Source organism: Cricetulus griseus, chromosome 2, assembly GCF_003668045.3.
Source record: "Cricetulus griseus strain 17A/GY chromosome 2, alternate assembly CriGri-PICRH-1.0, whole genome shotgun sequence".
Taxonomy (NCBI): domain Eukaryota; kingdom Metazoa; phylum Chordata; class Mammalia; order Rodentia; family Cricetidae; genus Cricetulus; species Cricetulus griseus.
The window spans coordinates 27,925,616-28,047,269 of record NC_048595.1 but is presented as its reverse complement, the minus strand read 5'-3'; the positions used below and the strand labels follow the sequence as shown (position 1 = coordinate 28,047,269).

The following is a 121,654-nucleotide window of genomic DNA, read 5'->3' as shown; positions in this document are numbered from 1 at the left end:
GTTGTCTACTGTGTGACTGCAGAGCTGCTCAGGAGGCTGTTGCAGTCATCCGGGAGAGAGAGAGAGAGGGAGAGAGAGAGAGAGAGAGAGAGAGAGAGAGAGAGAGAGAGAGGGAAGGAGAGAGAGAAAAAGAGAGAGAGAGCGAGCTTGGAGGCTTGGACCTGGAAAACGACATTAAAAAGGGAGAGAAATGAGCAAAGTCAATGGCGTTTGGTTTGGTGCTGCTGTGGGGGGTGTGGTGTGTGGAGAGTGGTGTCTGGCTCAAACACCAGACAGACACAGGACAGTGTGCTGAGGGGGAAGCTTGGGAGGGAGACTAGTGTGAGAGGAGGAGGAGTATACATCTGGCTTCAACTGTGTTAATTTTAGAATGGGAGCAGACACTGCTTGACCAAAACATGGATTCCATGAGGTTCTGGCAAGGGAAACCAATAAATATCTTGAAAAGCCAATAAATAAATAAACAAATAAATATAAAAAAGGAAATGAGTAGAACATATTAAAAAACCGTCTGGAAGAGTCCAGGGAAGGGAAAGATTGAATAGGCAGGAGAAAAAGGGAGTGAGTAACAGGTTCGGGAGAGTATTCTCTGGGACTGGGAGAGGGCGATACAGACATGAGGAAGCTGGAAAACAAGGAAGCTCCTTGTCTGTGCCTGTTACTTCAAGGGTCTCGTTTCACTCAGGCCACCATGCCTTTACTGCTGCTGGTTGAGACTGGGAGCCTCGGGTGGCACATTTCTGGTCCCAGGCTGTCCACAGCAAGCTGTAGCTTCTTCCCTGTCATGTCTAGCCGGCTTCCCTGCTTTGGCAGTCTTTCTGGACTCGTCGGTTTTCCATCTGTGTTTTTTGTCTCACTGCTTCTCTTAACTGTCTCCTTAGGTCTTTTGTTTTGTTTTGTTTTTGTTGTTCCCCTGTCTTTCTGTACTTTCATCCCAGTCTCTGACTTCGTTGATGCATCAGTTTCCCTTGGTTTAGCTCTCTTCTAGACCAATCCTCAGTCTCCATGTGTCTTGGCTGTCTCTACTTCTTATCAGCCAATCCCTGATCCTTAGGTGATTCCAAGCGTGGCCATCAGCCTGCAATCATGGCCTCACCTGGGAACTTGCTAAAAACACAGTCTCAGACCATACATAGATGTAAAGAACTCAAATTTGCCTTATAGCGAGGTGCCCCTGGGGAACTCCAGCACGTATGCCACACTTACATAAGCTCTCTTCTGAAACCACACCCAAACAAGTTCCAGAACGAGAGAGGGGTCTCCTGAGGCCTGTGTCACCCTGCTTATCACCTCTTCCATCCCCTCACTCCCAGAAGCTGCTCCTGGAACCTGAACAGCTCAGGGAAGGAGTCCTGAGTCTACAGATGCGTAATTCAAGGCTTGACTTCCACATCTGCAGGATGACTGGTTGGGGGACATTCTCATCCTAGTACCTTGTGAACTTCTAGATTTGACCCTAACACTGTCTAAATACAGTGAGCCCTGGGCCTCTTCTTGTCTGTTTCTGGACTGGATGGTGATGTAGGTTTCCAGGTGACGACTGGTTATCTGCTCACAGCCCTAAAACACCCACATGAGGCCCAAACCCTAGGTCTGCCAACAACCACCAATAGTCCTGAAATGGTACTTGGCACTTTGAAGGGTGATGGGTGCTGGAGGGGCCGTCTATCTGTGTCAGGATGCCTGCCTGCTTCTCCCTGCATCCGGGTTGGGATGGGGAAAACACATCTATGTGGTTATTTGCCCACGTGGTTTGGGAAATGTTACTTTCTCCTCTATGGAGTCACACACTTACCCCGACAACACGTTTCTTTCCCACCTCCCACTCTGGTATGTTTCCCATCCCATGGCTTGGGTGATGAAGTCGTGAGTTTTCTAGATTTTCCAAAGTGGGGATTTCCCCCTTTTCTCTGGTTTGTTTGGTTTGGTTCAAGAGGACTGGGAGAGAGTTCAGGGTCAGGGCCTGCTCTAAGGCCCTGCTCCATGTCCCTGACACAGGGCCAGGCTCCCCAGGTGCTGGCTTTTTGCCTCAGACCCCTCCAGCTATGGATCTGCTGTGCGTTCAATGGGCAACTGGTGGAAACCGTCATGGTGGTAGGGAAGGGGAAAACAGGCTGTGAGAACAGGTTCTATCTGGCAAGACTAAATGGATTCACTGGAAAGGGAAGGAGCATGGCCAAAGGTGGAAGTGATCAAGAACAAAAGCCTCATTATAGGAGAAGAAGGCAATCTGAAGATTGGTCGCCTCGGGGGATGCTGAGATGCAAGCATACCAGGGTTGGGTGCACCTGCTTTGGTGTGGCCTACCTCCCTGCTGTCCCAGAGAAAGAACCAACAGGATGAAGAATAAACACTTGGCAGGGTGCGTGGTAGAACCCCTCACTGTGGAGTCAGTGACCTGCTCTGACTGGAATGGGTTTTTATTGGTGGGATTTGGGAGAACTAGCATTGTGAGCCCCTACCTACCTCCAGTGGACATTGCCTACCAGGTCAGTGCCTGAGGATAAGGGACTCTGGCCAGTGGCTGGAGAAGGTAGCTTGGGTTATTGCCCTAGAGCCTTCCAGAACTTAAGTAGGAAATTGCGAAACAGGGCTGAATTTTGAAAGAGAAAGTATGTGAAAAATGGTTCCTCCCTCGCCTGCCCTCCCCGGGGCTTGGTGTAGAGAGGTGGGTGAGATGGATTCCTGGCTGCGCCCACTCCTGTGTGGGAAAGAAGGAGGGGGTGAACTCCCAGCAGCTGCCAGCCTCTGATTATTGATTATCGACGGTATGGTGCACTTTCCCCATTTGTTGAACCTGGTTTATGGACAAGGCCAGCTTCGTCCTCCAGCTTAGTGCCTTTAAAGGGATGGCTTCTAGGGGCTCCTTTTCCAACCTCATATGGACCATGGCTGTTGACTGAGTATTTGGAATGTCTTCAGGTTGAGCCAGGCCTGTCCATAAAATGGGAGGCATTTGGCGGTTCCATTGCCTCTGGCTCCCAGTCTTGGCCCTGGCCTGGCTGTCTTCTTCAAGGAGCTGTGTGGGCCTCCTGCCAGCATGCTTCCCTGGGAAACATTGAAGTGAGTTAAAGTCAACAATGAGTTCATCTCCAAAAAGAATAAGCCAGCAGCCCCAGGGCATGGAGACAGGAGGAGACTGACCAGAGACTGGGGACAGAAGAGGGGATAGGTGATGCTAGGGCAGCCAGATCCGATCCAAGTCTAGCAAAAGAGGTGGTGGCTCAAGGGACAGCAGAAGCACTTTCTGACACCAGCCCTGAAAGGCAAACTTGGCACAAGTGGTGATGACGAGGGCGTCACATCCCCAGAGACCATGCAAAGTGTTCTTTTAAGGATTGGGGGAAGGGGTCGCTGGAGTAAAACAGAGAGAAAGAAAGAGGCTAGGGTGATAGGTCAATGAGTTGTGGCCTAACTGTCCTCAGGCCTGCATGGAAGGATGGGGTGTGCACCAGGATAGACATTTGGTCAGAGGCAATGTCCTGCTGCCATCTCATCTCAAGTGTTGGATAGGGGGATAATATGATGTCAAGGTCAAGGGCAGAGTGGCCTCATGTTTGTTACAAAGCCCAACATTTGTGTGCATGCTGTGTGTGTGTGTGTGTGTGTGTGTGTGTGTGTGTGTGTGTGTGTGTGTGTGTGTGTGGGCTAGAGGACAACCTTGGTGTCATTCCTCAGGAGCTATTTACCTTGTCTTTTCAGACAGTCTCTTCACTGGCCTGAATTTCACTAAGTAGGTTAGGCTGGCCAGAAAGCCCCCCGGAGATCTGCCTGTCTCATCCTCCCCAGGGCCAGAATCACAAGTACATGTCATTATGCCCAAAATTTTAAAATGAGTTCTAGTGATCCAACTCAGGTCCTCATCCTTGCTAGGTAAGCAAGCATTTTACTGACCCAGCTATCCTCCCCGTCCAGAACCTGACATTTAAATCTGAACATCTCTACTTACTAGATGTGTCTCTGAGGTCCCTACACAGGATTAGGGTTTCTGACTCTGCCAGGGCCTACTTCTGACTGATTTTTCTGAAGGGCACTGGACTGGTCTTGACTCACATGACTGGACTCACTGTAGCATTCGGAAGTTCCAGGTGAGGACACTGAAGCCAGCTGAAGCTGGAGCCATTCTCTGTGAACACCAGAGTGGAATCTTACCTCGATCCACCAGCTCAAGGGCTGTGCTCCTATTACAGGAGGGTGTCCATGCCTCCCTGATAAAAGCTGGTTGTGCCAGGCTGAGATATACATAAGAAACCTGGCTCAAGCCTCCACTATGCCCTGGAGGCTCCGAGACTCTGGCAACGACTGCCTTGAATATACACTTGGCCTGTCTCCCAAGGGCAGGATTGTTGCCGATAGACTGTGTTTGATTTCTCTCCTGCCCTCACATTCATTCTCCCAAGATATTTTATTGTGCGAGGTATTTGCCTACCACGCATATTTACAATTCTTTCCCTGCCACCAAACCAACAAAGTGTCCACAGACATTGAGTCTCGATTTCTCACAAACACATTCTCGCTGGTTCCCATGGCTTGCCCTTCTCCTGTTTCCACCATTTCTTTTTCTTTCTCCAAACATGCCTCACCCTCTGATCCTCTGAGTGGAGCGGGATGCCTCTGCTCTCTGGAGAGCTGTTACCATCCCATGCACCAGAAGCCTTAGTCTGCCTTTTTTTATGCGCACTTGAAAATTCTTCAGGTTATGGTGTGACTTACCTTCTCCGTATGTCTCTTGGATATTTGACCAATGACATTTGCCTTCTCCTATCATGGACTAAACAGTGGAGGAATGGGGAAAAGCGACTTAATGAAAAGGGTCCATTTGAATTGTCTTCTTGTGTACCTGGTGTGTAGGGGTGTGCACACCCATGTGTGCACATGCGTGTAGGAGGCAGAGGTCAGCCTTGCATGTCGTCCTTCAGCAGTCATCCTCTTGTTTTTAGAGATAAGGTCTCTCATTGGCTTGGCACTCGGCTAATGAAGCGAGGCTGGCTGTCCACACCTTCCCACAGCTGGGACAGGAATGTATATGTGCCACCATACCCAGGCTTTTTTTGTTTGGGTTCTGGGGATTGAACTCAGGTCCTTATGTTTGCAAGGCAAGCACTTTAATGACTGAGCTACTTCTCTGGCCAGAATTTTTTTCTTTTATAACCTGTCGCTGGAGATGATAATTGTTAATGGTTCTGACTCCTTTTTCCCCTCTAGGAATAAAGGGGCAGGGAATGGGGTCAGTAGAGGAGATCATTGGTACATTTGGTCCCAAAGCAACCTGACCTTCCATCCCCCTGTCATTTGGCCAGCACTAGTCCTGAGAAGCCAGCTTTCCAGGGGAACTACCTGCTGCTTCCATTCCCTGTCCTATCTTCTCTTCTTATTACTCATTATTCATTGGTGCCGGTACAAAGGGATTGTACTGGTTGGGTGTTTGTTTGCTCATTTTGTTTTTTGTCATCTTGATTGACACAAACTAGAATTATCTGGGAACAGGAAATTCAGTTGAGAAAATTTCTCCATCAGACTGGCCTACAGGCAGGTCTCTTGATTAGTGATTGGCATGGTAGGTCCAGTCCAGTGTGGGTGATGCCACCCTTGGGCAGGTGATCCTGGGTGTGTAAGAAAGCAGGCAGAGCAAGCCATGGAGAGTAAGGCAGTATGCAACACTCCTCCATGGCTTTTGCTTCAGTTCCTGCCTCCAGGTTCTTGCCCTGTTTGAGTTCCTGCCTTGACTTCCCTCAATGGACTGTGATCAGGACATGTAAGCCAAATAAACCCTTTCCTTCCCAAGTTGTTTATGGTGTTTATCATAACAATGGAAAGCAAATTAAAACTGGGAGCATCACATGTCAGTATGTTGTACAACATGTTTCTACCCAATGCACACCTGTAGCTAGTCCACTCTTTTTTTTTAACACTGAACAAATGGTCGTCTGATTGTCCTCTGTGAAGCACTCCTACCCTAAGGAGTAGTCCCCTCTGCATTGCTGTGGATTGTCCATCCATTTTCAACTTATCCATGGCTGCACCCTCTAGTTGAATGTGCCTTTCAGAAATCAGTGCTTGAGCCCATTCCTGTTTGGTGGGAGTGGCTTAAGGTGGCAATCCCAGACATCTGATCTCTTGTTTTCATGGCATGGACACCTCTACTGCAAAGGTTGTCAATGTATCTAAAACCTGAAGGACTTTATGTAAGAAGTGTGGCAAGCATCAGCCTCATAAAATGACCCAGTGTAAGAAGGACAAGGGCTCTTTTTACATCCAAAGAAAGCAGTGCTACCACTGGAAGCAGAGTGGCTGTCATGTGATGGGGGAAGTCCTTCTGTGTATATGTTTGTCTTATTGATTGATAAATGAAGCACTGTTGGCCAATAGGAAAGCAATATAGGTGGGGCTAGGACTCGAGGAGGATTCTGGGAAATGGAGTAAAGACAGGAGTTGGCGATGTGATCCCGGGAAGAAAGGACGCACATATCCAGCATCCTCGTATAAGAGAAGTCTTTATAAAATATATAGATTAATGGTTATGGTTGATACTTAAGGAAGAGCTAGCATTGTAATTAATATAAGACTCTGTGTGTTATTTTGGGGCCCTTAAAGTGGCGGATGGAACTCAGGTGGCTGGCGGAAAGAGTTATCCTTACAATCATGGGCAAACAAAGCCAAGTTTCTAAAAGAAAGCCAAAATCACAAAGAAGGTGGTGCTTATGGTGAGTGTGTTGAGCCTAACTGGGGATCCAAGAGGTTGCTGGCCTTTAAGAGGTGCAAGCATTTTGAACGGGGAAGACACAAGAGAAAGGGCTAAGCAAACCAGTTCTAAAACATGTTGTCTAAGAGAAAAATGCTGAAGCAGTAGAAAAAAATTACCTGTTAGAGAACAAAATTGTTAGTCATGAAAAAGAAAGAGAGAAGAGAAAGAAAGAAAGAAAGAAAGAAAGAAAGAAAGAAGGAAAGAAGCTGGGCGTTGGTGGCGAATGCCTTTAATCCCAGCACTTGGGAGGCAGAGGCAGGTGGATCTCTGTGAGTTCTAGGCCAGCCTGGTCTCCAGAGCGAGTGCCAGGATAGGCTCCAAAGCTACACAGAGAAACCCTGTCTCGAAAAAAAGAAAAAGAAAAAAGAAAGAAAGAAACAAAGAGAGAGAAAGGAAGAAAGAAGGAAAGGAGTACTTGAGGTATTCACTGCTGCCCAGGACTCCTGAGGATAAGCAATGTAAGTACAGCTAACATTTAAATGGTGCTTATCCCTGCTCAACCTTGGCTTTGCAATGCTTCACTTAACCCTCAGCTCATCCTTGTGAGGTAGACCACTTCTTTATGCCTGTTTTATAGATTAGGAAACTGAAACACAGAGGGTGAAAGAGTAGAACCAAACACAGCTAATGAACGGAGAGGTTAGGATTGGAGCCCAATTAGCTTGGCCTAGACGGAGATGACACACTTGCTATGACTGTTTCTCCATCTGCACGTGTTAGTACCCTACTTGTTCAGAGTCTCACACCCTTAAAGGAAGAGGGATCCTGGGGGTTGGGTTACTTGTGCTCACAAACAATGCCCAAAATTCACAGGGCCTTCTACCAGCCTCCCGTTTTCCACCGAAGCCTGTCTACATCCATTGCTCATGACTGCTCAAGATGGGCTCACCAAAGCTGTAGCTGGCAGGATGTATCCCAGTGGCTGCCTTGGCCTGAAGATCCCAATGTGCCAGGGCCATGTTAGACAAAACCGTCTCTCCCCTCATGCTTTGACTCCAGGTCACCAAAGTCAGTCTCAGAGAATCCTGTTAAAAGGACTTTTTGAGTTGAGTCCCTTCTTAAAGGTCCCTTCTTCTCTGAGATCAGAGGGGGAAATCCTGGGTCTCCTTGAAGGGCGGGGCACACACCTGGCAGACACTATTTGGCCTCAAACAGCTTCTCTACCCCTCCCCATGAAATCTAAACCTCTGCAAAGCCCTCTGCTGGCCCATAAGAGCATCAGCTACACTCAGATGTACAGAGGGTGCCTGGTTTGAATTTCCAGCGCCTGTGGTGTGTGTGTGGGGGGGGGGAGGGGTATTCCATATTGGAATGGGAAACACTCTCAAGAACAATGCAACCACATCATCTGTGTGTTACACGCCTAGTCAACTCGGGGAGTGCACACCAGTGTCCTTGGATAGGGATGTGGGCAAGTGATCTTGTAAAGGGCCAAGGAGTAAAAATATTTTTAGGCTCTGTGGACCATATGTTGTCTGCTGCAGCAATTCATCTCTCCCTTGTAGTGCCAAAGCAGCCAAAGGCCATATGTAAACAAATGCTGTGGCTGTGTTCCAGTAAAACTTTATTTATGAACCCTGAAATTTGAATTTCATATCACTTTCATGCGTCATAAAACGTTATTTTTATTTTGACTTTTTCGGCCATTTAAGAAACTAAAATCCATTCTTAGCTTTAGGGCCATATAAAAATAGTTGGTGGGTGGGATTTGGCTAGTGGGTTGTAAGTCTGCCTATCCCTGTGCTGGGAAATATAAGGCTTGGTTCATGTTTTTGTTTTAGTTTGGTTTTCAAGACAGGGTTTCTCTGTGTAGCTTTGGAGCCTATCCTGGCACTCGCTCTGTAGATCAGGCTGGCCTTGAACTCACAGAGATCCACCTGCCTCTGCCTCCTAGTACTGGGATTAAAGGCGAGTAGCACTAATGCCTAGCAGTGATCATTTTCTCATGAGGGCTGTTTATATAAGTTACACCAGGGTCAGATGTGGTGGTGCATGCATTTTATCCCAGCACTCAGGAGGCAGAGGCAGTCATATCTCTGTAAATTTGAGGCCAGCCTGGTCTACAGATCGAGTTCCTGGACAACCAGGGCTACAGAGAAACCCTGCCTTGGAAAACAAACAAACAAAATTACACAAGGGCTGGGGAAATGACTCAGGAGATAGAGAGTTTTCATTAAAATGGCCAGCGTCAGAGTTTAAGTGCCCAGCACCCACCTGAAAGCTATGCAAGATGGTAGCCTGTGTGTAATTCCAGGAGGTGGAGCTGAGGCCTCTTGAACAAGCTGGCTAGCTGCCTGATTGGAGTGAGTTCTCAGTTCAATCGAGAGATCCTACCTCAATATGTAAGGTAGATAATAAATGAAAAAATGAAATAAGCTGGGCGGTAGTGGCACACACCTTTAATCCCAGCACTAGGTAGGCAGAGTTAGGTGGATCTTTGTGAGTTCAAGTCCAGCCTGGTCTAAAGATCGAATTCCAGGACAGACTCCAAAGCTATAGAGAAACCCTGTCTTAACCCCCCCCCACTGCCAAAAAAAAGAAATAAAGAAAAGAAAAAGGAAAATGAAATAAAAGGAGGAAGACAAGACTACTCTTAGAGTATGCAGAAGATTTTTATTGTAGATGTAATGGGGAAAGCAGGCAGAGGGAAGAGTCCAGGCTGAATATGGCCAGCAGACTACACCAGACCATGAGAGGAGAGAGGGGAAGAGAGACCAAGAGAGGTGGCTCAGGCCAAGAGGCCAGAGACCAGTGTAGCTATAGGGCTGGGAGAAGGGAAACAGAAGCCCAGCCCCTGGAAGGGAGTGGTTTAGGGTAGGGGTGGGTGGGAAGTGCTGGGAAGAGCCACAGGTAATGAGCAAAGCTAAGAGAACCCCCCACACACATCCATTCTGGTTTGTCAATAGGCACCCCACATAGCCCTTTGTCCAGGTTTCTCCTAATGTCAACCCAGAGCTCTCCACAATGCATATACACATATATGCACAAGCACCCATCCCTACAGGTGCAAACATCCCACCCCATCCTCACACCTCAGGCATATACATGGAAATAAATGAAAACACTAAAAATAAGGGTTGAACGACTTTTTCATCCACATCTTGAGAAGTTATTCACCTTAATGTTTTTATCTACACATTGACACAAATCTCTACTTTATAACTAATGTTCTGCTCTCCATCTACACTGGACCAGGCATAGGAGCAAAAGGCATTCAGGAGGTCACAGAAATGTCAGTGTCTTCTTGGGGAGATGCTGCCCCATGGATAAAACTGACCACCTGATAGAGTTTCCTGGGACACAACATTTTAAGAGTTGACTTCTCTGACTCTTCAGGGTGACAGTATTCTTCTGGGAACAAGCCAAGGGACCTGGTGGACATTTTTAAATGCATTTTCCACAGGAAAAGGGGAGATGTAGGCAGGGGCAGGGAAGAATTACACAAAGATTTAGTCTAACAGCTTAAAAATCAAAAGGATCACTGGACAGATAGATATCAAAAATAATAAGAAACACACTGGTCCTGGAGAGATGACTTAATATGGGCCTCCAGCCTCCTTGGAGCTTAACAGCTATCTACAATTTGGAATTGGACTTTCAATTCCCACATCAGTGTGTGTGCTCTGAGTACATTTCTCAGGATGCAACCAGGGACTTTGAATTATCTAAACCAGGCTGAAAATGAAAGGCTGTAAAAGGCATCTCAGGTTAAGCGCTTCTCGGGTTGTTCTTAAGCAGCTGGGGACTTCAGGGACCCAACAGTAGGAAGGAGCAAAAGGCTTCTGTTTGTTTTTCCAAAGCTTCATCTAGGGACCTTTCTGAAGACCTCCTTAACCCTGAAACTTGAGCAATGCCAAGAGAGTAGTCTCTCCATAACTTTTCACAGCCTGCCAGCTTGCTAAAATGTTCCTGGGCATTTTAAATTGAAAGTGGAGGCATGGGGCTGGAGAGATGGGCCAGCAGTTGGTCAATAAGAGCACTTGGTGTTCTGGCTGAGGACTGGGGTTTGGTTGCCAGCAGCAGCCACATCAAATAGCTCCCAACCATCTGTAATTTGCAGTTCCAGGGGATCTGATGCCCCTGTGTTCTTTGTGAGCACTGCATACACTGGATATGTATATGCCCTAAACATTCAGGCTGGCCTCGAACTCACAGAGATCTGCCTGCCTCTTCATCTCAAGTGCTGGGATTAAAGGCGTGCACCATCACGTCCAGCTATAAAATCTTTTTTTTTTTTTTTTTACAGAAAGAAATGGAGGGTGAGTTGACCACTGAACCCCTAACTTAACACACCCTGGCCTTATATTTTCTGTTTAGCTGTTCAGATTGTACATAGTGGAGTTTTGTTTGGTTGTTTGTTTTCTACAGATGAAACAAAGCAAACAAATCCCGAAGCCACATGAAGAATCCTTTGATGTTCAGCACCCCCTGCTTTGCCACTTGGACTGCTTTGCATTGAGTAGTAGTCACTCTAGAGTCGGGTTCTCTCTCTCTCTCTCTCTCTCTCTCTCTCTCTCTCTCTCTCTGTGTGTGTGTGTGTGTGTGTGTCTGTCTGTCTGTCTGTCTCTGTGTGTGTGTGTGTCTGTCTCTCTGTCTCTGTGTGTGTGTGTGTGTGTGTGTGTGCCTCTGTCTGTCTGTCTGTCTCTGTCTCTGTTTCTCTCTTTCTCTGTCTCTCTCTTTTTTAAGCAAAGTCTTACCAGGCTGGCCTCAAATTGGACATGTAGCTAAGAATGACCTTGAAACTCCCCACCCCCGACTCTCCTCTCTCCACCTCCTAAGTGTAGATCACAGGCATATAACACCATGCCAGGTTCTATATAGTGCTGAGGATGGAACCTAGGGCTTTACAAATGCTGCACGAACACTCTACTACCTCAACTATGACTCTAGTTCTCTTTTCATGGGTTTGTTTGCTTGAAGATCCGGTCTTCCTGTGTAGCTCAGGCTGGTCATGAATTCACAGCAATCTTCCTTCTTCAGCCTTCTGACTTATGGGATTATAGGCCCGTGGCACCCAACTCTTCTCAGGGAATCTGCTGCCAGTGGGGGACCTAAAGAGGACAATGAAGAGTCTCTGTGGCAGTTCACTGAGAAGCTTGAGGGCACTAAGAGCTAATGGCCTTACAATGGAGCCCTGCCAAAGGATAAGGATCCTGGACTGCAGCTTAAATACAGACATTAGGGCAGAGTCAAGACAGGTTTTCAGAGAGCAATAGAGCCCATTCCAGCCGTCCTCACCTTGGTTCTGCTGCAGAAAATGAGAGGATGCAAGATTGCTGAAAAGGAACCCAGATCTTCATGGGCTGGTGTCTGGTTAGATCATCAGAGAGCCCCAGGGTGACTTTTAGGGAAGAGTTTGCTTTTCAGAGCTGAAACTTCCATGTGGAGCTGGGGATATAACTGTTGCTAGAGTGCTTGGCCAGCACACACTAAGTCCTGTATTTGATCCCCGGCACTGCAAAGTGCATCCTTAATCACAGAACTTGAGAGGTGGAGGCAGGAGAACCAGAAGAAGTTCTAGGTCATCCTCTGCTACATGCCAGGTTTGAGGCCAGCCTGGGCTTTATGAGATCCAGTATCAGCAAAACAATAACAGCAAAAAGACCAAAATTTCTATATATACAAGAATCACTAGGGAAGCTGGGAATATAGCTGAGTAGTAGACTGTTTACCTGGCATGGGTGAGGAGGTCCCAGGTTCAGTTCCCAGTGCCATCAAAGCAAACACTAGGGTCACTAAGACACAAGCACCTAGCTCAGTGGCAGAGCAGTTTCCTAACATGCAGATGACCTAATTTGATCCTAGTGCTGGAGGGAAAAATAAAAGGTAGATTTTTGCTGGTTGTGGCTCACACCTCTAGCCCCAGCATTTGGGAGGCAGAGGCAGGCAGATCTCAGTGAGTTCAAGGTCAACCTGGTCTACAAATTGAGTTCCAGGACAGGCAGGGCTGATGCACAGAGAAACCCTGTCTCGGAAAAAAAAAAAAAAAAAAAAAAAAAAAAGGTAGATGATTTCGAATTTGAACCCCTCTCTACAATACTGAGGAACAGGGAAGCTCTGGGGACAGGTTCAGGAGGCTGCATTTTAAACCTGCTCCCCCAAGGGATTCTGATGCTGGTGGTCCTCAGACCACATTGAAAAATTCTTCTTTAGAAGCAACTGCTGTTTACCCATCTGACACCCACGACAAAATGAAAAGGAGGTTAGGATTCTTGGCTTCCTGTGAAAACACCAGTTTAATATACAGCACAGGTTTTTTTCAGAAAAGTGGTGTTTCTAGCCAGTCTCTGGAGGACTCTTCCTAGCCACACAGACCCGAGGCTATGAGCAGCAGGACTGCTGAGCATGAGGCATGAACCCTGGGTCTGGAGAAAGAAAGAGAGCATTGCATCTGCACTGCATCTGCAGTGTGTTCATGGAATCACCCTGCAAGTTTTCAGGGTAGTTAAATTAGTCTGTCTGCTGTAAAGCTGAGAAACTGTACTCCCGAAGGTGTCTTGCCTCCTCTACTTGCCATACATTGGTGCGGGCGGGGAAGGAGTGAAGAAACAGTCACTTGTATTACAACTGTGGGAAGTAGGATAAACAAAACGCACCCGTAACTTGAGCTTAACTCACCTCCATCATCAGGCTCTTCATCTGCTGGTAGAACCAAGGCTGGTTGTCAGGCTCAGCAAATGCTATTTGAAGGGTTGATAGGTCAGACTGTAAAAGTAGATGGGAAATTTGTACAATCAACATAAACAGGGTAGGAGAGTAGGGGAGAAACAACACACCATATCATCTGGGAAAAGAAAACTCTCTGGCAAGACTTCACAACAGCCTGATTCAAAATTTCATAATGAAATTATGTCTCTGATCAAAGCCTGCATGAGCTCATGGGCTCATTTTTGCCATTCGTGTTTATTCTGGTTTGCACCAAGTTGAGGCATCAGAAACACATTAATCTAATCTTCTCTCTGGGAGGAGGCTCTTGTACCCTCATTTGGGGATCAAAGGGACAGAGTAGAGCAGAAGAGGACCATCTTCATCCCCTCGTTGAATGTTCAGTTTTCTTTGGTTGGTTCTTAGTTTCCTTAGGCACATATGGGGCAGAGTCTTCCTAGCAAAAGTGAGGTTTCTGACATTTGCCCTTGAGGCAAGAAAAGTAAAGCTTAAGGGAAAAGGGAGCTGGGCAGTGGTGGTGCATGCCTTTTTTCCCAGACCTTGGGAGGCAGAGGCAGGCAGATCTCTAAGTTTGATGCCAGCCTGGTCTACAGAGTGAGTTCAAGGACAGCCAAGGCTACACACAGAATCCCTGTCTTGAAAAACAAAGAAACAAAAAAGACAATGTCTTGTTCTATAACCTGGTTTGTACCTCCATATATAGTCCAGACTAGATTAGCCTTGAACTCATGGCAATCCTCCTGCCTCCGCCTCCTTCAGCAAATCCTACCTGAGTGTGCTGCCACCACCACTGGCTCAGCTTCTTGAAGGCTGAGGTTATGGTCTCATGTCACCACACTCAGCTTTGTTTTAGGGTCTGAGGACACAGAGGTGAATGAATGTGCAAGGCTTCCACTTTCCTGAAGCTTATGGCCTAGATTTGTGTAAACAGCCAGTACTCTTGTGAATAAGACCATTTCAACCATCGGCATGCGCTATGAAGTATGACAGAATGCAATAACAGCAAGGAAGTGGTTGATTTAAATCAACAAATCAGGAAAAACTTCTACCAATAAGATAAATTGTTAGATAAACCAAGGACATGTAGTTCAATTTGAAAAGAACAAGTAAACAATGAAAATTTCTTTTTTGAGGTAAGGGTCTCTCTATGTAACTCAGGCTGGCTTTGAATTTGTGACAATCCCACTGCCTTAGCCTCCTTAGATTCTTTAAGTTATCCTGATCAATCAATGCTTGGGATATAAACTAGAAAGTATGTTTATTTCTTTTAATCTGAAATTCAAACTTCAGTGTGGCCGGCATTTTTTCTTGATAGTTTTCTTTTCTTTTTGTTTGTTTGTTTTGTTTTTTGAGACAAGGTTTTGCTCTATAATCTGGACCGGCCCAGAACTCATGGCAATTTTCCCTTGTCTCTGGAGTGCTGGTATTACAGGTGTGTGCCACTATACTGACTTACTTGTTAGGGTTTGCAATCCTATGGACAGATGATATTTGAGCAGGGAACAGACCAAAAGGAACTTGCTATCCAGATTCGGGGAAAGAGTGATTCAGACGGAATATCCGGTATAAATGTCAGAAGGAGGGACAAATGAGGTCAGAGGAAACGGAGCCAGATCACAAGTTTTGTCTGGATGGAAAGGAGTTTGAATCTGTCTCTCTCTTCGTGATAATAAGTCATTAGAGGGTTAGAAGTGTTTTTTGTTTGTCTATTGATTGAGCTGAGGCTTGAACCCGGAGCCTGGTGCTTACTCCAGCCTAAAATTTGTAGGAAGGAGATGGCCTGTTCTGATATTTGCCTGCTGCTGCTGTTGCTGCTGGGCAGCTTTTGGAAGGGTTCAGACGGCAAATTCCGATCAGCTCATGCACTGACCTGAGAAGAGGCTTCTCTCTTTCAGGCGGGACTCACAAGGAGCCCAGGGCCGCCGGGTGCCCTGGGCGTTGCTATGGAAGAGACGCCTGGCGGTTGCTAGGCCAGGAGAAAGCGAGGAGGAGGGGAGGAGGAGAGAGCCGGGCGGAGGCGGAGCTAATGGAAAGCGCCGTGCGTTCTCAGGAAGTCGCTCTGGGCCGCGTGGGGCGCGAGCGGAAGTGACGTCACCCGTGTTCGGGGTCCAACGTGTTTCGCGTAGATCGCTTTCCCGGCTGGGAAGTTCTGAAGTGTTTTACCTCGCGTGTAGCAGAACAGTGTCGGTTCTGTCGTCAGGATGGTGAAGCCCAAGTACAAAGGACGGAGCACCATCAACCGGTCGGCAGCCAGCACCAACCCGGGTACGGCGGGTCGGGCGGAACTAGGCCCCGGGGACCTGGGGGAGGAAGGCCCGGCCTGTGCGGCGAACCCGGGGTGTGGGCACCTACTCTAAAGTCCAGGGACGAGGCCCGCTCGCCTGTCAGCCCTGCGGCCTCTCGGGCAAAGTGGACTCGGATCGTGGAGTCCTGGCACACGCCTGTCATCCCAGCACTCGGGAAGCCGATTTCGAGGCCACCTGGGCTACAGGGCACAGACTCTGAAAACACAAAGTGCAGTAAGTTGACCCAGGGACCTGTTACCCTTGACCTTGACGTAAGTGCCACCCTAGCTTTGACTATGTAAGTGATCCATGGTGGCATTGGCCCTTGGGATCAGATGATGTACAGGCAACCCCACAGGTAAATATGATGATTCCAGTACAGGTGTTTAACACTAGGAAGGCACAGCAGGCATATCTCTGTGAGTTCCAAGTCACCCAGGTCTACATCGTGAGATTCTTGTCTCAAATTTAACAAAACATCATCAACAACAAAAAACTTAGATATGCTCTTGTCTCCGTGGGGCTTGCAAGAGTGGCTGGTCTCAGTATTTTCTTTTAATTTGCATAATTAGGCTTTTAACTAGATTTATGAAAACACTCAAAGAGACTAGAGAGACCACTCGGAGATTAAGAGCTCACTCACACTGTTCTTTTTTTTTTTTTTTTTTCGAGACAGGGTTTCTCTGTGTAGCTTTGGAGCCTATCCTGGCACTCTCTCTCTCTGGAGACCAGGCTGGCCTCGAACTCACAGAGATCCGCCTGCCTCTGCCTCCCAAGTGCTGGGATTAAAGGCGTGCGCCACCAGCGCCCGGCTTACTCACACTGTTCTTGCAGGAGGACCAGAGTTCAATTCCCAGCATCCAGTTCAATTGGCTCTCAATTACCTGTAACTCCAGCTCCAAGGGGTGTGTGATACCTCTGGCCTTCAAGGCATGGTATACACTAACATGCATATACTGACATACATACATATAATTAAAAAAGAAAAGAAAAAAACCTCAAGCACACTGTTTATGTAGCAATACTAAATGGGAATATACAAAAATCCAAGGTTGCTGCATTACTTTGCTATCTTTCATAACAGTATTTAGTACTATTTATTTGGAAGAAATAACGAGGATTGGTTGGTAATTAGTTTGATGTTTTTAAGCAGAGTTTATCAACAGTTTTAAAATACAGATATAAGTCTTGGGGGTTAATAGAAAGAGATATTCAGGGGCTGGGCATTGGTGTCACATGCCTTTAATCCCAACACTCGGGAGGCAGAGGCAGGCAGAATCTCTGTGAGTTGAGGCCAGCCTGGTCTACAGAGCGAGTTCAAGGACAGCCTCCAAAACAATACAGAGAAACCCTGTCTCGAAAAACTGAGAGAGACAGAGACAGAGACAGTGTTCCAGTAGTTTAATTTCCAGTTTCCTCTTGAAATTTAGGTTATGAGTGGCTGGAGAGACTGCTCAGAGGTTAAGAGCTCTTGGCTGCTCTTGCAGAGGACCTGGCTGTGATTTCCAGCACCCCTGATACTGACAGCCATATGTAACTCTAGTTCCAAGGGATCTAATGCCCGATACTTAGTGCTTTTGTGGCACAGGCATTTGGTCAGGATACCCACACATAAAACATAAATACAAATCGAACTATTAACAGTTTAGAAAGGAGGACTAATTATGAGCTCACAAAGAGGGTTTCTAGATGTTCGGCTTCTAAACCCAGGCTTTGGGATTCAGCATAGAAGCCATAATTTGTGTGGAATTTAACACAGTGATGATGCTTTTTATTTTCTAACTTATTTTTATTTATGAGCATTGGTGTTGCTTTTTGGTTGTTGTTGTTTTGTTTTTCGAGACAGGGTTTCTCTGTGTAGCTTTGGAGCCTATCCTGGCACTCACTCTGGAGACCAGGCTGGCCTCGAACTCACAGAGATCCGCCTGCCACTGCCTCCCGAGTGCTTAGATTAAAGGTGCCACCAACACTTGGCTTGGTGTTGCTTTTTAAAAGCATCATCATTTCTTGAAAGTAAAGACTACAAATAGTCCTTTTTATTTTTTAACTTATTTGCTTTTATTCTATGAGCATTGTCTGCTTGCATGTCTGTGTCAGATCTTAGAGTTACAGACAGGTGTGAGCTGCCAAGTGGGTACTGGGAATTGAACCTGGGTCCTCCAGAAGAGCAGTCAGTGCTCTTAACCACCGAGCCATCTCTCAAGCCCCAATAATTCCTTTTCAAAAATATTTATTTACAGTGGGCAATGGTGACACAGGCCTTTAAGCCCAGCGCTTTGGAAGCAGAGGCAGGCTAATCTCTGAGTTCAAGGCCAGCCTGGTCTACAGAGTGAGTTCTAGGACAGCCAGCTCTACACAGAGAAACTACCTTTAAAAAAAAAAAAAAAAAAGCAAGTTCTCTTAACTGCTGAACCATTTCTCTACCCAACTCCTTTCTTTCTTTCTTTCTTTCTTTATTTATTTATTTATTTATTTATTTTTAGGCAGGATCTCAATGCGTTGACATGACTCACTGTGTAGCCAAGCATGTCTTTGAACTTTTAACCCTCCTGGTTTTCTAGTGCTGGAATTACAGGCTGTGCCACAATGGCTGGTTCCTGAAGTACTTCGGTGCAAACCCAGGGCTTTGTGCATGCTGGGCAACCATTTTACCAGTTGAACTACATACTTGTTATGAACATGATAGTTTAGTCAGATTTGTTAAGGATGGGTACTGATCTTGTGTGGCCATTGTAGACTGTGATTGGGGATTAAAAATCAGACGGATGCCAGGACATGGTGGTGCAATCTTTGATCTTAGCACTCAGCAGAGGCAAGCGGACCTTTATGAGTTTAAGGCCAGCCTGGTCTATATAGTGAGTTACAGGCCAGTCAGAGTTAAATCGTGAGACCCTGTCTCAAACAATATCAAAAAGACAAGAGTGTCTGGAGAATGCATGTTAACCCTGCCTGTCTCAAAAAAAAAAAAGTCTAATGGTCATCATAATTAATCCCTCCTACAGTGGTATTTCCAGAGTTCTTGTTATTTTTTGCATTTTTACTTACATATTTTCTTTAGGAAATAAGAAAACCCAAAACTCTGGAAAATTTAGTTTATATAAAGCTGAATGAGAGTTTTGATGGTTGATATTCCAATGTCCCTTTTATCACAGACATTTTCTTCATTCTTCGGTAAGACAAGATAAAACAGGAAGCGTAAGATTCCCAAATTATGGTCTTGAGTTATGAAGTGTCTAGGTGAATGTGCCTGAGCATGCTATAAAGTTGCCTTGTGGGGTTGCTCTGTGCTCCTGCTCAGGATGGTCCTCAAAGTCCTTAGGGTCTGGAGCAGGTGTGGTGGTGCACACCTTTAATCCCAGCAGAGGAGGCAGAGGCAGGTGGATTTCTGTGAGTTTGAGGCCATCCTGGTCTATAGAATGAGTTCCAGGACAGCCAGAGAAACCCTGTCTTGGAAGAAAAAAAAAAAAAAAAAGGTGTGTCTTGGGGGGGGGTGGGCAGAGGGATCTTTTACTATACTACTTTAATTCCTGTACTTGAGAGACAGGCTGATTTCTACCCTCTCCAGTTTGAGGCCAGTGAGGCTACATTGTGAGACTGACTCAAACAATCAAAGAGACAGGTCTGGAGAATGCATGCTAGCTCCAGGATGACTCTTTGAAAATTGACTGTGTGTAGTTTTTTCCTCTCTCTTTTCAGTTTTGCCAATACTGCAGCTCTGCTATTTGTTTGTTTGTTTGGTTGGTTGGTTGGTTGGTTTTTTGAGACAAGGTTTCTCTGTGTAGCTTTTGGAGCCTGTCCTAGAACTTGTTCTATAGACCAGGCTGGCCTCCAACTCAAAGAGATCCTCCTGTCTCTGCCACCATTGCCTGGCCTGCAACTCTTTTTTTAAGATTATTTAATTTGGTGGCTGCAGAGATGGCTCAGCAGTTAAGAGCACTGACTGTTCTTCCAAAGGACTGGAGTTCATTTCCCAGCACCTACATGGCAGCTACTGTCTGTAACTCCAGGATCTAACACCCTCACACAGACATACACACTAGCAAAACACCAATTCACATAACGTAAGAATAAATAAATTGAAAGATTATTTTGTGTGTATTTGTGTTTTGCTTGCACGCATATATACATGTACATTATTGTGTGTGCCTGGTGCCTTTAGAAGCCAGAATAGGATGTTGGGTCCCCTAGAACCAGAGTTACAGAGAGTTGTCAGTTGTCCCATGAGTTTTGGAAACTGAACCCCAGTCGTCTTTTTAAAAAAAAAAAAGCCAGTGCTCTTAACCACTGAGCCATCTCCCCAGCCCCCATTGTTTTGTTGTTGTTGTTCTATTTTATTCGTTTGTTAAACTGAGACCCAGATTGGTATCCTTAGTGGCTGAGCGCACTGACTGTGATCAAATGCTTGTGTTTAAATTCTGGCCGTGCCTATTAACAACCATATGACTCAGTCTCTTAGTCTGTAACCAAATGTGGACATACCATATCTCTTTATGTGACTGTTGTGTGGATTGAGATGAGGCCTTTAGTGGGGACAGCATGGTGCCTGTGATGGAATTAAAACTGGTGATATTAGCATCAGGTTGTCATTCACAGTTCTTCTGGAAGTTAAGTGGGACTCCAGCTTTGGCATACCACATTCTCATAGTCATTTTTTGGAGCAGCATACGAGAGACATTCTTTTGGTGAGGATAGCGTAGCTAGTTGAGTAAGCTGTTTGGTGTGTTTTAAACAATGATTGTACATACCATTGTTAGTTATCAAATGGTTTATTGTCTGTTTCTAGATCGAGTACAGGGAGCTGGAGGCCAAAACATGAGGGACCGGGCCACAATTCGGCGCCTGAATATGTACAGGCAAAAGGAGCGCAGGTGAGCATTGGGCACAGCCAGCCTTTTTTTCCCTTCATGCCCTGGATTTAAAACTGAGACTTGGTAAGCTCCTGTTCCTACTGCCACTTTCTCCAAGTAGGAGTAGGATGCCATTTCATTTGAGGTTGCTGTGGTAATACAGTTAAAGGCAGGGTAGTTGATGGTGAAGCGGTGATTATTTCCTAAACATCCCAGCAAGTGGTCATCCTGTTCCTCACGCTCATCTCCAACAATGTCGAGTCAAATCTCAATTAAGTACCCATCAGATATAGTACAGAGTGTATAGACTGCTTACGAAAACTGCCAGGAAACTTGACTTCTAGAGCCAGACTTCAGATCACAGCATTGTGGCACTAGGATGCTCCTCACAGCCAGGAGTTCTGCTGAGGCAGCCTCCACTCCAGGGACCTGCTGAGAGTGGCATTTTGCTAGCTGGTTTTAATTTGTTTGGTAATTAGATTCATCTTCTAAAAGTTGTGTGTAAAACACAAACGTCAGTAACCCAACCTGCCTTTGTCGCCTACTTTGCAGTTTGTTTTAGAATTTTGAGTTCCAGGATAAATCACCCTCTACTTAAAATTCATTTAAACCAGCCTTTAAATAATTACCAAAAAAACTCAAGTATGTGATTTTTTTTTTTTTTAAAGCAAACAAACAGTAAATGGATTTTTAAACATCAGCATTGTTACTCATCTAGCAGAAATCATTACGTGCTCTGTTGCAAGAGGTTAAACGGCTTTTGGGCAATCTGTTTCAAATGTAGAAGGACTTTTTGTTTACTGAAGTCTGTATTTCATGATCATCTTAAATCCCCCCAAAGTCCTTTTGATGGAAAGCATGTTCTGTAAGCCAGCCTGTGCTGTTGCTGCCTTCCTTCTGTCGTCAACCTAAATCTGTTATTTCCTCAATTTAGGAACAATCGTGGTAAAGTGATTAAGCCACTGCAGTATCAGTCGACTGTGGCTTCTGGCACAGTGGCACGAGTGGAGCCAAATATTAAATGGTTTGGTAAGTGTCGTCCTGTACTCTACAAATGTATGCTGAATGGAAAAGACCCAAAATGTTGAAATGCCCAGAAGAAGGTTTTGGTGAGTGAGACAGACAAGGTTGTGAAAAGGAAATAAAGAGTACCTATAAGGGGAAAGGAGCTGGGAAAGTGGCGGACTCTTCACACTGTTCCTTTGGAAGAGAGCTTCTTAGTTGGAAGTGAGCCCATGTGACCACAAAGACAGATAGGACCGTCCTCTGTTCACCTCTTCATTTCTAGTTGCCTGAGAAGATGGCTGTACAAGAAGTGGCCTTGCAGGTGCTGTGGTCCCTGTACCTTGCAGCAGGGTGGATGTCCTTTATTGGTCCTTGCAGGAGTGAAGAGAGTTTCTCCAGTCACAGGGGGATTGGGGCTTCTTTGGGAACTCCTGCTTTCCACTGCAATGTGTAGTTTGTTTGCCTGGCATCTGACCTCTGTGCTAGGTGCAGGTAGCCTTTGCCTTTACTCTATTTAATACCTTTGGATGGGCTGCCCCCTAAGAACTGAAGCCAAGAGTCAGAGGTATATGCAGAGCCTAGGAGCTATGGCCATTATTGCAAAAGGACATAAATGTTGATGTATATGAATGTCAGAGAAGACTGTGGAGGGTGTTTTACCATGGAGCTGGGTACTGGGACTCCAGGTCCAGAGTATCTGAATTTGGAATCAAGTTATGTGTGTGACTGGAGATAATTTTTAAGTCTCTGGCCCTTAATTTCCTAGTTTCTAAAATGGAAATAAGAAAGGTACCATCTTAAGATGGTTGCAGTGAGGAACACCTGTATTCCTAACACTTGGGAGATGGCGGCAGGAGATCAGAAGTTCAAGACTAACCTGGACTACACGAAACCTTGTCTCAAAAAAGAAAAGAAAGAGGGCCAGTGAGATAGCTCAGTGGTAAAGATGGTTACCCCAAGCTTACCTGATGGTTACCCCAAGCTTCCCTGAGCTCTGTCTCTGGAACCCACATAGTGGGAGGAGGAAAGGAAATAACTCCTGCAAGTTGTCCTCTGATCTCCACACAGGTGCTATGATGCTCCCATCATAAAGAAATTTAAAAAGAAATTCATGCGAAGCACTTAGCATAGTGCCTGGCAAGTAGTGTGAGTCCTTTGTGCTGTGTCTGCATGTGCTATTTTGTTGACTTGACTGCTTTCTTTAGCATCAAAGGTCTGACATTCTTCAGGTATAGTTGTCTTCTTGTGGGTGTCCTGAATACCTTAGTATTCCCTGCAAGCCCTCTTAACTCTGAGTTTTGGGGTTCCCTTTCTGTCTGTGTGAATGATATCTGTGATTGGCTCCAGGTTTCTTTGCCAGGACTGGCAGGAACTAAGACATTTGTCTAATCTCAGTTCTATTCAGTGATATTTAATTTTTGGTTTCATCCAATCAGGAAGTTGGGCTGAGAAAAGTGTTGAAATCCATGTGTGTCTGAATTGGTGGGCGGACCCTTAGAGGGTGAGTGCAAGAGAGGCACATTTCCCTCTTCCTGAGTTTGCAAAGAATTACAAGGAGTGGATGGATGTGCAGGCACTTAGGTAGTTGAGAATGACCTATTTGGCCTTCACTGTGTCAGGGAGAAGATGAGTGCAGACGCAAAACCAATCTCCTTATTAAATGGCAATGTTCTTTATCTGTGAAATAGGAAACACTCGAGTGATCAAGCAGGCATCATTACAAAAATTTCAAGAGGAAATGGATAAAGTTATGAAGGATCCATACAAAGTTGTCATGAAACAGAGCAAGTTACCGATGTCTCTTCTACATGATCGAGTCCAGCCTCATGTAAGATGAAGCGCCATGTTGGTGGTAGGGTTTTGTGGGCCAGCTCTGGGCAGATGCCACTCTGTCTTTGGCTTTCGTAAGCAAGCAGCAGTGGGAGTTTTGTGAGACTTACTTGCCTCCTTTGTCACCCTTTGTATGAATTGAGTTTGGCCCAGGAGGTGTACCACTGTGGATCCAAAGAAGGCTTTGCAGTGAGGCCTGAATTTTAGTCTTCCCTTGCCCCCTTTTCTGTTCTTAGTTGGCTTTCTCCCTGAACCTTAACTTCCCTGCCATAAAGAGAACTTGTGTTTTTGCATGTCTGGATACAGCTGAAGCACCGTGAGTGCTTGGCTAGTGAGCAAGCAGCACCCTGCCTGATAAGGCTGAGGAGATGATAGCTGTTGGTAATGTCATTTGTGTTTGTGAGTGCGTGTCTTCACATTCATGTGGAGACCGGAGGACAGCCTCTGCTGACATTTCTTCAGGCACCATCTACTTCCCTTTTTTCTTTTTGAGGCAGGTTCTCTCACTGTCCTAAGTAGGCCAGACTGGCTAGGAGGGCCCTGGGATTGTCAGTGATAGTTCGTTGTCTCTGGGGTGATGTAGAGGGAAGATTCAGATGGAAGGAGTCCTTCAGTGCTGTATACTTCCCAGCCTGTGTGAAATCCTTGGAGGTTGTTTGAGCTGAAGGGGAGGGTGCTGTTCAGATAATCCATTGATGGAGCTTTGCAGTACGGTAAGGGCTGAGTCTGGCCAGAGTGGAATGGGTTCACACAGAACAAAGAAAATGGTCTAATGTTTGCCTGCACGTTTTTAACTTGCGTTGAATAATTCCCAGAAATAGCCAGCGCACATGCTTCAGTGCCAGTCTGAGGAGGGGAAGAAAACACTGACATGCATACAAGGATTAAGCAGTTCAAAGAAAAGTGTTTACTTACAGAACAAAAATCAAAAGCAAAGCTGCCTATTGCCTCAGGTTTTGTCAATTATGTTCTGTTTTATGAAGGAGGACTAGAAGAATGGCACCTATTAGTGCAATGACTGTTTTCTTTCAGGGAAACATATGAGCGTAATTCATGAACCACAGACAAGTTGCTCATTTCCCTTGTTCCCTTTGTCTCTTCTCCCTAAAGCCATCTTCTGACCAACTATTGAATCCCAATTCTGGGAAGAACAGAGGTTCTATTGTGGATTTATTGCTTTGTTGCTTGTTTCAGTTGTTCCTCGCTCAGATATCTGATGTGTGGTATGAAGGAGTTAGCTTATGTTTTTGTTGTTGTTGGATTGTGGTTTGGTGTTTTTTTGTTTTGTTTTGTTGTTGTTTGGTTGGTTGGGTTTTTTGTTTGTTTGGTTTGTTTTTGGTTTTTCAAAACAAGGATTCTTGGTGTAGCTTTGGCTGTCCTGGAACGTGCTCTGTAGGCCAAGCTGGCCTCAAACCCACAGAGATCTGCCTGCCTCTGCCTCCCAAGTCCTGGGATTAAAGGTTTGCCCCACCACCCGGCCTAGCTTGTATTTTAATGCAGGAAAATATTCAGAATAAGTGGTGGGCTTTCTGTTTTGGCTTTGAAAACCCTATTTTAATGCGGTGACTATGGCATGGTACGGACTCTAGTTCTGAAATGGTTCTGCACAGGGTAGTCAAATCAGATATGTTTTAACTTTTGCTCATTCAGTTCTTTGTGTTAGATGTATTTCTCTAGCAATGTAGTAGAGATGGTGTAACTAACTTTGCATCTGTACTTTATTGTATAGTATTATAGTAAGCTTATAAGTTCAAAAACCACAGGCTTCATAGGTTATGAGGTTTTTTTAATATTTAATATTTATTTTATTTATTTATTTGGCTTTAAATCCCTTAATATTTGATTGTGTGTGTGTGTGTATGTGATGTTTGTACATGTAAGTACAGGTGCCCTTAGTGGTTAAAGGTGTCAGATCCCCTGGTATTGGAGTTATAAGCCACGTGATATGGGTGCTAGAAATTGGACTTGAGTCCTCTGGAAGAGTAGTATGTGTTCTTAATTGCTGAGCTATCTTTCCAGCCCAGTTAGATTTCCAAGGATAATTTTCGCTCATGCATGATTTTTAAAATTGATATATTGTGTGTGTGTGTGTGTACTCAAGTGTGTGCCATCACGCAACTTTGAGAAATGGATTCTCAGCTTTATTCAATCTTGATGAGGTGGGGTCTCTTGTTTCTGTTGTACTGTGTACTCTAGGCCAGCTGACCTGCAAACTTCCCAGGCAAGTCCCTTGTTTCCACCTCCCATCTCCCTGGGATTACAGATTCACACCACTATATCTTTTTATGGAACTTTCTACATGCCTTCTAGGGATAAACTGGGACTTTGCTGAGCCCTCTCCCCAGCCCAGTCATACTTATTAACTTCAGAACACATTGACACAGAAAATGCTGTTTTCCTTGTGGAGGTTCTTCAGGTAGAAGATAGCAAGGGAAAATACACTAAGAGGTCAGTGAGTCCAAGTAAACGTTGCCCACTTAATGACCTGGGGAAGTTGGAGGATCAGTGGTTGTTAGGAACACATGGGGCTGTTCCATCACTCAGGACTTCCCTAGCTCGCGCTTACCCAGGACTTTGTACTACGGTGAGGAAGGTGTGGTTTTTGTTGTGTTTTAAAGGAGTCTCTGTAGTCTCTTAACATGCTGTTACGTGGGAGATCCTAACTCAAACTTCGACTTTTATCCTGCTTCAAGAATTCCTATGCCTGTAACTCCTTTACAGGCGCATCAAGTTCTAGTTAGGATCAGGTTCCTTTATCACATCTAACCTATTATTTTGGACTTTTGCTAGATGTTTTTCATCTGAAGAGTTTCCATGTGCATTTAATAAAAACGTTACCTAAATTAGGGAGAATGTTATCTGAAACTAAAATGCATCTTATAAAACAAGCAATTCCTTTTAGCCATGAGAGAAATTAACTTCCAAGAAAAAGTTGGCATTTACAGTTGGTTTAAAAAAGAAAAAAACACACACAAATTTGACTGATTGTCCTTGACAAAACTTGTGAATTTGGCAAATTTTATGCACTTGGTTTGAAAGCTCCAAAGAAGGGTCAGAAAAGATAAGTTAGTTTTCATCATTGTAGCCTTGATTACATTTGACTGGAGTCTATGATGGGTGAAGGAAAGTGGAGTTTGGCAAGTCTTGCATGGCTGTTCATACTTGGTGTCTGTGTTACCTTTAGATTCCTGCAGGGAAGCTAATAGTTCATTCCTGCAGAAAAAAAAAAAGCCCTTGTGCAATTTAAACGTGCATTGCAGATTTGAAACCAGACTGGGTCTGTGCTCTCGTAGGTTTTGGTGTGGTCTGGAAAAAATAAGTGCAGACACCTTTCCCCAGGTGGTTTTAGCTTTTTGCTTTGGCCCAGTGTTTCCTTTCCTAAATCTTAATTGTGCTTCTCCTTTGTCTTTAGAATGCAAAGGTCCACATTCTTGATACTGAAAGTTTTGAAAGTACATTTGGCCCAAAGTCACAGAGAAAGCGGCCAAACTTGTTTGCAAGTGATATGCAGTCCCTTCTAGAAAATGCTGAAATGTCTACTGAGAGCTATGACCAGGGCAAGGACCGTGATTTGGTGACGGAAGACACTGGTGTAAGGTATGCATTTGAGGGTCTCATCTTTGTTGCTATGCTGCAGAATGTTTTCCCTGAGCCCTTTGTGCTGGTGTGGGGAATAGTGATGGTGCTCACAAGTGGTTTCCTCATACTAGAGGCATCAGTGCAGTGGAGGCCAGACCAAAACTAATTCCACATGGCTTCATCACCTCTCTTCATACCTCTCTGCATTCCCAAGGAAAAAGGAGCAGTATTTTCTTCTTCTTCTTCCATATGTCAGTGATGTGCACTGTCATTTGAAAATTACAGAATGTAGTTAAGTTGGAAATTGACACTGACTTCCAGGGTCTCTAGACCACTTCAGTTTATAGTTGGTCATCTTCTATGACCCTCCAAAGATAGCATGAAAAGTGATGAGCCTGCATAAAGGTTATGGGGTAAGTTTGTTAAAATTAGTATCGTTCTATTTTGTGTATTATATGTGTGGGTATTTGAGTACCACAGTGCATATGCGGAGGTTACAGGAGTTGATTCCCTCCTTCTCTCACATGGGTCCTGGGGATCTGACTCAGGTTGTCCGGCTTAGAGCAAGCATTTTTACACACTAAGCCATCTTGTTACCCCCAGCTTATTTTTTTAAGTTATCACACACAGTAATGGTTTTCATTATGGCATTTTCATATGTATGTGTCCTACTTTGTATAGTGCATTGTTTTTATTTTCATTTAATATTGTTTGGGAGAGGAAGAGGAAAAGGAGAGGAACGATTGTAAACTTCATTCTCGTGGGGACTCATATGCTGAAGATGACAAATTACCGAAAGGGATTCCCTGCACCTCTCTTTTGTGAGGCAGGGTTTACTATTTAGCCCTGGCTGGCCTGGAACTCGCTATGTAGAGTTATTCCATAGCCTCAAACTCACAGAGATCCTCCTGTCTCTGCCTCCCAAATGCTGGCCTTAAAGACATGTGCCACCACACCGAGCTATTATAATTTTTTATTTACAAATATACCTTTTTCAATAGACTTTCATTGTAGCAAGCTTTCCTGGTTTCCTGTTGGATAGTTGTGCTGTTCCTAGGTTCTCCTGTGGTCATCAGACACTGAATCTTCCTTATCCTTAAGGATTACTGAGAGGCAAGCTGGGCCCAGTCGCATACCTTTAATCCCAGCACCTGGGAGGCAGAGGCAGGTGGATCTCTGTGAGTTTGAGGCTGCCTGGTCTAGGTTTACATAGTGAGTTCCAGAATAGCCAGAGCTACATAGTGAGACTCTGTCTCACAAAACAAACAAACAAACAAACAAACAAAAGAACAAAAATAAAACCAAAAAAGGATTACTGAAAGGCAAGTCATGATATCACATTAAAGGATATGCCGCCTTGTCTTTCACAAAGGCTTAGTTTCTCTTGGGCAGTGCTGGAGAACTGTTTCAGTCCTTTAACAGTGTGCTGGGCAGGCAGGTTTGACCGTCTTACAGAAATGTGTGGACTAAGACCACAGTGGTGTTACCTCATGGCTGATGCCACCCCATCTCAATAGAGATAAAAGCAGGCCATTTGAGATCAAACCGAAAGAAGTAGCATATTTGTTTATTCTTAGAGTTATTTGAATGTCTGTGTGTTTGTGTTCATGTGGAGTGTGTGTGTGTGTGTATGCACATTGACAGAGGTCAATGTGAAAGATCAACTTTAAAAAAAAATTTAATGTGTGTGGGTATTTTGCATGCCTGTATGTCTGCACCAAGTATGTATTTGGCACCCACAGAGGCCAAAAGAGGGCATTGGATCCTCTTTAACTGGAGTTTAAAGATAGTTGTGAACTGCCATGTAGATACTGGGAATTGAACCTGGGTCCTCTGGAAGAGCGGCCAGTGCTCTTAACCTCTGAGCCATCTCTCCAGCCCCCAGCTATTGTCAATTGCTCTCCACTTTTTTTTTTTTCTTTTTGAGACAGTATATCTGGTACCTGAAACTTGTTGATTGCTTAGACTAGCTGGCAAACAAGCTCCAGAGATCTTCTTGTCTGTGACTTCCCCTGAGCTGAGATTACAGGTACACCAGCTTTTTACCTGTTTTTTGGAGGGATCTGAACTCAGATCCTTCAAGCTTGCATGGTAAGCACTTTGCTGGTAAGCCATCTCTTAATTCCTCTATTTGAACTTTTTTTTAGTGATCTATTTTATTTTTAATTATGTGTGTGTGTTAGGGGTGGTATGTGAGTACAGATGCCTGCGAAGGCCAGAGAGAGCATTGGGCTCCTGGATCAGGAATTATAGGCAGTTGTGAGCCACCCAACATCCAGGTTCTGAGAACTGAACTTGGGTCCTCTGTGGGAGTATTACATGCTTTTAACCACTGAGTCATCTCTCCAGCTCCCAAAATTAATCTTGTTTTGCTTTGTTGAGATAGGTTCTCTCTGTAGCTTTAACAGGCCTGGAACTCACTCTGTAGACCAAGCTGTCTTTGAACTCACAGGGATCCACCTGCCGATGCCTCCTAGGTACTGGGATTAAAGATTCATGCCACCACTGCCTGGCACACTCCTTTCTTCCTTCCTTCATTCCTTCCTTCTTTCCTTCCTTTCTTCCTTTCTTCCTTCCTTCCTTCTTTCCTTTCTTCCCTCCCTCCCTCCCTCCCTTCCCCCCCCCTCCTTTCTCCTTTCTTTTTTTCTTTTGGATAGGATCTCACTGTGTAGACCAGCAGCAGGCTGGACTTGAAATCACAGAGATCAGCCTGAGTTTGTCTTTCAAGAGCTAGGATTACAGGTGCTTAACATCAAGCCCTGCTCACTGCCTGCTCCCCAAGAGCAGTGGCTCTGAGAACCATCTGTCCTGCTGTCTATTCACTGCAGAAGCCAGAGTACATTCACTCTCCTGCTTATGACCAACTGAAACCACCACCAAGTATTTGGGATCATAGACTGACACTGAAGCAGTTGGCTACTTAGACCCCAAAACAGATCAGTCATTTGCTATCATTATGTATCATCCTTTTAAAGCTGCCCCAGTTCTTTGGCTTACCAACTGAACTTTTCTTTCTATCCAGTCCATCTATTGCTTTTTGTTTGTTTGGTTGGTTTGGTTTGGTTTGGTTTTGGTTTTTCCTGACAGGATTTCTCTCTGTAGCTCTGGCTGTTGTCCTGAAACTTGCTCTACGGACCAGACTGCCTCGAACTCACAGAGATTCACCTGCCTCTGCCTACTGGGTGCTGGGATTAAAGGCGTGCGCCACCACCGCCTTATTTGTTTGTATATGCATGTGTGCCGAAGTGTACTTGTATGATCACAGGACAATTTGTGAGTCAGTTCACCTTCTACCATGTGGCTTCCAGGGATCAAACTCGGGTTGTCAGGCTTGGGAGCAAGTGGTTCCCCCCCCCCTTTTTTTTTTTTTTTGGCTTTTTGGCTTTTTGGCTTTTTGAGACAGGGTTTCTCTGTTGTTTTAAAGCCTGGCCTAGAATTAGCTCTGTAGACCAGGCTAGTCTCAAACTCACAGAGATCCGCCTGCCTCTGTCTTCCAAGTTCTGGGATCAAAGGCGTGCGCCACCACTGCCCTGCTATTTGAACTTTTTTGTGGGCTTTGTTGTTATCTTCCTTCAAAAAGTAGAGAAGATAATTGGGAAAGACAGACTATTTTTGTTTCATTTTCCTTCAATAAATGTCCTTTAGGCTAGTAAGTAAGCAATTAGAAACTATCAAAAAAAAAAAAAAAAGTGTCTCTTGAGAGCTGTGAAGCGTAGATTATGACACAGGGCCTGCCTGTGCCCTTTTTAATTCTTGGTGACAATGTCTAACTAAAGCCATGCCTTTTTTTCCTTTTTATTTACTTATTTTTTTTTATTGTAGTAACATACAGGTGCACAGTCGTCAATCATTGATATCGTCTCTGATAGCCTCATCACCCTAATTAGACAAGTCTAGCTGTGGATGAAGGGAATCACATGTTATCTGTCCTTTTGTGTCTTGCTTATTTCATGTGGCATGACACCTTCATGGTTCACTCAATGTCAAGGCAGTGTGTCAGAATGTGTTTCCTTGGCTGGGCATTGGTGGTGCACGCCTTTAATCCCAGCACTTGGGAGGCAGAGGCAGGAGGATCTCTGTGAGTTCGAGGCCAGCCTGGTCTCCAGAGCGAGTGCCAGGATAGGCTCCAAAGCTACACAGGGAAACCCCATCTCAGAAAAAAACAAAAAAAAACCAAAAACAAACCAGAATGTCATTCCTTTTATTTATTAGTATTCTATTTTTGTTTTTGAATTTTTTGTTGTTATTTTTTGTTTGTTTGTTTGTTTGTTTTTTGGTTGGTTGGCTGGCCTTTTTTTTTTTTTTTTTTTTTTTTTTTTTTTTTTTTTTTTTTTTTTTTTTTTTGAGACAGGGTTTCTCTGTGGCTTTGGGCTTTGGAGGCTGTCCTGGAACTAGGTCTTATATACCAGGCTGGTCTCGAACTCACAGAGATATGCCTGCCTCTGTATTTTAATTATTTTTTAATTGTTATCTTACTGTGTTTTGCTGGGACATATGTATGTGGACCACATGTATACAGTGCCTGCTGAGGCCAGAAAAAGGTTTTGGATCTCCCAGGGCTGGGGTAACAGACAGTGGTGAGCCAGCCATATGAGTATTAGAAAATGAACTTAGGTCTTCTGCAAGAGCAGTAAGCACTCTGAACTGTTGAGTCATCTCGAACACCCTACCTTTCCCCACTTTTTAATACAGGGACTCACTGTGTAACGCTGGCTGGCCTGAAACTCACAGAGCTCTGTCTGCCTCTGCTTTCATGGTGCTAGAATTAAAGGTCTGTCTCCTAGCAGTGGCCTTCCCTTTCAAAGTGGACTTTGCAAATTCACGCAGATATTCTTCCCTTTGATATATTTTGGGTTTGGTTTGGTTTGTGTGTGTGTGTGTGTGTGTGTATGTGTGTGTGTGTGTGTGTGTGTGTGTGTGTGTGTTTTCATTTTTGAGACAGAGTCTTAAGTCTCAAGTCCTTGCTGGCTTGTAACTTAGTTGTGTAGATCAGGCTGTCTAATTCACAGAGCTCCATCTACTACCTTAGGATGGCTGCAATTATAGGCGTGAACCACCTCCATTTCCTTTAAATCTTGATGATGTTTCAGTTGCTCATTTCTGGTCCTTTCTTACCTAGAAATGAAGCTCAAGAAGAGATATATAAGAAGGGGCAGTCAAAAAGAATTTGGGGAGAGCTCTACAAGGTAAGACTCATGGCGCTCACCGAGCAGCTCCTTTGACTTTATGAGCTTGTAGACAGTAACTGACCAACTGAAGCGCTCGAATAAAATAGCACTCTGCTGCTGGCTTCACTTTCTTTACTCCATGAAGGAACTGTGATGTAGCCTTGTGCATACTGCCACAGTGCTCGAAAGGAAGAGCACTTGTGTTCCGTGTTGCCTGTGAGTCTTCTGTAGACTACCCATTAGGCTGATGCCCACATGGTTAGTGCTGCATAAGAATTGTACGGTATCCAACCTCACTGTCCCATTCTGTAACTGAGAGCATATGTCTGGGAAGCGTTACTACCTTAGCTAGCTTGCCTCACTCCTTGGGGAAGGGAAGAAAGGTTTTGTATATACTCCTGAGTACTGACCTAGTGCTTTTGAACTGGCTGCGCCTTAAGTCTGGGGTGGGGGAGGGACGACAATATTATTAGGAGTTCCAAACATGGCCATGTAATTAAACAGACACAATAGGAAACTAGTACATAAAGTAACTAGGCAGATTTAATTTTCTGTAAAATACACAAAGCCATCTGTAATACCTAGTACTTGTGAATCAGATGGGTTTGCCCCAAGCTAGCTTTCCTATTTGAAATCTGACAAGTTTTGTATGTTCTTGGAATGAAACACTTTTGAATTCTGATCAGATGGCACCCACCCAGTCTCCTCACTAGATTCTTTGCAGTTCCCTCTAAATGCCATTTTGTTCCTTTGGGCTCCCTTAAATGTCCTCCTTCATTTTATATGTACTGTAGCCAGCCGTGTCTGCCTCTTTGATTTGCAGGTGATAGACTCATCAGATGTTGTGGTTCAAGTTCTTGACGCTAGAGACCCAATGGGCACTCGTTCCCCTCACATCGAAGCTTACTTGAAAAAGGAAAAACCCTGGAAACACCTCATTTTTGTACTCAATAAGTGTGATCTTGTTCCAACTTGGGCAACAGTAAGTTCAGTTTGTGACCTAAAACCCATTTTAGAAGCCACTAGGGCAAACCTTTCACTGCACATCACTGCATAGTTTCTCAACACCGTATTGAAGTGTCACACTCTTGGGATTGTAGTCACTGGCATGTCCTTATGAAAAGAGGGCTAATGTGAGCATTAATGGTGGGCAGAGCCACCTTCTACCTTCTGGCTGGGAGCAACTGCAGGATTTTGTACCCCCTCTGTGGAGACAGCTGCTGGTCACTAACTGCCCCTTTGTGTTCCATTAATTGCATTTAGTCATGATAGCTTTTTTGGAATATTGTTTTACAGTCAGTTATTAGACGAAAGACAAAGCTCTAACTATCCTACTTGAAAGAACATCTCAAAGAATTACAGCTGTTGTTTCCCTTAGGCAATACTATTTGAAGTCATCCGGTAATTCCAACTCAGATTCTTCCGAATATTGTAAACAAACAAGCCATAATTTACCAGCGTGTTTTCTTCTCCCCTTTAGAAACGATGGGTTGCTGTGCTTTCCCGGGACTATCCTACACTTGCTTTCCATGCGAGCCTCACCAACCCCTTTGGAAAAGGAGCATTCATTCAGCTGCTGCGCCAGTTTGGGAAGGTAGGGAGGCTGCTAGCTCTGCTGTGGTTACGAGGCTGAGTGTATAGGAGGGGCTGGCTTGTGGGTCCAGAGCTGCTAACTTCAGGTCAGCATCTGGGAGGCTGAGGCAGGAGGAACAAAAGTTTGAAGCCAGTATGGGCTCCATAATGAAATCTGTCTCAAAATCTTGTCTCACTGTTTTCTAGAGGTATAAAAATCCAGAGGCCCTCTGGAGTATGAGGCATCTGAAATGTTTTCTCATTTCTCTTTTGCCCTTCTTTCTGCCATATCCCTGGCACCTAGTGGTTCAGCCTTTGCCAGAGGATAGATGCCCAACCCTGCACTCTCTGATCCCCATCATTTCACTGATGTCCTGGAACCAGATCTCCCTCTTTCTGCCTGGCTCTAACAAAAGACACAACCTCTGTCCCACCCTTCCTCATTTCCCAGAAGCAATTTTTGACTCTTAACCATCATTTCTGGTATTTCCTACATGCTGTTAGTACATGCTTATGATTTATTTCTTGATTTCCCCAATTCTTCCCCATAGTTTTATATGCTTATTAAATGTTTCCTGCTTTAAAAACTTAGGGCTAGGTTTTTTTGGGGTGTGTGTGTGTGTGTGTGTGTGTGTGTGTGTGTGTGTGTGTGTGTGTGTGTGTTGGACCTAGAGCCTTGAACATGCTAATAAGTACTTGTTACTGCTGAACTGAAAGCTCGGTTAGAAGTAGTGCTCGTGCATTCACTCTCAGTGTCTGTCTGTCTGTCTGTCTGTCTGTCTGTCTGTCTGTCTCTCCCTCCCTCTTTCTCTTTCTCTCATTTTCTGGGGAAGGGTTGTATCTTGTGTTCTGAGACCAGATCAGATGTGGTCCAGACTGGCTACATAATCATTGTATAGCCAAAGCTGGCTGGGATTTGCAGCAATCTTCCTGCATCAGCCTCCTGTTATCTCCTGACGCTGGCCACAATTAGGTTACCTTGTTCATCCTCTCTACACACGTCTTTCACTCCCTCTGCCTCCTCTGTACTATGGACAGCGGTGTTGTTTGCCATGTCTAACCAGTGAGCCTGTAACAGTGGCCACACCCCTTTGGGCGTGGCTTCAGGCACAAGAAAGTGGAAAGAGGGAAGCTTGAGGTGTGGCTTCCGAATGCTAGAACTTTTCTGGTGGGTCAACTGATTTGCTGGGAAGGGCAGAGAAACACTCCCTCGGATCTTTGTATTTTTGTGTGTAAATGTTCCTCAATAAATACTCATTTATCACTTATCTTGTGTCTAGTGAAATCTTTACACCCACACCTTCAGTGTTTGGCTGATTATTACTTGGTGTTCATAGTATTCTGACTGAAATGCCATTTACAGCAGTCCACTTAGGGTGCTGTTGCTACAGTTCTTTGCTAGAGGTGTTTGTTTCCTCTTCTGTTAATTTTCTGTTATTTCTTGTATGTTTAACATGTGGGCAGTCACCCTGATAGAGAGTATTTGGGTTAGTCAGTAGTTTACTTTGCAGCCAGCCCTCTCATGGGAACTGGCTGTTACCAGCCTTGGTCTGCCTTTAAGTACTGTTCTGGGCACATTGGCACAAGCTTGTAATCTCAGCTGCTCAAAGACAGGAACTGCCTCCACCCCACCCCCCAAAAAAAATCACTTTAGCTCAGGAGTTTGAAACCAACCTGGGCAATATAGAACTGGTATCAAACTGAAAGCAAAAATCTCTACAATTGCCGGGCAGTGGTGGCACACACCTTCTTTTCGTTTTTGATCTACATGCTGTTAACCTAAAGCAAGGATGCTTTACATGGGTGTCTGAGGACATGGCTCACTCATGACATGTAAATACACATGTGTCTCACTCACTCAGGCTGTGTAGCTGGCTTGTGTTTAGGCTTTACATCAAGTTGTGTTGTGTCTGCACTGTAGTACATAGTGTTCCATTAACCAAATAACACAGTCTAACCTAGGGGAATTTTATGCCTGCATATATTTGATAGGTAGTCTTTTCTTTTCTTTCCACAGTTGCACACAGACAAGAAACAAATCAGTGTTGGGTTCATTGGCTATCCAAATGTAGGCAAGAGCTCTGTGATAAACACATTACGATCCAAGAAAGTTTGCAATGTGGCCCCCATTGCAGGAGAAACAAAGGTATGTATGGATTCTAGTCTGCATTTTATTTCTGTAGAGACTTGACTGTTTCAGATATGGAGATCTTCCTCCTGTCCTCTTCCTTTCTGTAACAGTACTGGGGATCAGATCCAGGACACCTCACATACTAGGCAAATGTTCTGTAGTGAACCTGGGCACCCAGTCCCTGTCTGCTTCTCAAGACTGAGCATACCTTGTATGCTACTTGGTGGCTGTGGTGGGATTTGGTTGATGGCCTTCATATTTCAGTCTTCTGTAAATTGCCACTCCAACCTTTTTTTAATATTTATTTTTATGTTTATAAGTGTTTGTCCTGCGTGTATACATACATGTTCACTGTGTGCATGTCTGTCGCCACCAGAGGCCAGAGAAGGCACCAGATCCCCTGGAACTAGAGTTATTGACGATTGTGAACTGCCATGTGGATGCCGGGAACCAAACCTAGGTCCTCTACAAGAGCAGCAAATGCTCCAAACCACAGAGCCATCCTTCCAGCCCCTAACTCCCAACCTTTTGCTTTGATAAAACCAACTCAGGAATATTTGGTGTCTGGGTTAAAAAGGAACAAAAGCTTTGTCTTTAGGTAGCTTCTGGTATTTAGGTAGATTCTAGAAACAGTTCTGTGCTTCTGAGCACTTTTAAGACTTCGAGAGCTTCACTGGTGTGTTTGCACAATACTGAATGGAAATCCTGCCTCTGCCTTATTCTAGGACTGTTAAAGTGATAGAACTCTAGTTTGTGCTTGGTGGGGGGGTGTCGTGCTTGGCTTAAGTAAAGGATAGAATCTGGTCCAATTGTTTAAGCAGATTGCTTTTCTTCGGCCCTCCCTTATCCCCTGTATAGCTTAATACTATAACATCACAGATTAGTGAAATTAAGCTTCCAGTATTTAATTCTGGCAACACTTAGAATTTTCTGTCTGCAGGTCTGGCAGTATATTACCTTGATGCGTCGTATATTCCTGATTGACTGCCCTGGTGTGGTTTACCCCTCTGAGGACTCAGAGACCGACATAGTGCTCAAAGGAGTGGTGGGTATTTGGTCTTAACAATTCTGATTTCATTTGGGGGGAATCCCTGAGAGCCTTTGCCACTCCTCATTCAGGAGGCAGGATGGGGTGAGCCTATCTAAGGTTGATGTTGAGCAGAGTAGCCTCCTTTCCACTCGGCCTGCCTCAGGAGGTTGAGGGGCTGTGGGCGTATCTGGTCAGGGTCATCTTACACAGTATGTCGTTTCCACGTGGGATCCAAAGGGAAGCAGGGCTTGTTTATGCTTAGTGATAATTCATCTTTGTGGGTTTATGGATTGCGTCATCTTGGAACCCACTCATTTCCTCACTTGTTTTTGAATATGACTGAAAACTTTAAATGATTCCCCTTAACCATAACCATGCTTCTAGCATACATCCTTGGCACATTCCTCCCCTTCCTTCTGAAATTCTTGGATTCTTTTTTGTGTTCTGGGTTCTGGAATTTGCAGACATTTTAACCATTCCTGCCAGTGAATGACACAAAGCATTCCAACTCCAAGCTGCCTGTGGAGGCCACAGTCAGTTTGTGGTAAAGCGGGATTAGAGTTGATCTCTGGGCTCCATGGCTGTGCTTATTAACTCTCAGCGGTGCTTCTTGCTCCTGCCTGGCTATCTCCACTTCACTTTATAAAGATCACTGGGTTTTCCTGTCTGTGCAGAAGAGTTGAACAAAGCATTTCTATTGCTCTCTAGGTTCAAGTTGAAAAAATTAAGGCTCCTCAAGACCATATTGGTGCTGTCCTTGAACGAGCAAAACCAGAATATATCAGCAAAACATACAAGATTGACTCCTGGGAGAATGCTGAGGACTTTCTTGAGAAGCTAGCTTTCCGCACTGGGAAGTTACTGAAGGTGAGCTGGTGTCTTTGGGGATTGTCACTGGGACACACACATCTGCCATCAGGAGTGCAGTAGGAACTGTGTCAGCTAGATGCTGATGAGTGGCCAGGATGGCTGAACTGGCCCTCATGGGGAAGTACTTTTGCTATTTGGGTTTAACTGGGAATCAATCTCTCCTGTCTTGCAGGGCGGAGAGCCTGATTTACAGACTGTGGGTAAGATGGTTCTCAATGACTGGCAGAGGGGCCGGATCCCTTTCTTTGTCAAGCCGCCCAATGCAGAGCCACCAACAGCTCCCCAGGTAAGAAAGGTGAACATAGCTCCTGGAAGTGGGTTCCAGTGACCCTAGTGTGGTGTAACTTTAGTTGTTTTCCTTGGTGTGGAGCGTCATCTTCATTTCTGCTCTGTGTGTATCATTCCAGAGAGCCATCGTGTAGACTTGTTGAGGAGCATTAGGAACAAATAAGCAGAAATAAGACAAAAGAATGAGTGTAGAGCTGGGTATTCTTGTCGCGTGCCTTTAATCCCAGCACTTGGGAGGCAGAGGCAGGTGGATCTCTGTGAGTTGGAGGCCAGCCTGGTCTACAGAACGAGAGCCAGGATAGACTCCAAAGCTGCACAGAGAAACCCTGTCTCAAAAAACAAAAAAACAAAAAAAAGAATGAGTGCAGATACCAGTCTTTGGGACTGGAAGAAGACATTAATATTTGTTAAATGTTTTGTCATCTGTGGGAGCATGGGTGTTGCCAAAGTTCATTCATGAAGAAATATTTATTCATACCAGCCACGGCCACAGGGAACAAGGGAGTGAATAGGAGCCCTTGCCCTACAGAAAGCTGAGAGCACACCAGAAGGGGAGTCCTAGAATTGATGTTGTTTTGGCCAGGAGTGTTGGGCTTGGGACCAAGCCGAGACCTGAACCCTGCTGCCCCAGAGCTCTTATCTTGACAGTAGCTTGGCCTAAGGCTCAGCACTTGACTTTCATGTTTCTAGGGCCCTTTTCAGAACTCAGCAATTCTTTGGAAGTGATGGCTTTGAGTTTTGTTTCTGTGCTTGTATCATAGGGATCTTTATAGTTCTGATTTCCTCTTGGGAATACCTCTTAGCTGAAGCCAGATACATCCGTTTAGGTATTTTTCTCCAGCATTAAAAACTTTGCATTCCTGAGACCAATATTATCTAGCTTTCCTCGCTCTTCTCTCAAAAACCACAGCCAACCAAGCACAGCAGTTCCCCCCTCTCTCTGCCCTGTAAGTGATGTCATTCATTCATTCAGCAGTCAGGGTAGGGCTCCTAGGTCTCCAGGTACCAGAGGGGCTTCAGTGAAAAGCAGGCGGGCCCCTCCTCTGATATACGTAGGTTTTAGTGGTGGGAGTGGAATTGAGGTGTGTGAGTGCACGTACACGTGTGTGGTGGATGCCGAGGATGTACTGTTTTTCCCCTCCACTCCTGCAGTTCTCTAGCTCTATTGAGGTTCTCATTTTAACTTCTGGAATTAGTGAAGACCCCGCAACTCAGGGACTTGGAGCCTCACAGCCTGCCAACTATAATTCGGGGCTCTGAGGTGTGATTTGCTAGAGGAATAACATGACTTAGGAAAGTACTTCATCTGTGATTACTGTTTCATTGCAAAGGCTAAAGGTCAGAAGAGCCCAGTGGAAGCCATGCCTTGTGTTTTTGAGCTGGGTGAGCACATCAGTGTCTTTACCATCCTAGAGGAGTTTTTCATTATGGCTATCGGTGATTCAGCTCAGGTCTCTAGCCCCTCTTCTCTCCCCAGAGGCTAGAGGTGGGACTATGAATGTTGCTTGAGTCTTTGTGATGACTAGACCAGGTCCTTCCTGAAGCCAGCTATCTTCCATTCAAGTGTGCTAGAAAGGCAGTCTTCAGGGATACCAGAAGACACACATCCCTCAAAAGCATCCAGAGGGTTTAGGAGATCTTTGCCAAGAACATGTTTTTTGTTTTATTTTTTTAATGCTTGAATACAGCCAGGTATTCAGAGAGTTGTGTGTACTGTGAGGATTCGACTAGGATAAGTGTTGAAGGGGTCAGAGGAGGACTTGCAAAAGTGGAGGTTAGGGAAGGCTTCTGGGGAGTTGGCACCTTAGCAGACATCTTCAGCACAGTCCCCTACTCCATAAGCCATATGTGATGGCGCATGCCTTTAATCCCAGGACTTAGGAGGCAGAGGCAGGTGGATTTCAAGTCCAACCTGGTCTATAGAGCTACTTCCAGGATAGCCAGGGCTACACAGAGAAAACCTGTCTTGAAAGAAAACGAAATCTAGAAATCACCTCACTGCAAAATGTACAAACTTTTAAAATCTGTGTGTGTGTGTGTGTGTGTGTGTGTGTGTGTGTGTGTGTGTGTGTGTGTGTCTCCACATGCATGTGTTTGTGTACACACACACACACATCATGGTGTGCATGTGGGGATCCAAGAACAACTTTGGGGAGTTGGTTCTTGCCTTTCACCATGTGGATTCTGGGCATTGAACTCAGGTTGTCAGGTTGGGCAGCAGGTGCCTTCACCTGCTGAGCCAACTTGCCAGCTCAGAATGCACAGACTTTTGTACAGTTTCCTCCATTTCATGGATTCTGGACTTGTTTAGCATTTTACCCAGCCACCTTTGACTTTGGAGAGTCACTGTATGAGTCTAGGTCACAGAGATAAAATGATCTGCATGAGAAATGCTGTAGGAAGCTTGGTACATCCTTCTGTGCATGGAAACCCAAAATAGACCCATCAGCTCAGTGTTCTAGACTCGGTGCACATTCTGATTTCTGGCCGGGCACAACTCTTTGAAAACATGCCTCCCCACATCTCTCTTACACTTCCTGGCCCTCATTTAACCTGGCTTCCACTTCCTTAGACTTGTGTCTTATATTTTTCTATGGGCCTCCTCTGCTCCCTGTTCCTGATACCCACAGGAGAACACTCACTGGGTAGTTGGCTTCATTGGGTTGGCACCTTTCCTCCAGATGCACAGCTTTGTCCCTTTGATACTTTCTGGTGGTGGCGCTTTATTGAGTTATATAACTCAATAAAGTAGTTATATAACTCAGAGTAGATGAACGATGCAGTTCAAGTTTGATGTTCTTCCCTTCTTTGTTTAGGTCGGAGAGGAGGACTGCTCACCTGAGAGCTGGGAAGGGATTAAAGCATGGGTTTCCTTTTCTGGTTCTATTTGTCTCCTTCTCATACCTTTTTTGGTCCTCACTAGCTTCCACCTTCCTCACCATTGGAAGTTCCCACAGAAATAACTGAGAACAACCCAGAAGAAGAGATCTCGGAAACCATAGTTGAAAAGTCAGACTCTGTCATTGAAAAGGAGCCAGAAGCAGACCATCCCCAGGACTCAAACTCAGAGATGCAACAAATCCTTGCACGCGTTCGACAGAACTTCGGCAAAATCAATGTGGGGCCTCAGTTTTCTGCGGATGACCTGGTTCCTGTGGAGCTGTCAGACATGGAGGAAGACCTGGAAAGCCTTTCAGCAGAAGAGGAGGAGCAGGATCAGGAGCAGCCGGGAGAGGATGCTGAGGAGGCGCCTTCCCAGGACTCTCAGGAAGAACCAGTGGAAAAGGACACCAAAGCTGTGATTAGAGCCTTAGATGAAAAGATCGCCAAGTACCAGAAGTTTCTAAATAAAGCCAAAGCTAAGAAGTTCTCAGCCATCAGGTCAGATCATCATCTTCTTTCTTCTTCCTGTCTTCTTCTTCCTCTCTCCCTCCCTCTTTCCTTCCTTTCTTCCTTCCTTCTTTTCTCTTCCCTCCCTCTCTCCTTTCCTTCCTTTTTTCTCTTTCCTCCTCTTCTTCCTTCCTTTCTTCTCTCTTCTTTCCTCCTCCTCCTTCTTTCTTCTTCCTAATTAGCTTATTTGTTCCTTTCTCACTTGTCCTGAACATTGGCTTTGGAATTATAGTTTTAAAGTACTTAGGATGGAAGCTAGGGCCCATGTCTGCCAGGCAAATGCTCTACCACTTATCTCTACCACAGATGCAATCCTAATCTGAATAGTATTTTTCTAGAAGCTAGGAGTGGTTGGTTTAGAAAACAAACAAACAAGAAACCAAGCTGCAATTTGTCATCTTTGGCCACCTGAAGTAAAAGACATTGGTTATCTAATATTTTAACCCAGGAGCTGTACAAACTGCTGGGCACTGGCTGTATCACCCAGCAATTACCACAAACATGGTGGAATTTCTTTTCTTCAAGAGTTGGCACCTCAAGCCGGGCGTTGGTGGCATATGCCTTTAATTCCAGCACTCAGGAGGCAGAGGCAGGCGGATCTCTGTGAGTTCAAGGCCAGCCTGGTCTCTAGAGTGAGTGCCAGGATAGGCTCCAAAGCTACACAGAGAAATCCTGTCTCGAAAAACCAAAAAAAAAAAAAAAAAAAAAAAGAAAGAAAAGAAAAAAAAAGAGTTGGCACCTCTCCAAGTTGGCCTGGCCTGTTTAGAGCAGTTAAAAGGGAGTGCTGGGCTGCTTTGTGACTTTGCTTTTATTTTTCAGAATATCCAAGGACTTAAGTGAAAAGGTTTTTGCAAAATATGAAGAAGAGAAGAAAAGATCTGTAGAAGTCAGTGATGCAGGTGAGGTGGATTTTGAACCATTTAGACATGTTTTGTAGCTCTAGGGTAATCTCTTCCATCCAGGCAGATACTAGGCGTCTAGTTTCATATCCTACTTACCATGTAAATTGGACTCTCCACTTGAAATTCTGTACATTTGTTAAGATCAAAGTTGGTAGCTTAGGAATACTGCTTTTCTAAAGTGCGTATTACAGGCAATATACCTTTAATCCCAGCACTCAGGAGACAGAAGCAGGCAGATCTTCAAGGCCAGCCTGGTGTACAAAGTGATTTCTAAGGCATCCAGAGCTGTTACACAGAGAAATCCTGTCTCAAGAAACCAAAAGAGAGAGAGAGAGAGAGAAAGCCTCATTTATTTTTGCCAGTGGTGGTGGTGCATGAATTTAATCCCAGCACTTGGGAGGCAGAGGCAGGCAGATCTCATGAGTTAGAGGCCAGCCTTGTCTACAGAGCAAGTTACTAGACAGCCAAGATTACACAAAGAAACCCTGTCTATTTAAAAAAAAAAAAAGTGCAAAAATAAAAATAAAGTATGTATTAACTTCACAGAGGAAGAGAAGAGTCTGCAGACAAACTTGGGCAGGAGGTCTGTCTTAGTTACTATCTCTTATTGCTTAATTCGGGGCCTACAGGCCTACAGTTCCAGAGGGATAGGGATCCATCATGGCGGCAGGCAGGCAGGCATGGCACTCAGCAGCTGAGAGCTCACATCCCAGTCCACAAACAGGAAGCAGGTAGCACATTGAGGATGGCTGGAGTCTTTCTCAGCCTAAGTCCACCTCTGTGATATGCATCACCATTTCCAAGCTGTCCCGCCAATGGGGACCAAGGATTTAAAGATTCTGAGCCCCTGGAGGCCATTCTCATTCAAACCATCACAGAAGTTTCAGAAACTTACTGATAGTTTCTATGTGATGCAAGTCAGACCCCACTGAGCCCCTGGCCTCCTGCTGTAACCCCTCCTCCTCTCCTTAAACAGGGCTGTTCCCACTGTAGTCTTCCACAGATTTTGAAATGCAGTTTCTATTTTTAATCTCCTCTGTGTTTTCTGTATCGTTTGTACCCAGCACCCACCAAAAAGGGAAGGAAGCGTAGTGCACACATGGAAGAAGAACCTTCAAGTAAAGCTCAGAGGATGCTGACGTGTAAGGAAGTAAGTATCCTGCTTCTTTCAGTGAGGCAGGGGCAAACACAGCTCTGAGTGTGAGGTCAGCCTGGTCTACAGAGTGAGTCTTCAGAGAACCAGAGCTGCATAGTGAAACCTTGTCACAGGGGAAGAAACAACACAAAAACAGTAAAAGCTTGCTTTGCGGTTTGTGTTTTACATGTATTTCATGTGCATGCATGTGTGCAGGCATCTCATGACATGTGAGCCCCTGGCGATGAGAGGACAACCTGTCGACAGGCTCTGTCACATGGGTCCTGAGGATGGAGCTCAGGTCGCCAGACTTGGAGGCAAACACCTTTACCCCTGAGCCGTCCCTTCGGCTCTTTTTATTTTATTCTTTCCTTTGAGGTGGGGTCTTGGTCTGCAGGCCCTGGTTTTCCTCACACTCAGGTGGTCCCCTTATCTTAGTCTCAAGTGCTGAGATTACAGTTGTAAGTTACCATACCCAACTAGAAGTCCTGTTCCCAAGACTCATTCTTTCTGAAACAAGAATTTAGAGCTTCGAGGCCTAGGAACCCCACTTTTTAGTGACCTGATGTAATTTAATTTTGGTCAAGAAAGGGCCCTCTGCAAAAAGGTCCTTGAATCTGAGTCTTAGTTTCAGGAATTCTAGTTACCATCTTCAGAGCTGTGTTCTGTTGACCAGAAGAATTGGATGGTTTTGTCTGGTTCCGGGGAAGTGACATACAAAGAGTACAGCTGGTGAGGCAGGCAGATAACTGACCCCTGGGAAGGACAGCTTTGCAGAGCTGAAGCAGACCCCCTGGGGAGAGGGATGAGAGCTGGGCCCAGTGAGAGTCTGCTGCTGGTCATCATGTCTGAGGTGGACACTCCCCTAGCCTTGCTTCCATTTCGGTGGTAGCCACATAGGCATGGAGAGGGAGGGCTGGGAAATGGCCTCCTGATTGATTACCTTCAGTGCTGGACTGGTTTTCTTTTCTGTTGTGTTTTACAGCGGAGGAGAGCTGCACGGCAGCAACAATCCAAAAAAGTTGGTGTGCGCTACTATGAAACACACAATGTGAAAAATAGAAACAGGAACAAAAAGAAGACAAACGACTCAGAGGGACAGAAGCACAGACACAAGAAACTCAGACAGAAGCAGTAACATCTAGAAAGTTGTTTATTAAATTATACAAAAATAGGCATTAGGAATTGTGCTCAGTTTTTTTTGTTTTTTTGTTTTTTGTTTTTTGTTTTTTCATGCCCAGTTGGCATCTGTAAGACACAACACACTTGGGAAGCTTAGCAGATGAGTTGTGCCCCAGTGCTAGTGACAACAGTAAATCCTCAGAGAGTTCTTCAAACACTGGACCTAGCCCTTGTGTGTGTGTCTACTACAGACAAATGTGTGTTTCTTACTCTACTAAGCAGTGCTGGGGATCATCAGCGCCTAAAAGCTGTAAAGCACAAGTACTTCGTGGTGGGGCTGGAGGAATGAGGAGTGCTCCAGCAACTGTCTACTTGGGCTTGTTAGAGTACAGGCCAAGTTTCCTGTGCAGGCCACAAAGCCAGCACACCACAGGGCATGGCTCTAGGTAGGCGGCAGCTCAGGCAGGTTTCTCTAGTGGAAGTCTATCTAGTTCCTCAGGATACTGGGTGACAGTCAAAGATGTGACTTCTAGTATAAGGTCAGAGTTGTGTTATAGTCAACTCACAACAGCTCTTGGGGTCATAAGCCTTACAGTAAGTCTTGAGTGGGATGGAGGTCAAAGCTGCCAAGGAGTGAACACTTTCTGGCACCGTTCAGGGGTGCTATGTACTTGAGGCATTCCCAACAACTAGAAGGAAATCCACCAACTGAAGGAAACAACACTTGGTTGAATATGGGTGTCACCAAGCTCACTGTCCTCTCCTGCTCTGGGCTTCCCTGAATGGAAATGTGCTGTAACTTAAGTCTTCTGGATCTACAAACTGTCTTTAGGCCATAATCTGACTAGAGCTGCAGGTGAGATGTGGCTGCTTCCTTAGCTGTTCATTAATGGCTAGTTAGGGAGTGTGGAGTCAGGCTTTGATGTCCTTCCTGCAGAAGGTGAATAATGGGGAGGGCCTGGGATGCAGGCAGCTCTCAAGATACTGGAACTTCCATACCTCTCAGTGAGCAGGGGTTTGTCTCTGCTGTTGTTTCCTCATGGAGCCAGGCATTCTGTGGACAGGGTCCTGCTGACTTGGTGGGTGGGAATGAGACTAAATCCAGACTCTGAAATGAGTTGCTAAATGTTAACCCTGGAGAAGTGATGGAGTGGGAGGGTGGGGCCAGAGAAGCCCAAGGTACAAGGTGAACTGTGAACTGAATTTGCTGCAAGAGTAGTTTCTTTGGGGAAACACTTGCTTCCTGAGTTGTTGAGATGACAAATCCCCAGGCCAGTCTGTAAGCGGCACGTGGACATGAGGTTACACCACCTTCTACAGCCCCACCAGGAGCCTGGCTGCCAGACTTTAGGTGTTTCTCATGGCACTGGGCAATCGTTCTAACAATTATATGAGTGGTGATCAGGGGAGGGGATGGCTTGCTTGTTCACTCAGGAAAACTGGCTTTTTATTACAATGGGCTTATGGTGGGGCATAGTGCCTGCTGAGACCCATACGGGAATTATCACTTCTTTGGTGCAATAATGCCTTCCAGTTGGGCCTGAAAAACAAAAAAAAAAAACAAAACCCCATTAGTATTTGCATCTTGCACCCTAACAACACATAGCTGAGCCCGGAGGCTGCCACTCTGAGCACACCCCCTTCTGACTCAGCTCCACATTTTCTAGATTAGCTGGATGCCAAGCTTGGCATGGTTTTGTTACATGAGCAAAAACCAGAAATGCCCTGGTTTCCATACAGTAATAGCTCAGTGTATAATAGAAAGCACAGAAAGGGAAATGGAATAAAAGTTGTTGAAATAGTGGTTTCTCATCACTCCTACTTTAAGCCTGCATATGTCCACTAAGTTAAACATTGGGCTGGCTCTCTGGCTTAGTACTGTGGAGCTCTGGTTGGACCAGAGATCTGGGAAGTGGCAAATTATCAGCCACTGAGACAACTTGACACTCAATTAGAAGAAATTGCTACCAGTGAGTAGGGAGACGCTAGAGGGTTATTTACTCAGTTCCTCTAGCAGCCAGCACAGTGATTTACTGTGCGGATAGTGAACAGACCCTTAAGAAGGTCTATACTGGGGACTAAAAACACTGCTTTCTTTGTAGTGAAGCTTGAAGCCAATAAAAAGCTTTATTGTAAAGAATCCTTGGCCCTGGGATTTCAAGGTTGCCTTTGGATGTTAGAAGGATGCTAAGGTATTCAGCTTTGGTCCTGTTGGAACTAAGGAACCAGCTTTGGAATCTGCTGAGTCAACATTTACATCTGGCTGGGCAAGTCTCCAGCTTTTCTTCTAATAGACTCTTGAGCAACCAGCAAAAATCTCTCATCCTCTGCTGAAGGCTCATACAAAGCCTTCCTTATCTCAAGGGCCAGACCTTATGGCTTTAAGTAAGGGAGGTTAAGAGAGAGCTGCTTATAGGCACCATATTTAGAAGAGTGGTGCTTAAGCCTCATGAGCCCCAGAACATTTCAAGGCCTTGTTAAGCTGTGCTGTTGGGCACCAGCCCTACAGCTTCTGTTCGACAACCAGGGGTGGTCAACAATTATTTATAAAAGCTGCCCTGTGATAAGGGTGATGTTTGTCTGGGGCTCAGCCTTTGCAGTCTGTGGCCTGGCCTCCTTCCCATCCAGCCCTCTTTCCCAGCTCCTCCTCAGTTGGGCTGAGGAGAACAACCTCTAGCTGGCTTCCTCTGGCATGCACCTAGCAGGGCTTCCCAAATAGCCTTTATTCAAGAGCTTTCTCTGCTTTTGCCACAGAGCATCAAGATGCCAGGGTGGAGCCGGGTGATGGTGGTACACACCTTTAATACCAGCACTTGGGAGGTAGAGGCAGGTGGATCTCGGGGCCAGCATGGTCTACAGAGTGAATTCTAGGACTACACAGAGAAACCCAGTCTCAAAAAAAAAAAAAAAAAAAAAGCCAGGTAGATAGCACTCCTAGAGACCTAGTCTAGGAGGAGGACTCCTATGACCCCCTTAAGGGACAGAAGCTGTTTTCTCCCTGAGGGAAACATTGGAAGGCATGATGGCTCTACAGTGGAGGAGTAGGCTGGGGTATTGGTTAGTGGTAAGAACAGACTTCCTTCACAGCTAAGGGGATAAAGAACCTGGAAAGAAGCCCCACACCACCCTGCCAGCCTCCTGTAATCCTTGGCAGTCAGTACATGTGGGCCAGCATTTAAGAGTCATGGGCAGAGACCTGTAATCCCAGCTACTGGAGAGGCAGAGAGGCAGAAGCAGGAGAACTGCAAGTTCACAGCCTCCCTGGGTTACAGAGTTCAAGGCTAGCCTGGGAAATGCAGGTCCTGTTTCCAACTGAAAGAAGGGCTGGAAAGTGGATCTGGGTTCATTTCCCAGCACCCACAAAGTGGCTTACGACCGCCCATAACCCCAGTTTCAGGGGATCCAACAGGCACACATGTACATGTGTGTGCATGCAGGCAAAACATACATACACATAAAGAAAAAGCTTTTTAAAAACTCTTTACAGCAAGGGCTGTTATGCAGAGAAACCCTGTCCTGAAGAACTGAAACCCAAAACAAAACAAAACAACTCTTTAAAAAGAAAATTAAAAGGAGAGCTGGGCCTGGTGGTGCATGCCTATAATCTCAGCAGGACAGAGGCTAAAAAGGCAGAGTGTGAGTTTGAGGCTAGCCTGGGCTACGTGAGACCCTGTCTCAAAAATCCAGGCAACCCCCCCAAACAAAAAGTAAAGAGGAGGGATGGAGATAACAGTTCAGGGTGTAACCCCTGCCTAGAGTTCAGGCTCTTGTACCTTCAGCTGCTGATTGGTCCGTTTCAGGAACTGGATCTCTTCGTTGTGTTTCTTCTCTTCCACCTGTCGCCTCTCGCTCTCCCGTTTCTCTGTGGCCTCGCATTTCGCCTTCTGTTCATTCACTTGCCTCTCCAAATCTCTCTTTTCTGTCTCCAAGTCTGCAATCTGCAGACAGAACGGCCATCATCCTGGGACATCCCCCAGAGGATGAGTGTTGTGAAAGCCTGGGTAGGGAGCCTTAGGACACCGCCGCCCAGCTAAGACAATGCCAGGGTATGTACCGCCACCCCGTGGGAAGTCAGTGATGCACACGGAGTGTCCTCAGACAAGACTCTCTCCTCACCGAGGCCTTACACTATGAGTGTGGAGGACACCCTCAGGACCAGAATTCAGGGCCGCAGTGACAACTGCATGCCCCAAGATTAACAGAAGAGTCCAGGAGCCATGGGGACATGGCGAAGCCCACTCACTTTCCTCTCCATGTCTGACTTCCCCTGTTCCGCCTGCAGGGCCTTCCGCATGCCAAATGCCACACTGCTCTCATACAGAGTCTGGTAGGCGGCGATAGTCATTCGGATCTCATCCCGGACTCGTAGCAGCAGCAGCCCCCTCTCTGCACAGTTGATGGTGACCTCCCGGATCAGCTCATCTGCCAGTGCGCACACGGGGAGATAAAAGACAATGGTGAGGGGACATGCACTTTGTCTATGGCAAGCCACCCTTCCTCTTGAGAAGGACGTAGGATGTGTTCTCAGAGGCACGGATCTGGGGAAATGACAGCTGGCCAAATTAAGATTCCTAACACCCAGGGCTGGAGAGATGGCTCAGAGGTTAAGAGCACTGACTGCTCTTCCAGAGGACCTGAGTTCAATTCCCAGCAACCACATGGTGGCTCACAACCATCCGTTATGAGGTCTGGTGCCCTCTCCTGGTGTGCAGATATACATGGAAGCAGAATGTTGTATACATAATAAATAAAATCTTTAAAAAAAAAAAAAAAGATTCCCAGCACCCATGTAAAAAGCCAGGCAGAGTGGTACACATATAACTCTAGCCCTGGAGAATGGCAACAGAAAATCCCCTGGAGCCTGCTGGCCAGTTAGTCTCGCTAAACCAAAGAGCTCCAGGTGTCTCAAAAAAATAAGGTAGATGGGCTGGAAGGATGACCAAGCAGTTAATATTGACTGCTTTTCCAGAAAATACATATTTGGCAGCTAATGACCATCTCTAAGTCCAGTTCCAAGGTATCCAATGCTCTCTTCTGGCCTCCTTGGGCACTGCACAGACATACATGCAGGCAAAACACCCCACCTATAAAGTTTTTCAAAAGATCTTCAAAAAGAAGTGGAGAATGATATAAGACATTTGACATTGACTTCTGGTCTCTACATGTGCGCACACATTCACACATACAGATGAAATAGCACACAAAACCCAAAAGTATGGTCTATAAGAAGGCATTATGAGGTGGCTGGAGAGATGACTCAAGGGTTAAGAGCACTGGCTGCTCTTCCAGAGATCCTGAGTTCAATTCCCAGCAACCACATGGTGGCTCAGAACCATCTGCAACGAGATCTGGCGCCCTCTTCTGGCATACAGGTATACATGCGGGCAGAATACTGAATACACAATAAAATAAATCTTAAATAAGTAAGCTGGACGTTGGTGGTGAACGCCTTTAATCCCAGCACTCGGGAGGCAGAGGCAGGCAGATCTCTGTGAGTTGGAGGCCAGCCTGGTCTACAGAGCGAATTCTAGGACAACCTCCAAAGCAATACAGAGAAACCCTGATTCAAAAATAAATAAAAATAAAAAAAGAAGGCAGACCCCGACGTCAGGATGGCTGAGTGGTCTAAGGCGCTGTGTTCAGGTCGCAGTCTCCCCTGGAGGCGTGGGTTTGAATCCCACTCCTGACAACTTCGCTTTTTGCCGGGCATTGGTGGTGCACTCCTTTAATCCCAGCACTTGGGAGGCAGAGGCAGGAGGATCTCTGTGAGTTCAAGGCCAGCCTGGTCTCCAGAGCGAGTGTCAGGATAGGCTCCAAAGCTACACAGAGAAACCCTGTCTCGGGGGGGGGGGAGGCACTGTGAGGGGTGCATTCCATGACCCAAAGAACCCCTTTGAACCTGAACCTGAAACGTGGAAAGAACATGCAATTAACAAGCTTGAGGTGGACAGAGAGAGACTAGAGCTCAGGTTTGTTTGTTTGTGGTAGTTGGTTCCCTCACTTCCACCTTCAGACACAAATGGGTATAAGAAGAATTGACCTTCCCAAATGGTAGTGTTTAAAAGCATTCCTGTTCAGCCGGGCAGCAGTAGAGTAAACCATTAACCCCAGGTGGATCTCTGAGTTCAAGGCCAGCCTGATCTACAGAGTAAGTTCCAGGACAGCCAGGGCTACACAGAGATACCCTGACTCCATAAACAAACAAACAAATAAACAAACACACAAAAATCAATGGTATTAAACACAGCAGAGTCTAGAACTTTCTTCTCTCCCCCTGTAAGTACCCAAATTGTAGGGCAAACCATACTCATACTAAGCAGGCTAAGGCCCCCCTTTGCTGAATCTGGAGTTGCCTGAGAGTTTGGAGGTTTGCAGTTGAGAGACTATAGTGGCAGGATGAGTGGAGCAGAGGGCAGCAGTTGGCATCAGCACTCAGTGGGCACATCTTAAATCCTGTGTCATCCCAACAACAAACGACTGAAGTATTTTTCTGGAATGTGGGCAGAGTGTGGATGAATAGACATAAAGGTAGGTATTAATTTTGGTTGAAATATTAACACATTGGGCTGGAGAGCTAGCTCAGTGGTTAAGAGCACTTGCGGCTTTTTCAAAGGACCAGAGTTCAGTTCCTGACACTCATGTCTGGTGGCTCACAACTGCCTGTAACTCCAGCTCCAGGGTATCCAATTCCCTCTTCTGTCCTCCATGGGCACCTGTACCCATACAGCACACACACTCAATAAAATAAAATAGTATGTTAAAAATTATTTTTATGGGGCTGGAGACATGGCTCAGCAGTTAAGAGCATTGACTGCTCTTCCAGAGGACCTGGGTTCAGTTCCCAACACCCACATGGCAGTTCCAGGGCTTCCAACACCCTCACACCTACACACCCATGCAGGCAAAACACCAAAGAACATTAAGTAAAAATAAATTTGTAAAAAGTATTTTATTAGTCAAGCAGTGATGGTGTATACCTTTAAAGCCAGCACTTAGAAGGCAGGGGTAGGTAGATACAAGAATAGGTCTACAGATTGAGTTCCAGAACAGCCAGGGATACACAGAGCAACCCTGCCTCAAAAACACAAAAACAAAACAAAACAAAAATTATCTTTATTTTTGACGTTTAGAAAATATTATAACATTTTTCTTCTTCCCTTTCCTCCATCCTTCTTCCCCCATGTATGCCTCCCCCCACTGTCTTTCAAATTCATACTCTTTTGTCTTATTACATATGTGTGTGTGTATGTTTTTTTTCTTTGTTTTGTTTTTTGTTGTTCTTTTTTTTCCTGAGACAGGGTTTCCCTGTGACTTTGGACGCTGTACTGGAACTAGCTCTTGTAGACCAGGCTGGTCTCGAACTCACAGAGATGGGCCTGCCTCTGCTGAGTGCTGAAGTTAAAGGCATGTGTCATCACTGCCCAGCCGTGTTTTTTTGGTTGTTGTTGTTTGTTTTTCAAGATAGGGGTTCTCTATTTGTCCCTGGCTGTCCCAGAACTTGCTCTGGAGACTAGGATGGCCTCTAACTCAGAACTTAGAGATCTGCCTGCCTCTGCCTCCTGAGTGCTGGCATTAAAGGCATGAACTACCACTGCCAGGATGCTAATATTCTTTTTTAAAATTAATTAATTAATTAATTAATTAATTTTGGTTTTTCGAGACAGGGTTTCTCTGTGGTTTTGGAGCCTGTCCTGGAACTAGCTCTTGTAGACCAGGCTGGTCTCGAACTCACAGAGATCCGCCTGCTTCTGCCTCCCGAGTGCTGGGATTAAAGGAGTGTGCCACCAACGTCCGGCTAATTGTGTGTGTGTGTGTACGTGTGTGTGTGTGTGTGTGTGTGTGTGTGTGTGTGTGTGTGTGTGCTCAACATATGTGCACTATATATGTGCAGTGCCTGTTGCGGCCACAAGAGGGCACAAGATCCTCAGGCGCTGGAGTTAAAGACATTTGTGAGTGTGCAGAGGCCAGAGATCAATACACAGCATTTTCCTCAATCCCTTTACTCCTTTTCTTTAAATAATCTATTTATTTTTATTTTATGTACACTAGTGTTTTGTCTACATGTATGTCTGTATGGGAGTCAGATCCCCTGGAACGGGAGTTATAGACAGTTGTGAGCTATCATGTGTGCTGGGAATTGAACCCAGGTCCTCTGGAAGAGCAGCCAGTGCTCTTAACCACTGAGTTATCTTCCTAGACCCACTGCTAATACTCTTAAATATATAAATACAGCCTGATTACTTCATACAATGTTAGCTGTGTGTATATGTTTCCAGAGCTGATCATTTGGTATTGAAAAATAAATTAAAATTTTTTTTGTTTTGTTTTTCGAGACAGGGTTTCTCTGTGTTGCTTTGGAGCCAGTCCTGGCACTCACTCTGGAGGCCAGGCTGGCCTCGAACTCACAGAGATCCACCTGCCTCTGCCTCCCAAGTACTGGGATTAAACGCATGTGCCACCAACACCTGGCTAAAAAAATCAATTAAATAAAATTTAAAGCCAGGAGTAGGAATGCATGCCTTTAACTCTAATACTCAGGAGGCAGAGGCAGGCAGATCTTGAATCCCGGCCAGCTAGGGCTAGATATTGAGATCCCGTTTTAAAAAACAAAAAACAAAAAACAAATAATTAGCACAAGTTCATTATGGAAATCTTCAGAAAACAACAACAATGACTCAAAAAGTTTTCCTTCCTTCCTTCCTTCCTTCCTTCCTTCCTTCCTTCCTTCCTTCCTTCCTTCTTTCCTTCCGAGTGCTTGTATTAAGGCATGCGCCACTACACATGGAAGTTCTTACCTTATTCCAAATACCTATTAAAGGTGCCAGTGAGATGGTTCAGTGGGGAAAGGCACTTAGCACCAAGCCTGATGACCTGAGTCAGTCACTCAATCACCAGCCCCCACATGGTGGAAGGAGTGAATGAATTCTTGCAAGTTGTCCTCTGATGTCCACACATGTGCTATGGCACATGTGTACCCTCATAAAAACACGCATGCACGCATGTGCTCACCCACACCTACACCCCCACGAAAAATAAATGTAAATCTACACAAAAGTCAAACAAACTTCTGTGAGGGATAAGGCTCCGAGGGACGATGTCTGGCACATGCATGACTGGCTGAGGTGGAGACTGGGAGGGGAGGGGACTGTCCTCAGCAGCTATGGGGGAATCAGGAAGAAGAAGAGATTGGATTCCTAAATGGGGGGGGTAGTTTAGGGGTAACCAGGGCTTGGTGTTGTGCTGGAAGGAGACAGACAGTATATAGTGCTCACCCCACCAAGCCTACTCACCAAAACACTGAGAGTAGAGTTCCCTGCGCACAGGGCAGATCCCTGTCTCCCTGGCCTGTCTCTGCTGCAGCTTCAGGTCCAGCTGTTCCTGCAGGTGCACTACATCCATCCTGGTGCTGGGTGTGCTGGACACCTGCTGGATCCATAGCTGTGTGTCTTCCACCCATTCCCTGTGATACACATACAAACTCACCCAATGTAAACAAAGGGCCCTCACAACAGGGTCCCGAGCAGGACCGAGAGGCAGCATAGCCGCCGTGCCACCGGGAATCAGCTTCCCTCTCTTTCACAAGCCACATCCACTATGCAGCCTCCAGAGGACACCTACCTCAGGGTTGGGCAGGTGGACAATCTCTATTGACCACGAGACCAGAACCCTATGTTCCAGGTCATATCTGTCTGGTTCTGCTGCTTGATTTGAATAGAAGATGCAGTGGGAATTCCCCATACTGGCTTACGGTGAAGACACAGAATGTCCTAAACCTCATGCAAGCCACTAGGGAGCTTTTGTGTACGTTGGGAGTACAGAGGTTCTTGAAGGGCTGTGTTTGCAATAGCTGCCCACTATGAATTTTGTGCTGAAGGCACAGCCAGTTCCTGCAGTGATGAACTTGCAGGCAGAATGGCAAGGGAGGGAGGAATGTCTCTATTGGTGGGAGAGAATCCATTAACAGATGACACCTCTCTCTTGATTCCCATCCTTGGGGAAGATCACAGGTTCTCTGTGTTTTCTTCATTCTGAGAAAGCTTTATTGCCTTGGATATAAAAATGTCCATTAGATGGAGGTTTCTGAGAATTCTAGCTAGGCTATGTAGCTCAGGCTGTCCTCAAACTCTTTACCTCCTGCCTCTGTCTCCTGAGTTCTGGGATTAAAGGTGAGATTCACTGGGTCTTGCCTTATCGGACATCTGTGGGGGGTTTTAGACACAACTTTGCTATGTAGCACTAGCTGGCCTGGCACTCCCTAAGTCGTCCAGGCTGGCCTGGACTTTCGAGGCAATCCTCCTGTGTCCAGCAGAGTGCTGGGATTAAGCACATGCCACCACAACAGGCTCTCCATGGGGAATCTTGCTGGAGGTACCAAGGAAGCAGAATATAAGAAATGGATTTTAGGAGGAACAGGGCTGGGACACATTTGAAAGCTGACTGCATAGCTGACATCTAAAGTCACGAGACTGCTCTGAACGTGGAGGTATGGGCATAGATTTAGAGGTTTCCTGCCTGGCTTCGAGCATCCAGCCACACTCAGACTCCATGAAATCCAGAAACCTCAGAGAAAACCCAGGCAGAACACACACAGGTGAACCTCCCGGGCCCACACACCTAAGTTCTGGGGCCAATAGCCTGGACTTCTCCCAGACATTGCTTCCCCTAACCCCTGCTTTTTCTTTTTTCTTCTCCATTTTTTTTTTTTTTTTTACCTTGGAGGCAAGATGGCATTCAAGATTTCTTCTGCCTGTTTTGTAGGATCTGTGACACAGGAAGTCGCGGGAAGCTTGCCCTTGGTTGACACTGGGACTGGACCTGAGGTCCCAGGCTGCTGGATGCTGACTTTCAGTGGCCGAGCCTAAGAGACAGGCAAGACAGAATCTCCAGACTGCCCCAGCTTTCTTGTACAGACATCCATATTTCCCTATTCCCTCATCTGTGGTCTCAACATAAGTATGAGCAGAAGAGACCAAGACGGCTCTCTGGCTCTCTGGCTCTGACCCTGTGTTTGAACTGGTGTTTCTAGAGCCAGTGAGTGGTCAGACCTTTGTTGTGACTCTCTAGGGATGGGGAAGTCACTACCTGGCCTATACTTGGACCTAACCACAAGTCCTATCCATTTCCCTATGACTTCTTTCTCATCTGCCCTTTGGGGTCACAGCTAGGTTCGTTTTACTCCTCTCCCAACCACCATCGTCCCTGTCCCAATTCCCTTGGTTGTCCCAGAGCTATCCCTGGCTCCTGAACTTCCAGAGATTCTCAAAGCTGGGATGTCTTCCCCATGATAATTTGTAGGATCTCGCATCCCCTGAGACCCGTTCATACCTTGGGGCTCCGTTTTTCTGTGTTCCGGCTCACCAACACCGGGGTGTCATATTTGAGCAGAGAGTCTGCGGGAGGAATCATGGTGGCAGCAGGAGTGGCAACTCTGTATCGGCCCCTCCAGGTGGGGCCTTGTTTGCGGTCACCATGGAAACCCCTACTCGCCTTGCCCCATGGATGGGGCGGGGCTTCGTAGGGAGGCGGAGCCGGCCACGTGCAAGTTTTTTCTACTGAACTAGCTCCACACGCTCCAGGCTTTTTGGTAAACAAGATTGGAGACTTTGCGCTAGATCTAATAAGGGATGTGATGAGATGGGCAAACCACCTTTGCTCAGCCTTAAAACGCAAGTCATCTCCTGACTCCTTAGTTTGTTTAGCAACGATTGGCACTTAGAAGGCAGAGGCTGGTGGATCTGTGTGAGTTCCAGGACAGCCAAGATTACATAGACACTGTCTCAAGAAACAAAAAAGAATTTCCTATTGTTGAGTATTTGTCTGTGTTTTGTAACTATCAACAATCCGCCACGAACAGGTTTGGATTAACTTTCCAATTTTCTTTCTTTTATTTTAAAGATTTATTTATTTATTATGTATACAGTGTTCTGTCTGCATGCATCCCTGCAGGCCAGAAGAGGGCACCAGATCTCATCACAGATGGTTGTGAGCCACCATGTGGTTGCTGGAAATTGAACTCAGGACCCCAGGAAGAGCCATCTCTCCAGCCCAGACCCCAAGATTATTTATTTATTTATTTATTTATTTATTTATTTATTTATTATTTATTTAGGTTTTTCGAGACAGGGTTTCTCTGTGTAGCTTTGGAGCCTATCCTGGCACTGGCTCTGTAGACCAGGTTGGCCTCGAACTCACAGAGATCCGCCTGCCTCTGCCTCCCGAGTGCGCCACCAACGCCTGGCAAGATTTGTCTTTTTTAAGAGCCAGGCGAACACCTTTAATTCCAGGGCTTGGGAGGCAGAGGCAGGCGGATCTCGAGTTCGAGACCAGCCTGGTCTACAGAGTAAATTCTAGGACAGCCAACGTTACATATAGAAACCCTGTCTCGAGAAGCAAAAAAAAAAAAAAAAGGATTTTTTTCTTTTGGTGATTTGTGAGGTCTTAGGGACTGCCCCCAGCCCTTTGCACACGCGAGGCAAACGCTCACTTTACTGTTAAGATACATTCTCCAGGCTTTCCGCCCTTTTAACTTAATTTCTATTTGGCGGTGCTGCGGATGGAATCCAGGGCTTCGGGCTCGGCTAGGCAATCTCTACCTGACCGACTCACTAAATTGCCCAGGCTGGCCTCGAATTTACAGCGATTCTTCTGCCTCCGCCTCCCGAGGTCTGGCCTTGACTTTCCAGTCCTCCAGCCTCACTTCCCCAGGAGCCGGGATCCCGGGGTCACAAGCCCGGGCGTCCCCAGCGTAGGAACCTTAGCATCTGCGGCCACGCCCACCTAGGGGACCCCCCGCCGTGAGGGCTTCTGGGATAGCGCGCTGCCCGGAAGCGGAAGTACAAAGGTCGGGCCGTCACTTCCTTCGGCTCGAGTGGCTCAACGGACCGTGCAAGTGGCTCTCGGCCGGGCCGCAGGATGAAGGCCGGGAAGAGCGAGCGGGAGCGAAGCGGCCGGCGGCGACACCGGGCCGACGACGCACTGGCGACCGTGGTGGTGAAGCAGGAGCGTCTGAGCCCCGAACCTATCGCGCACCGGCGGCCCGACGCCCCAGCCGCTAGCCCGTCCCCGCCCGCCGCCGAGCCGGGCCGCGCTAGCCACCGTGGGAGTCGAGCCCGGGGAGTGAGCCGGTGAGAGGGCCGCGGCCGGGATGGCGCGGGGCCCGGGCGGTGCGAGCGACTCGGGGTGTAGAGCACCTGTTGAGTTGAAATGAGATTCCCCCCGCCTCCCACGGGGGACGGTGGGAATGTCTTTCCACTTGCCTGCCGCCAAAGTGTTGTTTCACGTTGGGTCCTGGCGACTTCTTCGCAGCACTCATTCGCCGATGCCCCCCGTACGGCATCGATTTACTGAGTGCACAGTGTGGGCTAACGATCAATTGAGGTACTGGGCCACAGGGTGAAGAAGAGAGATGGTTTGGCCCCGGCGAAATTGGGCGTGCTCCAACCCTAAAGAAGGAAAATAACAAATAGATTCAATTAGTGCTGAGGATATAGTCAAACAGTAACGTGGCCGGGCCGTGGTGGCGCACGCCTTTAACCCCGGCACTAGCGCTGGGTCAGGACAGAGAAAAATGTATGCGAAGAACCTGAAGTGGAATTGGGCTTGTTTTAAAAGTTGAAGCAAAACAGGCAGTGTGTCTGGAATTGAGCGATGAAGGAGCAGCATTGTAGGAATGAGGTGGGGTGGAGGAAAGGGTGGGTCCCTGGGACTTGCCAAGGGATTGGATGTGGTTGTTGGAGAAGGGAGTGTGTTAGGAAAAACAAAAAACAAAACAAAACCAAAAACCAGGCAAGATTGACTCCCTGGATAGTGATGCCAATCAGTAGGATGACAGACTGGGAAAAGAGCTTTGGGGTTCAAGTATTAGGGTATCTAAGTGAGCAGGCAGTTGTGTATGTGAGCCTGGGAGAAGTGGCTAGGGAAGTGAGGACCTGACTCCATTAGTGATTTCACAAATGTGTTATGTTTAGTAGCCTGATACTTGAAGCTAATTTATTTGGGGGCAGGGACATTGAGGTAAAATCCTGTGTACCATGCTCTGATAAGGTCCCCAGCCAAAAAGAAAAACAAGTCCTCAGGGAGAAGAAGCAAGTCTCCTCGGACTAAGAGAAGCCGGAGCCCCCACTACTCCACCGTCAAAGTGAAGCAGGTGAGTGAGTGGGCAGGAGCCTTTGCTAGGACCCACGTTCAAATCCAGAGCTGTTGCTGGACCTAAAGGTGGCCTGCACCGGCGTGTCTCCGTCTTTCCTTGTCCTGGCTGTGGGCTTTTCTAAAGACTAGATATATGTTTGTGTTGTTTTATGTGAAACTTCAAATTTGGAGGAAGTTATTGATTTAATTCTGATAACTCTTTGCCAGAAATAGTGCAGAGAGATGTACCTTTCCTTGTTTCTCCCAATGGCAACTTGTCACACAACCGTGGGCAGTATCACAGTCAGGATACAGACATCTCACTGCCAGTGGGAGGCCTCCAGCTGTTCTCTAGAGCCCTGTTCCTTTCCACCTTTATCTTTATCTTTATTTTTGTCTATCATTCCGCCAATCCCATGCTGTCTCAAGTACCACACTAAGTGATAAGTCTTGAAACCTGAGTGCCCCAATCCCTTTTACTTTAGTATTTTCAAAATTGTCTTAGCTGTTCTAGTTCCTTTGTCTGCATCTCTGTAAATGTTAGAACAGTCTTGAATGTGTGTGATTAAAAATAAAGTTTTTTTTTGGTGCATCTCCCCCCCCCCCATGTGTATGTGTTTTGCCTGCCTGCATGTATGTGTGTGCACTGTGTATATGTCTGATACCCACAGATCCCAGAAGAGGGTAGCAGATTCCCTAGAACTTGAGTTAAGGATCGCTGTCAGATACCACATGGGTGCTGAGTTATCTTCCAGATTTTCTAGTGTCTTGCTCCAAGCCAGTGTGGCGGTGTGTACATGTATCCCTACACTGAGGCAGGGGGATCACAAGTTCAAGGCTGGTTTATAAGTTTAGTGAGAGACACTGTCTCAAAAAGTAAAAAGGGAGGCCGGGCGTTGGTGGCGCACGCCTTTAATCCCAGCACTCGGGAGGCAGAGGCAGGCGGATCTCTGTGAGTTCGAGGCCAGCTTGGTCTCTAGAGCGAGTGCCAGGACAGGCTCCAAAGCTACACAGAGAAACCCTGTCTCGAAAAGGCTGGGGCTAAAGTTTAGAAGTAGAGCGCTTGCCTAGCCTGTTTCCTGAATTCTAGTCCCATTACCATTCCATATGTATTTATAGTAAATGGACTATTATTATTACTCAGCCTTAAAATGAAGAAAATTCTGATGAGTTACAAGATGTCTGAACCATGATGGCTTGCTTACTAAACGGGGGGGGGGGGGGCGGGGGGGGCGGAGCGCAGCAGGCGCGGCGGCGACAGGACACAAAAATTGCATGATCCCACATCTTTGTAGTTGAGACAGTTGACCTCCTGTCAGTTAGGTCCAGATTGGCTTGAAACTTGCTTAGTAGGTATTATAGGCAGGCCTAGAACTCTTTGGTTTTTTTGAGACAGGCTTTCTCTGTGTAGCTCTAACTGTCCTGGATCTTGTTCTGTAGACCAGGCTGGCCTTGAACTCAAAAGAGATTCACCTGCCTCTGCCTCCCAAGTGCTGGGATTAAAGCCAAGAGCCACCAGCCCTGGCTAGGCCTAGAACACGATCCCCCCCGCCCCCCATGGATTTAGGTTCTCATTCTCACTATATCACTTGGCTGACCTGAAACTCTGCCTCTTCCTCCTGAGTGCAGCCCCAGTCCCTTCTCCTTTGATAGTAGCTATTCCTGACCTTTTTAATTTAGCAAATCTGAGAAAATTTCTATTTTAACATTGGTCCTCTGGTTCCTAGCGAGACAGGTGGTCACTAACTGTTAGCTTCTTCTGGAGACTGCTGTTGAGGCTTTGCCTGTGGACTGGCTGATTACTGATTGATTTCTCATTGGTCTGTTTTTGTCCTTGTTTTTTTGAGACAGCATTTCTTTGTGTGATAGCCTTCCTGTGTAATAGCATGCTGGAACTCTGTAGATCAGACTGGCCTCAAACTCACAGAGGCCTGCCTGTCCCTACCCCCTGAATACTGGGGTCAAAAGCATGTGCCACCACCATCAGTCTCTCATTGATCTACTGGTGTGTTATGTGTATTGTAGTTTCTGCCAGGCTGATTTTTTTTTTTTAAAGATTTATTCATTTATTATGCATACAGTGTCCTGTCTGGATGTATGCCTGCAGGCCAGAAGAGGGCACCAGATCTTTTTACAGATGGTTGTGAGCCACTATGTGGTTGCTGGGAATCGAATTCAGGACCTCTGGTAGAGCAGTCAGTGCTCTTAACCTTTGAGCCATCTCTCCAGCCCCATGCCAGGCTGATTTTTAGTATGTAATTGTTGAAGCTGGAGCTTTTGAAATTATTTCAGTTTCTTTTTGGCTTATGAGGAAGTTGACTTTTTCCTTTACATAAATGTAATGGTTCTGTCCCCCCTCCCCCTCCTTCTCTCCCCCTCCCTCCCTTCCTCTCTTTTTCTCTCTGGAGGGAGGACAGGTTTTGTGTAGCCTTGGCTGGCTGTCTTGGAACTCACTCTGTAGACTAGGCTGGCCTCAAACTCAGAGATCCACCTGCCTTTGCCTCCCAGGTGCTGGGATTAATGGAGTGAACCACCACCACCACCTGGCTACTCTGTTCTGTTTTCTACACATGCTGCCCTGTGAGTTTGCTAGCAGGTGACTGATGGGAATATTATTTCTCCTTCCCTCTGTATCAGCCTCTTGTTTTGAGGGCTCTGGATGTGGGCTTGGGCTATCAGGCCTGTATTTGAGGAGCAGCATGGAGTATAGTCATAATGGCCCTCCAGGGGAACAGAACTACCACAGATGACACTCCAGGGGAATAGAACAGATAGTCTTGTGTAGATAGGAATTTGCTCTGAATATCATCAGCACTCAGGTTATAGATGTGTTGTTCATTTTGGGGGATTTAATTATTTTATGTGTGTGGGTGTTTTGCCTGCATGGATATCTACACCATATAGATGCAGTGCCCATGCTTACCACAAGAGAGCATTGGATCCCCTTGGAATGATAGTCACAGATTGTGAACAGTTATGTGGGTGCTAGGAACTGAACCTGGGTCCTGGAACAGCAGTCAGTGCTCTTAACTGCTGAGCCATCTCCCCAGCCCTGACAGCTTATTCACAGAGTAGAAGCCGTCTTTCCTTTACTGAATGCATCTTAATTTCAGGAACGTGAGGACCATCCTCGGAGAGGACGAGAAGATCGGCAGCACCGAGAGCCATCAGAACAGGAGCAGAGGAGAGCTCGTAACAGTGAGCGAGACCGGCACCGGGGCCATTCCCGCCAAAAGAGGAGCTCTGATGAGAGGCCTGTCAGTGGTCAGGGTCGGGACCGAGACAGCCAAATTCTGCAGGCCCAGGAAGAAGAAAGGGACTTTCATAATGCCAGGCGCCGGGAGCATCGTCAGCAGAATGAAGGTGCTGGCGGTGAAGCTCAGGAGGTGATCCCTCGCCCTGCTGGTAACAGAAGCAGAGAGGTGCCTGTTAAAGAAAAACCAAGCTTTGAACTTTCTGGGGCACTTCTTGAGGACACCAATACCTTCCGGGGTGTGGTTATTAAGTACAGTGAGCCCCCAGAAGCCCGGATCCCAAAAAAACGGTGGCGTCTGTACCCCTTTAAAAATGATGAGGTACTTCCCGTCATGTACATCCATCGGCAGAGTGCTTACCTTCTGGGCCGACATCGCCGCATCGCCGACATTCCCATCGACCATCCCTCCTGCTCAAAGCAGCACGCAGTCTTCCAGTATCGGTAGGTAGACCAGGAGGAGGACTGGAAAGGGAGCTGGGGTGAGTGTCTCATTGAGGACCCCTATGCTGTTTGTGGAGATGCAGAAGAGGCCATTACACCTTGTATCTAATAAGCTGGGCTGAAAGAGTCTAGCAGTCCTTGAGTAATCTCTTAACATTTGTGTGAGAATCTTGAACTTGATATCAGAAACCCAGATTAGCCGCTATCATTGCGGTGGTGCAGGCCTATAATCTCAGGTGTCAGAAGGCCAAGCAAGTATAAGCCAGAGTCAGAATGCCAGGTATATGCTGGCTGAATCTGCTGCTTAGATCATATTACCGTTACTATCTGATCCTCCACAGTCCCGTGGGAAAACAGGACCAGTGTTAACATCCTCATTTGACATCTGGGAAAACTGCAGCTCAGCACAGTTGCTGGTAGCAGTAATGATCTTCAGAGCAGAGCTCTGTCTCATATCCCGCCCTTGACACGAAAGTCTCATCTCATTCTAATGTTTTTCCCCATTTGGGCTGGTGCTAAAATAGCTGTACAGCATTGGAGGAAGTATATTTGTAGCCATAGCAAGAAGCCTTGAGTTCTACATTGGGATATCTCATGGCCCTCCATCCCCACCCACCACCCACAGCCAGCTCTACTTTTTCTCTTAGATATATTTAAACTGCTCCCAATTTCCCTGTCCAGGGCAGTGCTTCCCCTGTGACCTTCCAGAGGTTTTGTTTGAACCATGTTCGAGTCAGGTCAGTGACATCTAGATCTGTAGCAGAGAGCTGCAGAGTAGATGGTCCCTGGTAGGACTTGCTCACATGCTTCTCTCACTGGTCTCTTCTAGGCTTGTGGAGTACACTCGTGCTGACGGCACAGTTGGTCGGAGGGTGAAACCCTACATCATTGATCTGGGCTCAGGCAACGGGACCTTCCTAAACAACAAGCGTATTGAACCACAGAGGTACTATGAACTGAAGGAAAAAGACGTCCTTAAATTTGGGTTCAGTAGCAGAGAATATGTCTTGCTCCATGAGTCTTCAGACACATCTGAACTAGATAGAAAGGAAGACGAAGATGACGAGGAGGAGGAAATGGTGTCTGACAGCTAGCAACTGAGAAGCACCCACCCCCTCCCCCATGAGAATCCGTTCCTCCTGGAGGCCATGGGGTTGACTCCAGCGCCTCTTCTTGCCTTAAGTCTTTTCTCTGTTGCTGCCCAGCTTGTGTTGCAGTATGAGAACTCTCACTTCGTGTTTTGTTGAACTTGGCACAGCAGCCGCCTGCCTGTGGGCGCTTGTTTTCAGAACAATCTCACCAATTACAGCATGTTGAGTTTTGGTCAAAGTGTGTGGCTGTAGTGGGTGCCTTCAGAACTGCTGCACAGGAAACTTAAGCCCTTGGAAAGGGGATTGTGGCTTGTTCTCTTTGTACAGTTTCTTATTTATATAGTCGTTGAGCTTTGTGGACCAGGAGTTTTGTTTTGGTGACAAACCCTAGAGCAGAGAATCTCAGTAAGCTTTGGTTGTCACCAAAACAGCCTCCAGCTTATACCAAAGCTTTGGCCTGGGTCAGCTCTTGAGTCATAGAAGTTCATTTTGCACTTCGTTTTTTTGGGGGTGACAATTTACCACATAACCTCATTATTGACTGTCTAAGCTAGACAGACAGACACTCTGCGATGCCTGTGCAGATGTAACTGTGTCGGGAGGTCATGGCTCCTACCCACGGGCGCTGGTGACGTGCCATGTCCTGGGTGTGGAGCTGCATCCTCTGAGGATTCCTGATTTCCCCACGAAGCACAGACCCAACAGTTTGGATCACCTGGTCTTTTTCTTCAGCTTCACATTTTTATTCAGACATTACCTCTCTCTTCTCCCTTTGAGAAACACACTGACGTGGACTTTGTAGTGGGGGGCCCTGCTGTGGCCCTAAGGTCGTGTGTATGTGGCTAAAGGAGGTTGTGTAGCTTCCACATTTCTGTTTCAGCTTTGACCATGGGTTTGTATTTACTTCCCAAGGATGGAAAGCAAGGGGCAGCCCAGCTTCTGAATTTCCCACCTGGGGTCTGTGTAAGTAGAAAGAAATTCATTTCTTATGGTGTGTGTGCTTGTAAAATGGTGTGTTTCAGAGCCATGTGCTGATTTTCATATGACAGTGTTTTGTGATAGAAATAATACCACATGATAGGCAAAGGCCTCTGCATTTGGAGAGCAGGTTTTCATTTATATGTATTTTTGAGATTAAAAAAATAAAATTTGTAAATACAGCCCCATTTTAGAGGGTAATACTTTCCTAGCATAAAGGACTCTTGTTTGTAGGTGTGTTTGTTCCCAAAGGAATCTTTGTATATGCGTGTAGGGAGGTATGGGGAGTGGCCCACAAGTACAGGAACCTCATATCAGCAAGAAGGGAATGTGTCAGTGGAGTCACCAGTGCTTTTTTGAACTGTCAGGGAAGGTTTTTGTGGATGGCCCTGCATGTGGAGAAAACATCAGGACCACTTCGTCCTCAGGTGGTGACGGGGGCAGGGACACAAAGGGTGCACTCGGTCTCTGCTGCTCTTAACTTGCTCCTGGAGTAGAATTTAGGATGCTGATAAATGGACTGTCTTTTCTTCTAGAGGCTGGCTAGTGTAGTCTGGGCAGCTCAGGAATGTACATTCAGAAGAGATCACACAGTCCCTACCGTGTCCAGAAAGCAGACTGCTTTGATGGACTTTTTAAAATCCAGACAAGGTCTTCTGTTTGGGATTCCACAATAATCTGCCATCTCCAGGGCCTCCTTGTCCAATGATAGTTTGGGGATTTGCTTTCTTGATAAACACAGGGAGATGACCACTTTGCCTGCATCTTTTAGTAAAGAGGTCCCAGTAACCAGAAGTAGTGACTAATGCCTGGAGTCATGCCCCTGGAGAGGGTGATGCAAGAGGATTGCTGCAAATGTTGGGGACATGGAATGTGAGGCAGCCTGGTCTGCATAGTGAGTGAGACTTTCATCTCAACAACAATGTCCCAATTCTGTTGATTGTGAGCGTTTGCTTTAGCAGAACGAGAGTCCTAGGTTAAGAGCTCCCTTTGTAGACATCTGGGAAGATGGACTTGTTCATCTCAGATGTTGGCAAGGTCTTCACTGTCTTTCCTTGCCCTGTTGAAATACAGCTGTGTGTGAACAGATCTTTGCTACTAAGCTCCTGCACTAAGTTTTCCTTGGTGGTCCCAAGTTCTGCAGAGGTGGGAAAAAGTCTTCAGGTGTGGGTCAGTGAGATGGCTCAGCTAGTAAAGGCACTTGCCACCAGGCATGATGACCTGAATTTGATTCCCAGAATCCACATGGTAGAAGGACAAGCAACTGCTACAAGCTGTCCTCAGACCTGTACACACAAGATAATGTCAATGCTCTCAGCTACAGTTGTTTCCTTGTTCTGACTTTACCAAAGGTAGCTCATTAAGTGCAAATGCTGATGGCTCTTTCAGATATTTGTACTGTGTGTTTTGATGACATGTGGACAACAGGAATAATCAGCTAAAATAATGGTATTTGAAACAAGGTGCTGTAGCTCAGGTTGGCCTGGAATTCCTCTTGGAGTCCCGTCTATCCTCAAACTATTGGCAAACCTGCCTCAGCAAGTTTCACCTTATCCGGTAACACTTCCAGGTCTTCACTATATTCTTCAGCATCAATCTGAGTACCCAAAGGAATTGGCCCTAGAAATCATCAGCATCAACAAGGTCCTGTATTTTATGCACAAACACCTGGCATCCTGTGAATGTAAGCTCTGCTTGATACTGCATAATGGGGACAGCTACCTGACTCACACCCAAGGAAAGAATCATCAGACCAACTTCGCACTGGGAGTTGCCAAGGAGGCTTGTACCCTAGGTCGGGGTGAAGGTGAAGTTTATAAAGATTGACCAGCAGGGCTACAAAGTGATCAAGCAGAGGGCCACTGAAATGACCAGCCCAGCTTGCTGTTTCAGGTCAGCTACCCTGAGACCATGGGAAATACACACAACTGCTTCATGTTCGCCTAGAAGCAGAGGACCAAGGACCATGAAGGCAGACCTTATGAGAACCACAGCTTGGATGGTGGATTGACAGGGCCCAGAACGAGTCCTAAACTCGCTGCAACCTTCAAGACTGAGCGGTTCTTCCTCCAGTCTCATGTTAAGGCGGAGACACCCCCTACCCAACCCGTGTCAAGCAGTTCCCACTGTTGCTCATGAACTTCTGCTAGCATTGCCTCTAAGCCCCCATCCCCACCCTGTTCAGTGGCCCTTTCCTGCCCCTTCTGCATTTTCCTTTGCCCCCCCTTGGCCTCCCCAAATGCTGCAGCTGGTTCCAGGTCCACCCATCAAACCCATGAGTTCACCGTCTCTTGGCTGGGATTCACTCCCAGGCTCCAGGAGTACACCTACTTGCTTGTATAGTCCCCTCTCATGCCCCAGGGATATACCCTCCAGCCCCTGGATTTCATCTATAGGACTATAGAGATATAGTCCTAGTCTGGAAGGAGTTACCCCCTTGAATCCCAGGGTGTATACAACCCCATGTGTCCCAGGCTAAGGCCCCTCTTCCATCTGAGGGTCCTGGAAACATTGCCACCAGCAGTCCTGGCCAGTCCTGAGAAAGTTTTGTATTTTGTCCTGAACCCATTAAACAGCCTCCCCTGTGTGTGAGGGTAATTTAAAGTGGCTGGGGATTAGTTTAGTGGAGTGTTTGCCTGGCATGAGTGGCAGCTGGGGTGGTGGTTACCCCTTTACTATTAGTACTTGGATACAGATGCAGGCAGATCTTTGAGTTAGAGATCAGTCTGGTCTGCATAAGGAATTTGAAGCCAGTCAGGGCTACAGAGTGGCACATGGCTTTAATCCCAGCGAGTGCCAGAATAGGCTCCAAAGCTACACAGAGAAACCTTGTCTCGAAAAACCAAGAAAAATTTTTTTTCAAAAATATAGTGTAGACAAGAGTTTTCTGCCTAGACCACTGGCCAGCTCTGTCCCACCAGCTTCTCCCCAAATAATCACTGGTAGACTTATTATTAATTATAAATGCTTGGCTGATAGTTTAGGCTTTTTTGTTGTTGTTTTTGGTTTTGGTTTTTTGAGACAGGGTTTACCTGTGTAGCTTTGAAGCCTGTCCTGGAACAAGCTCTTGTAGACCAGGCTGGTCTCAAAATCACAGAGATCCGCCTGCCTCTGCCTCCCAAGTGCTGGGATTAAAGGCGTGGGGCCACCAACGCCCAGCTAAAACCAATTTCTTTTCAGTCTTGATTTGTATGTGTTTGGGTGCTTAGCCTGCAAGGGTGTCTGTGCATCACATGCATGAAGAGCCTGCAGAGGTCAGAAGAAGGTACAGATTTTCTGGGCCTGGAGCTACAGGCACCCAGTTACCATGTGGGTGCTGGGAATTGAACCTGGGTCCTCTGGAAGAACAGCCAGTGTTCTTAACCTCTGAGCCATCTCTTTAGCTAGGCTTAGTTTTTTAGCTAGCTCTTAAAACCTCCCCCATTTCTATTCTATGTGCTGACCCAAGGCTCATGTGCATACTTCCTATTTTGTTTGCTCTGCATCTCATGGTGTATTCTGTGACTTCACCCTTCTCCCCAGCATTCTCTCTGCCCCCCAAATCCTAGCCATCGGCCAATCAGCCTTTTATTAACAATGAAAGCAACACATCTTCACAATGTATAGAAGGATTATTCCACAGCAATACAGAGTTTGAGTTACTGAAACACTGGAGTGACTTAGTTGTATGAGCACAGCATGCTGATAGTTGGCTTGCAACTGTGGATTAGCCACAGCAACACTGAAGCAGGACGCTCCCGGGAGGGGTGATATCTGACGATTGTCTTAAAGCTGAGGGGGACTTTGACTTAGTGGGAGGTGGGGGGGGGCTATACCAGTCGAGGAAGCAGTGGGAGTAGAGAGGGGTGCATGGAACGGGTTTATAAGTCATGCTCTGAAGTTCCATAGTGGTGAGTGGCTCGGAGGTCACAGAGTCCCCTGCAGTGAATGCATGTGGAGTGGACAGAGTGGAGGAGACAAAATAACTGCGTAGACGATCACATCCAGGAGTCACGGAGATCCCGTTGGGTGGGACAGAGGCAGGCTCAGGCAAATCCTTGTCTCAATAATAATAATGGGACAGTGCCTGCTTTGCAATCATGAAAACCTGAATTTGGTTCCCCAGCACCCATGTAAAAACCAAGCACAGAAGTATTTGTAAGTGTTGGGAATGTGGAGATGGGTGGGTCCTGGGAGGTCACTGGCCAGTCTGTTGAGCTTCAGGTTCTATGAGACTATCAAAAAAATAAATAAATAAAAAAAAATAAGGTGAGAGCGACAAAGGACGACACCTGGTTTTGACCTCTGGCCTCCACATGCTCACGCACTCACGTGTATGCACACACATGTGCATGCCCCTGTTAAGTGACAAAACCTTACCCGAGGAGATGCCATACACTAAACTATGGGTATCATCAAAATCCAACTCGATGAAACAACTTTTTTATTTTTCATTTTTTTAATGAATCTTTTGAGACATGGTTTTTCTGTATAGCCCTGGCTGTCCTGGAACTCACTAGGCTGGCCTTGAACTCCCAAACATCTGCTTGCCTCTCCCTCCCAAGTGCTGGGATGGTGAACCAAATTTTATGGGTGAGGGGTCACTTACAGGAATGAAAAAGGTTCAGACAGCTGCATTACCAAAGCTCACCCCAGCATGGGCGACAGCTCACAAAAAGCTGGGAACCTGGAGCACAATGCACAGCCTGCAGGCAGCTCAACAGGTTGGACAGTATCCTTTCCAGGTGCCTCAGTTGGTCTAAACCTCTTCCAGGCAGCTGGACTGGTCTCAGAGTCTTTGCAGCTCAGCTTCCCTTGCTTCCAGAGGGACTCTCAGCTTTTTATTGTTTACTCAGGCGGGCGAGGGTGAGGGTAGAGGGTGAGGGTAGGGTCGAGTGAGTCTGGTCCTAAAAGCTATTTTGGTTGTTCACCTTTCTGCTAGAATGTTTCAATCTGTTTCCATTTCTTGAAAGGCTTATATAACCCCACAAAATGTTGGTATATAAGAGCACTTCTAGGAAAATACAGTTTTAAGCACTCTAAACAAGTACTAGCTCGCACTAGAACTCCCAACCTCAGTTAAGCAGGATTTGACTTTTGCAAATGAGAGAGCCGAGGCAGGGGCAATAAGTCACAGATTTTGTGCGTGTGGGTCTCTTGCCTGCATGTATCTCTGTGCACCCTGTGTATGCCTGGTACCTGTGGCAGCCAGAATGTGAGATCAGATAACACTGGAAATGGAGTTATAGACAGTTGTGAAACACCACATGGGTGCTGGGAATCTAACTCGGGTCCTCTGCAAGAACCACAGCACTCATACTGCTGAGCCGTCTCTCCAGCCTCATATCCCACATTCTTTTTTGTTTTGTGTTTTACTTTAGGTTTTTTGAGACAGGGTTTCTCTGTGTAACAGCTCTGGCTGTCTTGAAACACTCTGTAGGCCAGGCTGGCCTTGAGCTGACAGAGATCTGCCTGCCTCTGCCTCCCGAGTATACCACATTTTTCTTAATTTTGTGTGTACATGTGTTTTGCCTACATATGTATCTGTATCTCATCTCAGGATGAGGGAGTCAGGTCCCCTGGAACTGGAGTTACAGAAAATTCCAAGCCACCATGTGGGTAAGTCAGTATTACTTAAGAACTTAGATGCAAGCCGGGTGTTGGTGGCGCACGCCTTTAATCCCAGCACTCGGGAGGCAGAGGCAGGTGGATCTCTGTGAGTTCGAGACCAGCCTGGTCTACAAGAGCTAGTTCCAGGACAGGCTCCAAAGCCACAGAGAAACCCTGTCTTGAAAAAACCAAAAAAAAAAAAAAAAAAAAAAGAGGGCTGGGCGTTGGTGACACATGCCTTTAATCCTAGCACTCCAGAGGCAGAGGCAGCCTGGTCTCCAGAGCCAGTACCAGGATAGGCTCCAAAGCTACACAAAGAAACCCTGTCTTGAAAAACAACAACAACAACAAAGTTAAAGAGGAGGCAGAGGCAGGCAGATCTCTGTGAGTTCAAGGCTAGCCTGGTCTACAGAGCGAGTTCCGGAACAGCCAGGGCACCATGAAGAAACCCTGTCTTGAAAACAAAAGTTAAAGAGGTGCTGGAGAGATGGCTCAGCAGTTAAGAGCATTTGCTATGCTTTCAGGAGACATGGATTTGATTCCCAACACCCACATGTTGGCTCACAACTGTAACTCTAGTTCCACGGGGATCCGGTACCCTCTGGCTTCCACAGGTACCAGGTACGTACATGGTGTACAGATGCACATGCAGACAATGATAAAAGTCTGAAAAAAGGTATATAGTTTCTAAAAAAGGTGATGAGCCACAAATTGGCATCTGTACACTACCACCCAAAGGCTCAGGAACCATTTCAGACTGGAAGAGCCAGAGGTCAGGGAGGACTGGCACACCTTTTGGACATGAGAGGATTGCTGTATTTGTCAGCCCAGCAGCTGTGGCTGCTACAGAAGCTGCCTCACAAGACCCCATCCCTAGCTTTGACAGTTGATGACTTCTGTGGGGAAGAGTCAGTTTTATTTAAGGTGTGGCCCCTGGTAGGTTGATCACATTCCATTGGATGACCCCATACCCATAAGTATATGAGCACCACAAACTGGGACTCACAGTCAATAAGGTGGGGGGGGGGGTTTGCTGGGGAGATGATAGCTCAGCACTGCTTGCTCTTCTAGAGGACCCTGATTTAATCCCCAGCACCGTCATGAAAGCTCACACCTGTTAGTCTGGTCCCAGGAGATCTGATGCCCCCTTCTAGCCTCTTTAGGAATTGCATGATTGTGCAGACATAACATATAGGCTAAATATCAGTATACATAAGAAGCTGGTGGTGGTGGCGGCATACATCCTCAAACCCAGCACTCAGAAGACAGAGACAGGCAGATCTCTGTGAGTTCAAGGCCAGCCTGGTCTACAGAGCAAGTTCCTAGGACAGGCTCTAAAATGATATAGAGAAACCCTGTCTTGAAAAAAAAAAAAAAACCCAACCAAATAATAAACTTCAAGGTCTGATTGATATTTTTTGAGCCAACGCTAGCCTTAAACTATGTACTTTTTTGTTTTGTTTTGTTTTTTTTTTTGAGATAGGGTTTCACTATGTAACACTGGCTATTCTGGTACTATGTAGATCAGGCTGGCTTTGAATTCACAAAGATCCACCGGCCTCTGTTTCCTGAGTGTTGGGATTAAAGATGTGTGCCACCATGCCTGGTTTTAGAAGTTCTTATGTGCTCCAGCCTGGCAGGAAAAGAGAAGAGCTGCTGGGCTCAAAATCAGGGATTCATGCATGCGTTGGCACACAGCCTACCGAATGAGTTCTATCTCTAGCCTTGACTTGTCTTTTGTTTTTTTTTTTTTTTTTTTTTTTTTTTTTTTTTTTTTTTTTTTTTTTTTTTTTTTTTTTTTTGAGACCTGGTCTTATGTAGCCCAGGCTGGCCTAAATACTATGCAGCATCTTCTTGACCTTCCTGTTTCTTACTGCCTTCTCTCAGGTGATAGAATTATAGTCATGTACCTTTAGAGAGGAACATGAAATAATTGAGATTTATGTTTCAGTTCCAAAAGAGAAAATTAGGCAAAAGGGTTTGGCGAAAATTGAGAATTTCTCAGACCTGATGAACAATATCCACCTAGAGCATAGCAACTCAAGGACATCCACACATGGGGGAAAGAATAATGCCACCTCGACTCACAGTGAAGATGCAGAACACTGAGAAATGCAGAGCTGGCCTGTGGATGGAGGCCCTATTAGAGTCCTTGTTTAGTCTGTCCTGGTTCCCATCCCCAGCACCAGTTAACAATGTGCACGGTGGCTGACACTTGCCATCCCAGCATTGGGAAGGCAGAGGCAGTACAGAAATTCAAGGTCTGTGTGTTCTGTTCCATAACAGCCTGGGATACAGTACTGGACCCAAAGATAAAAGCTAATTCTTCCACAATCCTTCCCCTCTGGAAAACCACATACGGTAATAGGAAATCTGCCTGCTTCTGCCTCTGGAGTGCTGGGATTAAGGATAGGTGGCACCAGGTCAAGTAAGTGATGCACTTATAGCATCTGTATTCAGTAGGATTTCTTACTATGAGGCAACAGAAGTAAACCTAGTTACATGCCAGTGGCATAGATAGGAATATAGATTTATTAATTGAACTTATATTTTCTAAGACAGAGTGTAAGTGTTACAGTGAAACATTCTGGCACTCAGGAGCCAAAAATACTGTTACAGCTCAGATAGAAAAGTATTCTGGCACTTGGGAGCCAAGGAATACCATAGGTCACAGAAAGTGTAGCAGCTTACAGCCCTGCTCCGGTAAAAGGCTTCCCCAATGTAACAGCTCTGCTCCTGCAGGATAGGGTTTCCCCAGCTCCAGGAAAAGGCTTCCCCAATGTAACATCTCTGCTCAGGCAGGGGAGGGCTTCCCCAGTAAAGTTGTTACAGTTTGGCTCCAGTCCCCCAGAGTGTAACAACTGCTTGGCTTTGCTAGGGGAAGGTTTCCATGTTGAAAGGTTAAAAGGTGGTTTGAAAGGTCGTCACCCAAACCTCATTCAAGAGATTTATCTGGAGGGAAGAATCCAGGAGACTGGCTGCCTCTTCCAGGGTGGAAGAAGACAGCAGCAAACTGAATAGGCACAGGGTTTATATAGAGCTTCTTGGGGGGCGGGGGTGTCCAGGGAGAAGATTTCTGGAGTGGGGATTGGTCAGATTTCAGTCCCTTGAGCTCAGATTGGCTAGATCTTGTGCTCAGAGATTGGTTCATTTTCCCTGCTCAGGGATTGGTTGGTTTTCTGCTTAGTTTGTCAGGAATAGATTGGTGCTAATTTCAGAGCCAGGGCATATTTTTTTCACTGCCTCTGATTCTAGGGCCAAAGTGTGTTTCTTTGACTCTGCTTATGGTGTGTTTCTTTGGCTGGCCCTTTTTCCCTACACAGGGTCTCACTATGTAGCTCTGGATGGCAGATGACCCGGAACTCCGTATGTAGACCAGGTTGGCCTCAAGCAGAGCTAAAGATCCTTTTGTCTCCTGGTGGTGGTGGGATGAGCCTTTAATCCCAGCACTAGTGGAGCAGAGGCAGGTGGCTCTCTTGAATTTCAGGCCAGTCTGGTCTACAGAATGAGTTCCAGGGCAGCAAGGATCCATCTGCCTCTGCCTCCAGGGTGTTGGGATTAAAGGCATGAGCCATTAAGCCTAGCCTTAATTTATTTTTGAGACAGGGTCTCTGCTATGTAGAACATAATGGCTGCAAACTCATGATTCCCTACCTTCACCTCCTGAGCTGCTGCCATTACAGGCCTGAGCCATTAGGCTCTGCTGATTCACAATCCTCACAACGACTATCTTTTGAAACGTGTGTGTGTGTGTGTGTGTGTGTGTGTGTGTGTGTGTGTGTGTGTTTCACATTGTATCTCTGGCTGGCCTGGAACTCTATGTAGATCAGGCTAACTTCAAACTGAGATGAGCCTGCTTCTGCCTCTGGAGTCCTGAGATTAACGGCATGCGCCACCATCCAGGAATCTGCTCTCCAGCCAGGATGGTGGGGCTAGACCTTGCTCAGATTTCCCACCTGCAGTTGGGGTGGTGAGGCAAGGGCATTGTCTGAGGCAAGGCACATAGGATACTTAACAGGCTTATGCCGCAGCTGGACTTTGGATGCAGTGAGCGTCCGTGGGTGTCTGCAAGGCTCAGGGGCTCACAGTGGGAAGAGGACAGCAAGGACGACCCCACACGGACCAGCACCACTCTGCGCCTGCTTTCGCGCGCGCAGACCGCCAGCGGCCCGGAAGCCGCGCGCGCAGGCGCAGTGGCGGCGCGCCCCCTGGCGGCCGGCGGCGGTAGCGCGCAGGGTCCGCCTACCGGTCGCGCGCCGCCGCCTCCGCCGCCGCTTGAGCCCAACATGGCGATGCACAACAAGACGGCGCCGCCGCAGATCCCAGACACCCGGCGGGAGCTGGCCGAGCTGGTGAAGCGGAAGCAGGAGCTGGCGGTGAGTGGCCGGGGCCGGGACGCTGTCCCCGCCTGGCCTCGCAGGCCCCTCCGGAGGCGAGAGCTCTGGGCGGCCGGAGTCCCGGAGCTCTGGGCGGCCGGGCGCGGCGCGGTTCCCTGCGGCGGCGCGGCTCCCGGCCTGCGCTCGGCGGGCGGGCGGGGGCGGCGAGGGCGCGGGAAGGGCGAGAGGCAGGAGGCGGGGACGACGCTCGGGCCGGGCTTAGCGGGTGGGAAGGAGGCTGCTAGACCCCGGCCTGGAGAGGACTCGGGAGCGTGTCGGGTGGGTACCCGCGGCCGATTGCACGGGCGGCACGTTTCAATGGCCGGAGAATGTGGTGTATTTGAGGATGCCTGGAAGGGGGCTGGCTGGCCGGAGGCGCAGGACGCAGTCTAGGGAATTTGGAATGGTGACGCGCACCCGGAGCCGCCGGCACCCTGGTGGCTCAACCCTCCAGGCTCCCGCCTTTTGCTGCGAGCATCCGGGAGGCAAAGCTCACCTGAAGCTGCCCTTCCAGGTTTCCATAGCAACCGGCATCCGCTGCGGGCGGCCCTTCCAGAGCTAGTAGGGAGGGAGCAGTTAATGTAGAAAAGATGATTTTGAAAAGCTCTTCACCCTCGTCTCTGCTGGCAGCGACACATTTAGTGAGTGAAAATAGAGACAGCTTACATTCTCTCTCATCTCTGCTCACGAAGTAGATGTAAAATCTTGCATGTGTGTGCATTTTCTGAGGACAGGCTTCACATTCCATTTTATTTATAAAAGGGTCCATCACCTCCACTCTTCCACAAAAATGGTTTAGTGTGGGTAAGCTTGACGTTACAAGTCTGTATCCAGATCTCAGTTTGCTCATGGTTAATGCTTGCTTCGCCATGTCCCTCTTTTCATCACTTAGGAAACACTTGCAAACTTGGAGAGACAGATCTATGCTTTTGAAGGAAGCTACCTGGAAGACACTCAAATGTATGGCAATATTATCCGTGGCTGGGATCGGTATCTGACCAATCAAAAGTGAGTGTCAGAATCTAGTAGTATCCATTTTATCCCCTGATAATATTTATCTGTATGGTTTTTGTATTGTTTTTTAAAAACATAGTCTTACCATGTAGCCCTGGCTAACTTGGAACTTAATATGTAGTTCAGGTGACCTCAGACTCACAGGTTACATAGATCCTTTTCCCTCTGACTTCCTTCCAGTTCTGGATTTAAAGGCATGGGCTGCCATTGCATATCTTGGGATGTTTGTTCTTGGTATCCTCTTTGCAGGGAGATGGTGATAGAGTCATTGTGTGAAATGAGGTCTAAGCTTGAACTTGTATTCTGACTCTGCCATTGTCTCATGGAGTAACCGTGGACAAAGCCCATATTTGTGACTAGGGAAAGTCGGGCCCATGGTGCAGGCATATGTAGGTATAAATGAAATACAACATGCGACTTAACTATCTTCCAGATTTTAGTCAACCGTGATATCCAGTTATGCCTTTTGCCATAACTGTATGCTAATTGTACCATTATTTACTTGGTAATGATACTATAAAAATTTCTAAACTTGTGGGAAGTTTTCAAACCTGTAGAAAAATTGAGATCATGTGATACATGGTAGTTTGTATTTTTCCCCTGTATTCATGAGTTGCTAACTTACTGTGGGTGCAAGCTCTAATATATGAAGCCATGTATGTATGCTTTGTATTTTGAAATAATTGCAGATTCATATAGGAAGCAGCAGAGAAGTCTTGTATGTTCTTCACACAGTTTTCTCTAATGGTTACATCTTACGTACCTATAGTAGTACATTATCAAAACCAGGCAACTGATCCTGGCATGACGTGAGTGTAGTTGTATGGCATTTTATCGTATCTGTATAACCACAGATGTAAAACTAGGCCCAGGAGGCATGGTTCAGTGGGTAAAAGCACTTGATGTGCAAACCTGATGACCTGAGTTCAGTTCCCAGAACCTATGTTAAAAAGCTGCAGGGAGAGATGATTCCCAGCACCCAAGTCAGGTGCCTTACAACTACCTATGCGGCCAGCTCCAGGGGATCAGACTTTCTACTACACTCATGAATATCTGCCCCACCACACATTAAACACACCTATGTATAATGTTTTTAAAATGCACATCTTGCCGGGCGTTGGTGGCGCACGCCTTTAATCCCAGCACTCGGGAGGCAGAGGCAGGCGGATCTCTGTGAGTTGGAGGCCAGCCTGGTCTCCAGAGTGAGTGCCAGGATAGGCTCCAAAGCTACACAGAGAAACCCTGTCTCGAAAAAAAAAAAAAAATAATAATAATAAAAATAATAAAAATAAAATGCACATCTGGCATTTTAGCACATTGAGGTGGGAGTTGGGGGCAGGAGAATCATTTGGAAGCTTGTAGGCTGGCAAGCTGGGATAGGCAGTGCTGTCAGAATAACAAGGTCGATTCTGGCTCAGCAAGGTAGAAGGCAAGGGCCAACACCAGGAAGTTGTCCTCTCATTTTAGTATGTGTGTAAAGATGCAGAAGTAGCCTGGTGGTGGCACATGCCTTTAATCCCAACACTCAGGAGGCAGAGGCAGGCAGATCTCTGTGAGTTCAGACCATCTTGGTCTACTGAGGGAGTACAGGACAGCCAGCTAGGGCAACACAGAAACCCTGTCTTGAAAAACTAAAAAGAAAAGAAAAGATGCAGAGGTATTCTGTCATCATGAAGATTTCCTTCATGTTGCTCCCTTGGTTACATTTCTGTTTCCCCATACTTTACTGCCCTGCTAACAATTGAAAACTGAGACCCTTATACCATGAGTCTTTGCACCTAAGTATATTAGCAGTTACCTCCTTAGAACAATAGGATATTTCTGCACCTAACTCTGACACACTTAGCTTAAAAATGAACACTGATTCCTTCATTGGCCCCAAAATGCTTTGCTACTCTTTTTTTTTTTTTTTTTTTTTTTTTTTTTTTTTTTTTTTGATCCTGGGTCCAGTTGCCTTTAGCAGTTATGTCTCATTAAGAGTTTTGTTTACTTTTGAGACAGGGCTTCTCTACAGAGACCAGGCTGACCTCTGACTCATAGAGATCCACCTGCCTCTGCCTCCTGGATCAAAGGTGTGCACCACTATGCCTACCAGGTCCCACGTTCAGATTTTTTTTTTTTTTTTTTTTTTTTTTTTGCATAGGGCATAGAACCCAAGGCATTGAGCATGCTAGACAAGTGCTCTGCCTCAAAGCTGAACCCCATAGTTTTTCTTACTACGACCTCATGAGCAATCCTTTACACATAATAGGTCCAAGTGTAAGCAGTTTGTGAAGCCTTGGTTCTGTGCCTCTGTCTTATCGGGTGACATGATGTCAAGTGGTCCTGCCACTGTGCTGTAAAGACAGCCTTTTTCCTGCCAGCAAGATGGCTTAATGAGTGAAGGTGCCTAAGGACAAGTCTGATGACCTGAGTTCTGTTCCCATGATCCATGTGGTGGCAGGAGGGAAATGGACTCATGCCAGCTGTCTCTGCCTTTTACATGCACTTACATGTATACATGCTATATAAAAAGCAAAGAATTAAAATTTTCTTACTGTGAGGTTACACTTTAGATACTGTGAATATACTGTTCTCACCAAGTTTTTTTTTTTTTTCCCCTCCGTTCCTTTCTTCTTCCTCCCTCCCTCCCTCCCTCCTTCCCTTTCCTTCCTTCCTTTGAGACAAGGTCTCACTATATAGCTCTGGCTGGCCGGGAACTAGCTATGTAGATGTGGATGGCCTCTTTCCGGTTCTCGAGTACTGGGATTAAAGGATTGTGCCACCACATCAGCATCTCCTTAAATACTTATTCAGTACTGCTAATCAACATTATTTATTCTTTAAAAACATTTTTTTTCTTTCTTTTTTTTTTTTTTTGGAGACAGGGTTTCTCTGTGTAGCCCTGGCTATCCTGGAACTTGCTCTGCAGACCAGACTGGCCTCAAACTCACAGAGATCCACCTGCCTCTGCCTCCCAAGTGTTGGAATTAAAGGTGTGGAAAGTGTCTACCACTACCACCCAGCTAATGGTCCTCTTTTTTCCTTACAAACAATTATGTTGTTTTTCTCTACGGGGATGAAGCATGCTTATGCCTTAACATATATATGTGTGTAGGTCACAGGAAAACTTGAGTGAGTTAGTTTTCTTCTACCATGTGGGTCCTGGAATTAACTCAAGTCCTCAGGCTTGACAGCAAGTGCCTTTACCTGTTAGGTCATTTCACTGGCCCATATTTTGCTTGAGAAAGGAGACCTGTGGCTGCCTCTGAGTGTTGGGATTACAGGCATGTGCCATCATGTCTGGTTCTTTGGTCCTCTACTCTTGCTCTGTTACAGAGCTGTAGATTTAAAAAAATCAGCATTTGGATTTGATACTGTCATTTTAAGACACAGTTTCACAAGGTGATTCAGGTTATCCTGGAACTCACTTTGTAGACCAGGCTGGCCCTTAATTCAGAGATCCACCTGCTTCTGCTTCTTGAGTGCTGGGATTAAAGGTGTGCACTACTATGCCTGGCAGAAGCTTTTTAAAATTTAAATTTGTTATTTTGTTTTTCTCTGTATTGGTTTGGAGACTGTCCTGGAACTTGCTCTGTAGACCAGGCTGGCCTCGAACTCACAGAGATCTGCCTGCCTCTGCTTCCCCAGTGCTGAGATTAAAGGTATGTGCCACCAATGTGTGTTTTGTCTTTGTGTATATATTGGTACAACATGTGTGCCTGATCCCTGAAGGAGCCAGAAGAGGGCATCGGATCCTCTGGAGCTGAAGTTACAGATGGCTGTGAGCTGTCTTGTAGGTTCTGGGAACTGAACCTGGTTCCTCTGCAAGAGTGGCAACTATTCTTTGTTTTTTTTTTTGTTTTTTTTTTTTTTTTTTTTTTTGTTTGTTTGTTTTTGGTTTTTTTTGTTTTTTTTGAGACAGAGTTTCTCCACATAGCCCTGGCTGTCCTAGAACTCTAAATGTAGACCAGACTGACCTTGAACTCATAGAGATTCATCTGCCTCTGTGTTCTGCCTGCTAGGATTAAAGGCGTGCACCACACCATATCTGGTCAGCAACTGTGGTTAACAACTGAGCCTTCTCTTATCACAGTCCCTTGCCCCATATATTTCCCAAAGGAATCCTGGCATAAAATTAAGTTTATTTAAAAGGGACAATTCTTATCACTTGTCTGTACTGGTCATTCTATATGCTTATTTATTGAGACTGAGCTTCAATATGTAGGCCAGACTAGCCTGGAGCTTGCTGTATAGGCCAGGCTAGCCTGTAACTCACAGAGCTCCATCTGCTTCTGCTTCCTAATGCTGGAATTAAAAGCATGCATCATCATGCCCATCTATAGTCACCTTATCTATCTATCTATCTATCTATCTATCTATCTATCTATCTATCTATCTATCTATCTATTTGAGACAGGGTTTCTCTGTGTAATAGGCCTGGCTGTCCTGGAACTTGCTTTGTGGGCCAGGCTGGTCTTGAACTCACAGAGATCTTCCTGAATGCCAGAATACGAGGTGTGCGCCACCACTGCCCCACTATAGTCACTTTAAAAGTTTGTTTATTTTATGTATATGGATGTTATGTCTACATGTGTGTTTGTATACCACACGTGGCCTAGTATCCTCAGAGGCCAGAAGATAACATCTAATCTCTTGGGACTGGAATTACAGACATCTGTGAACTGCCATGTTGGTGCTAGGAATCAAACCTAGGTCCTCTGGAAGCGCAGCCAGTGAGTGCTCTTAACCGCTGAGCCATCTCTCCAGCCCCCGTTTCATTTTTTTCATAGTAACTTTTTGATTGAAAAAAATCTGTCAATGGCCAAAGTGATACATGCCTTTAATCCTGGCACTCAGGAGATAGAAGCAGGTGTTTCAGTGTGAGTTCAAGGCCAGTCTGGTCTGCACATCTAGTCCCAGGGCAGCCAAGACTACATAGTGAGACCCTGTCCCAAAACAGAAAAAAATGGTTTATCATATGTGTAATGTGGGCGGGATATGCATGTCTACAGTACGTGGATTGGAGGAGCTTTGTGCAATTGGTTCTTTCTTTACACCTTTACATGGTATCTTAGTTAGGGTTTCTATTGCTCTGAAGTGACACCATGACCATAGCAACATTTTTTTTCCCCCTGTTTTTGGTTTTTTGAGACAGAGTTTCTCTATGTAGCTTTGGAGCCTGTCCTGGAACTCGCTCTGTAGACCAGGCTGGCCTTGAACTCACAGAGATCCGCCTGCCTCTGCCTCCTAAGTGCTGGGATTAAAGACATGTGCCACCAGCGCCTGGCCTTACCACATAAACTCTAACAAAGAAAACATTTAATTGAGGTGACTCCCTTATATATAGTATCAAAGGTTCAGTCGTTATCACCAAGGCAGGGGAGCGTGGCGACTGGGAATTTGGCATTGCGCAGGCAGACATGGCACTGGAGAAATAGCTGAGAATTCTACATCATGCAGGAAGTTAACTAAGACACTGGGCAGTTTCTTGACCTCAGAGCCCACCTCCAACTAGGCCACACTTATTCCAACAAAGCCACACCTCCTAATAGTGCCACTGCCTTTGGGGTCATTTTCTTCTTTCTTTCTTTCTTTCTTTCTTTCTTTCTTTCTTTCTTTCTTTCTTTCTTAGATTTATTTATTGTATACACAGTGTTTTACCCACAGGCCAGAAGAGGGCACCAGATTACATTATGGATGGTCGTGAGCCACTATGTAGTTGCTGGGAATTGAACTCAGGTCCTCTGGCCCAGCAGTCCCTGCTCTTAACTGCTGAGCCATCTCTCCAGCCCAGGGCCATTTTCTTCCAAGCCACCACACATGGGTTGAGGATTGAATTCAGGGTGTACAGCTTTGCAACAAGTCCTTGGTGCCTTTCCCATCTTGTCAGCCCTGCACTAGTCATTTTTGACAGTTTGCATAATTAGTATGCATAAATGCATACTAAAATAGAGTGGGGAACAGGATTGGGTTCTGTAGGCCAAGCTATTGCCCCTGAGATAGTGCTGGTTGGTGTTCTTCTTCGTCTTCTTTTTTTTTTTTTTTTGGTTTTTCGAGACAGGGTTTCTCTGTGTAGCTTTGGAGCCTATCCTGGCACTGGAGACCAGGCTGGCCTCGAATTCACAGAGATCCACCTGCCTCTGCCTCCTGAGTGCTGGGATTAAAGGCGTGTACCACCAACGCCTGGCCATGGTTGGTGTTCTTAAGCCTGGCAAGACATGACTCTGTCCTGCGCTTTTTCAAACAAACAAGATTTATAAATGTGACATTGTTTATAAAGCTAGAATAATCTCACCTCCCACAGTGGAACATGTTGGTTTTTGTAGGCATTCAACATGAGGTGTGTTTTGGCCAATAACATGGATCAGAGGCATTCCTGAATTGAACTTGGTTAAAATAAAAAATAGAGTGGAGTTGGGGAGATGGCACAGCAGGTGACAGTGCTTTCTTCTGCAGCCTGGCCACCTGAGTTCAGTCACGGGAGGCAGAAAGACAGACTGACTCTGCAAAGTTGTCCTCTGACCTCCATACACACGCTGTGACTCACATGCATCCCCACCCATAAATCATTCTCAAGCTTAATAAGAATCCATAACTTTGCATCTGCCCCAGGCACCCCAGTTTGAGTTGAAATCATAGCTTGGTACTTGCTTCTGTGTTTTAGAAACTCCAATAGCAAAAACGATCGGAGGAACCGGAAGTTCAAGGAGGCCGAGCGGCTCTTCAGCAAATCCTCAGTCACATCGGCCGCTGTAAGTGGTGGCAGCGGTGGTGAGGAATGTGGACTTTACCTTCCTCACTGTGTGGGTTGGTGTCTTGGGATCTGTGGTCACTTGTGTGGTAACCGGTGGCTTCTCTTTTAGGCAGTAAGTGCCTTGGCAGGAGTTCAGGACCAGCTCATCGAAAAGAGTGAGTTTGCTTTTACCTTCTTTATCAGTTTATTTTAAAGCAACCATAGGCCCTAAGTTAACTCTGGTTTGCCCAGTTGAGTACCTAAGGACTGCATCTTCTATGGTTTTCTCTTGCTTCTGGAAGGCCTTTGAGCATCTTCCCAAAGTCTTTTTGTTTTGTTTTGGAGGTGGGGGTCTTGCTGTATCATCTGTTTGACTGTGTAGATCATACTTGTCCAGTCAGACACACACCTGCCTCTGCCTCCCACTTGCTGTGATTAAAGGCCTGTGCCACCATGCCATCTATATTCAAGGAAGAACCTACTGGCCTCCTGCCACTTTTTTTCCCATGAAGCTGGGCTGGAGATACCAAAAGACACCAAGCTCTGACACTGCTACAGTAGGGCTTAATTAAATTCCTAGGAATTTTGTTTGTGTTTTGAGAATAGTCTGTGCTGACCTGGAACTTGCTAATAACTGAGACTGGCCTCAACTTCCTGACCCTCCTACTGGGTGCTGGGATCATAGGCATGTGTCATCATCCGATGGGAGAACTTTTTCAATAATAAGTCATTTAGGTCTGAAGTGGTTAAGAGTGCCTACTGACCTTGCAGAAGACTGGGGTTTGCTTCCTAGCACTGATCCGGTGACTCACAACAGTTGTAACTCCAGTCCCAGGGGATTGGTTACCTTCTTCCGGCCTGTGAGGGCACCTGTATGCATGTGGTGTACATAAACTCCAGCAGGCACACACACGTAAATAAGAATAACAAACAAAATACCCATATGGCTGGATGTGGTGGCTTACACCTTAAACCCAGCACTTGGCAGGTAGATTCAGGCTGATCTCCTGAGTTTAAGGCTAGCCAGGGCTACACAGTGAGATCCTGTCTTAGTTACTTGTCTATTGCTATGGCAAGCCACTGTAAGCAAAGCAAAACTTCTACAAGAAAGTTTATTTGGGGCTTGCATTTTCAGAGGGTTTGAGTCCATGACTGTCATGGTGGGGAACATGGCCGTGGGTGGGCAGCATGGTGCTAGAGCAGTAGCTGAGAGCTCACATCTTGAGACATAACCACAGTCAGAGAGAGAAATAGAGAGAGAGAGAGAGAGAGAGAGAGAGACAGACAGACAGACAGACACACATACAGACTCACACTAGGGATTGGAGGTAGAGAGAAACATTGGGAATGGCTTCTGAACCCTCAAAACCATACATCCCCTCCAACAAGGCCTCAGCTCCTAATCCTTCCCAAACAGTTCTACCAACTGGGAACCAAATGTTCACATATGTGAGCCTATGGGGGCCATTGTTATTCAAACTACCACAGACCTTAGCTCAAAACAGAGTTAACAGCGAATAATTTAATAGGAAATTTCAAGTGTACCAGATAAATCCTTAATGCTCAACTTAGGAAACTCTAAGAGTGTATCTGTACATTCTTAAATATAGAAGGGAGGTAGATACTGTTTCCTCACACAGGTCGTTTCTGTGTGGAAGCCAGGTCTAATTTAAAAAACAGCTGGCATTTGTGTAGCTGCGGGGCATTTTCAGTGCTCTGTCCTGTTATAGAATTAGAGCCCTGCTTTGGAGCAGGGATTTGAGGAAAGGGGATTTTGGTAGCTTGGACCTGAGAGTTACTCAGTGACTTCAGTTTCTGTCCCAGCCAGACTCCTGTGCCTTAGTGCTGCCTATCCCAGAGTCAGTTCCACTCAGAGTCACATTCCAACTTTTGTCCATACAGAATTGTTCTATGCCCCTCAGTTTTCCAACTTTTGTCCATACAGAATTGTTCTATGTCCTTCAGATGTTTTCCGTCCAACTTGGTGTTATGTTACGTCCTTCCCCTTCCCAGAACCCTGCCCAGTGAAGTTGGGTGCCTGTCTGTGTTATGTTGTATCCTTCCCCTTCCCAGAACTCTGCACAATGTCTCGGTGCCTGTCTACCTCATCAGATGCTACAAATTCTTTAAATTTGAGACAGGTTCTCGCTGTGTAGTTTAGGCTAGCCTTGGACTTAGGTATTAAAGATTTTCTAAAGTGTATACTGACCAGCTGTTCTTTGAAAGCTACCCAGCATGGAGCCACCTGCTCATGGCTGGTTTGACTATGTGTCAGGTTAGTTTTGACTGAATATGTATGTATGTATATATGTGTACACACACACACACACACACACACGCACGCACGCACGCACGCACGCACGCACGCAGAGTTTGGTCTTGTAAAACATTTTTATTTTATGTGTGTATAAGCGTGGTTTGTTTTTTGTTTTTTGTTGTTTTTTGAGACAGTGTTTCTCTGTGTTCCTTTGGAGGTTGTCTTGGAACTCGCTTTGTAGACCAGGCTGGCCTGGAACTCACAGAGATCCACCTGCCTCTGCCTCCCGAGTGCTGGGATTAAAGGCGTGCACCACCAGTGCCTGGCTGTGCATAAGCGTTTTTTTTTTTTCCCCTGCATATATGTATATGCATCACATGTGTGTCTGATGCCTGCAAAATGCAGAAGAATGCATTGGATCCCCTGGATGTGAGCCACTAATGACTGTGACCTACCATGTGGTGCTAGGAACAAAACTCTGGTCCTCTGGAAGAGCAGCCAGTGCTCTTTTCCACGGAGCATCTCTCCAGCCGTTGTCCTTGTGTTTCCCAAGAGGATGTTGGAAATACTTTCCATCACGGCTGACTGTCAGCCTCCTTCAGGACTGGTTTTCCCTCAACAAGTAGTTGTTTTGGTTTTTTGAGTCACCATCTCATTACGTAGCCTTGGCTGGCCTGGAACTCAGAGACCCTCCTGCCTCTGCCTCCCAAATGCTGGGAGTTCTGGGATCAGATGTGTGCTGACTTGTGGCTTTATTTTTAGTTATTATGATGTGGGGGCAAAGTAACACAGCTTGACAGAACTAAGCAAATGTAACATAGAAGAATGCAGCACATCCTCTGTGCACCACTAAACAAATGTTCCACAGCATAAAATAATGTAACATGTCTTTAACTAACGTTTCACAACATAGCACTTTGTTACTGAGTTATTTACAGCAATGTGCTCAGTCATTGCTCACCCCCTGAGTTAGTGGTAGGATTATTCACGTGACCTCGGGCAGCTTACCAGTGGCCACGCCACTGAAGAAAATGTCCTTGACATCCATTATGTGCTTATAGATGAGGGAGCGCTGGGGACTTGTGAGTAGTCAGATCCGTGAGGACGTATTGACAGGCTCAGTCTTGCCCAAAAGTCAGAGCTGCTGTGAGTCTTGAGTTCAGGGCCATGTTATGCCCAGAAGGCAGGGCTTCCTGTCGCCTTGACCCTTCCTCCTGTAAGAACATTCTTCCTGCCATGTTCCTTGAACCTTTGGAGGGAGCGATGCAGATGTCCCAGTTAGGGCTGAGTGTTCAGTGGTCACTCGTTCTCAGCACTTTGGTCGACCAGTTGTGAGTCACTGCCCACCGCAAAAGGGCTTCACTGACCAAGGCTGACAGCAGCACCAGTCTACGGGAGTGAATATAAACATCTAGAAGGTAGTTTCCCAGGTCCATTAGCAAATCCACAGCCATGGCCTTTCTACAGGGACCTGTGTCCTCCCCCACCACAGGCTTTTGACCAGGGTTACAGTGGCTCCTATGGAGTGGGCATCATACCCAGCCAGTGAATGTTTGATTATGCCCTTGACACTCATGCCATTTTTGTGCTGGTAGACCCTTGCCTAGCATGTTGGTAGTGTTCCATACAAGGTCCATAGCTGAGTAAGACTGCCGATGACGTCTTCCGCCAGCAGCCAGCATAGGACCTTACGGTATTGTGGGACCTAGTCAAGAGGGAGAGAGCTTTTCCCTTGTTCTGTAACCAGAACCTGTGGTGTTTCAATGTTTTTAACAGATTTTTTAAAAATATTATTTTATATTTGAGACAGGGTCTTACTATGTAGCCCAGGCTGTCCTAAGTACTGGGAGTGTAGGTTTAAACTACCTTGCCCTTCTAAAAAATTTATTTTTTTTCCTTTTTCTTTTCTCTCTCTCTTAAGACATGGTCTTTCTATGTAGCCCTGGATAGGTGGAGCTCATTATGTAGACCAGGCTGGCCTCAAACTCTTAGGGGTCCTTTTGCCTCTGCCTCCCAAGTGCTGGGAATCAAAGGTCTGTGCCGCTGTACCTGGCTCATCTTTTTCTTTTTTCTTTGCAGATTTTTTTTTTTTTTTTTTTTTTTTTTTTTTTTTTTTTTTTTTTTTTTTTTTGGTTTTTCGAGACAGGGTTTCTCTGTGTAGCTTTGGAGCCTATCCTGGCACTCACTCTGGAGACCAGGCTGGCCTCGAACTCACAGAGATCCTCCCGAGTGCTGGGATTAAAGGAGTGTGCCACCACCGCCTGGCTAAAAAATCCCCTCTTGAAATTCATTATTTCTGCTTCCTTTGGCTTTGTGTATTTATTTGCCCAACAAGAAAGAGGGTGGATTTGCATAGCCCCTAAAGAGGACTTTTGTGTAAGTTGTGAAGCAACAGACATTTCAGTGAAAAGAATATAGTAAAAGAAAAAGCAAGCAGGATTTTCACCTCGCCTTGGCAGGGGAGCAGGCGCCACTGCGTGTGCCAAAGCTTCCTGCTCCTGGGCTCAGTGCTGTAGAGCTTCCCCTCCTCCTGGAAACCTGCCCTCGGTTGCCATCCTCTTCTTTAGTGTGTAGACTTCCTCATCTTGCTCTGGAGATGCGCTGCTCACTTTCCTGTCAGTGAGAAACAAGCTCTTGTGTCCTCCTCAGTGCAGCGCTGTCAGTGGGATGTTGACAGTCCTTGGGCTTCCGTGAGCTGAGGAAGGGCATTCTTGTTTGTATTTTAATAGCATCTAGTCCCCGTGGTTCCTTGTCTGGCATGTCTCATCAACAGACTAGTAATTCTACAACAAGTCTTGGTTGGAAACTGAAGTTCTGTGGTAGAGCATTTTCCTAGCATGTGTGAGGTCTAGAGTTTGATCCCCAGCACTGCACACCAACAACTGTTAGAGTCCTGTGCAGAAAGTTCTTGCATGTGCCTGTATCTTTTATTATGTGTGTGTGTGTGTATCTCTTTTTAATTTTACTTATTTTTATTTTGTGTGCATTGGTACTTTGCTATGGGTGTTAGGTCCCCTGGAACTGGAGTTACAAACAGTTGTGAGCTGCCATATGGGTGCTGGAAATTGAACCCAGGTCCTCTGGAAGAGCAGTCAGTGCTCATAACCACTGAACCATCTCTCCAGTCCATATGTGGAGTAGTGGGTAGGGGTAGGGGTCTCCATAAGTATGTTGCCCCTGGAGGCCAAAAGAGGGTACTGGATTCTCTGGAGCTGGAGTTAAATGTGATTGTTGAGCCCTGACATAGGTGCTAAGAACTCAACCTCTACAAGACAAGTACTGGCTTTTAACTGCTGAGTGGTCTCCAGCCCAGGTGAGCACTTGTGCCTGTATCTTCAGGGCTTCTCCCCAAGCACTTTCAAAGCCTCCAGTCTTATGTGAACAGCTGTGATCTGATGACTTGGTGTCTGTTGTGTGAGAGATGCAGATCTAGCTTCATTCTCCTGCATGTGCTCCAGAGGCTGTTCTCCAGTGTGTGCAGTTGATGGTGTTGTCAGAGTGGCCTGAGATTGTGTGGGCCTTCTTCTAGGTCTTCTAGTCCATGGGTCTACATATCCGTTTCTGCCAGTACCAAGCTGTATTTGTTACTATGGCTTTATAATACAAGTTGAGACAGGTACCTCCAGCATTGTTTTTTTTGTTTTTTGTTTTTAAGATTTATTTATTATGTATACAGTGTTCTGCCTGCATGTCTGCTTTCATGACAGAAGAGGGCACCAGATCTCATTACAGATGGTTGTGAGCCACCATGTAGTTGCTGAGAATTGAACTCAGGACCTCTGGAAGAGCAGCCAGTGCCCTTAACCCCTGAGCCATCTCTCCAGCCCCCAGCATTGTTCTTCTTGCTGAAGAATGCTGTAGCTATTTGGGGCCTTTTGTACTAATATATGGATTTTAGGATTTTTTTTTTTTTTTTTAATAATTCTGTGAAGAATATCCAGGATTTTGATGGGGTTGCATTGAGTTTGCAGATTGTTTTTGGTAATAATTACACATTAGTCTTCATGAATTCTTCCTGTCTATTTATTTCTTCAATAGCTTAAAGGTTTCTTGTTTGTTTTTATTTTTTGAGATGGAAGGGTTTTACTGTGTCTCTGACTTGTCTGGAACTCTATCTACATAGATCTGGATAGAATTGATTAGGGAGATCCGCCTGTCCTGCCTCCTCACTGCTGGGATTAAAGGCGTGCACCACCACTACCAGCAAAGTGTTTTAAAGTTTCAGTTGTAGGCATCTTTCAGATCCTAGGCTAGGTTTGTTTATTCAATTAATTTTTTTATTTTTTATTTTTTTGACAGGGTTTCTCTTTCATAGCCCTGGCTGTCCTGGAACTTGCTCTGTAGACCAGGCTGGCCTCAAACTCACAGAGACCACCTGCCTATGACTCCCGAGTGCTTTGATTAAAGATAGGAGCCACCACTGTCCAGCTGCATTTTATCTTTTTAAAAAACTTACGGTTTATTTGTATTTTATATGTATAGGTATTTTGTCTATATGTATGTGCACCGCATGCACACACCTCAGGTACTCTGGAACTGGAGTTAGGGATGGTTGTGAGCTGCCATGTAGGTGCTGGGGACCAAACCCAGGTCCTCGGAAAGTGCAGCCAGTGCTCTTCAGTGCTGAGCCATCTCCAGCCCGTTTCATCCTTCTGAAATGAGGTCTTGCTGTGTTGCTCAGGCTGGTCTTGCACAAACAGAACTTCTCTCTGCTTGAATTGTCTCATTAACCTTGTCAGGGATCAGCTGACCTTAACATTAGGCTTTGTGCCAGACTGAACTCTGTTGCTTTGATCTGTTCATCCTTATACCACAAGCAGCGAGCGTAATGTGGATTACTGTAGCTTTGTGGGCGTACATTTCAAAGTCTTTTAGTCTTTTTATTGGTTCATCTGTTTTGAGACAGGGTCCTGTTCTGTAATCCAGGCTGGCCTTGAATTCATATCTTTCTTTCCTAGCCTCCTGAGTGGTGTGATTACAGGTGTGTGCCAACACTCGGCTTTTTTTTTGGTAAATTTTATGTGAAATCAGATGCTTTTCTGGTCCTGTGCAGCTCCTTGGCTCTGGAGCTCCCTCTCATGGCGCTCTCCTGCATTGTGTTCAAATTAGTTCTGTCGTTTCTGAGATCTGGCCTTTTCTTTGCTTTCTTGGGGGTGGTGGGTGTGTGTTGGGGAAGTGTTCCATGGCATGCATTGAACAGTTTTGAGAGTTGATTCTCTTTCTTCCATAGGCTTTAGGGATCAATCACAGGTTGTCAGGCCTGCACAAGAAATCTGCTAAGCTATCTTGCTGGGCTCTTCTGCTTTAAGAAAAAAAATTCTTATAATGTGTTTTTGAGATAAGAACTCCTATGTAGTTCAGGCTGGCTTTGAACTCATGATCTTCCTCGAGCTTCCTAGCTCTGGGATTACAGGTATATGCACACATTTCTGTTTTACTTTTTTTTTTTTAATTATTTCATTTTATGTGCATTGGTGTTTTGCCATGGTTGCTGGGTCCCCTGGAACTGGAATTACAGACAATTGTAAGCTGCCATGTGGGTGCTGGGAATTGAACCCAGGTCCTCTGGAAGAGCAGCCAGTGCTCTTAACCACTGAGCCATCTCTCCAGCCTCCTGCTTTTTACTTTTAGACAGGGTCTTCCTGTGTAACCCCGACTGACCTAGAACTTGGTGTGTAGACCAGGCTGGCCTTGAACTTGGTGGCAATCCTCCAGTTTCAACCTCCCAACTTCTGCTTTTTTGAGCCTATACTTAATCCTAAAAAAAAAAAAAATCATAAAGACAGAAAGGAAAACACTGACCCCTGACCCTGATGCTGACACAGACATTTCTGACCATTTTCAGGGGCAGATACTTTCGTATTTAGGGTTCACTAGTAGTTAGCAGAATGCAGTTCTCTCCCTGTCCCTGTCTAGTGACAGTTTTTAGAAGTTGGACTTGGTATTGCACAGCTGTAATGCCAGCACTGGGAAGGCAGAGACGATGCTGGGCCCAGGACAGCATGGAACTCACTGTAGCCCAGGTTGGTCATGGGCTTGGGCAGTCTCCTGCGTTTTTCTTTAAAAACAGGTTTTTGTTTTTTTGGTTTTTCAAGACAGGGCTTCTCTGTATAGCCCTGGCTGTCCTGGAACTCGCCCTTTAGACTAGGCTGGCCTCTGAAATCACAGAGATCCGCTTGCCTCTGCCTCCTGAGTGCTAGAATTAAAGGTGTGTGCCACTACTGCCTGGCTTCTAAGTGGGTTGTGTGTGTGTGTGTGTGTGGTTTTGACACATGATCTATCTCTCTGTCTCTGTCTCTGTCTCTCTCTCACATTTATTATGTATACAGTATTCTGCCTGCACACTAGAAGAGGGCATCATTTCTCATTATAGATTGGTTGTGAGCCACCATGTGGTTGCTGGAAATTGAACTCAGGATTTCTGGAAGAGCAGCCAGAGCTTTTAACCTCTGAGCCATCTCTCCAGCCCCAACACAGGATCTCTTAGCCCATGCTGGCCTTGAACTTGAGATTTCTTGTCTCACTTTCCCTAGTGCTGGGATTATAGATATTTGCCACCACACCTGCTCTTTTTTTTTTTTTTTTTTTTAATTCTCTCATATATTACATCCTGACTGCAGTTTTCCCCTCTTCTCTTCACCCAGTCTCTCTCCCCCAGACCCTGTCCTCTTCTGTCTCCCTTCAGAAAAAGGGCAGGCCTCCCAAAGGATGTCAACTCAATATGGCATATCAAGTTACATTAGGACTAGGCACCTCCCTTCAGTAAGCTGGACAAGACAACCCAGGAGGAGGAAAAGGGTCTGAAAAGCAGGCAAAAAGAGTCAGAGACAGTACCGCTCCCACTTTTAGGAATCCCACAAGAATACCAGGCTACACAACCATAACATATATGCAGAGGGCCTAGGTCAGACCCATGCAGCCTCCCATTGTTGGCCCAGTCTCTGGGAGCTTCTGGAAGCCCTAGTTAGTTGATTCTGTGGGTTTCCTTGTGGTGTCTGTCCTTGAACCCTCTGGCTCCTACAATCCTTCATCCCCCTTTTCCACAGGATTCCCCAAGTGGGTACCTTTTCTCTACTAACTATCTATTGATTTATTTATTTTTAAGTTTTATTTTATGTGCATTGGTGTGAAGATGTCAGGTTCCCTGGAATTGGAGATACAGACAGTTATGAGCTGTCATGTGGATACTGGGAATTGAACCCAGGTCCTCTGGAAGAGCTGTCAGTGCTCTTAACCGCAGAGCCATCTCTCCAGCCCTGTTATTTATTTATTATTTTTAATTATATTCATATGTCTGTATGAGGTATGTTCATGTGAGTGCTGTGGGCACCCAAGGAGAGGTGCCGGCTATCCTAGAGCTGAAGTTTTAGGCGGTGAGCCTCAAAGTGAATTCTGGGAATTAGTCTCAGGTCTTCTGAAGAGCAATACATGCTTTTAACCTTGGAATAATTTCTCTAGCTCTCCCCACACCCCATAACGCTTTGCAGAGAAACAGGATTCTCTGCTGGTTTGTCAGTTTTGCCAGGGTCATCAACCCTTATCCTCTGGATGTAAGTCTTCCTCTCTTGTGTGTACTCTTTGTTACATAGCCCTTATGTAGTAGGGTGGTGCTTATGTTGCCATCTGGTTTGTCTTCAGCACTGTCGTCCGGTTACACTGTTGCAGATTGCATGGTTTCCAGGAACTCCCTAGCTTTGATACTTTGAATGTCCATCCCCTGTCAGCTTGTATCTTCTCTGTCACATGGCCTGTGGGCTCACAAGCAGACATTTGCTGCTTACAAGAATTTGGGGAATACTGATCAGGCTTTGGAACCTATTTTCTTTCCTCTAGGGGAACCAGGAAGTGGGACAGAAAGCGATACTTCTCCTGACTTCCACAATCAGGAGAACGAGCCTGCCCAGGAGGACCCCGAGGACCTGGACGGTTCCGTTCAGGGAGTGAAGCCCCAGAAGGCTGCCTCCTCTACCTCCTCAGGGAGTCACCACAGCAGCCACAAAAAAAGGAAGAATAAAAACCGACACAGGTTAGTGGCAAGGTCCCACCCAGTCCCAGAGTTCTCATGACTACTGGGAGGGACTTGGTTGGAATGAAAGTGCCTGGGACAGTGGCAGAGCCCTCATGCTTCGGGTGGCAGAAATCTTCTGGTGCTAGTCCAGTGGGCTGGTGTTCTCTGAGGGAGGAGTGGGTGGCAATAGAGAGGCCCCGCAGGATCAATGGGAGCCACCACGATGGACTGTGACTCCTGAGCATTGGGTCCTTGCTAAGAGGAAAGTGGAACTAGAAAGACTCTGGTTATTGGGAAGCTGTGACCTGGGATGGAGGTTCTTTGAGTCCTGGGCCCCGTCTGCTCCTATGAGAGCTGAGTTGCCATGCCTTCCTTGACTTTTTAAATATGGGTTTGGTTTTGATTGTTATGACTTTTCTATTTTGTAGTTCTCTGAGTATGCTGCCTTCAGATACGGGGAAACACTTAAAGCTCCTAAATGCGAGCATTCCTTCGTAGGAACCACCTGAGCACTGCTACTTTTGCAGTGGGAAATGAGATGGGGATGACACCAGTGCACAGAGAGGTCAGGTGTCTCAGGGGGTTTAGTGGTCACTCTGCCTGGGTTTGTATGCTGATGCTGGGCCTTAGCTCAGAGGGTGATGAGTCTGCAGGGCAAGGGGCTCTCCCTCATCCTGGTCTTGGAAGCCTGAACACTTTGGGGGTGAAAGGGGTGTGCAGGGCTAAGGAATTGCATTGCATTAGAAAACTTCGGGGTGTCCCTTCCTGCACCTAAGGTGTTCCACTGTGAACTTCATAGACGTGGCACTGTGGCTAATATAGAATTAAATTTAACTGGTTTCAACCTCTTTAGTTTTTAAGTTTTTCTTGTTTTTTAAATTGCAGAAATAGTGTTTCCTCCAAATAAATAGTGCTGAAGGACCACCGCTTTACTGTTTTCTGCAAACCAAAAACCACTGTGCTAATCTCAAAGTATAGTAAGAAACAGCAAAGAATTGTCCCCTACCATCTTGGTAAGGATGTAGGTTGTTGGAGCATTGCGGTAGGCTTGGGGCTACCTTATCACAAACAATAGAGACCCATACTCTTTTTAAAGAGTATTTTGTGGGCTGGGAAGATGGCTCAGTTTGTAAAGTGCTTGCTCTGCAGGCTTGAGGACCTGAGTTCTAATCCCAGCACCCACATCAAAGCACTCAGTGCATTGTATGTGTCTGTAAACCCAGCATTGGGGACATTGATATCCTGGGGGCTTGCTGGCCAGCCAGTCTAATAGAAGTGATGGGACCCTTTCTCAAAGACTACATGGAGAAACACCCAGCATTGACCTCTGACCTCCATATGCACACACATATATACTACATACACACAAATTGGCAAGATAATTCAATATTTTCTTCTGTGTTGTTTTTATTACATTTAGTTTCTTGTCATTTTGGGGATTCTTTTCCTATTTCAGAGTGTCTAGAGCAGGGAGACCATTCTTGAAAGTCCCTGGGACTCTGCACCACTGACCAGTGTCCTCTCTAGATCCTGCTGGTTTCGTGTAACACCTCATTTGCACTAGCGATGTGGGCAGCTCTTGACTGGTGAAAGGCGCTAGAGAAGTGTTCCCTTTAACTGTCCTTGCAGGGTTCTAGAACATCTCCATGGAAATAACAGTTCTTTCTTATCCCTCCCTTTTCCTGGCCCCAGGAATGAATCCCTTCCAGAAACACACTAGCGCTTAGAAAGACAGTTCTTGGGGACTGATCTCCTAAGGGGCAAGTCTGGCTTAGAAGGTGGACTGGGTTTTTAGCTCCAGAATTCCTGCCTCAGTGGTGGCCTCCCAGGGCCTGGTGTGCTCATCGGCCCCCAGAAAGGCTTGTGGCACACGTTGCTTTGTTTCTTAGGAAGCTGACCCCAGCTTCCTAAGTGGTGTCTCAGTGGGCTAAGGCTGTTGCAGTCCTCTTTGCTACCTTTGTACACTCAAGGGCAGGGGTGGAGCACATTATTCATACACGCTGGTGAGCTGGCACCCAGAGCAGCGCTTCCTTCTCCACTGTGCGGTGGCCCCTGTAAGTCAGGCCACGGTGACAAGATGTCCAAGGACTTGCCACATGCCCCCATTTGAGGAGAAGCAGGAAGTAGTCGAACTTACCATTTACCCCCCCCCCCCAGGAGGGGGGATGGAACACAAAGCTTCAACTGTGCTAGTCAAATGAAAATCGCCAGTTTTCTAAATTCTTATATTTTACATATCTGAACAACAGTTAAGTCCCACTGTCTTTAAAGAGAAAAAAGTAAATACTAGCTGCTCTTAGAGGTTTTTACTATTACATCATACCCAAGATTTGTTTTTGTAAATCATTGCTTGTTGCTTTTTAAGACAGGGTTTTATTATGTAGCTCTGGCTGGCCTCAGACTAATGTCTTCTGCCTTAGCCTTCCGAAAGCTGGGATTGTCAGGGATTACCGTGCCTGCCACCAAACCCAAGTTTGGCTAAATAGGTATACTTTTAATTTGTGGTATGTATTTATTTCCATCACTAGGTATTGAACCCAGCATGTACCTACCAGTAAGCCACACCACCACCTGATACCACCTGTTTTCATTTGTGAAAGTTGAATCAGTTTGAGAGGAAAATGTTTTAAAAGTCCTGCTTGTGCACTGGTGTGTGTGGCCAGGAAGGTCCTAAATGAAACAGTTTTGTAAATGGTGCTGAAATTCAGCTCTCATGTGACTCTCACAAACGTGGTCTAACAGCACAGTCAATTCGAATATCATCTTCCTACCTGTCTACAGTCTAAAGGTGTCAAAGCCAGCGAGGAGCTGGAGTCAGATTCCAGGCTGATGCTTGCTGTGGAGATCTGTGCAGACCGTGGCCTATCAGCGATGACCTTACAGAATGGCCTCCTCTGCTGTATGCTCATGGATCCCAGTTGCCTTGGTTTTGCTGGGGGGCTCTGCAGACCCCGGTATTCCTTAGTTGCTGCACTGATGGCCATACTAGAGGCAAGGTATCACATGCCTGCAGTCACAATTCCTGGAGGCTGAGGCAGGAGGACAGCAGGTTTGAGGCCAGTGTGAGCTATATTTTGAGACCCTCCCCCATCTCATTAAAAAAACAAATAAAACAACAACAGCAACAACAACAAAAACCCAACAATAAAAACGAAAAGCCAGTGGGGGTGCGGTCACCAATTTGGGAGGCAGAGTTGGTTGTGAAAGTAGGACCTTCACTGAGGTTCATGCATGTGGTCAGCAGATGGCTTCCAGGTGGGACCCTGCAGCAGGAGCTGGTGGCACTGGACATGTTTAGAACATGAACTTGAACAAAAAGTTACATATTTTGCTGTTTTCAAAGTGCAAAGTGTTTTGTCACCATTTGTTTTAATGACAATATGTTATGCTTACTTCTAGCACCTCTGCTGAATGACTTAGCCTCTCCCCCTCTCTGATCCCTCTCTCCCCCTCTCTCCCTCCTTCCCCCAACCCACTTCTAATGCCCTAATTCTGTTTTCACTACAGACATCTTAGCAGTTCTAACCCTGAGTCTGGCAGCTAACACTAGGGCTGTGGCTGGCTGAGTGCTCTAATGCTGTCACTTGCCCTCCCGCAGCCCGCCCTCTGCTCTGGTCTCCCTCCTGCAGCCCGCCCTCTGCTCTGTTCTCCCTCCAGCTCTCTGCTCTGTTCTCCCTCCTGTAGTCCGCTCTCTGCTCTGGTCTACCCTGCGGGAAGGGAATCAATCCCCTGACCACACAGTCTTTGGTGCTTTGATGTTTGAAACCTTATGGCTTAAAAATCCTTAAAGCTGACTTTGTTTCCACAAATCTTGCTAGGATGGCTAATCGACTAATTTATTCAATTAGTATATTAATTTCTGTTGCTTTCTTCCTCTCCAATGCTGCTCCTCAGCCCGTCTGGCATGTTTGATTATGACTTTGAGTAAGTTTGATTTGCATTAGTGTCTGTGCTGTGTTGTTTAGTGTGTAGACCTGGGATGCCGTTCTGAGATCTCTCTAACCCATAGTTTGTCTGTTTGATTGTAGGTATGTATATTAGGTTAGGCTGGGAAGTTTTTTTTAAAAACAGAAAAACGTGATGGAGGTAACATTTTATTTAATAACTTAAGCAAAATTAAGTAAACTTCACTTACGCATTTTAATTTCTTTTTAAATAGATAATCTGTACTTTTAATTTTATTTAAATTGATTTTCTGGCTTTGCTTCATTAAGGAGACTAGTAGCTTAAGATTTTGATATTTTGCTTTGAAAAGATTTAAAAATTGAAATTCTTGTAATTTCTTTTGTGTTTCATATCCAGAAACACAAACTCCTAGTCTGTTTGCTGTTGGTCACTGCGTGTCTCAGAACTTGTCAGTGACGTAGTTACAGAGCTAACACATTGACCTGAGCATGCCCTCTTAATCCAGTTTCTCTAATTTTGCAATAGTTTTTACTTTAAAATTATGGCTTTTGTAACTGCTATGTATTTCCTTTTTGAGTCACCTCAGTTTGCCTTATGGCAAAAGTATCTGCTCATATTTTTTTTAATACTTGCTTACTATCTGAGGAAACAGCTAAATTATGACCTAGTCTAATGAAGAATGTGGACTTTAATTGAATAGCCTTTGTAGCTGTGCCCTATGCACTAGCTGCTTGTTGCCCTGTTTCTGAGGTTAAAGTGCAAATCTCTTTCATTTTCCCCACCACAGGATTGATCTGAAGTTAAACAAAAAGCCCCGAGCTGTAAGTATCGGCCAGGCAACTCAAAGACTGGCAATGTTTTGTTTTGTTTTGTTTTGTTTTGTTTTCATTGGTTTTGGTGGCTCTAACAGGGCTCACCCGTGCTAGACAAGGGCCCACTTAGGGGCTGATGAGCATGTAGGTGATTTTGGTTTTCACAGTCTGAATGTCCCTAATCTAGGGTCACATTCTGGTTTCTAGACTCTTGAGTATCCTTCTGGATACTCCAGCTTCCGAGTGTTCTTTGCTAAAATGTTTTAGAACAGATGTGGTGGCCTTTAATCCCAGCACTCAGAAATTACTATGTATACAACATTCTGCTTCCATGCATATCTGCACACCAGAAGAGGGTACCAGATCTCATAACGGATGGTTGTGAGCCATCATGTGGTTGCTGGGAATTGAACTCAGGACCTCTGGAAGAGCAGTCAGTGTTCTTAACCTCTGAGCCATCTCTCCAGCCCGTTCTTTAGTTTTTTTGCGGGTGAGCTAGTGAGCAGAGTTGAAATTGCCATTGATGGCATTTTAGAACTTGAAGGTGGGGTCACTACACTTGTGAAATGCAGTGTATTATTATGCCTGAAATAGAACTTTTAGCTACTCAGAAATTTCCCTAGCCCAGTTTATGATATTCTTTTAAATGTTAATTCTATTTATAGGGTTACATTAAGGTCATTTTCACCCAACTGTGTAATGTTCCTCGAGCATATTCCCTCCTAGTATTGCATGTATGTATGTATGTATGTATGTATGTATGTATGTATGTATGTATGTTTTTATGTATGTACATATATACATATTTGCTCAAACCAGGCTATGAGTATGTTGTGACTTCTGTTTCTCTCTCTTTAGGACTATTAGAAGACTTGTTAGCAGCAGCTTCCGGCTGTGGAGCCCTGCTTCCCCTCTGACCTCACAGCGACAAATGTCCCTCACCTGACTGTGACCATCCACCTCTGCTTCCCCAGACCCAGTGCCTGTAACTGGCTAGTCTGTCCTAACTGTAGTGACGAATCCTTTCTATAAGACTGGGTCATTCGCTGTTGTCATCATTAGTAGCAGAACAGCGGGAAGATGTGTGGTTGGTCCCAGTCCCCGCGGGTGGCTAACTGTGCATTTCTCCCTTCTTAGAATGAATGTCTCCCCCCAAACTGGCTGGCACCAGCTCCATCTGTGATTGTCCCCCCATCGAGAAGTGCACATCTCTGGTTTTGTGTTATGCTGAAAGTAGAACCCAAGTTCCATTGCAGATGGAGGCTGTAAATATCTGCCATTCTTTTGTTTTGTTTTGTGTTGTATTATTTTTTTATTGTTGTTTTTACCATCTGGTTTTCTTTTGGGACATTTTGTGATGCCTGTACCCTTCCTGATGACACATCTGATCGTCTGTTTCATGTGTCAGCATTCATTACTGAAAACTAAAGTGGCTTTCTAGAACTGAATGGGCAACGTGGCTCTTTGGCTTTTTGATTTCTGAGGGTGTTTAATAATGGCCTGTTGAAGTAGTCTCATGTTCAAGGAACAAGAACGCTGAAAAACATGCATCATATTCTTAGAACAGACACTTTGATTCCTTTGTAGAAATAAAATTTCCTTGCCTTCCATTTCTCATGCTTTCCTTCTAAGCCTGAGATTTTCTTTTCTATCTTCCTTCCCTCCCTCCCTTCCTCTCTCTCCCTCCTTCCCTCCCCTCTATCTCCCCTCTCTCCCCCTCCCTTTCCTCTCAGACTGGCTTTGAAGCCTGTCCTGGAACTTGCTTTGTAGACCAGGCTGGCCTCGAACTCCAAGAAATCAACCTGCCTCTGCCTCCTGAGTGCTGGGATTCAAGCCATGTGCCACCATTACCTGGCCCCCATCTTTTCTCTTTTTGCTGACATTTACCTGGTTAGATATTGCTTCAAAAATCACCAAGCCAGTGGAAAGGCCCAGAATTACTGAAAGTCAGCTTCCATGGAGGGGAGTGAGAGCCTTACGAGAGCCAGCACTGCCTACAGACAGCCCTTCCTGCAGAGCTTAGTCCCTGCTCATGTCCTTGGCATTTTCAGTACAGTGACCTTGGCTGAACATTTCAGTCACCTGGGAAGCTCAACCTAATGCCGATGCTGGGATCCTAACCCCAAGACTCTAGGGTATGCCTCTGTGTTGGGGTTCTGCTTGAGGCCATTGTGTTAAAAACTGAACGGTATAGCCTGGGTCAGGCTGAGGGGTAAGATTCAGAGCCTTGCCTGTCCCCTGACTATCTATTCACAGTCCTTTCTGATGCCTGGGCCTTTGTAGGAGACTTGGGCCATCCTAGCCATGCTGCTGGGCTGAGCATAAATAGCGTATTAGCAGAACCACCGTCTGATGTGCAGAAGTCTTTTGTTCTTGTTTGTTTGTTTGTTTGTTTTTATTTTTCAAGACGGGGTTTCTCTGTAGCTTTGGAGCCTGTTCTGGAACTCACTCTGTAGACCTGGCTGGCCTCAAACTCAGAGATGTGCCTGCCTCTGCCTCCTGAGTGCTGGGATTAAGAGTAGACCACCACCACCCAGTTTCTTTTGTTCTTAAACTCCCATTTCCTTTGAGGATTTCCCAATCTTTGGCCACGTCTTTGGCTGCAGAACTCCAGTTCTTAAGGAAGTACTTTATAATATGTAGGTTGTTCCTTAAAAAAATGAAACCCGAGAAGCATTTTGGATCCTTCCTTGTTAGTTTATTGCCTTGTCCTTAACTCTGGGGAAAGCATATAGCTGACTTTAAAACATCTGGACCTCTGTAGTTTGCTGAGTCCTAGAGTGGTAGTAACTGCTCAGTAAAAGGTGTATTATTTATTTATTGCATTGTAGAGAGTGGGATATAGGACCTCAGCCATGCTAGCCAAGTGATCTACTACTGAGTAGTACCCTCCCAGCCCTTAAATGTGTTATGTAATGGCATGACTGTGTATGCGACTGTGTGTGTGTGTGTGTGTGTGTGTGTGTGTGTGTGTGTATGTAGAAGATTGAGTCTTGTGGGCTATTTGCTTTATGCCTCCCCTACCCCATGAGGTTGAACCATTGATTGGGTCTTCTAGTTTTCCTATAAACTGCTCAGTGGTCCTCAGGCTCCAAGAGATGACTTGCTTTTTCTGTTGTGGGTGGTTTAGAGAAAGGCATCCAGCAGACTAGTGATGTAGCTCAACTGACGAGTGGCTGGCATGCAGAGCCCTGGGGATTGGTTTAGCACCATATGAAGCTGGTGCATGCCTTTAATCCCAGCCTTCAGAAGGGTCAGAAGTCAGGGTCATACCTGGCCACACGGGCAGTTTGAGGTCAACCAGAGCCACAAGACAAAACAAAACAAAAACCCTAAAAGACCAACTCCAATAGGTTCCTGCCTCTCTGTACCATGCTGTGATAAGAACTTTATCAACCAGGTTTGCTTACAAATCAGCAATGGAAAGAATGGGAGTGATTATACAAAAGGACATTAATCTCAGTGGATAGGATAGTCTTTCATTGCAACCAGCCAGCCAGCAGTCCCTAAACTGAAGTGATAACTAGAGCCCTATGTGTTGTGGGAAGAACTGGTTTAGAGGAGTAAGCCAGCTCCTAAGTCAGGTGTGACGGCACACATACCTGTAATCCCAGTGCTTGAGAGATGCAGACAGAGGAGTTCAAGGCCAGCCTAGCTGTAACTAGCTGGCCTGTGTTGGAGGAGGGGGTAAGAAGCAACAGCCAATCCCAGTGATCCACCTGTCCTCTGGAAGGACAAAGGGTGGCACACTTTTGTCTGCCACCAGGTATCCTTGTTGCTCTATTATTCCTTTCAACCAGAAAGAGCTTGCCCTTGGCCTAATACAAGCAAGACCTGGCCTTTTATGGCAACATTTTTGTCAGCTCCTTGGAAGTCTATTGCAAAGCTTTATGGAAGTGTCAAGTGACCTGTTCCAAGGACTGAGGAAGTGGCCATTCTGTTTAAAGTCAGTGTTCCCAACACTCCTGGGGTTCGTGAGGAGAATATGGGGAACAAGACTAGCCTACAGAGTTGGGGCCTGCAGGAGGGACCTTCGGAAGCTTGGGAATTGGGACAAGACCAGTGTGGACCAAGAACAATGCTTTCAAACCTGCTGCCCTGATCCAGAGGCCCCATGTCTCAGGAGCCTCAGGGTGCTGTGAGAATTGGATCTGTTGTTGCATGGGTTAGCCCCTTTCCCACACTTGAGTTTGTATTGTTTGCTTTCAGGAAAATCCTTTTTTTCCAAGAGTAGGAAGCAAGCAGTGGGGGCTTCACCTCATAGCTTTCGGTCCTGGGTATGGGAAGTGTAGAGACTGATGCTCCTGTCTCCACCCATGCAGTAAAAACGGAGTCTGTGCTTGTAAGTAGTTGGTGTGTGTGTGTGTGTGTGTGTGTGTGTGTGTGTGTGTGTGTGTGTCTTAAAGCACTCTCTAGCTTAATTTTTGCACTCATGTGGACTTTCCCACCTTCAACCTTACTCCAAATCACAAAGGCGTTTGCACACTTGCAAATTCTTTTCAGAAACTATAACTTGATGGGAGTGGAGGACAGTGGTCTGTTTGCACAACTTGCTCCCAGCATCATGCAACATGGGACTGTGAATAGTGCCTAGGATGGCTGTGTGTGTGTGTGTGTGTGTGTGTGTGTGTGTGAGAGAGAGAGAGAGAGAGAGAGAGAGAGAGAGAGAGAGAGAGAGAGAGAGAGAGAGAGAGAGAGCATGTCAGTCTATTCCGTTTCCAAAATGTGTGTTCCCAGGTTTGGATCTTCAGGACTAAGGCATCAGGATTTGAAGCACAGGTTTCATTTTGAGCACTGCTCTGTGGAGTCAGTCATACCGTAGGTCTGAAAGGAAGCAGGTGGCATGGGTGCTGGCCCTTGCTTATATGTCCAAGGGAAAGGGAGTGGGTGTGGATGGCTGGGGGTGTGGGAGGGAAAGACCAGATCTTGGATATGTTTTGTCTTTGGACCTCAGCCTTGTGTAGTTCTTTCTTCACTTTGAGTATGTTGTGTAATATGCCTAAATATTAGTTCATTAATAAATGTGGATAATTTATAAATAAATACTAGGTTGAATCACAAGAAACTGCCAGTAGTGAGATTGTTTTCATGTATGAAAATGACTGCTGTCATGGTTTAATAGCATGTGTTGGAGGTGTGTGCACTCCAGAGTTTTGTTGCTCATGTATAATAATACACTGTAGGCCCCTGGTCAGTGTTCTCCCAGCTCCACACCTTCACCCCCAGATAACCTAGTCTGCATCTCAGGAAGGGTGGGGGCTTTGAAATACGTCATCTGAATGTGTGTCTCAGTCTATTGAGGTTACTATGACAATAACATAAGCTTTTTATTTATTTTTATTTTGTTTTTCGAGGTAGGGTTTCTCTGTGTAGCTTTGGAGCTTGTCCTGGGAACTAGCTCTTGTAGACCAGACTGGTCTTGAACTCACAGAGATCCCCCTGCCTCTGCCTCCCGAGTGCTGGGATTAAAGGTGTGCGCCACCAACGCCCGGCAGACAATAACTTAAACTTGATGGCTTACAATCAACTGTTCTAGAGGCAAGAAATCTAAGGTCAGGCTGCCACTAGATTCATGTGCTTGGTAAGGGGTCTGGATCAGGGTTCCCAGGCCTTTGCTGCCTCCTTGAGTGGTGAGAAGGGAGCTCCTTCAAGATCTTCCATAGATCACTCTGTAATTCTGCTGTAGAAAGCCCCGCCCTTTTGAGATCACCATCTGCAGGCCTCTCCTGTTGATGTCAACACCCTGGGGATTACAACTACTACGGGTTTGGGGGGAACTTTTAGCCACAGCACACAGTACACATCCAAATGGTGCTGGGGTGCCTCCAGCGGAAACTTCAGTCTCAGTTGCCAGTCCTCTCCAGAGACAGCAGTGCTGTGTGTCTTGCAGGAGCTTTGTGGGGTCTGAAGAGTGTGGACAGACACTGTCTGCAAAGATGGTAAGGTGCTGGCTCTGCTCTACTTTTCCTTTTAAAACTAGCTTCTTAGATTAGGAAATATCCCAAAACCAGCCTTGGGCTGGCAAGAGAGCTCAGTGGGTTAAGGCATTTGCCTGTAAGCCTCATGGCTTGAGTTTGATTCTTAGGACTCACTCCGTGGAAGCAGGGAACTGACTCTCCCAAGCTGTCCACTTATGCACCCGAGTGTGTGCACACACAAATGCAAAAACCTACAGAGCCAGGCTTGGTGGTGCACACTTGTAATCCCAACCAGCAAGTGAGAAGCAGCAAGGGAGGCAGCAGCTTTCCTGTGCCAAGCTACCTGCAAAACAAAACAAAAGGAAAAGCAAATTCCAAATCCACAGCTGCCTCATTTTCACTGGCTTGAATATTCCACGGCTGTGTGTCATTTTCTTAAGCCTGTGCTTTATTGATGGTGTTCATGTTACCCAGTTTCTGCTGCTCTAAGAAATGCCTCCATCAGTTTTGCAGATGAGGGCTCAGGATTAATTAGGGTTGCTCAGTCGAGAGGTGTGTGCTTCTTAGGTACCTCCAGTACCAGGTCCCCTCCAGAGTTGACACTAGGACTCTAGTGATAGGATGTTGTCTATTTCCCCACATCCTGTCCAAATGATAGCTTTTTATTTTTTTATTTATTTATTTTTTTTTTTGAGAGGGAGTTTCTCTGTGTAGCAGCTCTGGCTGTCCCAGAACTCACTCGAGACCAGACTGGCCTCAAACTCACAGAGATGCTCCTGCCTCTGCCTCCAGAGTGCTGGGATTAAAGGCGTGTGCCATCACACCTTTCAATTCTTTTGGAATAGCAGCTTGTGGTGGTTTCTATTAAATATATATAATTGTAATTTTTCTTCTTGATTATTCTTCCAGTGTGTGTGTGTGTGTGTCTGTGTGTGAGTGTGTGTGTGTGTTCGTGCACTTGTTAACACATGTTGCTAAGGGCTGAACCAGGGAATTGATATGTGTTGAGCAAGTACTCAACCACTTAGCTATACCTCCTACCCAAGGATTTTCTTGGCAGCCGGCTGGTGGTGGTACACACCTTTCATCTCACCCAGCACACAAGAGGTAGAGGCAGGCCTCGTAAGTTGGAGGCCAGCCTGGTTTACAGTGAGTTCCAGGACAGCCAGGACTGTTACACAAAGAATTTTCACAAAGGATTTTCTTGGCTAATTCATTGGCTGGACTATCAGAACTTTATGCAAACACCTTTGAAAATTCACTGCTTAAGCAAAAAGCACATGCCTGTGATCAGAGTACTCTAGGAGCTGAGGATTGTGAGATTGAAGAAGTCCTGTACTACATACTGAGATCCTGCCGGAAAACAAAAGCCAACAGGAGTTACTGTCTGTGTCTGTGCTCTGCTTTGCATAGTCTCCCAGACAGTTCATTATTTCAAATCTCATGCAGCCACTCCTACCCTCGCCTCCTGAAAGTCACTACCAGCTTGGACTTTAGCAGTTCTAGGTGGGCAAGCCACTCAGTCCAGGCAGTAGTAGCAGTACCGGGAACTGCCAGAAGGCAGCAGCAAGGTGCTGCATGCCTGGCCAATTGTGGGCTTGCTGTTTCTTAAATTGGTAAGCTGTTTAGGATCACCAGCTGCTGCCTTGATAGCAGCTTCAGGAGGCACACCCTAGGTTACAGCCGGGGTCCCTCCCCCTCCAGGAACTGGCTGGAAGGATTTACATGTCACGGCCTGGGATGGCTTGTGCTTCCTTAACTACAGGGCCTTACTTCCTGCCTCTTTCAGCCAAATCTCCCACACCCTTCCCATGAACTAGGAGGTCCCCGGGACAGGTTCTTGCCACCCAATCTGCTATGAGCCAATGACAGAAGATGAGCCAGGAGTTGAAGAGCCCTGGGACAAAGGTTAGGCTTAACTGACAGGGCTTAGCTGATGACCTTCCCCCCAAGTTCTGTCTGCTCACTTCTTTACCCGATTCTTGGCTGTTCCTGGAGAGGGTGGGGACACTGGTGGTGGGAAAAAAGGAAGTGGGAAATGGAGCTGAAGAGATGGGGGGTCTGGCCTTGTCCCAGCTGTTGGCTTCCTTCACCCCTGAAAGACACCCTGGGGCATTAGCTGTGCCAGGTGGGCTTTGCACAGTGGCTTTTTAGGTACCAGGATCTTCAGGGACTGCCAGGTCTTCCCATGTCCTAAAGAAGCCTGATGGGGACCGAGTAGATGGTGACATCCAGAGCAGGGGTGCTGCATTCCATTTCGGGCTGGCTCAGCCTGGCAGGTAGTACAGAGATTTCCTATATCAGGCTACAAGTAAAGGCAGACTGCAGTCATTTTGGCTTCTGGGCAGGCTGGGCCCCCCTTGAAGGGGTTAATCTTGTGGCACAGAACTTGCTGAAGCACCTAGGGGCCAGCACCTGCTGCTGCAAGTGGGCGGAGCCTGTGGGAAGGCCCAGTTCCTAGGGATCATTTCCCAACAGTGGGAATTTGCATACACACAAGTTTCCCCATCAGCCTCTTGGCTCAAGTAACCAGGAAAAGCAGGAGGGAAGAGCAACTGGGGCAACTACTTGGAATTTGATCCCTTGCAGCATGCCTGATGGCTTGAGCTTTGGTCTCAAGAGTCACACTGTCCTTGCCACCTTCTCCCGTTAAGTAAGCCCACACGTGGATCACTGTGGGCCAGGCAGCTGAGGCCCTGTGAGAAGGGTGGTGAGTGGCCCAGGGCTGCCCAGCTAGTGAGTGGGACTTGAACTGGAGCCTAGCTGTCTCTAGCTGCCACTAGCTAAGGTATCCTACCCTCTTGTATCTGGAGAGGTGGTGCGTCTTTTCATCCAAGGCCCTGTGACCCAGCACCACCTGTCTAAGCTGCTTTTGTGGACCAAGGGACAAGAGCTGGTGAGAACTTTGGAGTTAAAACTGCACCAAGTTACAGAGAAGCAGCAACCCTGGCTTTGAGCCTGGCTGCCTGCATAGCCCTGCCCGGAAGCTAGATTGAGAAACAGGCCTGGAGGTATGGCTCTGTGGCTGGCTAGCCCAGCTAAACTGAGCTGACAGGAAGCCTAGGTGCCAGGGCAGGCAACAGAGTACCTGAGCTGATCCTCCCCCCCCCCCCCGCTCCGGGGGGGGGCAGCCCCAGTTGGCACCTTCTGTGTGGATCTGTAGTCCTCGTTGGTTCCTGTCAGTGAACCAGCAGGGCCAGGCCCTGGCTCCTGACATTTGCTACAGCCTGTTGGCGCTGATGCTACTGTCTCTCTGTCTGTGGGGTCACCTCATATGTGACCCCCATAGGACAGTCAGTGGAAAATGACTTCAACTCTGGTGAAGGAAGGGAGAGTTTCCCACTTCCCCTTCCAGAGGACCCCTGATTCTCACAGCCCCTAAGCTCCATTATACAGAGACTGGGGCCTATTGAGCAACTGAGTGGGTGGTGGTTATAGTTGTCTCTCTGGGAGGACATTTCTTCCCATTTCTGCGGGGGCTTGAGTCACGGCAGACTGGTGTCAGATTTTGGGATCAGGGATGAGTGCTGAAAGCCCTGCCCTGGCCTGCCTTCCTCCGTGGGACCTTGGGCAAGTCACTCGGCATTGCCAAGCAGCTGATAATGAACTAGACGGGCCGGTATTTTAGCTTCCTATCCCATAAAGACAAACAGATGCCCATAAATAGCCTTTTAACCTGAGAGCACATTGGAGTGTTTGAGTGTCTTGTGTGTTTTGTTTCATGTTTGAGATAGGGTCTCAGGCAGGCCAGGTTGGCCTGGAACTTGCTTTGTAACCAAAGATGGCCTTGAACTTCTGGCCCTCCCACCTCTTCCCAGACGCTAGGATTGTCTCTGAATGCCCCAGCTTCAGGTGTTCAGTGGTAAGCTCCGAATATGATTGGCTACATTCCCAGCTGCCTGAACTGCAAAATGTAGTTTGGTTGTAAAGTAGAAGTAAGGCTTTACTGACTCCTTATGCTGGTAAAACCTTGTGAGGAGGCCAGGAGAAACCAGCCTGGGACAGCCACCTTGAATGCCTGTGGGAGGGAGGCTTCCAGCTTATGCATGCATGACAAGGTACTCTGATCCCTGCCTTCAGCAGGGACTTCTGAAAGGGTGGTCAGGAGATGGTGGGCAGGGCCCCTGGGGTGACATTTTCTTTCACAGCATCACGGCTGTTCTGTACTGAAGTAGTTTTCAAAACAGAAAACATAGCTGCACCGACCATGAAGTACAAATCAGAGGAATTATTCAAAGGTAGGATTATTAAAGCCGTAATTTTTTTTTCACATTTTCCCTGGCTGACAGCATTTGTTTGGGGACTGTGTGACAGCTGGCCTTTCATTTAAACTATTTAATACTCATGTTCATTTCTGAGGTTGGGGCAGGGAGGAGGAGGAAGGGCAGTATCAACTTGCCTGGGCTTGTCTGGGCTGGTGAGCAGTTTGACATGGTGGATGGGGTCAGTCCTGTGAACCCACCCACAGTAGTCACACTTATGGAGACCTCTTAATGAGCAGTTCTTATGTGGCAGGCAGGAGGCAGGTCACACACCCAGCATGAATTATCTCACTGAGTCCTTGTGACAAACTTGTAAGGTAGCTGCCATTAGTATTCCCATTTCATAGATGAGGAAACTGAGGTCTGGGGGGGGCAGTCCCTTTGCTCCAGCTGGGAGTCAGTGGCAGGGCTTCTCCATGATGCTGCCCCTACCTGGGCTCTTCCCAGCTCTGCTCTGCCACCTTCAATCTTTGGCCACAGCAGATCAGAGAGGAGGGCCCAGAGTGCAGCACCCAAGGGCTCCCTCACACCCACGGAGACACCTGTCCTCTAAAGCCATAATGGGGCAGGCCATTTCCCCATTTCCTACCTCAGTTCTCGTCAGCACAGAAAAGCGGAACAACTCTATCCTGCCACTGCCAGGGTCACCCTATCCAGCTGAAGCCTCAGGACCCTGTGCCATTACACTTCTGCTTCCTGCACCTGTCACCTGCTGTGTCCAGGGACACCTCACCTCCTATTCAGGCTCCACTCCAAGGGACCAACCAGTTCTGGAAACCTTCCTTTCTGAGGAAAGGGAGTGACATCAAATGGTTCTCCCAGGGTGAAGGCTTGATGCCACCTGCCCTACTGGCCCCTTGTCACTCCAGCTCTATCCCACCCCCTCAAGCATGTCAGAGACAACTACCTCTTACAAGGACTTTATTTTTGTCATTCTTTCCACTTAATTTTTTTTTTTAATTTTGTATCTGTACACAGCATACATGTGTCCTCCCACCCATGGGGAAAGGTAATAGGTGTGGGAACAGTGGGCATTGGAGCCCTGGTGGGGTGACGGGGTAGGTGGACAGAGCGGGCGGGTGGGTTATAAGAAGCATCTTGCTTACTGACATGAAGCTTCATGCCCTGTGAACAGGGATGAAGCCGCATTGGCTTGAGAGGGGTCTCGGAGGGCAGGCACATGGTGCCCAACTAGCCGGTGGTGCCGGCGTCCCAGGGACAGGGTGGAGGGTGGGGTCTAGTTCAGGCCTCTGCTCCCCCAGGCCTCCCTCCCTGCCCTCTGAGAAAAAGAGGGTTTGGGCATCAGCCACGGATGGACGGCCTGACCGGCAACGTCTCCTTAAATGACAGAGATACAATGTGTATCAACAGGGTGATCGCTTCTGACCCGTGTGGGATAGATAGAGGTGCCACAGGGCCAGAACCAATCCTATGGTATCTTTGGTTTGAGGATTCTCTTGCCTGCTCTACTCATCCCTCTGTCCAGCTTCCAGGGTGGGCCAGGGGCTGAGGACTGGTCTGTGATGCCTGATAGCCCCTTGAGCCACCTGCTGGCTTACTCACTGAGGTGCTGGGATTTATAAGAAAGAATCTCAGCGGCCAGCTGCTGGGGGTCCAGGAGCTGCGGGAAGCGCCCCATCACAGCTTCTACCAGGTGGGGGTGAAAGACACCACACAACTTGGTGTACACATCAGCCCTTTCTTTGGCCCTTTTGTTCACCCTGTCCCAGGGGCCTCTGCTAGCCCCTGGGCTGGGCCTCTGGGGCTCTTGCAGGACTGGGGTAGGTGAGGGCAAAGGATATGGCTCAGACCAGTACTCTCTGGCTGGAAAGGTGGGAGGCTGGGGCACATAGTCTCCCGGGACACTGAAGTGGCCTGCACCCATGGGCTGTCTAAAGGGAGTATAGGCAGGTGCTGCCGGGAGTTCAGACCCATAGGTGTGATAACTAGCATAAGGGCCCCGAGCAGGGCCCGACTCCCCAGGGCTGCCTCCTCTCACCCCCCATAATTCTGACATCTGGCTCTCCAGGGAGCCAATGCCTGAATCAAGGCACTCCTGGGAAGTGTATGGGAGTGAGTCCACGGTGTGTGGGAACCACTCTGTGGGCCCAAAGCTGCCCCCACTAACAGGGAGGCTTCTACCAGCTGCAGTAAAAGTCTGTGTTGAGCCTTCTTGGTGGGGGCCTGGGGATGATCTGGCCCCCAGTTTTTTCCCATCCAGGCTGCCTTGCTCAGCTTCTGGAGACACAGAGCTGGGCTGAGAGGCAGGGGAAGACCTCGGGCCACTTTTGTCCTTGACTGGGGTCCTGGGGGGTGAGAGGAGGGCATTGGCACGGAGCTCATCAGCCACAGAGCGCTGGGGGCGGCTTGGCCGCTCAGGGTGGAAGAATCGGCACTTGATTCCATAGGTACACTTCCTCCCTGCAAGAAGGACAAAGAGTGTCTCTGAATGGTGCCACAGAGAAGAAGAGGTACAGGGACTTGGGGCTTAGGTGGTCTACTACAGGTGGTCCCCACAAGGAAGCCCCAGGGCATAGGCAGGCCCACATGGATGGGCACATATGAGGAAAGGCTGGATGAAAAAGGCTATTGAAGACGGAGCTGGGTCTCACCATAGGGACATGGCTGCTTCCTGTGTTCAGAAGGCAGTGACTTCTTACGAAGGAAGTTGTCCAGGCTAGGCCCATGCCGTCCCAAAGGGTCATCAGGGGGCATGAACCTGCAGGAGATGAAAGGAACATTCAGGAGAAGGAAGTCATGAAGAGGGACCAAGGAAAGGACTAAATAGCCACCTTCCTGGAGAGAACAGATGAGTCCCCAAACTGCCTGTCTGCAGGAGGCCCCCAAATCTTCTGAGTCTGCAGTTGGGTTACCCCAAAGGAACAGGGGATCCCTCAGTTCAGAGAGTATGGCTCAGGGCTACCTTCAGGGCATTCCCCAGGCTGGGAGCTCTCAGGCAATCAAGAGGCCACACTCTAACTGCATCGTGAGATGTACGCCGCCAAAGACTTACTTGAGAGAGCCATCTAGGAACTCATTGGGTCTGTCTCAAGCTAGCTTCAACCCCCAGCCCCCAATCAAAAACTCCAATGGCCCCAGCCTTCTGTCTGCTACTCATGCCACCCCCAAAGCTGCAATCCAGACCACGGGCCCAGCAGAGTCCACCCAGCATCTCTCTCTCCCTGTCCTCCAGAAGTAACGTACTTGTCATTGACGAAAGAGTACATGAGCAGTCGCTCCTCAATGAATCGCTTCCACTCCTGCCTCTCGCCTTGGAGGTCCCGGTATGTGTCATTGGAGACTACCACCCCATCGGATTCATAGGCCAGCTTCACAATGAAGCGGTCATCATAGCACACCACACGCTTGCCACCTACACGCCTGGATGGCGTGAACACCAGGATCTTCTTTTTCTCTAGTTCCCGAAGAATGTGCTGGTCTGGGGGATGACAGAGGTGCAGGTCAGCGGCCACTGGGGACCCTGAGACACCCGCAGGGCTCCATGGCTCACAGTGGCCGGGCTCAGAGGCTGTTTACACCAGTTTCAAGAGGACAGAAACCAGCCCACCATGTGGAAACCAAGTGCAGGACCATCCCCTTCTGCAACAGTGCTGAGCCTTCAGGGGCTCTTGCTGCTTCCCCCTGGCTTGTGTGCCCTGCCTGTGACATAGGGGTCCAGGAAGAAGTGTCGTGGCCATGTCCCTTGCACACTCAGAACAATGCTCCCAGCCTTGTTCAGAAGAGGTTCAGGTGTTCCCAGCCTGGCCCAGGTGTTGTCTTGTCATTCCCTCCTCCTCAAAGTGGGGGCGCTCATGAGGGTGGTGGCTGCAGCTCGACCATACCAAGCACTCACACTTTGCTGGGGTAAACACTCCATACCATCGCCACTGCTCCTTCAGCAGTGTTTGGTGGATGCTGTCAGCACACGTCCACCCTGCCCCATTTCACAGCTGAAGAGCCCATGGCTCAAAGCACAGCTACTTATGACCCTCGCCTGGGTTACTCGGGCCAAGCCTCTCACCTCGTCTTCTTAGCCCAGCACCCACAGTCTCAGTCATGAAGCCACACTGCCCCTCTGCCACTGGGGATGCTGAACAAGGGACTCCCCTCCAGTAGGATGAGGGAGACACCCAGAGGCTACACAAGGTGACTGTTGGCCATTCGCATCTGAGCTGGGCTGCTGAAGGCAGTAGGTAAAGACAGGCTGGTCCTTGCTTATAATCTAGAAGGTGCTGGCCCTATTCAAGGACTCTTTTGTGGAGCACCAGCGTCATTGGTACAGTGAGGCCATCTCACTTCCAGCACGTATACCTGTGATGGGCACATCTGGCCGAGGCTGTTCTTTCCTCCAAGATGGTACAAACACGGTGATGTCTGTGTGGCCTCGCTCCAGAAACCAGTTCACAGCCAGCAGAATGCCTCGACAAGAGAAGACTTCCTTGTTCCCGTGGCTGGCAGATGAGAGACAAGTTAGCTCACGGAGTAGCCAGTCTGTGGTCACCCAGGCTGGAGCAGAAGTGGGGAAGTGGGCCACGCTCTAGTCGTGCTGGGCCTTGTTGGGTAGCTGCAGGACTCAGCCCTTGGCCCTCTGCCAGTAGGGCCTAAGGCCTTGTCCCTGGGCCGGTTCCCACAGCGCCTGGTGGCCAGCCCCAGATGGGACTTTCCCTAAGATTTCCATCTCCTTAAAGTGTGGATCCACCCAGGAATCTGGCCACACTGGCTCCCCATGTAGAGGGGGAGGGTCGGGGGCCACTTGCAACATACCTGGGGGAGGGGAAAGGTGATGGGAGACTTGGGGATCTTGCCCTACCCAGGAGTTACAGGGACCATGGGGACACAGATGTACACATGTAGGCTGAGTCACCTCTTTCCCTCAACACTACATAGTAAGGAGGCACCGTCGGAGGAGGCGGGGGAGGCACCAGCCACGTTAAGCAGGAGAAAAACCAGACTGTTGCGGATTAAAGTTCAGTCTGAGCACAAGGTCTCAGCTTGGGTCCCCAGAGGGTGAGGGGAGGGAGCACAGGGAGTCACCCTTCCACAGGGGTCAGGAAATAACAGCCAGGAGGTACTCCAGGCGCTTTTCAGGGTGAAAGTGAAAGGCCACCTCTTTTCCTCTCAAGAGGCCAGTTCCCTGCAAGCCTGCTCCTCCCTGCATGTCTGTGTGCTGCTCCCCCCCAGCCCTAGGGAGGGTGTGACTCCTGGCAGAAAGATGGGCAGGAAATTGCTGGGGAACTCTGCTTGCTCACAAGGAGGGCTGGGGCATCAGGCCTTGGCTTTCCTCAGAAGCAGCCTAGCTGGCTCTCAGGTTGCCCTGATCTGTGTCTCTCTCTCTGCCCATAAACTTGGTGGACAGCACCTTTTTTAGACAAGCCATTTCATGCCAGGGGTACAAACTTCCCTAAGGCTTGGGGCTAAAGACAGCTGGTAAGGTGGAGTCCCTGGAAGTGCTGAAGGGGGGCTCCCTCCCCAGCAATTCTGGCCTCTGGTTAGCCCCACAGTGAGCAACTCAGACTCATATTTGGCAAATAAAACAGAATAAATGTTACGCAAAAGAGGCAAGTCCATGGCAGACCACATCCTGTGTGTAGCTTTGGTGGGGGGTGATAGCTGGAGCCCCAAGAGAATGTAGAGTGGGAAGTGGGGCGACTGGAGGCATGGATGCTACCTGGGGGGTGAGGCTCCAAAGTCTAGAAGTCTCTGAATTGTTCATCTCCAAGGTAGCACCCCTCCTTCCCTGTCTCCCATGTAGCCCGCTCAAAACAGAGTTAAAGTTCACTGAAGCTGCAAACCTGGCCATTCTGTGTTCTCCCTGGAATCATTAAAAGCCCACAAGAAGTACACTGCTATTACCCTCTCCCTCCCCTCTGTTCAGGTAGTACAGATAGGGTAACTTAGTCACCAGGGTCACACAGCAGCCAATGAGCAGAACCACTTCCACTGGTGTTTAGGTATCAATAGCCCTGAAAGTTGGGGAAGGCACAGAATGCACCTAGACCACCACTCTCTGTGCTGGGAAGGAAGATTCCACAACACATACAAGTTACCTGGCTAGTGCTAAGAGGTGAAAACCAAACCCAGGTGTGGGGCTACCGGATTGCCATCCTGTCCCTTACAGAGGACCCAAAGTCTATGTGAGAGAGAAGTAGTTTCTGAACTCAAGTAAAATGATGTGTATTCTGCATATGGACAAGAAGGGGCACGCCTGGAACCAGAGAGATGATGGACTCGGCAAATTCTTGCATTTCCTTCTGGAAGCTAGATGATACATCAAAACCCCTGAGAAAGCCTCCCTCACCTTCCAGGGCAGGTCCCAGTCTGTGGCTTCACAATGCCCAGTGCTGCCCATCATACTGTCTGGCTCCTTCCCTGGGCAATCTGTTGTTGCCCTCAGATATGAGGTAGTCATCTGCTCCATGGCTCACTGTCCTGAGTGTGCAGTGTCCACAGGTTCCACGACCGCTCTATGAATTCAGGGGCTCCTCCTGGACCAGCCAAGTCAAGCTTGAGGATCACCACGCCAGGGATCTTAGGTTGTGTACTGCCTCTGGGCATTTAAAACCCTGGCTGGGGACAAGTCTACTCTCAGCAGTGCTGGCACTGGAATGTTCCCTCAGCAGGTAGTCAGAGCCCGATTCTTGGCAGGGAGAGCACTTGAGGCCTGAGGCCCAGAACAGCTCATTCAGCTCACTGCAATGCAGGAAGCTTGGTTGGCCCAGGAAAACCAACTTCCTCCCACTCTCAGAGTCCCGCAGGCCCACAGGTCAGGGCCCCTAGCCTGATGGGCTGTGGATGTGGAAGACACCAGCTCCTGCCCAAGGACAAGGCAGGGCTAGCCTCCCCAGGTGAAAAGAACTGCCTGGGCTGGGCCTAATGAGTGAGGAAAATTCCCTTAGAAGGAAACAGAGGTGAATTTCCCCACGATTTGCATACGGTGGGGGCTAGCTGGCCTGCTCTTGTGTGTGTGGGGAGCAACAGGGTAGGAACCAAGCAGCTGCTGAGACAGGAAGTGTGAGTCTGGAATTCCCCTTCAGTGGCCACCCCAGCTCAGAAACCCCCACCAGATAGGCAGGCGGGAGGCCTGCAGACAGTAGCTGTCTGTCTCTTTGGTATCAGCTCTCCTGAACCCCTCCACTACTGCCCCTCCTTCCATCCAGGCCCCTCCTTCCCCTGCCCAGGATACAAATACACATAGCACATGGCTGCCCACAAGACTTGTAACACCCAGCCCATGACGCCTAGGGGAAGTCAGACCCCTCCAAATGCATACCCTATTTCAGAACCTCAGAGACAACTCTAGAGTCTGACAGTGTAAGTTTGACCCATTGCCCTCTGGCATGGAAGCAGTGTTTCTCAGCCTTACACCCAAGATCAGCCCATTTTAAAGATGTGAAGATGGACCCAAAGGCGTTGCTCCCATGTACCAGCTAAGTAGGGCCAGGACCAGCTGGACAGCTCACTTGACCCAGCTGGGCTGAGAGTAGGTGGGACCAAATGCCAGGTAGGGAAGAGGCTGACATCATGACAAGTTGGGCAGTCCACTTGGAAGAACCCTCAAGGCATTTAGGAAGACTTCCCCTCTTCCTGTTCTCTTGTTGGGGTCCCCCCTGGTCCCTGCCAACAGGAACTTTTCCTTGTGTGCGATCCACCCAGTCCTGACTCACCAGCCCGTAGTGCAGGGAACTGGGAGAAAGCAGGGTTGGAGGGTGCGGCCTGGATGGAAGGGAGAAGTCAAGGGCTCCTTAAGGTCAGAAGCAGCCTGGCTCATATTCTGCCTCCACCCCACCCCAATCCTTGAGAGATCCGGACAAGCACCGAGGTCTGGGAACCCCCAGAGATCAGTCCAGACCAAGCACCGTCAGTTGAGTCAATACAGATTCCAATCAGGGCTCACATGAGCCCAGAGCATCAGGCCACCTGCACACACCCATCGAGAGCCAGATTTGGCCAATAGGTCACACCTAGTTAGGGCTAGGACGTTCTCAATAGCTAACTAAGCCTTGCTGCTACTGTGGGAGCACAAGTCTATGACAAGGAGGTCCTAGAGGAGTCAGCCACTGAATGACAACAACTGCTTACTTAGTCCTTGCAACTAACTCCCCATGTTCTATGCATTTTTCTCCCCACAAGGGCCACTTGAGAGGTAAGACTGACAAGAGAGTGAAGAAATGACTCAACTGGTTAAGTGACTCCCAGAAAGCTCAAGCCCACAGGCTAATCCCCTGTATTGTCCTGCCTCATGTGATAGGCAAGGAGAAGACTGGTCTCAGGAGAGACCATGGTACAAGGTGCACTCTGGGCACAGAAGGCTGAGTTTGAATCCTGGATTCCCATTTACCAAGGAGTGTGACTCTGGGTAAGGGTTTGAGCTATTTTCTTTCTTTGGACATTCATGAAATAACCCCAAGGAAGTCTTAAGGCTTCAGGGAGCCTCCTAGCACATGGTGGGGCCTCCCAGAGAGCGTATACATTCTCTTACCAGTTCACGAGGAAAGCAAAGCTTTCTTCCCAAAGGAAGAGCCACAGACTATTCCACAGGTCCCCTCCAAAGAAGTGACACATACCTCATGGCCACATTGCTCCCATCGATGACCACAGGCCTCAGGTCACTGCCATCCTTATCCTCCTCTGGGAGTGAGGGTTCAGAAGGCTTGGGGGTGCTTCCTCCCCGGGGCACCAGAGGGGGCTGGGGGCAGGGGTCTGTCGAGGCCTGGCACTCTCGCTCACTAGCTGAACCATGCTTCACCAGCTCCCCCAGCACTGTGTTGGTGTCTGCTTGGACCCCCAGCTTCTGCAGGACACTGTGGATCTCAGAGGACGAGTAGCCCAGTTTCCGGAAAAAGTCCACCTTCATTTGCAGCTCAGCAGAGGCCTCTTTAGCCTCAGGATCCTGGGCTGGCTGAGGGCGACCCCGGCAGCTGTGGTTGTCCTCAAGTTCCCACAGACTCATGGTAGGGCTGGCTTCTTGGACAGACTTCTTTCTACAAGGGTCACTCATATCTCAGATTCTTGGAAGGCGTCCATCACAGCTCCTATTGACCAGACCACAGGGTTAGAGGCAAGGAATACTCCATGTAGCTCTCTTTCAGCCTCTTTCCCCCACAGGATGAGGCAATATGAAACGAGGTGACACTATCCAAAGCTATCCTCATGTGTCATCTCAGGCTGTTCCTTCAAGAGCTCTCAGCAAGGAGTTATTCTTATATGGGGGAAACTGAGGCACGGGCAGTAAGAATTTACTCAAGGTCATCAACTCATAGGTGGTGACGAAAAAAATTGAACTTGTCTGACTCCACCCCCAAACCCGTCCTCATTCATGCCAACCCAAGGGGCCTAGGGGGCAGGGGCGGTGCTCTCAGAAGGAAACTGGGGGCTGGGAAGTGCGTAGAGGACCCAGGGGCTTCCCCGTTGTGGCCATCGCCTTCGTTCTCGAGTTCCATAGTAAGAGCCCAGGACCGGAGTCGCATTCCGGGAAGGACAAGTTTCCGGGGTGACCCACGGGGGAAAAAGTTGCTGGGCGACTCTGGTTGGCTACCAGGACCGGTGACGCGAGGCGGTCCCGGCTAGAGCCTTGCGCATGCCGGGTGCCCCAATACACCCCTCTCCACTCACCAGGGTGAACTCGGCAGGGTCCCGGAGATCCGGGATGGAGACGCGGCCCGCGACCCTCCCGAGGCCGGACTCAACGAAGCGTCCCACCCGACCCACCCCGAGGCACTCACTCACCCCGCCGAGCGCCGGACGCAGCCCGTAGAGTGTCCATGGAGCCGACTCCTGGGCTCGGACGGCACCTTCGCAGCCGCGACAGGCGGGCAGGTGCTTTAAGGGCCGTGACGCGGAAGCCGGGCAGGGCCGCCGCCCCTTCCTGCTCCGCCCCGCTCCTGCCCCGGCCCCGCCCCCGGCAGACCCGCGCTGATCCCGCCCCGTCCCTGACCAGACCCCGCCCCAGATCATTGGCCACGCCCTTGACCACGCCCAGTCTGGGCGGCCTTGGGCTTGTGCCACCGGACTACTTCACTAAGGCAGGCGCTGCAGAAGCAGGTTCTGCGCACTGTGCAAAACCGGAATAGCACGGGTTCCATGGTTCAGCTCAAGAATTTAACAAGTCTACCAGCCTGGTCCAGACTTAAGTGCACAAGTGAGGCCACAGCCGTTGGTGGTCGTACCTTCCTGTTTGATGGAGACGGGGCCACTCCGCTTCAGTCCCATCGGCTGTGTCTGGAGCCGGTTCAGAGATTGAGGCACACTAAGGGCCGGGGACACTTTTCCTGAAATAAATACCTTCCCAAGACGAGAGGGCACCAGCACCACAGATGCACTGTGGTGGAGGAAAAGCCACGGAAAGGAGGGACATTGACAAGAATCTCTGTGGGAGAGTTCTTGAAGAATGCTGATGGGCAAAACTCATCCTATCACTCTCAAGAGGTGGACAGATCCCTGTGTTCATGGACCTTTCATTTCCTTTGAGTTTTGTTGTTCTTTCTGATACAAGGTCAAGCCTCACAGCCCATGCTGGACTTGAACAACCCAGCAGTCTCCTACCTCAGCCTTCTGAATGCTGCAGTTAAGGCAGAAGCTATCCTGCCAGCTCCATTTACTCCTGAGAGATGCAGAAAAGGCCAGATGGCCTCAGCCAGAGAGACCAAGACCAGGAGATCCCATTCCAGAGCATCAGGGACCACTATAAGCATTCTGGAGGCCTCTGCTGACCCAGAGCAGAGGGAGCCTGGCTGTTACTCTCTCTCTCTCTCTCTCTCTCTGTGTGTGTGTGTGTGTGTGTGTGTGTGTGTGTGTGTGTGTGTGTGTGTACCAGAGAAGAGAAAGGGGCAGAAGAGAGGGAGAAAGGGGCCCCAGGACATGCACATGGAGGACCAGCACCAATGTGCTTGTATATAGGGAAACTGAGACCTGGGAAGCCAAAACACTCAAAACTAAGTGCTTATTACCATGTATCAATACTTTAGTCATGTTAAACCTGTCTTGTGGAATGTCTTGGGTCCACTAAGAATGCTGGAAAAGACACTACATATACAACTGCACATGTTCAGCCTAAAAATAATAACAATAATTTTATTGACTTTGCTTATTTTTTAAATTATCTTATTTACATGCATGGGTATTTTGCATACCACGTCATGTCTGGTTCTCAGGAGGTCAGAAGGGGATTAGGAGCCCCCAGAACTGGAGTTACAGATGGTTGTAAGTTGCAGTGTGGGTGCTGGAAGTCAAACCAGGATCCTCTGAAAGAACAGCCAGTGCTCTTAACCACTGAGCTATCTCTCCAGCTCCCCAAAATGATTTGTAAAGCTGTGTCTATGTTATCCTTTGTGTTATTTTTAAATCTTTATTTTGTTTATGTATATGAGTGTTTTGCCTGCATCTAATTTTGTGTACCACGTGCATGTCTGGTGCTGTTGGAGGTCAGAAGAGGGTATCAGATCCCCTGGAACTGGAGTTGTGGACTGTTGTGAGCTGTCATGTGGGAATTGAATCTGGGTTCTTGGCAGTAACAACATATGCTCTTAATGGATGAGCCATCTCTCCAGCTCTGTTTTGTTTTTTTGAGACAGGGTCGCATCAAGACCAACCTACCCTCGAATTCACTATGTAGCAGAGGCTACCCTTGAATTCTAATCTTCTCTTTCCAATTCCCACATGCTGGGGTGACAGGCCTGTGCCACCATGCATGGCTTTTCATGTATCCATCATCTAACTTAACAAGTAAGCTGGTGTGGTGCCTTTGAGGACTTCTGGGTGCCCCCACCACACCTCTTTCCCCGGTCTGGAGGAACTGCTGTGACAGTCACTCCCCCACGTTGCTCCTTTGTGTTAACAATGTATTGTTTAGCTGTGCTTTCTGTTTTGAATTTTAGGTAAATAGACTCCTTCTATAATGGCATGGTTTCCCTTTTCACACAGGTGAAAGTCCATGTCTTTGACGGTGAAAGTCCATGTCTTTGCCAGAATACTAAAGTTTATTTGGTTTTCTGCTGAAAAGCATCCTACTTCATGGGGAAATTCAGAACTATTTATCCCTTTACATGGATGTTGTTTTTATGATTTGGATATTGTCTGTTTCTTCTTTTTCTTTTTTTGAGACAGGGTCCCACTGTGTAGCCTTAGCTCACCAGGAACTCACTATGTAGACCTGTCTGGTTTCAAACTCACAGAAATCTGCCTGCCTCTGCTTCCCAAATGCTGGGATTAAAGGCGTGTGCCACCATACTGGCTTTCTTTCTTTTCTTATTTGCATATTTATCTATTGACAAGGTCATGCAGTGTAGACAAGGTTTGATCACAACTTGTGATCTTCCTGTCTTTGTCTTCTGAGTGCTGGGATTACTGACGTGCACCGCCGTGACTTGCCCTCATATTGGAGAGTTGAGAAAATGTCACTCAGAGGTTGGGAAAGGTAAAGTTAAGGCCCCAAGTTGGTGGGACTGGAAATTATGTAGCTTTCCCTACTACATCCATCTCCCTTGGATACTTGCTTTGTGAAGGTTTTGGGAAGTTGCCAGGAGGAGGAAGTCCACATGGCTAGTTGGTCTTGAGGTTGTCCCTTGAGGCTTACTAAATATCACCAAAACATGTAGGCCTGTGCTTGTCTGGTTCCTGGTCTTATTTCCTTATGCTGGAGGGCTGAACAGAGAAGGAATCCTAAGTCACCTTGCTGAGTCACAGCTCATGGCAGGTGCTGGGCATGTGGCATGCTCATGGTCACTCCTGCTGAACTCAGCGCGCTGTACCCTCATCTCCTGCATCTCCTCTTTCATCTGTGCTCAGTGACAGTGGGTATCATTCTCTATGGCAACCACTTTTTAGATGGTGAAAAATCTTAAGTGACGTGTCTGAGTTAAGAACCACTTCATCTGCCTGGGTCATCCTCTGATGAGGGGACTAGACAGGGGTTCCACCAGTGTTCCCAAGCCCCGTGCTGTCCAGCACTTAACAGAGGCAGCTGGCAGGGCCAGCGATGAGTCATGCAGTTCCCCATAAACCACAGTCTCCCTCTCTTCCGATTTGTGATGATGACTCCTTCCTGAGACACCCTCTTCTGCAGAAAGCCCTGGCTGTTCCCGAGAAGCCATGCTCCGTTTACAACTGGGTTTTGCAAGCCTTGGCCTAGTTCCCAGGAGCACTATGGATCTGCTCATCCAAACCCACGTCCCACTCTGCCTCTTGCATGCCTGTCTTGGGAGCTAGGCTTTGCCATTTCCTTCCTAGAGTCATCCTGTCCTTTGTCACCTGGGGAAGGTCTAGAAACTTCTGGACTGTTACCCCTTAGGGTCAAACAGGGAAGGCTGGAGAGGGAAAGGTCCCAGAAATAACCCCAGCTCAGTCTAGGAATGACAAAGGAACTTGAGCCCTCTCTAGAGGGATAACAGTGACTCTCATGCCTTCACTGAGTGGCTACAGAGTGGCTAGGACTCCTGAAAGCCAAGAAAGAAACTTCCTGTGTTCTGAGTCTTCAAGTGGGATCCAAGGATAGAATCAAGATGTGCATCAGATGCCTACATCTTGCTGATCTGGTGTATGTTTTATTATCTATCGATCTATCTATCTATCTATCTATCTATCTATCTATCTATCTTCTATTTTCGAGACAGGGTTTCACAGCCTTGGCTGTCCTGGAACTCCCTCTGTAGACTAGGCTGTCCTTGAACTCACAGAGATCCACCTGCCTCAACCTCCCAAGTGCTGGGACTAAAGGTGTGTGCTACCACCACCTGGCAAGATTTTTTTTTTCTTTTTCTTTTTTTGGGGGTTTGGGTATTTTGCTTGCATGTATGTCTGTACATTACATGCATGCAGTGTTCACAGAGGCCAATAGAGGGCGCTGGATCCCTCAGAACTGGTGTTACAGACTGCTGCTGTGAGCTGCCACCACCATGTGGGTGCTGTGTCCTTTGGGAAAGCAGCCAGTGCTCCTAACTGCTAAGCCTTCTCTCCAGGCCTGGTTTTAAATGGTAACTGAACAATTAACTTTTTTTTTTTTTTAATTTTCCTAGGCAAGTTTTCTTTATATAATAGTCCTGGTTGTTCTGGAATTTGCGCTGTAGACCAAGCTGGCCTCGAACTCAGAGAGCTACCTGCCTCTGTCTCCCGGGTGCTGGGATTAAAGGCATGCACTACCACAGCCAGGCCAATTAACTTCTTTTAAAGTCAGGCTTTCTTTCTTTCTTTCTTTTTCTTTTTCTTTTTCTTTTTCTTTTTTTTTTTTTTTTTTTTTTTTTTTTTTTTTTTTTTTGGTTTTTCGAGACAGGGTTTCTCTGTGTAGCTTTGGAGCCTATCCTGGCACTCGCTCTGGAGACCAGGGTGGCCTGGAACTCACAGAGATC

At 47.0% G+C, this 121,654-nt stretch overlaps 5 protein-coding genes, 1 long non-coding RNA gene and 1 other non-coding gene across 13 annotated transcripts; 4 read left to right on the top strand and 3 right to left on the bottom strand.

Moving 5' to 3' along the window:
* Nucleotides 1-11,407: 11,407 nt before the first annotated feature.
* LOC103160593 lies at nucleotides 11,408-15,436 on the bottom strand. The gene is made up of 3 exons (XR_003482004.2): nucleotides 15,282-15,436; nucleotides 13,364-13,450; nucleotides 11,408-11,796 (listed from the first exon to the last, which is right to left on the bottom strand). It is a non-coding gene; the product is annotated as an uncharacterized LOC103160593 (long non-coding RNA).
* Nucleotides 15,437-15,485: 49 nt separating this feature from the next.
* Nucleotides 15,486-44,675, top strand: Gnl2 (G protein nucleolar 2). Its single transcript, XM_027399236.2, has 16 exons — nucleotides 15,486-15,676; nucleotides 20,480-20,564; nucleotides 21,478-21,572; nucleotides 23,237-23,376; nucleotides 26,791-26,975; nucleotides 32,077-32,143; nucleotides 32,949-33,107; nucleotides 33,606-33,719; nucleotides 35,715-35,843; nucleotides 36,769-36,873; nucleotides 37,567-37,725; nucleotides 37,901-38,014; nucleotides 40,940-41,397; nucleotides 42,226-42,305; nucleotides 43,373-43,458; nucleotides 44,429-44,675. Exons 1-16 carry the CDS (start codon nucleotides 15,613-15,615, stop codon nucleotides 44,579-44,581), a joined length of 2,193 nt encoding a protein of 730 aa, XP_027255037.1. The 5' UTR covers nucleotides 15,486-15,612; the 3' UTR covers nucleotides 44,582-44,675.
* Nucleotides 44,676-44,801: 126 nt separating this feature from the next.
* On the bottom strand, nucleotides 44,802-56,513 carry Dnali1 (dynein axonemal light intermediate chain 1). Its single transcript, XM_027399237.2, has 6 exons — nucleotides 55,891-56,513; nucleotides 55,278-55,423; nucleotides 53,856-54,025; nucleotides 48,809-48,987; nucleotides 48,339-48,503; nucleotides 44,802-46,105 (listed from the first exon to the last, which is right to left on the bottom strand). The coding sequence occupies exons 1-6, from the start codon at nucleotides 55,969-55,971 to the stop codon at nucleotides 46,070-46,072; spliced, it is 777 nt and encodes a 258-aa protein (XP_027255038.1). The 5' UTR covers nucleotides 55,972-56,513; the 3' UTR covers nucleotides 44,802-46,069.
* Trnal-cag lies at nucleotides 50,172-50,254 on the top strand. The gene has a single exon. It is a non-coding gene; the product is annotated as a tRNA-Leu (tRNA).
* Nucleotides 56,514-57,405: 892 nt separating the features above from the next.
* Snip1 (Smad nuclear interacting protein 1) lies at nucleotides 57,406-67,045 on the top strand. Its single transcript, XM_027399238.2, has 4 exons — nucleotides 57,406-57,689; nucleotides 58,609-58,711; nucleotides 61,806-62,389; nucleotides 63,219-67,045. The coding sequence occupies exons 1-4, from the start codon at nucleotides 57,478-57,480 to the stop codon at nucleotides 63,481-63,483; spliced, it is 1,164 nt and encodes a 387-aa protein (XP_027255039.1). The 5' UTR covers nucleotides 57,406-57,477; the 3' UTR covers nucleotides 63,484-67,045.
* A 7,223-nt stretch (nucleotides 67,046-74,268) lies between these two features.
* Meaf6 (MYST/Esa1 associated factor 6) lies at nucleotides 74,269-98,590 on the top strand. 7 transcript variants are annotated; one of them, XR_004768165.1, is made up of 10 exons: nucleotides 74,269-74,423; nucleotides 75,316-75,431; nucleotides 82,084-82,171; nucleotides 82,283-82,328; nucleotides 92,243-92,435; nucleotides 92,846-92,982; nucleotides 93,303-93,430; nucleotides 96,446-96,503; nucleotides 97,111-97,144; nucleotides 97,994-98,590. XR_004768165.1 is itself a non-coding variant. In XM_027399241.2 (7 exons), exons 1-7 carry the CDS (start codon nucleotides 74,334-74,336, stop codon nucleotides 98,000-98,002), a joined length of 576 nt encoding a protein of 191 aa, XP_027255042.1. In that variant the 5' UTR covers nucleotides 74,269-74,333; the 3' UTR covers nucleotides 98,003-98,590. The 7 variants fall into 7 exon arrangements, 2 of the variants coding, with proteins under 2 accessions (XP_027255042.1, XP_027255041.1); XR_004768163.1 differs by lacking the exon at nucleotides 93,303-93,430; XR_003482008.2 differs by lacking the exons at nucleotides 92,846-92,982; nucleotides 93,303-93,430.
* A 9,629-nt stretch (nucleotides 98,591-108,219) lies between these two features.
* Zc3h12a (zinc finger CCCH-type containing 12A) lies at nucleotides 108,220-117,191 on the bottom strand. Its single transcript, XM_027399242.2, has 6 exons — nucleotides 117,042-117,191; nucleotides 115,880-116,347; nucleotides 111,627-111,766; nucleotides 110,520-110,754; nucleotides 109,928-110,034; nucleotides 108,220-109,736 (listed from the first exon to the last, which is right to left on the bottom strand). The coding sequence occupies exons 2-6, from the start codon at nucleotides 116,311-116,313 to the stop codon at nucleotides 108,871-108,873; spliced, it is 1,782 nt and encodes a 593-aa protein (XP_027255043.1). The 5' UTR covers nucleotides 116,314-116,347; nucleotides 117,042-117,191; the 3' UTR covers nucleotides 108,220-108,870.
* Nucleotides 117,192-121,654: the final 4,463 nt, after the last annotated feature.

Coding starts and splice junctions, on each gene's coding strand:
- Gnl2 (XM_027399236.2), top strand. CDS start 15,613: ATGGTGAAGCCCAAGTACAAAGGACGGAGCACCATCAACCGGTCGGCA. Junction 15,677..20,479: donor GGCAGCCAGCACCAACCCGG/GTACGGCGGGTC, acceptor GTCTGTTTCTAG/ATCGAGTACAGGGAGCTGGA. Junction 32,144..32,948: donor TTTGGGGAGAGCTCTACAAG/GTAAGACTCATG, acceptor TTTGATTTGCAG/GTGATAGACTCATCAGATGT.
- Snip1 (XM_027399238.2), top strand. CDS start 57,478: ATGAAGGCCGGGAAGAGCGAGCGGGAGCGAAGCGGCCGGCGGCGACAC. Junction 57,690..58,608: donor CGAGCCCGGGGAGTGAGCCG/GTGAGAGGGCCG, acceptor TGCTCTGATAAG/GTCCCCAGCCAAAAAGAAAA. Junction 62,390..63,218: donor CACGCAGTCTTCCAGTATCG/GTAGGTAGACCA, acceptor GGTCTCTTCTAG/GCTTGTGGAGTACACTCGTG.
- Meaf6 (XM_027399240.2), top strand. CDS start 74,334: ATGGCGATGCACAACAAGACGGCGCCGCCGCAGATCCCAGACACCCGG. Junction 75,432..82,083: donor CGGTATCTGACCAATCAAAA/GTGAGTGTCAGA, acceptor TCTGTGTTTTAG/AAACTCCAATAGCAAAAACG. Junction 82,172..82,282: donor CCTCAGTCACATCGGCCGCT/GTAAGTGGTGGC, acceptor CTTCTCTTTTAG/GCAGTAAGTGCCTTGGCAGG.
- Zc3h12a (XM_027399242.2), bottom strand. CDS start 116,313: ATGAGTGACCCTTGTAGAAAGAAGTCTGTCCAAGAAGCCAGCCCTACC. Junction 111,767..115,879: donor GGGAGCAATGTGGCCATGAG/GTATGTGTCACT, acceptor CTCATCTGCCAG/CCACGGGAACAAGGAAGTCT. Junction 109,737..109,927: donor GAAGCAGCCATGTCCCTATG/GTGAGACCCAGC, acceptor TCCTTCTTGCAG/GGAGGAAGTGTACCTATGGA.
- Dnali1 (XM_027399237.2), bottom strand. CDS start 55,971: ATGATTCCTCCCGCAGACTCTCTGCTCAAATATGACACCCCGGTGTTG. Junction 55,424..55,890: donor CAGAAAAACGGAGCCCCAAG/GTATGAACGGGT, acceptor CCTGTCTCTTAG/GCTCGGCCACTGAAAGTCAG. Junction 48,504..48,808: donor AGTCAGACATGGAGAGGAAA/GTGAGTGGGCTT, acceptor TTCTGTCTGCAG/ATTGCAGACTTGGAGACAGA.